The 116,605-nt window shown below is 36.7% G+C and overlaps 3 protein-coding genes and 1 long non-coding RNA gene across 12 annotated transcripts; 2 read left to right on the top strand and 2 right to left on the bottom strand.

The window, feature by feature from the left end:
* The first annotated feature begins 40,585 nt into the window (after positions 1-40,585).
* LOC110624061 (pentatricopeptide repeat-containing protein At2g26790, mitochondrial) lies at positions 40,586-51,332 on the top strand. 6 transcript variants are annotated; one of them, XM_021769136.2, is made up of 6 exons: positions 40,586-43,396; positions 44,345-44,655; positions 44,747-44,926; positions 45,000-45,046; positions 49,482-49,724; positions 51,235-51,332. In XM_021769136.2, the coding sequence occupies exon 1, from the start codon at positions 40,731-40,733 to the stop codon at positions 43,173-43,175; it is 2,445 nt and encodes an 814-aa protein (XP_021624828.1). In that variant the 5' UTR covers positions 40,586-40,730; the 3' UTR covers positions 43,176-43,396; positions 44,345-44,655; positions 44,747-44,926; positions 45,000-45,046; positions 49,482-49,724; positions 51,235-51,332. The 6 variants fall into 6 exon arrangements, with proteins under 6 accessions (XP_021624828.1, XP_021624825.1, XP_021624829.1 ...); XM_021769133.2 differs by having other exon boundaries at positions 44,747-45,046; XM_021769137.2 differs by lacking the exon at positions 49,482-49,724.
* A 751-nt stretch (positions 51,333-52,083) lies between these two features.
* LOC110624062 lies at positions 52,084-53,267 on the bottom strand. Its single transcript, XR_002489388.2, has 2 exons — positions 53,121-53,267; positions 52,084-52,497 (listed from the first exon to the last, which is right to left on the bottom strand). It is a non-coding gene; the product is annotated as an uncharacterized LOC110624062 (long non-coding RNA).
* A 14,992-nt stretch (positions 53,268-68,259) lies between these two features.
* On the top strand, positions 68,260-71,139 carry LOC122724797 (dnaJ protein homolog). Of its 2 annotated transcripts, XR_006352240.1 has the most exons (8): positions 68,260-68,420; positions 68,538-68,718; positions 69,161-69,326; positions 69,418-69,559; positions 69,633-69,909; positions 69,999-70,197; positions 70,603-71,079; positions 71,112-71,139. XR_006352240.1 is itself a non-coding variant. In XM_043960607.1 (7 exons), exons 2-7 carry the CDS (start codon positions 68,569-68,571, stop codon positions 70,920-70,922), a joined length of 1,254 nt encoding a protein of 417 aa, XP_043816542.1. In that variant the 5' UTR covers positions 68,260-68,420; positions 68,538-68,568; the 3' UTR covers positions 70,923-71,139. The 2 variants fall into 2 exon arrangements, 1 of the variants encoding a protein (XP_043816542.1); XM_043960607.1 differs by having other exon boundaries at positions 70,603-71,139.
* Positions 71,140-71,829: 690 nt separating this feature from the next.
* Positions 71,830-81,218, bottom strand: LOC110625148. 3 transcript variants are annotated; one of them, XM_021770698.2, is made up of 6 exons: positions 80,983-81,213; positions 80,289-80,372; positions 77,961-78,000; positions 77,431-77,499; positions 75,105-75,214; positions 71,830-72,211 (listed from the first exon to the last, which is right to left on the bottom strand). In XM_021770698.2, exons 2-6 carry the CDS (start codon positions 80,300-80,302, stop codon positions 72,073-72,075), a joined length of 372 nt encoding a protein of 123 aa, XP_021626390.1. In that variant the 5' UTR covers positions 80,303-80,372; positions 80,983-81,213; the 3' UTR covers positions 71,830-72,072. The 3 variants fall into 3 exon arrangements, with proteins under 3 accessions (XP_021626390.1, XP_021626388.1, XP_021626389.1); XM_021770696.2 differs by having other exon boundaries at positions 80,829-81,207; XM_021770697.2 differs by lacking the exon at positions 77,431-77,499 and having other exon boundaries at positions 80,829-81,218.
* Positions 81,219-116,605: the final 35,387 nt, after the last annotated feature.

The raw sequence follows: 116,605 nt of genomic DNA on the forward strand, positions 1-116,605 counted from the left end.
GGGGTACTTAGCTCATGTGAGAGAGCTAGACAGTCAGGTCAGGGAGCCGGCCTCGGTGCCAGTTGTCAGAGAGTTTCAGGATGTTTTTCCGGATGAGCTTCCAGGTTTACCACCTGCTAGGGAGATAGAGTTCGAGATAGAGTTGGTGCCTGGAACTAGACCGATCTCTATCCCTCCCTACAGGATGGCCCCAGCCGAGTTAAAGGAGTTGAAAGAGCAATTGCAAGAGCTGGTAGAAAAGGGTTTCATCCGACAGAGTATCTCACCTTGGGGTGCTCCGGTCTTGTTTGTGAGGAAGAAGGATGGATCCCTTAGACTTTGTATCGACTACAGGCAGTTGAACAAAGTCACTACCAAGAATAGGTACCCTCTGCCAAGGATCGATGATCTATTCGACCAGCTAGCAGGAGCGGGTTGTTTCTCCAAAATAGATCTGAGATCGGGGTACCATCAGCTAAGGATAAGGGATGAAGACGTGCCGAAGACAGCTTTCAGGACCAGATATGGGCATTTTGAGTTCCTTGTAATGCCGTTCGAGTTAACTAACGCCCCTGCCGCATTCATGGATCTCATGAACAGAGTGTTTAGCCAGTACCTGGATCACTTCGTTATTGTCTTCATAGATGATATCTTGGTGTATTCCAGGAATGCAGAGGAGCATGCCCATCATCTGCGGTTGGTCTTGCAGACTTTGAGGGAATATGGCTTGTATGCCAAGTTCTCTAAATGTGAATTCTGGCTGAGGAGCATTGCGTTCTTGGGGCATGTAGTGTCAGAGAATGGAATAGAGGTGGACCCCAAGAAGACAGAAACTGTGGCTAACTGGCCTAGACCCACTTCAGTGACAGAGATCAGGAGTTTCTTGGGTTTGGCAGGTTACTACAGGAGGTTCGTTCAGGACTTCTCGAAAATAGCAGCTCCTCTGACCAGACTAACCAGGAAGAATCAGAAGTTTATGTGGACCGACCAGTGCGAAGAGAGTTTTGAAGAGCTTAAGAAGAGGTTGACTTCAGCACCAGTTTTAGCTCTGCCATCTAGTGATGAGGACTTTACAGTCTTTTGTGATGCATCCCGTGTGGGACTGGGTTGTGTACTAATGCAGAACGAGAGGGTGATCGCTTATGCTTCTAGGCAGCTGAAGAAACATGAGTTGAATTACCCCACACATGACCTGGAGATGGCAGCAGTAATCTTTGCACTCAAGATGTGGAGGCACTACCTCTATGGGTAAAATGTGAGATCTTTACAGATCATAAGAGCCTGCAGTACATCCTGAGTCAAAGAGATTTGAACTTGAGACAGAGGAGATGGGTAGAGCTGCTGAGTGACTATGATTGCAAGATTCAGTACCATCCGGGTAAGGCGAATGTTGTGGCAGACGCCTTAAGCCGGAAATCACTCGGTAGTTTATCCCACATATCGGCAGAGAGGAGGCCAGTGGTGAAGGAGTTCTACAAGCTCATTGAGGAAGGTCTACAGATGGAGTTGTCTAGTACAGGTGCCTTGGTGGCCCAGATGAGAATAGCACCCGTGTTTCTGGAGCAGGTGGCTCAGAAACAGCATGAGGACCCGGAGTTAGTAAAGATTGCCAGGACTGTTCAGTCAGGCAATGATAGTGAGTTCAGATTCGACAGCAAGGGGATCCTCCGCTATGGGAGCAGACTATGTGTACTAGATGACATAGGGCTAAAAGGAGACATTATGAGAGAGGCTCATAATGCAAGATACAGCATTCACCCCGGAGCCACCAAGATGTATCAAGATCTAAAGAAGGTTTATTGGTGGCCAGCTATGAAGAAAGAAGTGGCACAGTTCGTGTCAGCCTGCGAAGTGTGTCAGAGGGTGAAGCTGGAACATCAGAAGCCGGCTGGAATGCTTAACCCGCTACCTATTCCAGAATGGAAATGGGAAAATATAGCTATGGACTTCGTAGTGGGGTTACCGGCGACGTCCAACAGAGTGGACTCCATATGGGTGATTGTGGACAGACTCACCAAATCTGCTCACTTCATTCCTGTCAGGAGTGGCTACTCTGTGGACAAGTTGGCGCAGGTATATGTGGATGAGATCGTCAGGCTGCATGGGGTTCCTGTTTCGATAGTGTCTGATAGAGGGCCCCAGTTCACCTCCAGGTTTTGGCGGAGTCTGCAGAATGCCATGGGTACTAGGTTGGATTTCAGTACTGCCTTCCACCCCCAGACTGATGGACAGTCAGAAAGGACCATCCAGACCATAGAGGATATGCTCAGAATGTGTGTGCTGGACTTTGGCGGTTCTTGGAGGCAGCATCTACCTTTGGTGGAGTTTGCCTACAATAACAGCCATCATGCTAGCATCGGGATGGCTCCATATGAAGCTTTATATGGAAGGAAGTGCAGATCACCTGTTTGCTGGGAAGAGGTTGGAGAAAAGGCCTTGGCAGGGCTTGAGCTAGTAGAGATCACCAGCAGGGTGGTACCCATAATCAGAGAGAGAATCAAGACTGCTGCAAGCAGACAGAAGAGTTATGCAGACGTCCGCAGGAGGCAGTTAGAGTTTCAGGAGGGGGATTTGGTATTGCTCAAGGTGTCTCCAATGAAGGGAGTGGTTCGCTTCGGGAAGAAAGGTAAACTAGCCCCACGATACATCGGACCCTTTGAAATCTTGCAAAAGATTGGGAATGTGTCGTACAAGCTGGATTTACCTGCTTCAATGGAAAGAATCCATCCGGTTTTCCATGTTTCAATGTTGAGGAAGTTTGTGTCAGATCCGAGCAAGGTTCTTAGTGAGCCTGATGTGGAGGTCCAAGAGGATCTCACCTATGTTGAACAGCCAGTACGGATCCTAGACACCCAGATCAGAAAGTTAAGAAACAAGGAAATCCCGATGGTGAAAGTCCTGTGGAACCACCACAACTTGGAAGAATGCACTTGGGAGACACGGGAGTCTATGCTCCAGCAGTACCCTCATCTCTTTTAAGGTTAGATCTCTTTGTGTTTATGTGCTATGTATGTTATGTTTTATGCCTTGCTTTGTGTGCTAGTTGAGGTACATTCGGGGACGAATGTTCTTAAGGGGGGGAGAATGTAATACCCGGCTAGACTCCGGTATCGGAATTCCTACCGTCCGGTGGAATCTCGGATGTCGAAAGCCTCTAGTAGGGTAGAAACATGTTTTCATAAAATGTTTTAAGGCATTTCATGGTTTTAAGTATGAAAAATTAAATGAGTTTTTGGATGAAAAGTCTTTGGAGGAAAACCCAGGTTCGGCCGCCGAAAGTCAAGTTCGGCCGCCGAACATGCATGCGTTTTAGAGGCACGTTAGGCCCCCGAAAGCATGAGTGAGGGAAGACCAGGTTCGGCCGCCAAAAGTCAAGTTCAGCCGCCGAACATGACATGCATGCGGAAGCACTTTCGGCCCCCGAACGTGGCCTGGCCAGCCACCTATAAAAGGGTCACTTAGCCGAAATGGGCGAGCTTTCTCCCATTTTCGGCCACAGTTAGCTTCCGACCTCCCTCTCCCCAGATCTAGTGTTCTTTCTTCAAATCTCCTCCATTTTTCTTGAGTTTTCACCTCACATTGCAAGTTTTGAGCATTTAAGACAAGTTTTGGAGCTTTGGGAACTCAGGAGCTCATTTGCTTGGATCTCCGAGTTTAGGTCGTCTCTCTCTCGATCTTCAAGAGGTAAGAGCCGATCTTAAGCTCATTGTATGTTTTAAGTAAGTTTTAAGTGGTTTTATGGGGTAGAAATGCATGTGTAGGTTTTTAGTGAGTTATGGATGATTTTTGAGTTTATGCAAATGTGGCTTGCAAATGCTTGTGTATGTGTGTTGTAGTTGGGGTTTAAGGTAGTTTGAGACCCCTAGGAGCTTGTATGCATGTTTTGGTTGAGTTATTTGCATGTTGGAAGAGTTAGGAGGCAAATGTGCATAAAGGAGCCAAGTTTCTGCCCTTTGGCAGAAACCAGGTTCGGCAGCCAAAGGCACTTTCGGCCGCCGCACATGGCTGGGGAGGCAGGCCTTTCGGCTGCCGAAGTTGCCCCCGAAAGGAGACTTTCGTCTCTGTCTGGGACTTTCGGCCGCCGAAGGTGCCGCCGAACCTGTCTAACTTTCGGCTCTGGAGGGACTTTCGGCCGCCGAACCTGCCGCCGAAAGTGCCCTGTTCAGCCATTTCTTGCATGTTTTTATGTAGTTGTTTTATGATGTTTTAGGGGGTTTTTGGGGAGTATATTAGAGTTATGTTTATGTATGTTTGGTCCCTCATTGGAGTCCACCTGTGTAGGTTCGGACCCGAGGAACCGAGGACCCCAGCAGTGAGCCAGCTGCTACAGAGTTTGTCAGAGCTAGCCAGAGGTGAGTGGAATAAACTTTAAGTTTAAAATAAATGAAATATGAATTTTGAGCATGATCCATGCATCATGAATGCCATGAGATATAGTAGGTTGTTTGCATTAGTATTCACGAATATGTTGCATTGCATTTATGATGTTGATGTGGATTGGTCATTGGATGATCCTTTAGTCCTCATATGATATGATGATGTTATGGCATGATATGGTATGGAAGTCCAGGTTGTACCCATTCTACGTCCCTGGCACGATGTAAGAGGAAGTCCAGGTTGTACCCATTCTACGTCCCTGGCACAGTTGGACTGTATGATATGTTATGTTATGTTAAGAGAAAGACCGGTTGTACCCATTCTACGTCCCGGCACAGTTGGACTATGTAGAGGACTATAGGTGACAATACCACCCGAGATGTGATTTGTTGTGATGTGTTGCATTTCATGAAAGCATGTGTAATACTCGGCTAGACTCCGGTATCGGAATTCCTACCGTCCGGTGGAATCTCGGATGTCGGAAGCCTCTAGTAGGGTAGAAACATGTTTTCATAAAATTTTTTAAGGTATTTCATGGTTTTAAGTAAAATGGAAATGAGTTTTTGCATGAAAACAACCTTGGAGGAAAACTCAGGTTCGGCCGCCGAACCTCAAGTTCGGGCGCCGAACATGCATGCCTTCGGGAGCGCCTTTAGGCCCCCGAAAGCATAAGTGAGGGAAGTCCAGGTTCGGCCGCCGAACCTCAAGTTCGGCCGCCGAACATGGCATGCATGCGGAGGCACATTCGGCCCCCGAACGTGGCCTGGCCAGCCACTATAAAAGGGTCCCTTAGCTGAAAACGGGCGAGCTTTTCCCCATTTTCGGCCAAGGTGAGCTTTCCGCCGCCCCTCACCGATCTTTGATGTTTTTCCCCTAGATCTTTCAAGTTTTTCACTTGTTTTAACTTTGTTTTGAAGATTTGAGCTTTTGAGCAAAGTTTTGGAGCTTTGAGGTTCAAGAACTCGAATCTCTTCCAACTCCAAGTTTGGTCGCCTCTACTCTCGATCTTCAAGAGGTAAGAGTCGATCTCTAGCTTATGTTATGTTTTAAGTAAGTTTTATGAAGTTCATGGGGGTAGAATGCATGTTTAGGTCATAGTTATGTTTATGGGTTTTTGATGTGATTTTGGACAATGTGGCTTGCAAATGTATGTTGAATGTGTTATAGATGGGGTTTTAGCTAGTTGATGCCCCTAGGAACTTGCATGCTTGTGTATGAGTGTTGTAGAATAGGTTTATGCATGTTTGGATGAGATTGGAGGCGCAAATGCATAAGGGAGCCAAGTTTCTGCCCTTTGGCAGAAACCAGGTTCGGCAGCCGAAGGAACTTTCGGACGCCGAACATGGCTGGGAGGTAGGCCTTTCGGCTGCCGAAGTTGCCCCCGAAAGGAGACTTTCGTCTCTGTCTGGGACTTTCGGCCGCCGAAGGTGCCGCCGAACATGCATGAGTTTCGCCTCTGTCTGGGAGTTTCGGCCGCCGAAGGTGCCGCCGAACCTGCCTGACTTTCGGCTCTGGAGGGACTTTCGGCCGCCGAACCTGCCGCCGAAAGTGCCCTGTTCAGCCATTTCTTGCATGTTTTTCTATGATTATTCTATGATGTTTTAGGGGGTTTTTGGGGAATAGTTTAGAGTTATGTTCATGTATGTTTGGTCCCTCATTGGAGTCCACCTGTGTAGGTTCGGACCCGAGGAACCGAGGACCCCAGCAGTGAGCCAGCTGCTACAGAGTTTGTCAGAGCTAGCCAGAGGTGAGTGGAATAAACCTTAAGTTTTAAAATAAATGAAATATGAATTTTGAGCATGATCTATGCATCATGAATACCATGAGATATAGTAGGTTGTTTGCATTAGTATTCACGAATATGTTGCATTGCATTTATGATGTTGATGTGGATTGGTCATTGGATGATCCTTTAGTCCTCATATGATATGATGATGTTATGGCATGATATGGTATGGAAGTCCAGGTTGTACCCATTCTACGTCCCTGGCACAGTTGGACTGTATGATATGTTATGTTATGTTAAGAGAAAGACCGGTTGTACCCATTCTACGTCCCGGCACAGTTGGACTATGTAGAGGACTATTGGTGATCACAATACCATCCTTGATGTGATTAGCTGTGATGTGATGCATTCCATGATCCATATGATTTAAATGTTTTTATTATTCTGCTCACTGGGCTCTAGTAGCTCACCCCTCTCCCATTTCCCCAGGATTGCAGGTACAGGGTAGACCAGGAGGTTTATAAGAGTAATGAAGTCTGATGTATGTAATAGATAGTGTGGACATGATAAATGTATTATGTTATGTAAAAGTACACTTTCAGTCATGTAATGATATTGAGGATTAGATATTGTGCTTGACATTGTGTATGAGGTATCCCTTTTTATTACATGATCAAAGATGTTTTATAATGTTTATGAAAGCCAACTCATCTCATGTTGTATCGCCCGTTGGGGCATTGATGAGATCCCACAGAGGGATCACGATTATGATCATGACTATGTACATGTATGTTCAGGTTGAGTTGGATGTTTGAAGGAAAAGTTTCAAATTTTTATGCATGTTGTTGATCATGTATGGGATTATACAGGTTTACAGGTTATATGTCAGGCTTGCTACGGGTCCCGGCGGCCTTAAGCCGATCTGGATCCTAGCGCCGGTAGTGGTCCGATTTTCGGGTCGTTACAGCATGAAATTTTAATATATGATTTTACTATTCTGCTCACTGGGCTTTGTAGCTCACCCCTCTCCCCTAACCCCAGATGTACAGGTACAGGGTAGACCAGGAGGTTAGCCAGAGTTTTGAAGTATGTTTATGTAATAGTTAGATTGTGGACATGACAATTGTACTATGATGTAATGTAAGAGATTACAGTATGTTATGTAATGAGGTATATTGAGGTTATAGATGTGCTTGACCCTATGAGTTTTGTAATCCCTTGTTGATGCATGATCTTAGATATTTGATGATACAGATGTTAGCCAACTCAACACATGTATATCGCCCATTGGGGCATTGATGAGATCCCACTGAGGGGTCAAGTTTATGATTATGTTAGTGCATGCACAGGTTGAGTTTGGTGTATGAGGAATGAATGAAAGAAAAGTTTTAATTTTTATGTATGATTGTTGATCATGTATGGGATTAAACAGGTTTACAGGTTACATGTCAGGCTTGCTACGGGTCCCGGCGGCCTTAAGTCGACCCGGATCCTAGCGCCGGTAGCGGTCCGATTTTCGGGTCGTTACATGAAGTATGGATCTATTTCAGATTGTTTAGAATTGATCATTGATTCTTTAATACTCCTATTTATATCAATAAATTGGTTTAGGATGTGGAAGACGCTTCTCACAATCCAAATTCCTCCTTAGTTCTAGTTTGATTAGGAAACGTTCGCTAATCAAACACTAATCAACAAGTTGCCAAGGAACGTCCTTGGGGCATTATAGCATCGAACAACTGTTGACTGCATTAAGACTTAGAGAAACCCAATTCTATCATTGCCAACCGCGTGGTCAAGTTTAGATTATGCAATTTGATTAAATATGTATTTGAACAACCTAAGCAATTACGGACCTAAATTATTCAAACAATATTACTTAAGCAATTTAAAAGCAATGGGCCCTTATTGATTCTAAAAGCAAAATAATAATTATGGAAAGATTAAATTGCATAAATATTGAAAGTAAATAAGAGTTTAACAATGGAGATTTAAATCTCCCAATTCATCACAAAATCTGAAATTCACCAACTTCAACTAGAAAAGAAAGAGTTTAGCCACTCATGGTGGACTAAATACACAAAAAGATGAAAAGAAAAGAAAAGAAGAAAAATGCTGGAGAGTTTCTGGCGAGTTGAGTTGCTGATCACCAGATGCCTTTGCTGGTTTGGAGGCTCTCCTTTTATAGCTGAAGAATTCTATCTATCTAGGGTTTTGAAATCCCTTTTTGATTTGATGTTTGACTCCTCTTTTGATGTTGAATTTAATTGCAATTGGAATTCCTTGGATGAGAAGCTCTTTCGTGGCTCTTGGATTTGTATTGATAGTGATTGAGTTGGATTTGGACTTCTGAAAATTCGAATTTCTGTTTTCTGCCCAATTTCCCGCTCTGCTGTCAGTTTCTGTTGTGAAAGTGATTTGCCCGGTGATTTCACCAGTTTCTTCAAGTGATTAGGCAAATCACAGACCCGATCACGTTTCTGCGAGTCAGTTCTCTCTGTCTTCTGCAAGTGATTTGGCTAGTGTCTTCGAGTGTCCTGGGCAAATCACTGACCTTATCACTTCTGCCTGTTGCCTCCAGGTTTCTGCTTCAGCTTGATTTGGGCAAATCACTGACCCAATCACTTTTCTGTCAACTTTCTGCACTTTTCTCCAATTCTCCAATTTCTTCCTTTTCTGTAAAAACAAGATGAAAACCATAAATTAAGCTAAAAAATGTGTAAATAAGCAATAAAAAAGATAATAAAAATGTGGCTAATTTATGCTTGATCACAGGCATAATATTCAGCCTCCAGACCATACAGTTTGGTATTTTGTGCTTACAGACACAAAATTTTTTTTATCTAGATAGTCAATCCTGATAAGAGTTTATATAGGGGTTAAGATTTAATTATGTGATTTGTTAATACCTTACAAGCATGCATACATGATGGTTACCATACCATTAATGACCTTACGTGTTTACAACTATATAATTTAATTTTCTCACTTTTCACCAACAGACACATAAATTTTCTATACATTTTTATGAAATCATTTTGTTATAATTATCATGTGAATTCTTATTTATACCCTTTATAGATATATTATTATTCACCCACTAAGTGTAAGCTCAGCCCATTGGACTTTTCCATGCACAAGTAGTAGGTAGAGAAAGTGACAAACAAGAAGTCTGGTTCTGCTTCAGCACAGAAAATATCAACATAACTAGTCAGTCTCAAGTTTTATATAGAATTTGTTTATGTTTGGCATTTACATAAGTAGCCCATTAGGAGTCTATAAATGAGTTTTAAAAATAATGTAAATGTAAATCAATATATTTACTACTTTAAGTTAATATATTCTATTTATGGGTTTAATAGTGTGAATTGAGTAAATATTGAGAATTTATGACTGCTTTTCACAAGGATAATTGCTGATAAACAAGGTGAGACTCTTATAGTTTCTCCATTTAAAATTGTTATTGTAAATTAATATATATTTAAATAAATTAAATAACAACTAATAATATAAAAGCTAAGTCCACATGTGTAATTGTACATAGTATAACATGATGAAATTTACCTGTCATGAATAGTTAGGGGTTTTGTTGCCTCATTACTTCTTAACTTTCCCATGTAGCATCCTCTACTTTGTGGTTCCTCCAAAGAATCTTCTAGTGGAATCTTCTTATTCCTTAACTCTTTTATTTCCTGTACTAAAATCTTCATTGGTTCTTTCTCATAAATCAAATCAGGTTGAATATCAATTGTTTCAGAAGAAATAACATAAGAAGGATTACATCTGTATCTCCTCAGCATGGATACATGGAAGAAATTATGTATCTTGTCTAACTCTAGAGATAATGCCAGTCTGTAGGCTACCAGATCCCTATGTTTAATTATTTCATATGGACTGATAAACCTAGGACTTAACTTTCCCTTTTTGCCAATCTAAGCACCTCTTCTATGGAAAGACTTTAAGAAATACTTTATCTCCAACTTCATATGCTATATCTTCTCTCTTCAAATCTGAATAAGACTTCTACCTATCTGAAGCTACTTTCAAACTTTCATTGATGATTCTAACTTTCTCTTCTATTTTTCTCACCAAATCTGGACCTATTAATTGAGCTTCACTGAGTTCTGTCCAGCACAATGGAGTTCTACACTTCCTTTCATACAGTACTTCGTAAGACGCCATTTAAATACTTGCTTGATAGTTGTTATTGTATGCAAATTCAATCAACGAAAGGTATCTCTCCCAGCTTTCTTCAAATTCAATAGCACAACTTGTAAGCATATCTTCTAGTTATTTTTCTTTTCAGATTATCCGTGTGTTTAAGAATGAAAAGTTGTACTAAAGTTTAATTTAGTACCTAATGTTTCATACAATTTCTTTCAAAATCTGGAAGTAAATCTCTGATCTCTATCCGAAATAATGAAAAGAGGTACTCCATATAACCAAACTATTTCATTAATGTAAAACTCTACATATCTCTCCAATGAGTAATTGGTCCTCACTGATAAGAAATGCATTGTAGTCAATCTATCTACAATCACCCAAATAACATCTTTTTTTTTTTGGTGTCAGTGGCAATCTTATAATAAAATCCATAGTGATCATATCTCATTTCCATTCTGGTATGGAAATAGAATGTAAAAGACCAGATGGAACTTGATGCTCAATTGACAAATTAGACATTTTGTAATACCCGGCTAGACTCCGGTATCGGAATTCCTACCGTCCGGTGGAATCTCGGATGTCGGAAGCCTCTAGTAGGGTAGAAACATGTTTTCATAAAATGTTTTAAAGTATTTCATGGTTTTAAGTATGAAAATGAAATGAGTTTTTGCATGAAAAGTCTTTGGAGGAAAATCCAGATTCGGCCGCCGAAAGTCAAGTTCAGCCGCCGAACATGCATGCGTTTTGGAGGCACGTTAGGCCCCCGAAAGCATGAGTGAGGGAAGCCCAGGTTCGGCCGCCGAAACCCAAGTTCAGCCGCCGAACATGGCATGCATGCGGAGGCACTTTCGGCCCCCGAACGTGGCCTGGCCAGCCACCTATAAAAGGGTCCCTTAGGTCCGCACGGGCGAGCTTTTTCTCCCCCGTTGACGGCCAAGGTGAGTCTCCGCCACCCCTCCCTCGATCTTGAGTGTTTTCCTTAGATCTTCCATGATTTTCACGGGTTTTAACTTCTGTTTTGAAGATCTGTGAGTAAAGAGCAAGTTTTGGGTACTTGGAGGTTCAAAGAGCTCAATCTCTCCATCTCCAAGCTAGGATCGCCTTCCCTCTCGTTTCTTCAAGAGGTAAGCTCGGATCCACCCTTGTTATGTGTTTTAAACAAGCATTAAGTTGTTTTATGGGTAGAGATGCATGTTTAGGCTTGTTGATGAGTTTATGGGTTTTGATGTTTTGATGAGCAATGTATGTTAATTTTTTTGTGTGTTTGAAGTGTTGTAGTTGGGGTATATGCTAGTTTGAGACCCCTAAGTGTGATGTATGGTGTATATGCATGTTTTGATTGAGTGGTATGCATGATTTGAGCTTGGGAGGCGAAATGTGCTGAGGGGAGCTGAGTTTCTGCCATTCGGGAGAAGCTCAGGTTCGGCCGCCGAAGGGACTTTCGACCGCCGAACCCCCTTGTGGAGGCAGGCCTTTCGGCTGCCGAAGTTGCCCCCGAAGGGAGACTTTCGTCTCTGTCTGGGACTTTCGGCCGCCGAAGGTGCCGCCGAACATGCATGAGTTTCGTCTCTGTCTGGGAGTTTAGGCCGCCGAAGGTGCCGCCGAACCTGCCTGACTTTCGGCTCTGGAGGGACTTTCGACCGCCGAACCTGCCGCCGAAAGTGCCCTGTCCAGCCATTTCTTACATGTTTTTATGTAATTATTCCATGATGTTTTAGGGGGTTTTGGGGGAGTATATTAGAGTTATGTTTATGTGTGTTTGGTCCCTCATTGGAGTCCACCTGTGTAAGTTCGGACCCGAGGAACCGAGGACCCCAGCAGTGAGCCAGCTGCTACAGAGTTTGTCAGAGCTAGCCAGAGGTGAGTGGAATAAACCTTAAGTTTTAAAATAAATGAAATATGAATTTTGAGCATGATCCATGAATCATGAATACCATGAGATATAGTAGGTTGTTTGCATTAGTATTCACGAATATGTTGCATTACATTTATGATGTTGATGTGGATTGGTCATTGGATGATCCTTTAGTCCTCATATGATATGATGATGTTATGGCATGATATGGTATGGAAGTCCAGGTTGTACCCATTCTACGTCCCTGGCACGATGTAAGAGGAAGTCCAGGTTGTACCCATTCTACGTCCCTGGCACAGTTGGACTGTATGATATGTTATGTTAAGAGAAAGACCGGTTGTACCCATTCTACGTCCCGGCACAGTTGGACTTTGTAGAGGACTAGAGGTGACAATACCATCCGAGATGTGATTTGTTGTGATGTGTTGCATTACATAATGGCATGAGATTTTTAAATATATGATTTCACTATTCTGCTCACTGGGCTTCGTAGCTCACCCCTCTCCCCTAACCCCAGATGTGCAGGTACAGGGTAGACCAGGAGGTTAGCCAAAGTTTTGAAGTATGTCTATGTAATAGCTAGATTGTGGACATGACAAGTGTACTATGATGTAATGTAAGAGATTACAGTATGTTGTAATGAGGTATATTGATGTTATAGATGTGCTTGACCCTATGAGTATTGTAATCCCTTTTGATACATGACCTATAGAGATGTTTTATAATGTTCATGAAAGCCAACTCATCTCATGTTGTATCGCCCGTTGGGGCATTGATGAGATCCCACAGAGGGATCATGATTATGATCATGACTATGTACATGTATGTTCAGGTTGAGTTGGATATTTAAAGGAAAAGTTTTAAATTTTTAATGCATGTTGTTGATCATGTATGGGATTATACAGGTTTACAGGTTATATGTCAGGCTTGCTACGGGTCCCGGCGGCCTTAAGCCGATCTGGATCCTAGCGCCGGTAGCGGTCCGATTTTCGGGTCGTTACACATTTAGCCACAAATTCAATTATATCTTTCTTCATACTTGGCCACCAATAATATATTTTCAAATCTTGATACATTTTAGTGCTATTAGGATGAATAACATATGAACTACTTTGTGCTTCCTTCAGAATATTCTTTCTCAGGTTATCAGCATTAGGTACACATATTTTACTTCATAATACAAACAAACATCATCTCGAACCACATGTTTCTGCTTTTCCACCTTTTGGACTTGCCTTATCTATGAAGCCATTTCTTATCCCATTTGTATGCTTATTGGACTTGTTGGAGTAAATTAAATTTAAGCGTTAGTTTTGCTATAATAACCTCATCATTAGCTAAATGTAGACGTGCATTTAGAGCTCTTAGACGAGTTAAGGATTTCCTGCTAAATGATCTAAATATTAAAAAATATATGAAAAATATTTTCCTTAAAACAAACCAAATTTTAATTTAAAAACATAAATTTTTTAGACATAATTACCTCCTATTTAAGGTTTAAATTTAAAATTTTTAAATTTTAGAGAGTACTATTTATCAATAAATTAAAGTTAAATGGTGAAAATAAGTTTTTTTAATAATGCAAATAATTAAAAATAAAAAGTAAAGTTTTTATTTTATATTTAATTTATATAGATTTTTTGCACATGCAAGTAATTAATATGATATTCATGATCTCAAAAATCATTTACTATTATTAATGAAACGTTTAGAAAAAATTAAAATATATACCTATATTTAATCTAATAATATAAAAAGAGAAATTTTAGAAAAAAAATAAAAAATATCTATAGTTTTATAGATGATTTATTTTAAGATTTATAATTTAATTTAAATTTAATTTGTATTAAAATAATATTTATAGTATCATATTGTTAATAAAAAATATAACAATAGATGTTAAAAATATTAATATGAAAATTATATTATTATGTACTAATTTAATATAAATTTTAAAATAAAAATAAGTGAAATTAAAATATATTTTTTATATTTTTATTTTTAATTAATAATTATATTTTAACTATTATATTAATATTTTTTAATGATATTAAATAATTACTGTTATTTATTAATAATATAATATTATAGATATTATTTTAATATAAATTATAAATTATTTTATTTATACTTTCCAGATTTTTAGTATACATAAAGGAGAAGCCTTAATATTATATCACCCTTTGAAAAACACCAAAAAGGAAGCAAATTCTAAATCGAAGTGTTGGAGTAGGAGCGTGAGAGAGAAGGAAAGAATGTGGATGGGGGCATACGGGACTGAGAAGTGGATGCTTTTAACGTTTTCTTTTTATACTATTGGTGGGACCACTTAATGCTTTTTGTTTATATTAAAAAAAAGAAACAAATAAAAATCTAGGCCGAGTACAAGAGAAATGGTGACGTGGATTTTCCTGGGCAGTTAAAGACAAATCCTTGGCACTTAAATTTAGGAAGCGGTGGAGCTGGCTGCACTGGATGGCGAGAGTATGGTAGCGCAACGTATCATTAACTTACGCTCTGACTCGTACGAGCCACGTGGAATCTTATGGAAACAGAACAGAAACGTCTATCTTACAAAGCGAAAATGAGTGAGCGTTCAAATTGATTCATTGGGAGTATTTAATAGATCAAGTAGTCATTTTTATCATTAATTAAAATATGTGTTAATAATATTTTTTTAATCTATTATTTTCTTACAAATTTTCTTAGAATAACATGTTAAATTCAAATTGAATTTTTTTATCAAGTGTTTTAAATTTTAATGTATGTGCAATTTTATATGTATATTTTATCTAATTTTTATCGTTAATTAATCGTTCTCTTTTTTAAAAAAAAAATTTTAAAAAGTGCATTATAAAATTATAATAAGTAGTAAAACTAAGTAAAAAGTAACTGGATAAAATTTTAAAAAACATAAAAAGGATTCCGTTTGTCTATTTGTTTATTATAATATTAGCCGAATAAAAAATATGATAGAAAGAAAGTAAGAATATAATGATAGAAGTAATAAATGTGAAACTGATTAAAGACAAAGAGTAAAAGTGCAATGATAGAGCTAACAAATGAGAAACTGATTAAAAAGAAAGAGAATAAAAGTGCGATGATAGAGCTAAAATAGCACAAATAGAAGTTCTAATATTTTAGGGAATATGAGTACGCAGTTGAGATAAAGCAAAAATTAAAATAGCATAATTAACTTCACAAATCACATGACAAAGACCTTGACTCATTGTCAAACGAAAAGTCTCCGGAAGTGCCATTCACTCGCCGGACACAGCTGAGTACTACTAAAGTTGCATGACCAAATCATTAACTAGTTGATCAGAGTCATTCTGAATTATAACAACAATAGCAGCACTTGAAAATTGATCTCGTTAAACCACATTAGAATTAATCTTCAAAACACCTTTAGGAAAGGGTAATCACACTCATGATCGGCTTGTAGTAGCAGAAGGGGGAGAAGAGCCAGAAAAAACACGACAATGCTACAAAAAAGATAACTCAAAAGTAACTTCACTGTATAAGCTGGATCTGGAAAAGAGTGATCAAAGATACCCTTATTATGAGATTTCCAAATATACCAAGCGTGAGAGAGATTAATGACAAAAGGTATGCACAATCTTGCTCACTACCAAAATGCTTCCATAACTGCTCCCACCAAGAAGAAAACCCTGGAAAATCAATAGTTAATGGTTTATAGCCATAAGGATTGAAAAACCACATAGCTAAAGCGTGCAAACACCAAAATAAAGCATGCTCTTGTGTCTCCGGTTCATAGTAACACAACATACAATATGGCCACAAAGACATTCCCCTATATACCAAATTGCTCAAAATAGGAAGAGCATTATGAAACAGGTTTCATAGAAAGTATTTAACCTTGGGAGGTATGGGAAGTGACCAAGTACCTTTTTACATTAAAGAGGAAAGAGATCTTGAAGGAGAAGGAACTCAAGAAGAATTAACAAAAGGAGAATCTTGCACCAAAAGATGGTAACTAGATCAAACATAATAGTTTCCATGGCATTCAAAATGCCAAATAAGTAATTTAGGAGTACCTATAGGTGCAATTGGGATAGCAAGCATAACTTTCGCCTAAGCTAGTGTAAAGAACCAAGAAATAAGAGAACGATTCCACTGTAAAGCAATTTGGTTAAAAAGATCAACCACTAGATGAAGATGAATAGGGCAATTGCTAGGCTGAGACAACTAAAAGCCCATCATACCTAGAACCTAAGGTTCATCCTATAGAAGAGTGTCACAACCATCTCCGATGTTAAAACGAACCCCCTTTTTCAAAACTGCATAAATTGCTAGTAAGCCTTGCCAAATCTAAGAACCATGACAGCATTGAGAAGCTTCCCAAAAAAAAAAAAGATCAAGGAAAATACAACCCTTTAATGGTCGTGCCCAAAGACTGGAAGCATCAGTAATAAGACACTAGCTCTGTTTGGCCAAACAAGCAAAGATTAAACTTTTGAAAGTTTTTGAAACCAAGACCACCATGAAACTGAGATCGACAAATGCCAACCCAACTAGTCCAGCTAATTTTTCTATGATGAGTATCCCCACCCCACCAAAACTGTGACAATAAACTATTCAACCGAGCACAAAAAGTCTTCGGTATTTGAAAATATACATAGAATAAGTAAGAATTGCCAGTAAAACCAATTGGAGAAGGGTAGCCCTGCCAGCATAGGAAAAAAGCTTGTGTCTCTAAGATTGTATCTTTGCCATAATATGGTCTTCTACCCACTTTAGATCCTATCATTTAGACTGACCTAGAAGTGCTGAAAGACCCAAATATTTATTAGAAGGCTGCATCTCCTATATATGAAAACAAGAAAGAAGCTTTCGACGCAGTGCTAGAGGAGTATGTTTTGTAATACCCGGCTAGATTCCGGCATCGGAATCCCTGCCTTCCGGCTGAATCTCTGTTGGAATCTGGAATTTGGAATTTTGATGATGCCAGAGTATTCTAGAGGGGTAAAATGTGTTTTCAAAAATGTTTTTACTAATTTCATGGTTTTAAATGGAAAAGAATTTAGTTTTGAAAAGAAAAGACCAAGGAGGCGTTTGCCAGGTTCGGCAGCCGAAAGTGAAGTTCGGCCGCCGAACATGGGAAGGTTTCGGGAGCTCTTTTGGCCTCCGAAAGCTTTGTTTAAACGAGCTCAGGTTCGACCGCCGAACCTTAAGTTCGGCCGCTAAACATGCATGAGTTTAGGGGGCACGTTAGGCTGCCGAAGGTGGTTGACCAGGCCGCCTATAAAGAGCCCTCAGAACGGGAATGGGCGAGTTTTCTCCCCATTCTCGAGCTCAAGTGAGTTTTTGTACTCCTTTGGTCGTTTTCATGCTTTCTCTACCCATCCCTCAAGTTTTTCATGAGTTCTACCCTTGTTTTGAAGATTTGAAGGTTAAATAGGAGTTTTGGGTGCTTGGAGGCTTTTGGAGCTTGAATCCTCCACACCTCCGAGTTAGGGATCGCACCAACCCTCGATCTTCAAGAGGTAAGTGTAGATCATTGCTTTCCTTGTGCTTTAATGAAGTTTTGTGAAGTTTTAATGTTTGAGTATGGGTAGATATGCATGTTTAGGTTTTGTGGGTTTTATGCCCAATGTATGTTATGTGATGCTAGTGTTGAGGAGTTTCTGTAAGTTTATGCTCCTTTATGCATGTGGGAGAGTGTATGCATGATTGGGAGAGAGTAAGTGAGGTTTTGAGTAGTTTTGATGGTTTTGGCTTATGTGGGTCATAAGCTATTTATGCATGCTTTATGATGTTCTTTGTTGGAGTTTAAGCTTGTTTAAGCTCCTTTGTGCATGGTTAAGGGTCTATGCATGTTTTTAAAAGGTTGGGTGCTTGTTTGGGGTGTTTGGAAGGCTTGGGAGGCTTGTATGCATGAGAGGTTGAGTTTTGGATGAACTCAGGTTCGACCGCCAAAGGTAGTTTCGGCCGCCAAACCTGCCTGCAGATGCATGGATTGGCCGCCTAACCTTGCCCCCGAAAGTTGTGTTTCGGATCTGGAGCAGACTTTCGGCCGCCGAAGGTAACGTTCGTGTAATACCCGGCTAGAGTCCGGCATCGGAATTCTACTTTCCGGTGGAATCCAGGATGTCTGAATCCTCTAGAAGGGTAATATTTATGATTTTCTAAAGTAATGTCGTATGTTTTCATGTTTTAAACCTTAAATGAAAGGGGTTTTTGAGAGAAAAGAACCAAGGCAGAAAAGCCAGGTTTGGCCGCCGAAGGTGAGGTTCGGCCGCCGAACATGCATGGCTTTCGGTTTCACGATAGGCCGCTGAAGGTGGTCTGGCCAGCCACCTATAAAAGGCCCTCAGTCGGTTGAAAGGATAAGGATTGCCTTTTTATTTCACTTGCAGAGGTGAGACCCTGTCTTTCTTGAGTATTTTTCATGTTTTCATTCACTCATGCAAAGGTTTGATTGATTTTTATGCTATTTTGAAGGTTTTGAGCTAAAAATATAAAGTTTTGAAGTTTGGAGAGTTTGAAGGAGAGTTGCTCCATATCTCCACGTTAGGATCGTTCATCTTCTTGGTTTCAAGAGGTAAGTGAAGATCCTGAAATTTTTGTTATGATTTATGGAAGTTTTATGAAGTTTGGGGGAGAGTTGCATGGTTAGGGTAAATAGAGTGTTTTTAATGATTTTGTGAGAAAAGTATGTTTCTGTGTTATGCTTTGTTGTTTTATTGGGGTTTAAGGTAGTTTATGACCCCTTTGAGCATATACCTGGGTGTATGCATGTTGAGGAATTGAGATGTTTGAGTTTGAGGAAGATTGGAGTATTTTGGCGAGAGGCAGAGCAAGTTTCTGCCTTGCTGATAAACTCAGCTTCGGCCGCCGAATGTGCTGAGGAGGTGGCTTCGGCTGCCTAAGCTTGCCCCAAGCCTTTGGACTTTGGGCTCTGAAGGGGAGTTTCGGCCACCGAAGGTGCCGCCGAAGGTTATGGACTTTCATCTCTGGAGTGCCTTTCAGCCCCCGAAACTTGCCCCCGAAAGGGTTCGGCAGCCGAAGGTAGAGATTCGGCTGCCGAAGGTAGAGATTCGGCTGCCGAAGGTGCATGAGTTTCGGCTCTGGAGAGGAGTTTCGGCCGCCGAACCTGCTGCCGAAAGTGCCCAGTCCAGCCTTCCTTTGCATGCTTTGCATGATTGTTTTAGGGTGTTTAAAGGGATTCTTGGGGAGTTTTATAGCGTTGTTCTTGAGCTAGTCTGGTCCCTCATTTGAGTCCATCTGTGTAGGCACAGACCAGAGGAACCAAAGAGAACAACAGTAAGTACTGCTTCAGAGTTTGCAGAGTCAGTCAGTCTAGAGATAGCCAGAGGTGAGTGGAACTAAACTTAATTTTTTAATTGAGAAATGGAATGTTTTTAAATATATTTCATGCACCATGATTATGCAGTAGGTTGATTGCATTAGAATCCACGAATATGTTGCATTGCATAATTCATTGTTGATGTGGGTAAATGCTGAATGATCCAATAGCCTCTGAGATAAGTCCAGGAGCCTTTGACTATGCCCTGGCAGGTATAGAAAGTCCAGGAGCCTTTGACTATGCCCTGGTAGGTATAGAAGTCCAGGACCCTTTGACTACGCCCTGGCACAATGGTAAGTACAGGTGTTATATACACATATAGATATACATGACAGGAAGACCAGGTGCCCATTCTACGCCCTGGCACGGAAGAGACACTGGGACTATTTGGTGACAGGTTTACCCTTGATGTGAATTGTCTGTGATATGATGCATTCCATAAGATCATGTTTTAATGACCTGTTTTACTGTTCTACTCACTGGGCTATAGAGCTCATCCCACTCCCTTAACCCCAGTCTTGCAGGTTCAGGGTACAGGTTGTACAGGGACAGATCAGCAGAGGACAGAAAGAGTAAAGAGTATTGTAATAGTATAGCGTGGACATGTAATAGTAAAGAGATGTGCTAATTGTGTATACAGTTAGAGTTGTGCTTGACTTAGTTATTTTGTATTGTAAATCTTTTTATGTACATGATCTAGTTATGTAACTGATTTACAGTGTATGTGAAAAATCAGGCTTAACAGGTATGAGTTAACCCATCTAGAGTAAGCTCTAGTCAAGGGTTCAGTACAGTGATAGTGCATTCACAGGTTAAGCCTTGGGTTCAGAGAAAAGTTTTTATTTTTCACAAAAAAAAAATATATGATCATGTATGAGATTTGCAGGTACACAGAGAGTATAGCAGGCTTGCTACGGGTTTTAGCGGCCTTAAGCCGACCTGAATCCTAGCGCCGGTGACGGTCCATTTTCGGGTCATTACAGTTCGGCCGCCGAAAGTGCCTGACTTTCGGATCTGGAGAGAGGGTTCGGCTGTCGAAGGTTCCCCCGAACCTGCATGGCTTTCGGCTCTGGAAGGGACCTTTGGCCGCCGAAAGTGCCGTCGAAAGTGCCCTGTCCAGCCCTTTCATGGTTATTTTCTATGCATGTTTTGAGGATGTTTGAGGGGGTTTTTGGTAGTTGTTTATGAGTTGTTTAGAGTGTGTTTGGCACCTCATTCAAGTCCACCTGTGTAGGATTGGACCCGAGGGACCGAGGAGGCCATCAGTGTTAGCTGTTGCAGAGTCAGTGTAGCATCTGCCAGAGGTGAGTAGAACTAAACTTAATCTTTTATTTTAAGAAACCAAATGCCTAAAGCATGTTCATGCATCATTATTATATGTAGTAGGTTGATTGCACTAGTTTCACGAATATGACGCATTGCATTATTTACTGTTGATGTGGATGGACCAAGGCGACCCCAATAGCCCTAGATATGATATGTTAATGAAGTCCTGAGGAGCCCCACTGAGGGCCGGGCATAATGAAGTCCTGAGGAGCCCGAAGGGCCGGGCACCATGATATGTTACAGACAGAGGGAGTTTTGGTGGTCATGTCCAATCCGTTATGTGAAATGTTTGTGCTGTGACGCATTTCATGAAAGCATATAATTAATGAACTGTTTTCTGTTTCTACTCACTGGGCTTTTTAGCTCACCCCTCTCCCCTAACCCCAGTGTTGCAGGTATGAGGTCGATCGGGAAGTCTCAAGAGTTAAGGTTATGTTTATGTAATAGAGTAGTGTTTTAGTGTGGACATGGATTGTAAAATGAGATAATGTATTTTAAGATAATGTGATGTAATGTAACGTAATGTAAAGTAGAGATTTGTTATGGATTAGTGTTGTGCTTGGCCCTAAGACTTGGTTAGTCCCTTTTTAGTACATGATGTATGTTATGTTTTAATGTTGAGTTGGTGTGAACTAAACTTGTGGCATGTGTTGTTTACCACGCTAGAGTTTTGATGAGGACCCTAGTGGAGGTCTTATGTTTGTGGTCTGATGCATGCACAGGTCAGGTTCTAGTTCTTCGGATGTAATCCCAGCTTGATGTATGTTATGTTGACCCAGCTAGAGTTTTTGTTGAGGGCTCTAATATGGGGTTCTTTTATGTTTCCAGTCATGTCGCATACAGGTCAAGCTCGGTATTTACATCAGATGTTTAAGTTTTTAAGTTTATGTTTTTGGATCATGTATGAGATTTGACCAGGTGGCAGAATGTATGTCAGGCTTGCTACGGGTCCCGGCGGCCTTAAGCCGATCTGGATCCTAGTGCCGGTAGCGGTTCGGACCGTTACAGAGCGGTATCGGTTTCCGGGCTGTTACATGTTTGCTAAACAAAACTTGAGACTTATGAAAATTAATGCTTTGACCCGTGACGTAGTATACTCTTTTAAAACATGAAAAAGCTTATTGGCCTCATGACGAGTAGCTTGAGAAGAAAGTAAAGTATCATCAGTGAAGTAAAGTATCATCAGTGAAGTAAAGTATCATCAGTGAACAACACACTAGTAATAGTTAGACAAAAATGCAAGAGCTAGATGACATGAAGTGAACCACTTAATAAGTAAGAGAGAACCTGAGAAACAAATAAGAGGATAAAGGATCTCTTTGACGAAGCCCATGTGAAGGAGAAAAAGGAGCAGTAGGACTGCCATTGACCAAGATGGAAAAATTAACAGTTGAAACATATTGCCTAACTAACTAAACTTAAGCTTCAGTGAAACCCATTTATAACAGTACAAAATGCAAGAAACCCCAATCAACCAAATCATAGGCTTTAAACATGTCAAATTTTACTGCCAGTGAATGATGTTTCTGATTAGAAGTTTTCAAAAAGTGAAAAGTTTTATGTGCAATGACTATATTGTCTTGGATAGCACGGGAAGAGGATAAAAACTACTTGATCAGAAGGAATAAGGAAGTCCATAAATGGCTTAAGACGGTGCACCATCATTTTAGAAATGAACTTATAAACAAAGTTGCACAAACTAATATATTGATATTGCTAGAGAGTCTCTGAACAATGACACTTTGGCACTAGAAAAATATTTGTATGATTTAGTTCCTTCAATAAATAACCTGAAGTATAAAACCTATGCACAACTTGACCCAACTCGTGACTAATAACATCTCAGTGATGCTAAAAAAGTGAACCTAAAAAACCATCAGGGCCCGAAGCCTTATCTTTACCCAAAGCAAAAATCGCACACTGCACTTCATCATCTATAACAGGCACCAAAAGCTGGTCATTCATGTCACTAGTAACAAGTCACAAAAATAGAGATAAAACAATAGAAGGATGCGCTAACGAAGAAAATGTATGCAACTGTTGAAAAAAATTCCTAATGTCCAAATGAATTATATCCTCATTTTCAATTAAGACTCCAGCTTCATTTTGGAGCCGTATAATGGAATTTCTCTGATGCCGCTGGATGGTAGACAAATGAAAGAATTTTAAGTCACGATCTCTAGCTTGCAACCACTGAGTATGAGATTGTTGTTGCTAATGAAGCTCATCTTACTGCCATAAGTCATGAATGTTTATAATTAATTTACTGCTATACTAGAATTAGCCAGATCAAAAGGATGAGAATCAATCTCCTTTAATTTTTGTTGTAGGGAACGTAAAAGAGCTTGAGGACCTTTAAAAGCAGTACTATTCCAGCGAGTAAAGGAGGTCTGATAACTATGTAATTTATGCACTAGAGAAAATATGGACAAAACCTGATGAGGAGAACACAAGGCCTATTGAAAGATACTCTCAAATTGAGGATAACATTTTGTAATACCCGACTAAATTTCAATGTTGAAATTCTAAATTTTCGATGGGATCTCCGTTGGAATCCAGAATCTCGGAATTGAAAATCTTAAAAGGGTAAAATGGTTTTTTTTATAAAATAAATTTTTAGTATTTTAAAAATGTGTTTAAAAAATTGTATTTCAGAAATTTCAAGTTCGTCCCTGAATCTAGAGATTCAGCCGCTGAAGGTGGCTTTTCCAGCCCACCTATAAATTAAGCTCAACCCGAACATGGAGAGAGGTTTTCTCCATTTTCAAGCAGAGGTTAGCCTAAGACAAACTTTTGAGGACTCTTGGATTTTCGTGTTTTAACTTTGAGGACTCTTCGGAGCTCATCTCTTCCTCCTCTCCAAATTCTTACTTGCTATGGTTGTGTCTTCTTCGAAAAGGTAAGTTAAAACCCATATCTTCTCTTCGATTTTGAGATTTTTGTAAACTGTTTAAAGAGATTTCGATGCACACAATGATTAAAAATAGAAATTCAAAGTGTGATGATTGAATAAATTTCCGGATTTGATGAATCTTGTGTGGTTTGGTTGCATGTTCTTCTTTTCCTCGTTTTATGTTGTTTGAGACCCTTTGATGTCTTTATATCATGGGTTTTGAGGTTATGCCATATTTTGGTTATATTTTGGGGGCTAATAATAGAAGGCAGAATCAAGTTCTGCATTGTATAAGAATCTAGGTTCAGCCACCGAACTTGCCTTTGAAGGCTATCCTTTGGGCAGCCTAACCTGCCTTCAAAAGTTTGACTTTAGGATCTGTAAAATAGCTTTAGGACGGCCAAACCTGCCGCGAAAGTCCTTGTCCAACTGTATTCAGCCTGTTTTCTACACGCTTTCTTATATGCTTTTAGGGATTTCTTAAAGTAGTTTTAAGAGTTATAAAAGTTATATTTGATTCCTCATTTAAGTCTATGCAGGATTGGATTTGGGAGACCGTAGAGGCCGACAATGAGATAATACTTCAGAGGTAAGCTTGTGTTGGCCAGAGGTGAGTAGAATTAAACTAAATTATTATTTTAAAAAAATCAAATGTTTTAATTATGCTCATACATCTTGAATGCTATGTAAACATGAGTAGATTGTTTTACATTAGAATTCATGAGTATGATGTACTGCATAATTCTTTGCTGTTATGAATGGATGTTATATGACCTAGTAGCTCTCAAACATATTATGATATACATGACGGATATGAAAGTGCAGGTTGAGGCCCATTCTATGCCCGTGACACTATCTAAGAGAAAGACTAGGGTGCTCATTCTACACCCCTAGCACTATGGATATATTATATTATGTTTAAGAGATAGTCATGAGGAGCACCCGTTGTAGGCCACGTACTATTGGAATTATGGAAGGTTATTGATGACAAGTCCATCTTGATGTGAATTGTTTGTATTATAGTGCATTCATACTATCATATGTTTTATTAAACTATTTTATGTTATGTTTCTGTTCACTATGCTCTAGTAACTTATCCTTTCCCCTGACCCTAGATTTGCAAGACTAGATTTAGTTATGGAGGTCAACATGTTTTTGGGTATAGTTCTTATGTAATAGTGTAGTTGTAGACATTTAATGTATTGTGATTTACAATTGTATTTTGTCCGAATTTTCTTTTATGATCCCTTCGCCAATGATCTTTTTATGTAAAAGTTTTAAGTTTAAACTATATTTGAACCAAACAGAGGTATGTAATAATAACTATACTGGAGTATTTGATGATGATTTTAATATAGGTTCATGTTTTCAGTTATGTATATATGCACATGCCGAGTCTTGGTTCATAATATGCTAATGTTCATTTAAGTTTTTTAAATCATGTTTGAGATTATATCAGATGTAACAAGATATATAGTAGACTTGCTATGGGCTCCGATGATCTTAAGTTGATTTTAACTCTAACACCAGTAGTTGTCCGATTTCTGAATCGTTACATGTTCATTTTGCTTCAAAAAGAAATATAAAAGATCGCTTATGAGAGAGGGAATGAAAAATAAAAAAAATTATATGATGATCATATTCAAGTAAAGACTCATGAACTAACTAGGAAAGCAACCATAAACAAAAATAAAATAAGTCAAAGAAATAGATTATATATTAGCTATTGTACAATGTACAAAATTTTGAGACCACTGAACTAGTGTTAATTATATAAACTATTCCACCATAAAGATAAATTACCAGCACAACCCACAGGATCAACAAAAAGAGCATGAGGGTACCCATATTGCCACTAGACCTTTTCCATAAAACTCCATTTATTCTTAGTCTCTATAAGAAAAAAATATAGCCAGGCGATATTTACATAGAAGCTCTTGAAGAGCTCGAATTGCTCGAGAATGCCCAATTCCTGATAATTATAAACCAAGATTATCATGGCATTTAAGATGGTTGCTAGCAAGCCACCGAAGCCTTAAAGACGAACTAACAACAAGATGATCCTAGAAGGAGAGACAAATGATGCCAAAGAAATCTTAATTTATGAGAATCAATATAAATCATTATGAGTCCATCGATAATCAAAAAATTGTTAACAAACAAGTTTGAACAAGATTTCTAAATTAAACTACCTATCTTAAGAAAAAAAATTGTCGTGATTTGTATCATGACTCAATCTCGAGTATGGCAATATATATATATTGAACAATCTATGTAGGTTATTATTTTAATACAGTTATATATTATATATGTAATTGTTAGAGAAGAGAGGCCAAGGAGTTCATTTGCCTTGACAATCTCCTTCGGCTGCGGTAGTTTCTTTAGGTCCTCTTTTGCAGATCTTATGTTTTTTGGTGAGACTATTTGTGGATCTGTTTTCTATTCCGTTTTCTTGTTTCAATCATTTTATTTGTTTATTTTGGTGTTTGGAAGTTTTGGTTGGTGGTGATGTCACCTGTGTTGTTCTTGTTGAGGGTGATGGGGTTGGCGAAAATCGACACCGAAGTATATCTGCTCCTAGATGATGGCTCCATAGCTATACCAAACTCAAAATGCTATAGGCCAGCCCCTTTCCAGCAATGATGACACTAAATCTATGGGAACGTTGCTTGCATATCATTAGTTGTTGATTTGTTGTTCAGAGTTGAATTTCTCTGTTCTATTATTGAGCTCCTATCATAATTACACAGTAGTGCTTGTTCAGTCGCGTTTTTTGCCATAGTTGTGTTGCGATTTACTCGACTGGTCGGTGCGGCATCCTCGATGCTGTGGGTTTCGGAACATGTTCTAGTCAGCAATTAAAAGTTGGGTCTTGGATTGATTTGTTTTTTCTTTTTTCTTTTTTTTTTTTTTTTTTTTTTTAACTTTAGAGTTGAACTTTCTTATGATTATACATACTGCATTTGGTATATATATACGGTATATATATATATATATATATATATATATATATATATATATAATTGTCAACATATAACTAATTGTAGTAAAAAAATTTAAAAATACAATTTTAAATAATCAATGTTATTAATAATTTATTTTTTTAATTAAATTAAATATACATTTTTTATTTTATTATCTTTTGCAGGTTTTTAAGGATTTAAACTATATAAACTTATGTATTTATCAGAATATATAATTTTATATGATATATTTTTTTCATTTTTATTATAAAACTCTAATTATAAGTGTTTCCCTTTTAAATATAGCTAAACACTATCCTTTAAAATTTTAAATTATTTTTAAAAATATTTTGAATTTTAAAATTTAATTGAATTTATTTTAATAATTGTGTATAAATATATAAATTATTAATTATATTAAAAATATTATTATATTAATTTAATAATATTTAATCCAGTTCGCCTTAATTAAATATTAAATATTTAATCCTTTACGTTTAATGGGTGGCTGTATTTCAAGATACTGCTCTCATTATTTTTTCTTATTTCTATAGTCCTCGTTTCTTCTTCTTTTAGTAATATTTGCTTTTTATTTTTTTATTTAAAAAAAAAAAAGCAAATCGAAATATTTGTATTTAGCTCTAAATACAAAATGGCACTGTGTGATATTGTATTTCATTAATATAAAAAATGACCACTTTTATGATTTTATCCAATCAATTAATATCAATTTATTCTCATTTAATTCAAATTAAAATATAATTATAAAGATAAATTTTTATTATCTATTTAATTTAATTTTAATTAAATTAAATCACATATACTATATTTAATTTAATTTGATATTGATATATTGTAACGATTCGAAGACCGGATCGCTATCGGCGCTACGATTCAAATCGACTTAAGGTCGCCGGAACCCGTAGCAAGTCTACTATGCATTCTGTTAATCTGGTACATCTCATACATGATCAACAAGTTTCCATAAAAATGTGAAACTTTAGATCTACCCTTCTAGATAGATCCGACATCTTTGAATTCTGAATTCCAATGGAAATTCCGCCGGAAAGTAGGAATTCCGATACGGAGATCTAATCGGGTATTACATATATATTTATATATGTAGGATATAATTCATCCCAATTTAATTTAATATTAATTAAATTGATTTGATTTAATTTGAATTATAATAAATTGAGTCACATGCAGTAAATTATACATAGTGAATCAATTTGATTCTATCATAATTAAATTAACTTATATATAGCATATACAAATGAATATCAATTTAATTTAATTTTAATTAAAAATCATATATAATAGATTCAATTTAATCTTAAAATATATTAAATTTGATTACATATTAACATAATTGATTTCAATTTTATTAATATTAATTAAATTAAATCACATAAAAATTATTTTTTTAATTTATATTAAATTGAATTACATGGATACAATTTATCTCAATTTAATTTAATTTTAATTAATTTAATTCAATTAAATTGGAGCTAAAATAAATTGGTTCACATTTAGTGCATCACACACAATGAATTCAATTTGATTTTATCTTAATTAAATTGATTCACATGTAGTAGATTTAATCTCATCTTAATATATAATAAGTTGATGGACAAAATTTTATTTATCTTAATTAATCTAAAATATAATTTACTTTGTACATTTTATTTTTCTTAACTAAATTAATCACATTACTTAGACATTATTTAAACAATAAAAAATAGATATATTAACTTTTTTTAATTTTTTTGAGCTTGATTAACTTTTTTAATTATTTTTAATATGGTAATATTTACGATAATTTATATTTATATTCAAAATTTTAGATTTTAAGTGGTAAAATCAAATTTTCTTAATTTGTCACCGTTATAGTTAAGAGGAGAAAATTGAATCTAGAAAAATTAATAATAAATTATAATAGAGTCCCAAAATTTTATATTATTAATAAAATATATAATCTTTTAATTTAAATTTTATATTGAAATTAAATTTATAAAACGGAAATATTAAGTTTATTGATACAATAAGTTAATATTATATGATTAGAAAATAGTAAGAGATTGTTTAAATTCTCCTTTAAAAAAAATAAATAATTAACGATGGATTATCTTAAAAATAAGATAAAATCAAATAGGATTATAATGCTTTATTTATATATTAAATATAATATAAAAATAAATAATATTTTAAAATAGCTAAAAAAAGAAAAATAAAAAAAAATATTGGGATGGAGAGAATAGTAGCACGAAGAAAAAAAAAAAAGGAAAAGAAAAACTATAGAAGAGTAAAATACAACGTGAAAATTAAAACTCTAAGCAGTGGAAAGAGTTTGTGAGCTTTATTTTAGACAGGGCTAGCAAAGAAGAGAGAGAGAAAGGGAAAGAGAGAGCAAAGAAAGGGGGGAGGGGTAGAAGTGCAAGCGACAAGTACAAGTGTTTGAGCTTGTTGGCTCTGATGCTTTTCTGGGAGGGAGGTTTTGCTACACCTGCAATTGGGGGTGCTCCAATTATCTTCTGAAGAGGACTTTGGTTTAAATGTTATTAATATTTTGAAACTGCACCGTTACATTTGCCAATCAAAGCTCTCACACGATGTTGTTAGAGTGAATTTCCCCACCATTGTTGCCGTTTGACACTGTTTGAAACATTGAATGCCTTCTGTTTTTGCTTGTTGATACGTTGGTTGTCTTTTTGTGATTTTATTTCTTCTTTTTTCATTAATGTTATTTGCCCCTTCTTTACTTATTTTGTTGTCTAGCTTTGGCAATCGGGAATTGAAGTGGTGCATCAATGGGATAATATCGATGCCGGTAAGGTGGAGTCGACGTACACATGCTGCTAGTATTTGTTCGTATTTGGATGATTCAATTTTTGATTTGATTTGATTTGATTTATTTGACCTTTGATTTATGTTTGATTGAGTGTTTGCATTTATTTTTATTTTTCTGTAGATTGAGCCTTTAACATAATTTATATCACCCAGTCTATCGACCTTAACAAAATATAATATATTAAGGGTTAGTAAAAAAAAAAAAAAGAAAAAGAGTTTGTAAAAGTATTTTATATAAAAAAAATATTTTATAAATAATAATTTATATTAAAATTTTATATTATTTAATTATAATATTAAAAATTAAAATATTTTATTTTATTTATAAAAGCCAATAATGTTAATGGAATTTTTTAATTTTAAAACTTTTTCATTTGAAATAATAAAGTAATTTTTCTAAAACTGTAATTTTTTTTTATTATAAAAATTTTTTGTTGATTAAATTTTTAAATATTTTTAAGTAATTAAGAGATTAATATTTGAATATGAATTATTAATTTTACTTATTGGATTAAACTAAATTAGGTAATTTTTTTAATGTCTAGAAAATGTTAAAAATATTTGTTTGAGTGGCTCCCGTGGAGCCTTAATATATATTGTGGAAGAAAAAATTGACGTACATAATCTTGTATTAAAAATAATATTTGTAATTTACGTTGTCATTATTAAATTATTATACAGAGTTACAATTATATCAAAATTTTCCTATTTTAAATTTAAATCTATAAAATTAAAAATTTATAATTCTTAATGTAATCGGAAAATTGAGCTATTTTGCGATTTATCAATCTTATAAAAAAAGAACATAGGGTGGTTGGTGCCTACGACAGACATTCTGACGTTCAAGTCAATAAACTAGAAAGAAGGAAAAAAGTAATGTAATGCTCTAAATTTAAGAGTAGTTGTGAAAGAAATTGCGTATTTTTGTTTCGTAAACATTACTTTTTATATTGTAAAAAAATGGAGTTAATTATAGTATTTTCTGAAAATTCAGCAATGATGTGGCTGGCTTATTAACAAGGAATCTTACCGGCTAATTAGTCGAGGATCCTGTGATTACAAGCGTAAAGGGGATCTGCTGGATCGTAGCCATTAACAGTAACTTCCTAAGAAGCCTCACCCTATAGTTGAGAGTGCGAGTCTTGACGAACTGAGCTGAACTGTGGCTGGCCTGAAGCGTCCGAGTCTTCTTTTTCCTTGGTGGGACCGAGCATCATATGATCAGAATCTTACCACATGGTCCTATATTTGAGTGCCAACACATGACCCTTTAGGCGATTACTGTGAAATATCAGAAGTCCTCCTGCTGGTTTTCGATTCTTTAGATTCGAAAATGATATTTGTCTTCATAATCTAGGGCGTATGGCTTGTTTGGATTGGCCTTTTATACTCGCATCGCTTTGCCTGCTCCTGTCCATAAATGATAATTGCCTTGTGGCTATGAAATAAATTAAAAATAACAAACTAAAATTAACACCAGGTCACGATAATGACTTGAGAATTTTATTAACCAGAAGTGACACTCGATCGTTAGCCTTGTAGATACCCTCCTAATAGCCTGGTTGCGAAATATGTTGTGGTCTAGAGTGTAACTCATACCAACTGTCATAAGGGGAACCGTGCAACCTTAGTTCAGTTCATCGAACTAAGTTAGCTTCTATCCGGGCTGAGCGTGCACTGTCCATGCTTTCTTCTTACTTGTCCTACCGACCAGTCTGGTCTAATATCTTGTCCATCTTCTAGCAAAAATTGATTCGAGCGATATGGTAATGCCCTAGCTAGCTTTCAGGCATTCTCTAGTCCTTACTAGCTTCTGGTCATTTTTTCAGCGTTATTGGGTTTCCATGCATTTTCTAGCTTTGGCGAGCTTCTAGGCATTCTCTAGCCCTTGCAAGCTTCTTGCCCCAACAAGCCCAATTGAGTTTTCGTGCATTTTTCATCCTTATCAAGCTTTCAGGCATTCCCTAGCCCTTGCAAGCTTCTGGGCATTTTACAGCCCTGTCGGGCTTCCAAACATTTTTCATCACTGGCGAACTTCTGGGCATTCTCTAGCCCTTTTGAGCTTCTGGGCATTCTCTAGCCCTTTTGAGCTTCTAGGCATTTTTTAGCGTGTTGGGTTTCCATACATTTTCCTGTCCTGGCGAGCTTTCGGGCATTTTTTAGCCCTTGCGAGCTCCTTGCAAACTTAATTTGCTCTTTTCGAGCATTTTTAGTCATCATTGATGGAATTTCATTTACCAAGAGGTTGTCATTATCGTGTATCGCCCTCAATAGAACGATGGGAGTTGGAGCACGAATGGGTCCACCGGAGGAGGAGCTCGAGGTTGAAATTCCGCTAGAAAAAGAGGAAGAAGACGAAGAAGACCTATTCATCTTTGAAAAAGAATAGAGATAGAGTTACCTTCAGAAAATGAGAGAATAAAAAATCGAGTGGTCAAGTCTTTTGTAGGCAAAAGAAGGTAATTCAGAGTAAAAGTGGTGATCGTAGGAGAAAGGGAGATTTTATATTGTAGTTCCGACGACTGGTTTAAAAGCACCTTGAGAAGCAAGGCAATCAGCATTTATGTTCAGAACAAGTGAAAAATGTGGGTATGGAGAGCCAATTCGTGCATGCCATGTGTCCAAGACCATGAAAACAATTGTAATCTTCGAATATGAAGAGTCGAAGACCGATGGGAAACCTCAAATATGATGTAATATTTGCCCAAAGTATGTCATGAGCTGTCACCATATAGTAGAGCCATGTGGTAAGGCCCTAGTAAACTATGACACTCGGTCACAGAAGTCTCACCTATAAGAAAGAGATCGGGACATCATAATAGTCGATACTCGGAGCGACAGAAGACTCGCCCAGTCTAGCCTTTCGTGACAAGTTACTGTTAAAGGATAATATCTAGCAGATCCCCATTATACCTATAATTGCGAGATTCCTTATCCACTAGTTGGTACTAGTCGAATTTCCAGGAGATTCACTAACTAATTCCATCTTCTTACAGTATAAAAGCAAAACATACATAGAATTTAAGGTACGTATTCCTACACACTCTTTTTAAACTCAAGCAACTTTACTTACACTCATCTTCTTGATAAGTTTACTGACTTAAGTGTCTGAATGACTGTCCATAGGCGCCAACCACCTGACCTTTTTTTTTATTTCAGATTGACCAATAGTCCTCAGCTCATTTTCGGCCACATCAATTATTATAATCAATTATTTGATTAAAAATATATAAAATAATGTATATTTTTAAGATTACATTAAAATATTAAAATATTTCTAAAAGTAACATAATAAATGCAAATAGAAAATTGAATATTTTTAAATAAAAATTAAAAAAAAAACTAATTTCTATTTAAAAAAAAACTAAACTAATTCATGCATGGTTAAATCATTTATAAAAATAACAACATATGTTTTTTTAAATCTCCAACTATATACATAAAATTTTATATGCATACAATAAATTACGAGTATAAAACAATTAAAATTATAGATGTCAAAATATTTTATTATTCCAATATTTTAGGTAGATTGAAGGTGCAACTTTTATCTTTTCTTAAAGAAAGAATGATATCTAAAATATAAAGATAGAAGTGCAAATATCTCTCCTAAGTAGGGAAAGAAGTACTCATCAAATCAGTAGTTCAATCCGTTCCATCTTACATTATGTGGTTGTTCAAATTGTCTGCATCAATTATAGTAAAGTTTCACATATATCTAGTGGGGTAAGTCTATTGATAAAAGTAACATTCACTAGATTAGTTGGAGTAAATTACTAGAAGTAAGAGGGATGGGGATAATGGTTTCAAGGATCTGGATTTGTTTAATGCTTCTTTGTTAACAAAGCATGCCTGCAGAGTGATTAGTAATGCTGAAGCATTCTAGGTCCACATTCTAAAGGGGATTTACTTCTGTATATCTTCCTTTTTGGATGCTTAGGTGAAAAATCCTAGCTTATGGGGTTGGAAAAGTATCATCAAATGTAGGAGGGATTTGAAGTTAGGCTCAGGTAGAATATTACTGGCCCTTCATATCTCAATGTGTGGGAAGAGGGTTGGATCCCCACTAATCCAGATTTTAAGGTGTTTAGTAGTAGGCCTCCTGATAGCCCCATTATTTATATTGTTGACCTTATTGATAGAAGATCTAATCAATGGGATCTATCTCTTCTATATGCAAATTTCAGTCTGGAAGATTGTCTGGCAATTCAAAAAAATCCCTCTTAGCTCTTAACCATAAGGTGATACAAGAGTTTGGCATCATACATCCTCAAGGTTGCTATTAGTTAAGTCAATTTATTATATTCTCAAACCAATTTCATGAAGAGAGCATAATGCAAACTCCCCCTCTTCCTCCTTATTAGCCCCATTAGGATTTTGGATGTCTACATAGAATCTAACAGTCACCTCTAAGGTTCGTAACTTTTTATGGAGGGCTACAAAAAACTCCTTATCTACCAGAGCAAATCTTTTCTTAAGAAAGTATGCGCCCTCTCCTTCATATCCTTTGTGTAATCATGAGAAAGAAACGGTAGAGCATTTGCTTTTTCTTTTTCTGCCCTTATGCCCAAGCAGCATGGTTGTCCTTATCTGTGGGTTTTATTCCTAACAGTTTTGGTTTTGATTCATTTGCATTGTGGTGGTGGCGAGTGTTGAATTAATTGTCCTATCTGAATCCCAAGCTTCCAAAAGCTATTAGTTTTCTATGCTGGCAGATTTGGAAGACTCGCAACTGAGCAATTTCTCAAGTTAATCCAGACTTTATGACTACAAATAGGAAGGCTTAGAATGATCTTAATGAGGTGCAAGCTCTTACTCTTCCACAACAACATTCTCTGCCTATTCTATCTCAGGATGTGGGTCCTTTCACAGCAGTTTTTTTATAAGATTAATGTGGATGAGTCTTTTGATTTTCAGTCTTCTTGTTTTAAAGCAGCCTTCCTAATTAGAAACTCTTCTAATTCTCTTCTCGATGGTAATTGTTGTGAAGGGGTTGCTTCTTCTTCTCTTACTGCTGAAGGCTTTGCTTTATATCAAGACATCCTTTTTCCTATCAGTAGAAATTTCCTTCCTGTCATGGTAGAATCTGACTCCTTCCAATTGATTGCTGTTGTGGGTGGTTCGTTGATTGCTATTCTTTAGGAAATCCAAGCTATTAGCCTTGATATTTATTGAAATGAACTGCCTAATTAGGAGTAAATTACGTAATCATAAGGATTTGCACAATTAACATATTTGTTATATATTGTTTCCTGTACATACTTATATTGTTTCCTTAGAATATGATTACTTCCTTTTTCTCTCCTGATTTTATATTATAAATATATCTATATATAACCTCCTTTCCGGAGAAGAATACAATACAACTGATTCATTCACAGATTCCATCGTTCAACATGGTACCAAAGCAATTCTGATCTTGAAAGAATTGCTTCCCGAATTTCATATCTTGAAATCACCACCATAGCTTACCATCTACAACATCGTATTTTGTATTATTGCTTCCCGAATTTTATATCTTGAAACTACCACCATAACTTACCATCTGCAACATCGTATTTTGTATTCTCCAACACCATTATTGTTCAGCCACAACAGAGGTCCAATAAAATATGGAGGACAAATCACAACTTATAACTAACGTTACCCATCCAGGTATTATTAGTAAGGGAAATGTACTCTCTGCAACTTCTAAGAATAGTACTTGGATTATTGATACATGTGCATTTGATCATATGACTAGAGATTCAGGGCAGTTACAACCCATTCGTGCTTCTTCACAATCTGTTATATCTACAGCTAATGGTAGTACTTCTCCAATTACTGGAAAAGGATCAGTTATCTTGTCTAGTACCCTTACTCTAGATACTGTCTTGATTGTTCCATCTCTTGAATATAACCTTTTATCGGTTAGCCAAATAACCTATTCTCTTATGTGTACTATAACTTTTTGGCCCTCATTCTGTGTCTTTCAGGATATTGTGACCCGGAAGATTCTTGGTTATGGTGTTAAAAGGGGCAAACTCTATTACTTGGATTTGACAAAGAATGGGAGACAGAAAAATAACCTTGCATGTTAAATGAGTAGTAGAGACAAAGCTCAAGCAACTGTTTGGTTATGGCATCGACGATTGGGACATATTTCGTTTGGATATCTTAAGAAATTGCAACCACATCTTTTTTCAAATTTGAATACTTCAGACTTTCATTGTGATATTTGCGAACTGGCCAAAAGTCACCGTATTTCTTATTTACCATACTTAAATAAATGTTCTGAACCATTTATGATTATACATTCTGATGTTTGGAGCCCTGCAAAGATTCCTTCTATTTCTAAAGCACGATATTATTCATTGATGAGTGCACACGAATAACTTGGGTGTCTCTACTTCACAAAAAAAGTGATGTTCCTACAGCATTTCAGGAATTCTACAATATGGTGGGCACTCAATATCAAAGGCAGATTCTTGTTTGGCAAACTGATAATGCATTAGAGTTCTTGGATACAAACTGTGGGAAGTTCCTAAGCGAAAGAGGGATTCGACATCATACTTCTAACACCTATACTCCACAACAAAATGGCTTGGCAGAAAGGAAAAATAGGCAAATTATGGAAGTTGTTTGTACTTCTCTCTTTGGCATGAATATGCCTCGGTGCTACTGGGGAGAAGCAGTGAAGTCTGCTATTTATCTAATTAATCGGGTCCCCTCTCGCGTACTTGATTTCTGAACTCTTTAACAAAAGATGCAAGCTTTCTTCTCACTGCCACATGTCACAAATCTTGAACCAAGGGTTTTTGGTTGCACAGTATATGTCCATATTCCAAAAATTTTGCGGAATAAACTGATTCTTGTACTAAACGATGTGTATTTGTTGGCTACTCCGATTTCCAAAAGGGATACCGATGCTATGATCCACACACAAAAAGATTACATATGACCTTGAATGTTTCCTTTTGTGAATCAGAACCATACTATTCAAGGGGAGTCACACCTTCTTCTCTTTAGGGGGAGAGCTTTAGTGAAGAGAATGTGCCACAAGAAAATATGATAGATTTCTTAGAACTAGAGAAAGTAAGTGAAAATTTTCAGCATAACAGTCAACAAAGTCTCCCTGAAAGATGTGATGAAGATTTATTAGTTCGAGAAAGTTTTCAGTATAACAGTCAGAAAGGTCTCTCTGAAAGATGTGATAAAGATTTATTAGTTCCTTCTGGAAAATTACAAATACCAACGTTTGCTGAAGAAACACTAACATCTGAAGAGTTACCCGAGTTGCCAATGATAACACCATCGACCAAATAATCAACTCAGAATGTCCTGGACTCCAACATTTCTACTCAGGTAAACCCGAGTCCTTTACTTGAGTAACTCTTGTGACAATTTTGCTCCTAGATATCCACAAAGATCAAATAAGGGTGTACCAAGGAAACAGTATGAACCTGACCTTAGAGCCAATGTCAAGTATCCAATTAGTAATTATCTTTCTACTCAAAGATTGTCTAAGTCGTATGCACTTACTATTAATCAATTATCCAAAGTATCTATTCCTAGTAGTGTGCAGGATGCTTTAGCAGATCCAAAATGGGCAAAGGCTGCAATTGAGATTGCACAGAATCCCGTACAACACGATCGCACCAAACATGTTGAAGTTGATCGGCATTTCATCAAGGAAAAGCTAGACTAAAAGATTATATAGTTCCCATTTGTCAAGTCAAAAGACCAATTAGCTGATAAACTCACAAAAGCAGTGTCTGGGAGGATATTCCATGATATGATTGACAAGTTGGGCATGATAGATATCCATGCTCCAACTTGAGGGAGAATGTTGGAATGAACTACCTAATTAGGAGTAAATTACGTAATTAGGGATTTGCACAATTAACAAGTTTGATATATATTGTTTCTTGTACAGGCTTATTTTGTTTTCTTAGAATAGGATTGTTTCCTTTTTCTCTTCTGATTTTATATTGTAAATATATCTATATATAACCTTCTTTCCGGAGAAGAGTACAATACAACTGAATCATTCACATATTTCATTGTTCAACAATATTAAATCCTTGTTAGCTCTATTTCCTTTAATATATGTGTCTTACGTTAATAGATCGGCCAATTCTTGTGCTTATTGGCCTATTAAGCATGTCAGGTTACAGTCTTTAAGTGTGGGTGGCTTTCTAATCCCCCAAGTCAATATGTTGGCTTTGTTGTACAAGGACAATTCTTTTATGGACTAATAAGATCTTATGTTTGTTAAAAAGGAAATTAAAATATATTAATAATAATGTGGTAATATGATAATTAAGAATTAAATTGAATTAGTTATTGAGAATTGATATATTATAAAAATATCATAACATATATGAATAATTAAGTAAATCAAATTAAGGACATATTTAACGAGAATTAATAACATGTCCCGGATATTAAAAGGGCTATTTTTTTAAAAGAAAAAAAAAACTAGTGTTATTATATTATATTAATAGATCATTACAAATAAAAAATAAAGGGTAAATTATATCTATCCTCTGAATTTTAATATAATTAACGGATCGATTCTTATATTTTTAAAATTGAACACTTAAATTCCTCTATGATCAGTCCATCAAAATTAGAGATTTCTCCATTTATTTTTGCCGTTAAAAAGTGTAAAAATATTTTTATTACCCTTTTTAAATAAATAAACTACATTTGAGCCTTTGAATTTTAGCATAATTAATAGATCGGTTTCTATATTTTAAAAATCATACACTTAAATCCCTATATGATCAGTCCGTTCTTATCTATTATAATTTAAATATTTTAATCCTTTATTTTTTATTTGAAAGAACACTCAAGTCCCCATTAGCTTTTATTTATAATATCTCATTTAACTAATTTTTAACACTTTTTGTTCTTCAATTTTCATTCATTAAAATACTTAATACTTATAATTTCAAAACTTTCAGAAAATAATTATAATTTCAGCTATTTTTAAGTGATAATAAATAACTTTTAAGTAGGTTGTAAATTTTTATAAAGAGTATTTTAGAAAGAAATTATACTTTCAAAAGAAATTTAACCATCCACTAGTTTTGAACTAATGTATATAATGGATAGAAAAGTTATAATAGAGGGATTTAAAGATTTAGTTTTAAAAATATAAGGACTGATCCATCAATTATACTAAAAATTTAGGGATCAAAGTGTAGTTTATACAATATAATATTCTCACCTATATTGAAAAGGGTCTAAGTGTTATGATGGTATTTTATGTACTTAAAATATTTATTCTCCTTTCACCAGTTGACTAACGGAATAATAGATAGAAAGACCTCAAATTTGGACAAATTGATTATACAGGGATTTAAGTGTTCGATTTTAAAAATAAAGGGACTGATATATTAATTACGTTAAAACTAAAAGACTAAAGTGTAATTTACCCAAAAATAAACTATGAATATATATATATAATTGTAACTTTCTACTAGTGGAAAGAAAGATCTGTACATTATTACACTCGATTTTTCATCAAGACTCATCATCTCCTGAATAGATTGAGTCTTCACACAAGGTTACTATTAGCAGACATTATCCAACAGATCCCCTTACGCCTGTAATCGCGAAATCCCCGACCGATTGGCCGGCGAGATTTCTTATCAATTACCTAACCACAATATTACCCGATCTTCAGAAAATAATATAATTAACTCAATTTTCTTACAGTATAAAAACTAATGATCACAAAAATAAAAGTACACAATTTTTACACAATTCTTATACAACTATTCATGAGTTTTAAGCAATTTTTTACCTTCGGCCTTTCTCTCCAATTTATTGACTTCAACACTAAAGTAGCTGCCATAAATGCTAACTATCTTGCATTCCTTTTTTTTTTTCTTTTCAGGATGACCAAGCATAATACAATTTTATTTCAGCCATATTGATAAATATAAATAACAACATGTAATTATATTTAAATTAAAAAAATAACGCTAACGGATGATCACACAACAAAATATCAATATAAAAATTTTAATATAGTTTAATTTAAATATTATTAACTAGTTTAATATTTTATAATCATAATATAAAGTTAAATAAATTAAAAATAAAGCCCATTAGATAATCAAGCCTTATATTTTTTTTAATTTATCATAATTATAATTAGTAGAATTAAATTATATATGAAATAGTTAAAAGTAAATTATAATATAATTTATAAAGTATTTTTATTAATAAATATATAGTTTTTTAATTTAAATTTTATATTAAAATTAAATATATTTTATATTTATTATATAATAATAAATATATTATATGTAACAAATATTTATTATAAATAAATTTTATATTACATAAAATACTATATATAAGTTTTAGATATTAAAATATTTTATTAAAGCTTATACTTAATATCATTGCAAATTATATGTATATTATTTATATATAAAAATTTTATTTTATATTAATAATATAAAATGAAATGGAATACTATATACATTAGTCTATAAAATTTTATTTTGATTTACATTTTAAATTTCTATAAATATATGATATATATAAAAGTAGAAATAAAGGTTAAAAAAAATGGACAAAAAATATTATTATAATAAAAATATTTATTTTGAGATTTATTTTATTAGTCAAACAAACTGTTATTTTTTTAAAATTTTATTTAATTCTTTATTGATGATTGAAATAAATTTAAAAATTTGACTTTATTATTTAAAATTTAAAGTTCTAAATTTAAATTACAATTAATCTATATGTTTGTATTTTTATTTAATAACCTAAAATTAATTATCTTTTAAATAAATTATCAATAAAAAACAAATATCAGAAGAAAAATTAATGTGACTGAAAATAGAAAACAATTGCTTTTTTATTTTTCTAGTTCCATGGAAAAGTAGGACGCAAAGTATTTGTTTTGAAAATAACCATATCAAATTAATATATTAAAATTTTTGAGAAATAAAAAATAGCAAAAATATATAGAGGAATTAGGGCTTTGTTGAAATAACGCACAATTGTTATGATTAGAATTAAATATATAAAAACTAGAAATGATTGAATAACAATTGAAAGGTTATTATATTTTAATTTTAAATTATTCGCAAATTAGTATTATTACCCAATCAGGGGTTTGAGGGTTTTAGCGGTTCAGCAACTGTGTAACCTTTGCGAAACCGATTACAAAGCTACCTCAATACACTCTGGTAACGTCTCCTTTATCTTCCTTTCCTTTTGAATAATTGCTGGATTCTTCTCAATGTCTCTTAGTTTCCATGTGGGTATCATCTGTTAAGTCACTTTCTTGTAGAAAATGTGTCAAACATGTTAGCTTCATAAGATTATATGCCGTTTCCGCGCTTGCTCACTTGAATTTCTCCCTGTCAAATCCCATTGAAGAAGAGAAAACCATAGATAGCCCTAAACAAAATCGTACAATGAATAATTTCTTAGAAATGGACAAGGTAAAGGTTGTTGAAACTTTGAACTATTTGAAGAAAGACCCTGGTCTTGCTTTCTCATTCTTTAACCAGCTGAAGGAAAATGGCTTTTGTCATGATCCTTGTACATATGCGGCTATTGTTAGAATCGTGTGCTACTGGGGCTGGGATAGGAAATTGGATTCCTTATTATTGGAGCTTATTAGGAAAGAGAGAAACTTGGATTTTGAAATTGTGGACTTGTTTGAAGCTCTGGATGAGGTGTCTGAGAGTGAGAGTTCCAATTTGCTCGTTAGGGTGTCTGACGCTTTGGTTAAGGTTTATGTTACTATTGGAATGTTTGATGAGGCTATTGATGTTCTTTTCCAAGATAAATGCCGTGGATTTGTTCCGCATATATTGTCATGTAATTTTCTCCTGAACCAGTTGATTGAGTTTGGGAAATTGGATATGTCTGTAACCATTTATCGGCAGCTGAGGGCCTTTGGCCTATGCCCTAATGATTACACCTATACCATTGCTATTAAGGCATTTTGTAGAAAAGGTTGTTTAGATGAAGCTGTTGATGTTTTTCGAGAAATGGAGGAATATGGTGTGACTCCAAATTCTTTTGCTTACACAACTTATATTGAAGGTCTCTGTTTGCATGGGAGGTCAGATTTGGGTTTTGAAGTGCTTAAAGCATGGATAGCTGCAAATCTTCCAATAGATGTGTTTGCTTATACAGTTGTTATCCGTGGCTTTTGTAATGAAATGAAACTGAAAGAGGCAGAGAGTATATTGCATGACATGGAAAAACAAGGATTTGCCCCAGATGTGTATACGTATGGTGCTTTAATTTCTAGATTTTGCATGGTTGGGAATTTATTTCAAGCTTTGTCTCTTCACAATGAAATGGTGTCAAAAGGTATCAAAACAAATTGTGTGATTGTGAGTTCAATTCTTCAAGGCTTGTCTCAGATAGGCATGGCTTCTGAAGTGGCAAATCAATTTAAAGAATTCAAGAAGATGGGGATTTTCCTTGATAAAGCTTGCTACAATGTGGTGATGGATGCTTTGTGCAAGCTGGGGAAGGTGGAAGAGGCTGTGGAGTTGCTTGTTGAGATGAAGGGTAAGCAGATGGTTCCCGATATCATCAACTACACAACTCTGGTTGGTGGTTACTGTCGTAAAGGTAAAGTTGTTGATGCATGGAATTTATTCAAAGAAATGAAAAAGAATGGACACAAGCCTGATATTGTTACTTATAATGTTCTTGCTGGTGGCTTATCGAGAAATGGCCTTGCACAGGAGGCCCTTATTCTTTTAAACGACATGAACACCCAAGGTGTTAAACCTAATACTGTCACTTATAATGTGATCATTGAAGGCTTATGTATAGCTGGGAAGGTGGATTATGCTGAATCTTTTTTTGGTAATTTGGGAGATAAGTGCTTGGAAAACTATAGTAGCATGGTCAAGGGTTATTGTGAAGCTAATCATACGAGGGAGGCCTTTGACCTGTTCATTAGGCTGTCTAAGCAGGGATTTCTTGTGAAGAAAGCATCCTACATAAAATTACTCGAAAACCTCTGCATGGAAGGTGATAATGAAAAAGTGCTGTTGTTGTTTGACATAATGTTGGCTATGAATGTCAATCTTGTCAAGGTCATTTATGCTAAAGTCATTGGAGCACTTTGCCAGGCAGGAGAAATGAAGAAGGCTCGACGTGTTTTTGATATTATGGTTAATAAAAGTCTAATTCTGGATCTGATTACTTACACAATGATGATAAATGGTTATTGCAGGGTCAATCGCATGAGGGAGGCTTTTCATCTTTTGGGTGATATGAAAAGCAAAGGGATTAAACCCGATGTTATTACTTACACAGTTTTGCTTGACAATTGTTCAAAATTAAATCTAAAAAGATTCCATCCCGGGCAAGATTCTGTGGAAAGTAAGGGGAATAAAATGGATCCTTCAGCTTTATGGAGTGAGATGAAGGATATGGATATAAAACCTGATGTTGTTTGTTACACTGTTCTAATTGACAAACATTGTAAAACAAACAATATCCAGGATGCTATAATCCTTTTTAATGAAATGATTAGTAGAGGATTAGAACCTGATATTGTGACGTACACAGCTCTTTTATCTGGACATTGTAATGTGGGAGACATAGAAAAGGCTGAAGTCCTTATTGATGACATGTTGTATAAGGAAATACAGCCAGATGGCCACACCATGTCAGTATTGCAACATGGTATTTTGAAGGCCAGGAAAGTGCATTTTCGGCAGTAACCATTCTGGAGATTCATAGTAAGCAGATCAACCATAAAATCTGTATCTAATCAGCATTCAGTTATTTCAAGGTACAAGGAAACAGGTCATGCTACTGAAGGTATAAAAAGGTACTTTTCATGCCTTGAAAATGGTGGAACAAGACATTTTTGGGTATCATTGTTTTGCTGCAGGCCTTAAGAAGATAGGCTTTTATTACCAGTGTGGCATATCCTTTGCAGGTAAAGAACTACTTTAGACTACATACTTTTGGAGTTTGTTTCAATATTCTTTTTCTTCTTTAAGGAATTTTTCCAATATAAGATTGACACTTCTGAAGAGTTTGTTTCAATATTCTTTTTCGTCTTTAAGGAAATTTTCTAATATGAGATTGACACTTCTGAATCATTCTTTTTATTTTTACTTTCACTTTTATTTTCTTTTTATTTTTATTTATAACTGTTTAAAGAGTTCTGTCAGTTATTTACTTCTAGGTTTGGTAGTGCTTGCTAATAATATAATCAACCCTGATTTCTCTATTCATAATTGCTAAAAAAGTCTTCTAGTCCAGGTGCTAAAATTATATTAATGCATTCAGAATTGAATTGAAATATTACAGTACAATACTCTGACCTGCTGGACTGATACTGGATGGAGAAATTGAATTATCTTTTTTTTTTCTTCTTCTTCTTTGGGAGTGTGGGCTAGATAATTGGTTTATATGTTTAATTCAAAGTTTGTGTTGACAATAAGAAACTGAATGGGATATATTGTAATTCTAGTCCTTAATTTCTGAATATTTGCTATTATGGTTAACATAGTATAATATGTACTTACTTGTTAATTTGGCATTTGATTTTCCTTTGTCAGTCTTTCCTTTTGGAACTTAGTGTTGGTCCATATACTGGTGCTACAACTAATTAATTGATTAATATGTGGAAATGAGCTGTTGTTGGGACCTGAGAATTATTTTTAACTTATGTATGTTTATAAGAGTATGATGTTACCTTTTATGCTCAAAGAAGATAAGGAGACGTATATTTTCCAGCTATTTCCCAATTCCTAAGATCATTTATGGTAAAGTCATAGGTGTCCTTTGGCAGGCAGGATAAATGAAGAACGCTCGATGTGTTTTTGATGTTATGGTTAATTTCAGTCTTCAGATCTCATTATTTAAATGGTTATTGCAGGGCGAATTGCATGACGGAGGCTTTTCATCTTTTGGATGATATGGAAAACAGAGGGATTAAACTGGATGTTATTACTTACACAGTTTTGCTTGACAACTGTTCAAAAGTAAATCTAAAAAGGACCCATCCCAGCCAGATTCCATTGGAAGTGAGGAAAATAAAATGGACCCTTCAGCTTTATGGATTGAGATGAAAGATGTGGATATGACCTGATGTTGTTTGTTGCACTGTTCTAATTGATGAACATTGTAAAATAAACATCCAGGATGCTAGTCTTTCTTATGAAATGATTACTGGAGGACTAGAACCCGGTACTGTGACGAATGCAGGTCTTTTATTTATACATTGTAATGTGGAGACGTACAAAAAGACTAAAGTCCTTATTGGTGAAATGTTGTATAGGGATATACAGCCAGATGGGCACACCATATCAGTATTGCGACATGATATTTTGAGGCTAGGAAAGTGCAATTAGGAAGTAACCATTCTGGAGACTCGTAGTAAGCAGAGCAACCATAAAATATCTGTCTAATCAGCATTCAGTTTTTTCAAGATACAAGGAAGCAGGTCATGCTACTGAAGGTATAAAAATGGGACTTTTCATGCCTTGGAAATGGTGGAACAAGACATTTTAGATATCATTATATTGCTGCAGGACTTAGGAAGAGAGGCTTTGTTACCAGCAGAGCACATCCTTTGCAGGTAAAGAACTGCTCTAGACTAAATACTTTTAGTTTGTTTCAATATTCTTTTTTTTTTGGTTAAGAAAATTTTTTGTATAAGATTCACATTTCTGAATCATTTTTTGTTTAAATCTTTATCTAGAACTGATTAAAGGTGTTGATTTATTTGCTGATCCTAGCTGATTCTAGGGATATGATTTAATTTGATTAGGATCCTTAATTATCTCTGTAATTATTATTTGATTATTTATTTCCTGTTTAAATATAATTTTTTATGTATAAATAATCATGTTGACCAATTGTAAAGATTAAGAGTGAAATACAAGAATACTTTAATTTTTCTCAAAAAGCTCCATGGTACCAAGAGTCTTTTCCTTATTTTAGGGTTCAAATTCAATTTTTTCTCTTTAGGGTTTCAAAACCCTAGATCTACTTTTTTTTGTACTAATCCATCTAGGAGCCTTTTCCTTCTCTCACCGCCGACCATTTTTCCGGCCTTCTCGTGCTGCTACCCGGTCTTTTAGTGAATCGATTGGGCTCTCTTATGTGTACAACCTTGGGTACCTCCTATAATTTCATTGTTCATAAATCTTTACCATGGCAGAAGGTAAAAGGGTCTCGATTCTTAACTCTGATTACTCATCCTTTGGTGCACATCTAACTTTGTAAAGTCAGATAATGCTTCATCTCTTAATAATATTCTATGGATTATCGATTCTGGTGCGAATAAACACATGACAGGCTCTTCTAAAGGTTTTCTCAATTATTTTCCTTCTCTAACCAAAGATAGTGTTAGAATTGCTGATGACTCTTTTACTCCCATATCCGGAACAGATTCTGTTATTTGCACATCCAACATTAAATTATCATCATCTGTCCTTCATGTTCCCCACTTTCCTGTCAACCTTTTATCTGTCAGTGCTATCACCAATGCCCTTAACTATACAATTGAATTCTTTCCTGATCATTGTGTTATTCAGGATCTTCGTACAGGAAAAAAGATTAGCAATGGTAGGCCGCATGATGGCTTATATATATTGGAGGGTGATCCAAGTTCTTCGATATCTCAAGCTTGTTTTGGAAAAAATAAGGATGTCAATCAGAAAATAATACAGTCGCACAGACGGTTAGGACATCCATCATTTTTTATCTTAGAAAAACTTTATCTAATTTGTTTACTAGAATCCAGTTTGATTCTCTATTTTGTGATAATTGTGAGTATACTAAACACACTAGAACATCCTATCCTTTGAGTCATAATAAAAGTCAAATTCCTTTTGCGACTATTTATTCTGATGTTTGGGAGCCTACTCAAACTGTCTCCTTGTCTGATAATCGATGATTTGTCACCTTTATTGATTGTTGCACTCGAATGACTTGGATCTATTTGATTAAAACTAAAAGTGATTTCTTTTCTTGTTTTCAATCCTTTCATAAGATGGTTTGTTCTCAATTTGATACAAAAGTGAAAATTTTGAGAACTGACAATGGAAGAGAATACATGGATAATAGCTTTTCTGCTTATTTGGAGAATAATGGGATAGTACACCAGATTAGTTGTCCTTATACTAGTGCTCAAAATGGCGTTGCTGAGAGGAAGAATAGGCATCTATTGGAGGTAGCTCGATCTCTTATGTTCACCATGAATCTACCCAAAGCATATTGGGGAGATGCAATCCTTGTATCTGCTTATCTTATCAATAGAATGCTTCTCAAGACCCTTAACTTTATGAGTCCTTTGGTGGTTCTACAAGAGAAGAATCCATACGTTTTCCAAAAGTATTTGGGTGTGTTTGCTTTGTCCATACTAGGACGGCAGGGAAATTGGATCCCAAGGCCTTTAAATGTGTGTTTGTCAGGTATTCTCCGACACAGAAGGAATACAAGTGTTATCACCCTCCCTCTAGGAAATACTTAGTCAGTATGGATGTTACCTTCCGAGAAACTGAACCCTACTTCAGTACCACCCACTCACCTCTTCAGGGGAGAATAATGAGCAAGAAGAGCTGATCCCGAATTTTGTGATTCTATATGATATGGTTCAACTAGAGAGTTTGAGTTCTAGTAGACAGGGAGAGATATCCAATCAAGGAGAGAGAATTGGTCGTTTGGACAAGCCAGATTTGATAAGGTATTCGAGGAGAGACAAGGCAGAAGAAGCCATTATGCAGTCTACTCAGAGTAAAAAATCTTCTTCTGGTGAGTTACCTAATCAAGAATCTTCTTCAGATGAGTTACTCACAACTCTTTCTTTTGGTGAGTTGCCCACAACTCTTGAATGTTTTAATGACTTAAGATAAACCTATTGCACAAAGAAAAGGGGTCAGATCTTATAATAAACACCTTATTTCTAATTTTGTTTCTTATAAATCCTTGTCTCCTTCCTATAGAGCCTTTGCCTTGTCTATTTCCTCTGTGTCTATTCCATAGGATTGGAAGAAAGCTCTTGCAGATTCTAAATGGAAGGAAGCAATGACTAAAGAAATGAAAGCATTGGCTAAAAATGAGACCTGGGAGTTTGTCACTCTCTCACCTGGGAAGAAACTCGTTGGCTGTAAATGGGTGTTCACAGTAAAACACAAAGCTGATGGCATAATTGAACGGTATAAGGCCAGATTGGTTGCTAAAGAATTCACCTAAATCTATGGAGTGGATTACCAAGAGATATTTGCTCCAGTTGCAAAAATGAACTCGATCAGATTTCTATTATCTTGCGCAGCCAACTTGGACTGGGATTTGCAACAGTTTGATGTGAAGAATGCTTTCCTCCATGGAGATTCAGAGGAAGAAGTGTTCATGGAAATTCCTCCTGGGTTCGCTAATGAGAAGACACAAGGAAAGGTGTGCAGATTAAAAAAGGCATTGTATGGGCTAAAACAATCTCCCAGAGCTTGGTTTGACAGGTTTAACAGAGCCATGATATCCTTTGGTTACCAACAAAGCAATACTGATTACATTCTGTTTATCAAACATCACAAGGGTAAGATCACCCTTCTTATTGTGTATGTTGATGATATAGTGGTGACAACCGATGACAAAGAGGAAATGTCTCAACTAAAGAGGTTGTTGGTTCAGGAATTTGAAATCAAAGATCTAAGAAAACTGCAATATTTTCTAGGTATCGAGATGGCTAGATCATAAAAAGAAATTTCATCTCCCAAAGAAAGTACATTTTGGATCTTTTAGAAGAAACTGGTATGATGGGATATAACCTAGCAGAATCTCCCATTAAAAGTAATCACAAGCTGAAAGCAAGAACTGGTAAGTCTGTGGATGTTGGAAGATATTAGAAATTGGTAGAAAAATTGATTTATCTCTCACACACTCGACCGGATCTAGCCTATGTTGTTAGCTTAGTCAGCCAATTCATGCATGACCCTCGCGAGACTCATATGCAGGCTGTACTTCGCATCTTAAGATACCTAAAGTCTGTGCCAAGGAAAGGGCTTCTTTACTCCAAACATGGTCACCTCCGAGTTGAAGCTTTTACAAATGCAGATTGGGCAGGATCTCTTGATGACAGGAGATCCACCTCTGGCTACTGCACAGTTGTGGGAGGGAACTTTGTCATCTGGAGGAGCAAAAAATAAAGTGTCGTTGCTCGGTTAAGTGCTGAAACATAATATAGAGCAATGGCCCAAGGTGTGTGTGAACTCTTATAGTTACAGAAGTTATTGGAGGAGTTGAGGTTGCTCGAGAGAGACAAGATAACTTTGTATTGTGACAATAAAGTTGCTATAAGTATAACACAAAATCCAGTCCAACATGACCGGACCAAACACATTGAAATTAATCGGCACTTCATTAAACAAAAATTAACAGACGGTGTCTTGAGCCTAGTTCATGTGACTTCTACTGGGCAACTTGTGGATGTGTTTACTAAAGGGCTCAACAACAAGATCTACCTTAATTTGATTTGCAAGTTGGGCATGTGCGACATTTTTGCACCAACTTGAGGGGGAGTGTTGACTTATTTGCTAATCCAAGCTGATTATAGGGATATGATTTGATTTGATTTGATTAGGATCCTTAATTATTTCTGTAATTATTATTTGATTATTTGCTTCCTGCTTAGATATAATTTTTTGTGTATAAATAGTCATGTAGACCAATTGTAAAGATTAAGAGTAAAATACAAGAATACTCTAAATTTTTCCAAAAATCTTCAAAAGGTTTCCTTTTTCAATTAATTACTTCTGGGTTTGGTAGTGCTTGCTAATATAATCAATCCTGATGCCCCTATTCATAATTGGTAAAATAATCTTCTAGTCCAGGTGCTAAATTGATATTAAGTCATTCAGAATTAAAATGAAATATTACAGTACAACACTCTGACCTGCTGGACTGATGCTGGATGAAGGAATCAAATTATCTTCTTTCTTTTCTTTTTTTCCTTTTTTTTTTTTTCCAGGTATGTCTTCTAGGTAATTGGTTCAAAATTGAAATGTTTGCAGAAATTTTATCCAAATCTGAAATCAACTATTAGAGGAAGTGTGGCTATGCTTTGGTGGACAGACAGGTAGGTCCCATGTTATTTTCAATGGACAACAATACTTCTGATCCATTTGAGGGAAGAAAGCTGTCTAATGGATGGAGAAGCAAAAAGGGAAGGAGAAAATTAGAAGAAAGGAAAGAAAAAGGAGGGAGCCTAAAAATGTCTAAATAGAAGATAAATGCGTCTGAGCAAAGAAAAAAGGGTGGGTGGCTTATATATACACTTTGTCATAGAAAGTCAACTATAATATTTATGTAGATATTATATTATATCATATCGTAGATACTGTTTTTTTTTTTTCTTAATTAGTTAGCATAATTATGAGTATCTGTATTTAATTAGCTTAATTGAAGGCACGGTTATATATAAATATGTACGCTTTTCACTATTAGAATATATTGAATATTTTCACCACATGGTATTAGAGCTTTCCATTCTTTAGGGCTAGGTACTATTCACATATACTGTTCACGTAGTTGGGATTTGGTGCCTCTTTTGTGGATTATTTCTCTGATTGGATTGCTGGGTCTTTTGAATCTTGGAGTTAGGGAGTTTTTCTTTTGCATTCAGTGAGAATCTTGTTTTGTTACTTGAAACTATTTGTGCGCGCGTATATATATATATATATAAAGTTTAAGAATTTATTATGGCTGAAGACAAGGGTGAAAATCTTGTTTGAGCAACCATCATGTTTTGTTGCTTTGCAGGAGTTGGGAAAGGTTTGTAAACTTTAAAAATCTCAATATGATTTGAAATAGAGTCTTTGAGCTTAGTTTGACAGATTTAGCTAGATAGTACAAAAGTTTGGCTTACAAAGGAGCAAATGTGATCATTCGGTACTTTATAACAATTCTGAGACTGACTTAATCTTCTCAGTAGTATATCGAGCAATGACCCTAGCTATTTTACTTATTTGGATAAAACAGCTTCTCTAAGAAAGGTACTTGAGAGTCAAGCAAATGAAGCTAATATGTGATAGTCAAATTGCCATTCATATCACCTCAAATATAGTTTTTCAAGAAAGAATAAGATATACAACGATAGATTGTCATGTTATTAGATAGAATCTTGAATCAAGATGCATTAATACCAATTTCATCAATTCAAATTACCAATTTGCAAATATTCTCAGCAAGTCCCTTGGAGGTGCTCGAATTGAATACATTTATAACAAGCTTGGAGCATGTAACATGCATGTGATACATTAAGATGTGATGTTGATTAGCCTTGATTCACTGCTGTAAATAGGTTGTAGTTATGCATTAAAATATGATATAGTATGCAGTAGGATCTTCCTTTTTGTATTTGCTATATTGTTGTGTGCCCCAACCAAGCTTAAGGGAATAATCAAGTCTTTTCCTTTGCATATATTCTCTCTTTCTATATTCTAGCACATGAATTAGGGTTTCCTAATCCTAATATGGTTAATGTTGTAAGCTCTATAAATATGGCTAGTATTCTATTATTCAGTAGCTTCTAGACTTTGATACAATAATGTTACAACTCAAGAAGAATTTAGGGAGATGAGAAGAGAATAAATGTTTTTCCCTCCCATTTATCTCTTTATAATTCCTTTCTTCTTTATATAACATGTGACATAATTTGATAATATCACAATTAGAAATTAGTTCTATTTTCCTTTAAGGATTTGTCCCTTTTTTGCTTTCCTGGTTCTACATCAACCCAGCTACTGAAAATTAAAATTTCAATAGGGGCAAAAGTCACTGACTGATCTTCAAGAACTTGGACGGCAGATTATGCTGCCCTGGAATGCTTCACCAAGAGTAGACAAAGCAAGGTTGTCATACAGGTAATAAACTTGTCCCTTCCTTTACTATTGCAGCTGGTCCTTGAAATGAGAAAAATATTGCATAGTTTCTTACCAAATTTCCACTTTTATCAGCAAAATCACTTATTTTGTTTCGATATAATCACTATTACTAAGATATGTGGAGGTTTAGTGAAATTTGTACTTGTAGCCAAGAATGACAACTCTATTGCCTATAGGATTACATTAGAAAATTATACTTGATTATCCTGTTTAAGATATGATCAGTATCTAATCAAAATCTAGCAATAATGACTTCAATGAAACAGAAACTAAAATTGAGTCATTTTGCTAATTCAAATTGAAGTTCATGTATCTTGCTAAACTTGATGACAAGTTCAATGATCACGATTGAAATTATTTAGTTATTGGTTGAAAAATCAACGATCAAATGATGCATCAAGCATGAAGACTTGCTCATTAACCATTGTTGGTTTTGTTGAGGATGATGATTCATAATATCCTCTCACTACTGTAATTGATATGCATGCAGTTCCTTTTTGCAGAACATTGATTGTTGCAAAGTTTTAAATTTTATAAGTTACAAAATGTTATTAGATATTCCATAACTTATTTAACAACACTAAATTGGCCTTGCTTAACTGCACCAAAGGATAACCAAAAATCTTGTGCGACTTCGTGTTTGAAAGCATTTCAAGAATATTTCATTCGTTGATGATTCAATTCTCCAGTTGCTTGAATGTATTTGATTGTTCTCAATAAAGTTCTGAAATTTCTTCCTATCAAGAAACTACGTGTACAAATTTCATTGGGGAAAAATAAAATTCCTATTCTAAGGCATAGTTTAAACTCGTTGCCAATTGTGAAATTGTGAAAAACAACACCACCACATTAATACTTCTAGTTGGGATTGTAAGCAAGATTACATTTATTTTCACATTGGCTACAGAATTTGAAGTTGAGTTTGATGACTTCAAATAAAATGGTAATTTTTTTTTTTCCTTTTGCAGAAGAACGCACTTGAGAACTATAAGACGCAGTGTAATGAGCTTAGAGCCTCAGACGTGGAGAGCCATAGGTGGTGGTCTCACAGGCGGAATATGACTCATCCTCGTGTTTGGAACTGGAGGAGGGGGTGGGCTTGGCAAGGTTTTGCCGCCTAGTCTTCTCATCTTCATTTCTGCAACTGCATTACATATATGTTACTAGAAAAAGAGAAGGGTTTGGAGTGTAATCCAATTAAAGTACTCTACTACTCGTAGTTGACTGATATATTTTTGAACCCCAGTTCGGAATTAGAAATATTATATCAATTTTTTTATTTGAAATAAAAGAATAGTTTTATTAACTTTTTAAAATATTATTTTAAAAGAAACTGAAATTATACATAATTTTGTAAAAATTTATTTGAATTGTTTTTTATAAAATGAAAACTAATCAATGACAGAGTTTAAATTGAAGCTCAAGCTCTAGCCTGAATAAGCATATTTTTCTCTTGGTTAAGAGAGAATAGTAAATAAAATAAAGTATTCTCTTAATTTCATATACAGTAGAAACAAAGTTCAAATTGACTCGTTTGTATTAACTAGGTAAAATTTTGTAGGCATAAACAAAATTTATTGTTGAGGTCTTGAACATTCCTAATAGTTTTGCTTTATTATTATTATTATTTTGAATTCCACTGTTAAATATACTTTTTATCTGTAATTTTCTTTGTCATGAGTTGAATATGTACTGATTTCTCAGCAGAAAATAACGTTTTGCAGCTGATAAACTCGTAAAAGACAGTTTGCAGAATAGAATACAGACCTGTGCTAACCTCAGTCGTCTGCACCGTCACGATGGAAGCTGCAAGTGCAAGAATAATAAGAAATCTGACGGAGAAGGATAGATCCATTCTTTGACTCTTGGCTATGGAATTTTGGCAATATCTAATATGGTTGGTTTTATATGAGCATCTTTTCTCACCTACTACAGAAGGCCAAATTAGTTGGATAAATTATCATCAAGTCCTTTTTTTTGTTAAAATTAATTATTTAGTCCCTATTTCTTTAATTACTCAATTACAATATCTTTATATCTTACAAAGTCAAACTTATTTTTATCTATTAAAACTAATCGATTTATTTTAATATTGGTTGGAGGAATAAAATTATTAAAACTAAATAATATATATTAAACAATATAAATATTTAAAGTTAAATCAGTTGACTATTTTTTAAGCAGAACAATTAAAAGCCTAATTTAATAATATTAATTTTAATTGAATAATTAAGAAATAAATACCAAGCAGTTATTTTGATAAAACAATTGTTATGTAGCTATCAATGTCCTTTGGTAGGTGCGGCGCATTTCGCATGTAACAATAAGGGAAAATTATTGTTAGATTTTTTTAATTTTAGAAAATTAAATAGTTCAAAATGGAAATAAATTAATAAATTTTTTAAAAATTTAAAAATTAGATAGTAATTTTCCTTTGCTTTTGACTTCATAATTGTTGATCTAGTTGAAGGTAGAGTTGTGTTGTGATTGGTCATTCAAACGTGAAGTGGTGGGTACTCACGGCAGTCACTCTGACACTTAAATCAGTAAACTAGTAGGGTTGTACTGTGATTGGTTATTCAAACGTGAGGCGGTAGGTATCTACGGCAGCTACTCTTATACTCAAGTCAGCAAACTAGAAAATAAGGTGAATATAAAGAATAGTTGTATTGAATTGCATACATTTGTCTATGTAATCATTTTCTTTTATATTATAAGAAGATAGAGATACATATAATATTTTCTCATAATCTAGCAATGATGTGGTCGGTTAATCTGATAACGAATCCAAGTTAACTAGTCAGGGATCCCCGTGATTACAGGCATAAAGGGAGTCTGCTAGATTATGTTTGCTAACGTTAATTTTATGCCAAGACTCGATTTATCCAGAGGAGGGCGAGCCTTGATGATGAATTAGGTGTTAAGATATCTGGGTATTCCTTTTCTCGGATGAGACTCCGTTACTCACTTTTCAAATCCTTGCCACGCGGCCTTATTTTATGGTGACAATTCATGGTTTACTTTAGGCAATTCTTATGTAGCATTAAAGGTCTTCTCGCTGGTCTTCGATTCTTCAAATTCGAAGGTGACAGTTGTTCTCACAATCTGGAGCACATGGCTCATTGAGATTGGTCTTCCCCCACTCATGCTGTTTTGCCTACCTAGCTCTTTAATTATGGCTGCCTCGTTTCTTGAACAGCATTTAAAACCTTCCGTCAAAATCATATTATAAGAACTTTCTTCTTCTCCAAGCATTACTTTTGCTCACAACCGTCATCTTTACTTTGGGAAAGATTCATTCACTCCTTTCTCGATTATACTCCCTTACTTTCTCTGTAATTTCTATTTTTTCTTTTTTAAAATGAATAGAGATACTTCCTCTTATTATTTTGGTGGAAGCCTTGCCTCAAGGTCTTCCTCTGACGGCCCCCATCCATGCCCCAGCCCCTATCGTTCCACTGAGGGCGGTTTATGAAAGTGAGGGCAACCTAATTAGTGACATCCCCTTCATACTAACGGTGCAAGATATAGATTGTTTTCATAAAAAATACTAAATTTCTCAAGAGACTTTTCATGCTTTTACTCCTTCATCGGGCGTTCACATGACTGACCAGATCTCTGTAGAAAATACTATCATAATCTACAAAGAGCAGCTGAAGGCGGGTCTTCGATACCCCCCATAGACCCTTTTTTTAGGTCCTTCGATTTCATAAACTTGTAGTCGCCCAGCTGTAATAATGGCTAGAGAATCTTGGTAGCCTTTCGGTTTATTTGTCTTAATAACAACATCAAGTCGAGCATGGCCCTCTTCTCCCAGTTGGTACTTGCAAAAATGAAGAGTTCTTGTAATACCCGGCTAGACCCCGGTATCGGAATTCCTACGTTCCGGCGGATTTTCCGTTGGAAGTCGGGATTCGAGGATGTCGGAGCTTGCCCTAAGGGTATAAGAAAGGTTTTTAAGATGTTTTTAAGTGTTTTTATCATGTTTGCATGTTTTGAGTTAAGAAAATTGAGTTTTGAAATGAAAAGGCCAAGGGGACAAAAGCCAGGTTCGGCCGCCGAAGGTGAAGTTCGGCCGCCGAAAGTTGCATGGTTTCGCATGCACGTTAGGCCGCCGAAGGAAGAGTCGGTTGGCTACTACAAAAGCCCCTTTGCCCGAGACTTGAGTGGTACACACTCTGTTTTTGGGTCAAAGGTAGGTTCAAGCTCTCCTTGGTGTGATTTCTCATGTTTTCCTCAAATCTTGCATGTTTTAACTTGATTTGAGTTTTGTTTTAGAGTTTTGAGCAAAAGGAAGCAAAGTTGAGCACTTGGAGATTTTGATTGAGTTTTCCCCATCTCCAAGCTTGGATCATCAATCCTCTAGCTCTTCAAGAGGTAAGCATGGATCCTCACCTCCCCTTATGTTTCAAGTAAGTTTAGAGTTGTATGGCATGTTTTGGGGGTATAAACATGAGTTTGAGCATATGTTGATCATATGAGTTTCTATGAGTTTTGTTGTTGTTTTTGAGGCTTGAGCTAGTTTTTAGGCCTCTATATGCATGAGTTATGTTCTTTGTGAGTTGAGAAGTGTTGGTATGCATGTTATGGGTGTTTGATAGGATTTTGGAGGCTGAGAGCATGAGTTGTGCTCGGATTCTGCCTTTCTGGAGAATCCAGGTTCGGCCGCCGAAGCAAGGTTCGGCCGCCGAACCCCTTGTGGAGGCAGTTTCGGCTGCCAAACCTTGCCCCCGAAAGCTAGGCTTTTGGGTGAGAAAGGGACTTTCGGCCGCCGAAAGAGGGAGTTCGGCCGCCGAAAGTGCATGAGTTTCGTCTCTGGACGAGGCTTTCGGCCGCCGAAGATGCCGCCGAACATGCATGAGTTTCGTCTCTGGAGGGAGGTTTCGGCCGCCGAACCAGCCGCCGAAAGTGCCCAGTCCAGCCTTCTTTTGCCCATTTTTCCATGCATGCCTATGATGTTTTAGAGGGGTTTTGGGGAGATATTAAGAGTTATGTTTAAGTAAGTTTGGTCCTCATTTGAGTCCACCTGTGTAGGAACGGACCCGAGAGACCAAGGAGGCCCACAGAGTTAGAGTTACAGAGACTGCTCAGCAGTTGACAGAGGTGAGTGGAACAGAACTTTATTTTAAAAGTTAAGAACTGTTTTAGCATGATTCATGCATCATTAATGCCATGTTTATGTAGGATGCTTTGCATTAGTATTCACCAAGTTGATGCATTGCATTATTACTTGTATATGTGGATTGGACCGAGGCGATCTCAATAGCCCATAAGTCTGTCATTATTGTATGTCCTGTGTGAGCTCCTTTGGGGGCCGAGCATTTACCTTGGATGAGTCCTGTGAGAGCCTTTATAGGGTCGGGCACCATGAGTAGTTAGTGAAAGACCTGTGTGAGCTCCTTTGGGGGCTGGGCACTGACAGAGGGAGTTTTGGGATCATGTCCAATCCGAGATGTGAAATGTTTGTGCAGTGATGCATCATATGATAGCATGTTTTAAATGTGATTTTTTTATAGATTCCGCTCACTGGGCTTTAGCAGCTCATCCCTCTCCCTAACCCATTTTTCAGGGCCTCAGAGAAGAGAAAGAGAAAGAGATAGCAAGGGTAAAAGGCATATGTAATAGTATAGAATGGTGGACATGATAATGATGTACAGTACAGAGTTTATGTCATGTATTGTATAGAAATGATGTAATAGCAAGTTATATAGTGAGTTATAGTATTGTGCTTGGCCCTAGTGCTTGTTATCCCTCTGCACATGATCCTTTTATGATATATATGTTTGAGATAATGTTGTAATGATGATGAGCTAAGCTTGGTGCATGGTAGTCTTTCTATCTCTGTAGTCACTGTATGGTACCATAGCAGGTATCACTCTTCGAGTGCATACAGACCGAGCATGCATAGTCCAGGCTTAGTTGATGAGAAAAGTTTCAAGAAAAGAAAAGATAATCAAGCAAAGAAAGAAAAAAAAATATATAATAGAGAAGAGTAAGTAATAGTTTTAAGTTTAAGTGTGATCATGTATGGGATTTATCAGGTACGTACACAGAGTTGACAGTAGGCTTACTACGGGTCCCGGCGGCCTTAAGCCGATCTGGATCCTAGTGCCGGTGATGGTCCGGTAAGCGGGCTGTTACAGATTGGTATCAGAGCATAGGGCCTCTAGAGTACGGTGTGCTGAGCTAAGATGCTCAGGGATTAGAGAGATCTCACATCGGAAGGAGGTTGTTTTCGAGGGCAAGCACAATAGGAAGATCATGTCCACTAGGATAGGATGTTGAGTCCTGTCTTGATGTGTACTGCCATGATTTTATGCATGTGCATTTAATGATATGCTATGATATGCTATGTTATGAGTTGAGGGTTCATGTTGTTACATGGATCCTATGATGCTAAAGTTCATGTTATGTTTTCAGAAGCTAAGATGAGAGGAACCCGTCGATCAGCTAGATTGACTGGAGCTCCGCCCGAGAATGAGGGTATGGAAGGGCGTCCCCCTGCTTTGCCAAGAGCTATGTCCCAAAGGGCAGGCAGAGAAAGATCATCAAGGGACCCTAGAAGGTCTTTTGATGAAAGCAGGAGGGAGACAGAACAGAGAAGAAGATCAAGTGATACAAGGGAAGAGATGGATGTGGATCCAAGAAGGGATGGAGGGTTAGGTGTTGGCACTACAGAGGAGGATGTGGGATCATCACAGGGAGGCGGTCAGGCCTCGGGGTATGGTTATCCACCCCACTATCAGCCCTACCCACAGGGCCCAGGATATTCGATGGGAGGTACATCGGATTATCCGAGTTTTCACCCATATCCCACATATATGCCTTATCCACCGTATTACCCCCCATATCCACCATATCCCATGTATCCACCCTCGCCTTTTTACCCCAGTCCAGCATACTCTACACCAGAAAGTTCTGCACCTCCCCCACCACCACCAGTGGTACAACCAGAAGCCCCAGTTATCCAAACACCTCAACCTGGCCCATCTGTGAGGAGCAAGGTAAAGATGACTGATTACCTAAAGTTAGATGCTCCTAAGTACCAATCAGGAGATGATCCGTTTGAGTACATTAAAGCAGTCAAGATGATAGCAGATGAGTTAGGGGCAGATGATACCAGAGCCATTCAGATGGCAGGGTTCACTTTAAAATGTAAGAAGGCGAAGGAATGGTTTGGCGTCTATGTGGACCCTAGGTTGGATAACATGTCTTGGGAGGAGTTTGCTAATGAGTTTGCCGGATGGGCATTTCCAGATAGTTCGAAAGAGCTAAAGATGATAGAGTTTGAGCAGCTCAAGCAGACAGAGGATATGAGTATTGATGAGTTTACTGACAGGTTTCTGGAGTTGCTGCGGTATGCAGGACAGGCCTATGATACGGAACAGAAAAAGGCTAGGAGGTATGCTATGAAACTGCATTCCAGGTATTCCTCCTTGATCCATGCAGCCGAGAAGGAGAGTTTCCACACCGTGGTGGATTTAGCACGGAGGATGGAGGCTAGTGCCATTATACAGGGTACAGTGAAACAGCAGCCGGCACAGTCTTCTGGTTCTAAGACCCCAGGTAGGGGTAAGTCAGATCCCTCTTCACAGGGTGCAGCAACTTCCAGTGGTAAGAAGTGGAGTGGTTCCACACAGAAGTCGAGGAAGAATAAGTTCTGGAATAAGATTAAAGCAGGTCTGGGATTAGGCAGTGGCATGAGTTCAGGCTCAGAGGTTCCAGTGTGTGGTCGGTGCGGTAAGGCGCACAGAGGAGTTTGTCGTTTGGGGATTACAGGATGTTACAGGTGCGGCCAGGAGGGACACATGGCTCGTGAGTGCCCTCAGGCATCTTTCACGGCACCATCCCAGCAGACAGCTCCAGCTAGCATGCCACAGCCACCAGTTTCAGTGATGACGCAGGGCAGAGGCAGAGGGAGAGGGTCAGCCTCTTCATCTGCGGGTCCCCGAGGTGGAGGTCCGTCAGCTCCGGCGCGGATTTTCACGATGACACAGCAGGAGGCAAACACTTCTAACACCGTGGTGTCAGGTAATCTCCTCATTGGGTGTTCTGAGGTGTATGCTTTGTTAGACCCTGGTGCTTCGCATTCCTTTGTTGCTCCCAGAGCCATAGAGAGAGTGGGTTTGATGACGTCTGGGTTAGAGTGTCCCCTATGGGTTAGTGGCCCTAAGTGTGATCCATCGTTGGCAGAGACAGTCTGTCGACATAGTCCAGTGTTTATAGATGGTAGATGCCTTCCAGCTGACCTTGTGGTTCTAGAGTTGACAGATTTTGACGTCATTCTAGGGATGGATTGGCTATCTGCATATGGTGCTACCTTGGACTGCAGAGACAAGGTAGTTAAGTTCAGAGATGAGGATGGATCTGAGTTTGTCTTCAGAGGAGACAGGAGGGGCACGCCTAGAGGTCTGATATCAGCCCTACAGGCTCGTAGGTTGCTCAGGAGGGGATGTCAGGGATATCTAGCTCATGTGAGAGAGCTAGACAGTCAGGTTAGGGACCCTAGTTCAGTGCCCGTAGTCAGAGAGTTCCCAGATGTGTTTCCAGATGAGCTTCCAGGACTACCACCTGATAGGGAAATAGAGTTCGAGATAGAGTTAGTGCCTGGTACTAGACCGATCTCTATTCCTCCCTACAGGATGGCACCAGCAGAGCTGAAAGAGTTGAAAGAGCAGCTACAGGAGTTGGTAGATAAGGGTTTCATCCGTCCAAGTACCTCACCCTGGGGTGCTCCAGTGTTGTTTGTCAGAAAAAAGGATGGATCCCTTAGACTTTGTATCGACTACAGGCAGTTGAACAAAGTCACTACCAAGAATAAGTATCCCCTTCCCAGGATCGATGATCTATTCGACCAGCTAGCAGGAGCAGGTTGTTTTTCTAAGATAGATCTGAGATCGGGCTATCATCAGCTGAGAATCAGGGAAGAGGATGTACCTAAGACAGCTTTCAGAACCAGATATGGGCATTATGAGTTCTTAGTGATGCCGTTCGGGTTGACTAATGCCCCTGCAGCATTCATGGATCTCATGAACCGAGTTTTCAGAGAGTACCTGGATCACTTTGTTATTGTCTTCATAGATGATATCTTGGTGTATTCCAGGAATGCAGAGGAGCATGCCCATCATCTGAGGATAGTCCTGCAGACCTTGAGAGAGCATGGTTTATATGCCAAGTTCTCCAAGTGTGAGTTCTGGCTAAGGAGCATTTCATTCTTGGGGCATGTAGTGTCAGATCAAGGTATAGCAGTGGACCCCAAGAAGATAGAAGCTGTAGCCAATTGGCCTAGACCCACCACAGTGACAGAGGTCAAGAGTTTCTTGGGTTTGGCAGGCTACTACAGGAGGTTCGTTCAGGACTTCTCTAAGATAGCGGCTCCTATGACCAGATTAACCAGAAAGAACCAGAGATTCACATGGTCTGACCAATGTGAAGAGAGTTTCGAAGAGCTAAAGAGAAGATTAACTTCAGCACCGGTGTTAGCTCTGCCTACTAGTGATGAAGACTTCACAGTGTTCTGTGATGCGTCCCGAGTGGGATTAGGTTGTGTGTTAATGCAGAATGACAGAGTAATAGCTTATGCTTCTAGACAGTTGAAGAAGCACGAGCTGAATTACCCTACACACGATCTTGAGATGGCAGCTGTTATCTTTGCACTCAAGATGTGGAGGCATTACCTCTATGGGGTGAAATGTGAGATCTTTACAGATCATAAGAGCCTACAGCACATCCTGAGTCAGAGAGAGTTAAATTTGAGGCAGAGACGGTGGGTGGAATTGCTTAGTGATTATGATTGCAGGATCCAGTATCATCCGGGAAAGGCAAATGTTGTAGCCGATGCCTTGAGCCGGAAATCACTAGGCAGTTTATCTCACATTACCGCAGAGAGGAGGCCGGTGGTGAAGGACTTCTACAGGTTAGTTGAAGAAGGGCTACAGTTAGAGTTAACTGGTACAGGTGTTTTGATTGCACAGATGAAAGTTATACCCGTGCTTCTGGAGCAGGTGGCTCAGAAACAACATGAGGATCCAGTGTTGGTCAAGATTGCCAGGACTGTTCAGTCAGGCAAGAGCGAAGAGTTCAGATTCGACGACCAAGGGATTCTCCGCTACGGGTATAGACTATGTGTACCAGATGACATTAGCTTGAAAGGAGACATTATGAGGGAAGCTCATAATGCGAGATATAGCATTCACCCTGGAGCCACCAAGATGTATCAAGATCTGAAGAGAGTGTATTGGTGGCCAGCAATGAAGAGAGAAGTGGCACAGTTTGTGTCAGCCTGCGAGATATGTCAAAGGGTGAAGCTAGAGCACCAGAAGCCGGCTGGAATGCTTAACCCACTGCCGATTCCAGAATGGAAATGGGAGAACATAGCGATGGATTTTGTAGTGGGGTTACCGGCGACGTCCAACAGACTAGACTCCATATGGGTGATTGTGGATAGACTGACTAAATCTGCTCACTTCATTCCTGTCAGGAGTGGCTACTCTGTGGACAAGTTAGCGCAGGTGTATCTTGAGGAAGTTGTGAGGTTGCATGGGGCTCCTGTTTCTATAGTGTCTGACAGAGGACCCCAGTTTACCTCCAGGTTTTGGCGAAGTCTGCAAGAGGCTATGGGCACAAGATTAGACTTCAGCACTGCTTTCCATCCACAGACTGACGGACAGTCAGAGAGGACCATCCAGACCATAGAAGATATGCTTCGAATGTGTGTGCTAGATTTTGGCGGATCTTGGAGGCAGCATCTACCCTTAGTGGAGTTTGCCTACAACAATAGTCATCATGCTAGCATAGGGATGGCCCCATATGAAGCTCTGTATGGGAGGAAGTGCAGGTCACCAGTTTGTTGGGAAGAGGTTGGAGAAAGGTCCCTAGCAGGGCCTGAGTTAGTAGAGATCACGAACAGGGTGGTGCCCATCATCAGAGAGAGGCTCAAGACTGCTGTTAGTCGGCAGAAGAGCTATGCAGACGTTCGCAGAAAGCACATAGAGTTTGAGGAGGGGGATCTGGTCTTGATGAAGGTGTCTCCAATGAAAGGGGTGGTTCGTTTTGGGAGGAAAGGTAAGTTGGCTCCGCGGTACATTGGACCTTTTGAGATTGTACAGAAGGTCGGAAATGTGTCGTATAAGCTTGATTTGCCTATGTCTATGGAAAGAATCCATCCAGTCTTCCATGTTTCGATGCTCAGGAAGTTTGTGTCAGATCCGAGTAAGGTTCTCAGCGAACCAGATGTGGAGATCTTAGGTGATCTCACGTATGTAGAACAACCAGTGCGGATCATTGACACCCAGATCAGAAAGCTAAGGAACAAGGAGATCCCGATGGTGAAAGTCCTCTGGAACCACCATAACATCGAAGAGTGCACCTGGGAGACACGGGAGTCTATGCTCCAACAGTACCCCCATCTCTTTTGAGGTGAGTGTTATGTGCTATATGTTCTGTTCTGTTTGTACTTTGTTTTGAGTTAGAGAGGAACATTCGAGGACGAATGTTCTTAAGGGGGGGAGAATGTAATACCCGGCTAGACCCCGGTATCGGAATTCCTACGTTCCGGCGGATTTTCCGTTGGAAGTCGGGATTCGAGGATGTCGGAGCTTGCCCTAAGGGTATAAGAAAGGTTTTTAAGATGTTTTTAAGTGTTTTTATCATGTTTGCATGTTTTGAGTTAAGAAAATTGAGTTTTGAAATGAAAAGGCCAAGGGGACAAAAGCCAGGTTCGGCCGCCGAAGGTGAAGTTTGGCCGCCGAAAGTTGCATGGTTTCGCATGCACGTTAGGCCGCCGAAGGAAGAGTCGGTTGGCCACTACAAAAGCCCCTTTGCCCGAGACTTGAGTGGTACACACTCTGTTTTTGGGTCAAAGGTAGGTTCAAGCTCTCCTTGGTGTGATTTCTCATGTTTTCCTCAAATCTTGCATGTTTTAACTTGATTTGAGTTTTGTTTTAGAGTTTTGAGCAAAAGGAAGCAAAGTTGAGCACTTGGAGATTTTGATTGAGTTTTCCCCATCTCCAAGCTTGGATCATCAATCCTCTAGCTCTTCAAGAGGTAAGCATGGATCCTCACCTCCCCTTATGTTTCAAGTAAGTTTAGAGTTGTATGGCATGTTTTGGGGGTATAAACATGAGTTTGAGCATATGTTGATCATATGAGTTTCTATGAGTTTTGTTGTTGTTTTTGAGGCTTGAGCTAGTTTTTAGGCCTCTATATGCATGAGTTATGTTCTTTGTGAGTTGAGAAGTGTTGGTATGCATGTTATGGGTGTTTGATAGGATTTTGGAGGCTGAGAGCATGAGTTGTGCTCGGATTCTGCCTTTCTGGAGAATCCAGGTTCGGCCGCCGAAGCAAGGTTCGGCCGCCGAACCCCTTGTGGAGGCAGTTTCGGCTGCCAAACCTTGCCCCCGAAAGCTAGGCTTTTGGGTGAGAAAGGGACTTTCGGCCGCCGAAAGAGGGAGTTCGGCCGCCGAAAGTGCATGAGTTTCGTCTCTGGACGAGGCTTTCGGCCGCCGAAGATGCCGCCGAACATGCATGAGTTTCGTCTCTGGAGGGAGGTTTCGGCCGCCGAACCAGCCGCCGAAAGTGCCCAGTCCAGCCTTCTTTTGCCCATTTTTCCATGCATGCCTATGATGTTTTAGAGGGGTTTTGGGGAGATATTAAGAGTTATGTTTAAGTAAGTTTGGTCCTCATTTGAGTCCACCTGTGTAGGAACGGACCCGAGAGACCAAGGAGGCCCACAGAGTTAGAGTTACAGAGACTGCTCAGCAGTTGACAGAGGTGAGTGGAACAGAACTTTATTTTAAAAGTTAAGAACTGTTTTAGCATGATTCATGCATCATTAATGTCATGTTTATGTAGGATGCTTTGCATTAGTATTCACCAAGTTGATGCATTGCATTATTACTTGTATATGTGGATTGGACCGAGGCGATCTCAATAGCCCATAAGTCTGTCATTATTGTATGTCCTGTGTGAGCTCCTTTGGGGGCCGGGCATTTACCTTGGATGAGTCCTGTGAGAGCCTTTATAGGGTCGGGCACCATGAGTAGTTAGTGAAAGACCTGTGTGAGCTCCTTTGGGGGCCGGGCACTGACAGAGGGAGTTTTGGGATCATGTCCAATCCGAGATGTGAAATGTTTGTGCAGTGATGCATCATATGATAGCATGTTTTAAATGTGATTTTTTTATAGATTCCGCTCACTGGGCTTTAGCAGCTCATCCCTCTCCCTAACCCATTTTTCAGGGCCTCAGAGAAGAGAAAGAGAAAGAGATAGCAAGGGTAAAAGGCATATGTAATAGTATAGAATGGTGGACATGATAATGATGTACAGTACAGAGTTTATGTCATGTATTGTATAGAAATGATGTAATAGCAAGTTATATAGTGAGTTATAGTATTGTGCTTGGCCCTAGTGCTTGTTATCCCTCTGCACATGATCCTTTTATGATATATATGTTTGAGATAATGTTGTAATGATGATGAGCTAAGCTTGGTGCATGGTAGTCTTTCTATCTCTGTAGTCACTGTATGGTACCATAGCAGGTATCACTCTTCGAGTGCATACAGACCGAGCATGCATAGTCCAGGCTTAGTTGATGAGAAAAGTTTCAAGAAAAGAAAAGATAATCAAGCAAAGAAAGAAAAAAAAATATATAATAGAGAAGAGTAAGTAATAGTTTTAAGTTTAAGTGTGATCATGTATGGGATTTATCAGGTACGTACACAGAGTTGACAGTAGGCTTACTACGGGTCCCGGCGGCCTTAAGCCGATCTGGATCCTAGTGCCGGTGATGGTCCGGTAAGCGGGCTGTTACAGTTCTAGTTGTTTAGAGGGCGAAAATGCCAGACAATATTTGACCGGATACCTTCTTCATTAAAATTATAGAAAAATAAATTTTTTATCCTCCGTCATCAGACATCTGAGGTTTTGGACGCCTTCAAACAAGCTAGAATTTGTGGGTGGAGCTGAGAAAGGATGGAGTCCAGCCACAGAGGGATAAGAAAAAGGCTTTGAACATCCTCTTGACGATGGCTAAGACCCTGTTGAAAATAGATATCACCAAGGTGGTGAGGAATGTCGTCTTATCTTGGTAGAGTCTTTTTCAGGCGAGGCAGGCAAGGGGTTCTCACCCGCCCAACCTTCCCCATCTTAGGAAAGCACCTCTCTAATAAGCGAGTAGGGTATTTTTCTTTTCATCTTCTTTTGTACATCAAACTACCTAAATATTTTGGTTTGCTTTTGTTATTAGGGTGTTCTCTCTAGCAGGCTTTATCAATGTTAGAGGAAAGGGTTCATTCTAAGATATAATATTGAAAACATAAGTTGCTTTAACAAGCAGGTAGAGCTACTCTAATCCACTATGTGCTATTAGCCATTCCTTCATACCCATGGCTACTTTTCAATACCTAAAGACCTTTTTTGCTATTCTTAATAATTATTGTCTACTTTTTGGTGGAATAACAATGAAGAATCTAAGAAAATGAGTTGGGTTAATTGGCATTATTCTTGTCAATCCAAATTGTGTTGAAGTTTAGGTTTTAATAATTTTGAAAAGTTTAATCTACATGTTTGGCTAAACAGTGTTGGTGTCTTTTGCAAAATCCATCTAGCTTATGGATTCAAATTTTAAAGGGCTTATACTTTACTAGATCCTCATTCTAATAGGTAAATTCTAAAAGGCATACTTCATGAATATGGTAGAATCTACTGGCCATGTGAAATATACTTTGAGAAGGAGTCTACATGAATATAAGGGATGGTCAAAATACACTTTTTGGATGATCCTTAGATTCCTTAGGTAGAGACATTGCACTTTTCCAACTCATATTAATGTGGTTGTTGATCTTATTAATCATAATGCTTTAAATTGGAATCATTGGTATATTAGTTTTTTTTTTTTTTGTGGATTGGTAACAAGCTCAAGTAATTATTTCAATCCATGTGGCTCCTTTGAGGACGTCAGATATATTAGTTTGGCACTTCAAGAAAAATGGACAATATAGTGTGAAGTTGAGTTATTAAATGTTCATGAAGTTGGCCTCTACTCTTGCATTTCCTACTAGGTCCTCTTCTTCCTTTACTCTTTCCCCAAGCATGTAGAAATGAATTTAGTCTTTTCAGGTTCTCTCTAAGTATCGATCTTTCCTTTGGTGGGTTCTTCATAATGCTTTACTCGTTTTATCTCATTTAGTTAGATGTGGAATATTGAATAATTTCAACTGCAAGATTTGTCAGCTTTAGGCCCAAATAGTAGGATGTATGTTATTTTGATATGATCATGCTCAGACAAATATAGATTTTCAATCTTTGTGGGTATAGGTATGATTTGATGTGCTTTATAGGATTTCTGCATTGGTGGAATACCTTATAGGAATAAGCTCAATTAGAAGCTTTATAATATTATTTTTGAGCACTAAAATGAAATCTCTTTTTAGCATAAGTTTTAAACAATATGGTCATGATCTATCATACGTATGATTATCACCACTATAGAAAGAAGATTATCTTCACTATGGAAAGAAAAAAGAAAGAAAAAGTTTATTAAAAATAGGCTTTTTACATGTGTATCATCTAAAACAATGATTTTTATCCATTATGACAAAGAAAGTATCTTCAAAGTCATAATGTGAAGAAAAAAAATGTTTAGATGCTTTTTTTTTCTATGGATAAAGGATTTAATTGATAGAGAAACCATTGTAAAGATCAATTAGCGAGATATTTTTTATCGGTATAATAAGAATTGCTTACTTATGATAGTGCTAGACTTTTGACTCTTGTTACTCACCCTATAGTATATATGGCAAGGGCAGAATCCTCATGTCCTTTGATTCAATTACTCTTGATCCTTTTGCTACTACTCGATATATTTTTGTTGCTCTTTCTCATCTCATGCTCAATGGAGCTTTTTTTATCCTTCTCCTTTATGTAATTAGCAAGGTATTCCATGCTACTTGAACTCTTTTGCCATTAGATATTTTGAAACTTAATTGTGATGTCACATGGTTGAATCAGTTTCTCCAACTGCTATATCTATAGTTGTTAGAGATAATATTAAAACTATGGTGTATAGAATTACTAAGAGGATATGGTGTTCCTATTAGTGGTAATTACTTTAGCAAATGAAGTTGGATTTCAGTCTATTATTTATGAGATGGATTCTTCTATACTATATTAGGCCATTATCATTTTTAATGCCTTTCTATAATGGATCTTGTTGCAATAGTGATGAATATTAGGAAGGTTTAGTCTCACGTACCGAAGTCACCTACTGGTAAACACCATGATCAACTAATTCTTTTGGTGATAAAGTAATTAAATTGTGTTTTTCAGAAATATTACCACTCATTAGTAGACTTATTCTCTTAATAATTTTCTTGATTTATTATAAATTTTTAGTTACCGTCAACAGTTTTGTAATACAATTCTATTGCAGATAAAAAAATGACAATTATATTTACTCTTGAGAAAAATCTAAAAAATTTTTTTTTAATTATATCAATTCCTATATCAATTATTATAATTAATAAACATCAAAAAAAATTATATTTAATAAATTTAAAGATACATTTAAAAATTTATTATTTAATCTCTATATTATATAGAAATTTATTAAATTGTATTTTAATTTTAAATAATATATTAAAATATTTTTAAAATTTAAAAAATATATTAATTAATTTTTCTATTATTTTTAATAATAAAAAATTTTACTATTTACTCTATAATATAAAAAAATTATTAATTAATCTATTAATTTTATAAAAAAATCTATTAACTAATTCCTTTATATTAATAATATTTTAGATTTTTTATAATATTTAATAATTAAAATTAATAAAAAAAATTAATTAATTTTTTAAAATCTTAAAAATATTTGAATATGAGGAGAAACCTACCCATCATGTGCCATTCTAAAGTCTCGAATCTCTCTTGGAAACTAAAAGAGAAAAAATCTCAAATCTCCACCGTCCATTGTCTGCGTTAAATAGCCAGATCCGACGCCATCCCCAACCCTCTGTCTCTCTCCCTCGCCATCTAGTGTGTGGCTCTCGGTAAACAACCCTAACAATCCGTACGTTCCATCTGGTTCTCTTTCACAATTTTTTGTTGATTAATTTTCGTTTTCTCGGTTTATTGTCCGTGATTTATTTGTTTCTCGATCTTGATTTTATATTGGGCCTTTCTTTAGGATATTTGATTGATAAAGGCAAGGAGAGAAGATGTTTGGAAGAGGGCCAAAGAAAAGCGATAACACCAAGTACTATGAGATTCTTGGAGTCTCAAAGAACGCTTCCCAGGATGATCTAAAGAAGGCTTATAGAAAAGCTGCCATCAAGAACCATCCTGACAAGGGTGGTGATCCTGAAAAGGTCTATTATATACATATATGTTCCTGTATTCTAGTGTTTGTAATTGTCTGTTCTTTCTATTGATGGATCAGCCTGCGGAATTCGGTATCTTTTGACGTTGACTTGGTTTTTGTCTCCTGAATTTATCTGGGTTTTTGGTGCTGTTTTGATTGTGAGGATAAATTTTGTTCTTTTAGGTTTAGTTCTGGTCTTATGGCTATATATTTTGGGTTTGTTATTGTTGTTACGCAATTTTGGATGTTGTCGGTTTGGTTGCTGGTAATTTGTGAAGTTTTTATGACAACCTGCTATAGGAATAAACTTTGACAATTGCAGTTGATTTTTAATATGATTTTTACAATTTTAATTTCCAGTTTTTTTGGAAATATAATGGTCTAGTTTTCTAGTTGTACCCGTCATGGTTATGTTTTATTAAACTTGTTTATTATGGCCCGCCTGTCAGTTTAAAGAGTTGGCCCAAGCTTATGAGGTTTTGAGTGACCCAGAGAAACGTGAGATATATGATCAATATGGCGAAGATGCCCTCAAGGAGGGAATGGGAGGTGGAGGGGGTGCTCATGACCCATTTGACATTTTTCAATCCTTTTTTGGTGGTAACCCGTTTGGTGGTGAGGATTACTAACAATTAAATCTTGTGATTTTTTTATTTTGTGACATGAATGCCAAGCATTTCGACTTGAAAATTTTGTTTCTCAACAGGTGGTGGTAGCAGCAGAGGCCGTAGGCAGAGGAGGGGTGAGGATGTCATCCATCCTCTCAAGGTTTCTTTGGAGGATCTCTACAATGGCACATCCAAGAAGTTGTCTCTTTCGCGTAACGTTATCTGCTCAAAATGCAAAGGGTCAGTGTTGGAATATGATTGGTATCTTGATTATCTTATATGGATAACTTGAAGATTTTGTGTAAAATTGCAGTAAGGGATCCAAATCAGGTGCATCAATGACTTGTTCAGGTTGCCAAGGTTCTGGAATGAAGGTCTCCATAAGACAACTTGGTCCATCTATGATCCAGCAAATGCAACATCCTTGTAATGAATGTAAGGGTACTGGTGAGACCATTAATGACAGGGACCGCTGCCCTCAATGCAAAGGTGAAAAGGTTGTTCAGGAGAAGAAAGTTTTGGAAGTTATTGTTGAGAAGGGTATGCAAAATGGACAGAAGATTACATTTCCTGGAGAAGCTGATGAAGCTGTGAGTTGCTGAAACTAGATGGAATATATATAGTATGTACTTGTTTCTTTGATTCCTTGGAAACTGATTGGTTTGTGCTATTTGTGCAGCCTGATACTATCACAGGGGATATCGTTTTTGTCCTACAGCAAAAGGAGCATCCTAAGTTTAAGCGAAAGGGTGATGACCTAATTGTTGATCACAGTCTGTCTCTTACAGAGGCACTGTGTGGCTTCCAGTTTATATTAACCCACTTAGATGGAAGACAACTCCTCATAAAATCCCAACCTGGGGAGGTGGTGAAGCCCGGTAAGTTGGGTTTGATAAAGAGTTCTAATCTCCAGTTGTAGTTACTGAAATTATAGTTATTCATGGCCTCTTTATCCCTGATTTTTGTCTTACAATTGTCCTCCTGACTTTTGGATATGTTTTGAATATTCTAGTTTTTAAGTAGCAAACATATTCACCACACTATTTATTGCATGGAATTTATGAATCTGTTACATGGGTTTTTCAAGGAAGTGGCACAGCCCAGCAATTTTTGCTGCTCAATTCTATGTATGTGCAGATTCTGTGAACTCCGAGTGTGATTAGTCGGTTTTCTATAAAATGCTAGACTTGTTGCTGAAGCAGTCGCTAATGTTAATATTTAGTTTCTTTTTACCCTTTTTAGTGGCCACAGTTGATGCTTTTCGTGTCTTTGTTCCAACGTAGATCAATTCAAGGGAATCAATGACGAAGGTATGCCGATGTATCAGAGGCCATTCATGAGGGGGAAGTTGTACATTCATTTTAGTGTTGATTTCCCAGATTCTCTTCCTGTTGATCAGTGCAAAGCCCTAGAGGCAGTTCTTCCCTCTAGAACATCAGTACAATTGTCTGACATGGAGCTGGATGAATGTGAGGAGACCACTTTACATGATGTGAACTTTGAGGAGGAGATGCGAAGGAAACAACAACAAGCCCAAGAGGCATATGATGAAGATGAAGACATGCATGGCGGTGCACAGAGGGTGCAATGTGCTCAGCAATAAATTAACAAAAGGACATCGTCTGTATTAGCGACGAGATTGATTTATGTGGGTTTGACTTATGGTTTGTGAGAATAATATTCTCAAAAATTCAGTCTTCTGTTATAGGATTTTAGACTTCTAGTTGCTGGTATGGGATTTCATTTGTGTTTGCAGAATTATATTAGATGTCTGAACCTGAATTTTTTAATGATAAGTGTAATGGACCTTTGGTTGCATTTTGGCCTAGGCAGGTTAGTACAGAGCGTTGAGCTCTTTCCTTGACTGTCAAATTCTGTTTTCACAGGAAGGATGAGCATTCTTAACAAAAATTTTGCTAACAACTAATCTGGGAATATGCGCTTTGCATAAAATAGGTAAATCCTGAGGGGCAAGTTATCATGATGAGCGACTGTTAGCGGCGCGCAACACTTGTCTAATGAATAAATTGACAGGCAGATTAAAACTGTTGTTTTGTTTGTTGCAAGTTGCAAGTTGCAACCCTGTATCACCTAAACAAACCTGTACGAGTAAACTATTCAAGCTGTTTTAAGGTTCCTTTGGGTAAAAGGTGTTTGATTTAGGAAAAGGAACTTTCCTTCCATCTTATTTTTTATCATTTGAACTTTCCTTGCAAATACCACATTACCATATCCATTTTATTTCAACCATACATGATTAAAGCTTATGATGTTCTGTTTTTCACCTGGAGAGTTGCTTAATAATAAACCGTTCATTTTTCTTTTCATACACATCGAGTTTTCACACAAGACAATATTTTTTATTAATTTTTCAATTACACCCATTATAACTATATTAAATTTTATTAAATATTAAAAAAAATTTAAAATAAAATAAATTATAATAATCAATTTATATGTTACTATAAGATAAAAAAAAAAGTGTAATAATTTTGGAAATGGAGGTAAAATTGTTGAACCAACTCGCTTAAGTATTATAAATCATAAGAATGAACTTGCGAGTGTTCAAACTATGCAACTCCCGAATACTAACCATTTATAAATACCAGCAGAAGAATAGCTTCAAAACATAATTCATCTGAAAGCCTATACAGCTTGGACATCAATATTATATACCAATTCACATACAAATACAAGCATCACAACCCACGAAAAAGAAAAGAAAAGAAAAAAGAAAACATCAATACATCTTTCTATTTCGGACGTGGATCCTTTCCAAATCTCATCATAGCATGAGTTGCAAGCATCGATCCCCTGCGAGACAGTTCTTTAAAACGGCCAAACAATGGGCATGTACTCGTATGTCGATTGCTAATGGGCTTCTTGTCCCACCTATACACATTTATGCAGAAATTATACACAAGCACATTGAAGTAAAAGGAAAAGAACTCAGCAGCATTTAGCGGATAAACCTCAATAAACATAGTTAGAAAAATATTAACCAAATATTTCAAGCTGAAGATAAAAATAATAATAATAATAATAATAATAATAATAATCCTAGGGGCAACCCACTCAAATGAAAAAATCAGCATATTGCATATATTTTTTTAATCTGGAAATAAATATTTTCATAGACTATTACCTGTTCCCATTTAATATTTTATAGACAGGTGATTCAGATATGCAGTCTTATGTGTTGATTAATAAAATCTCATTAGCATCAATATAGAGACTGTAATTTGCTGTAGCATCAATATAGAGAGTAGAGACTATGATTTTGTTGTACAATTCATGGTAGTAGACATATTATATTGGATTATAGATTGAAAATGAACTTGACCCATTCAATTTGTCCTTTTACACTTCATCATATGTCCATAATTCAATCCAAAGAAACAACTTATATTATATTAAAGGCCAAATATTAAAACCAACAGGGATCCAAATAATAGTTCAAATCATCAAGCATTTGATAGGGTGCTAGAATTCCAAAGACATTTATTATGATTGAATCCGAACCTGATTTATATTAACAATATCTCAACTCATTTCAGACCCGATTAAAAATTAATTTAAATTATCCGAACTCATCCCAAACTTAATTATTAACCGAATAAAACACGACTCGGTTTAATCTTGTATATTTTAATTAACTATTTATATAAAAAATATTTTTCATCAATAATTTCCATTTAAAAAATTTAATATTTCTAAATAAATATTTTAATTTTAATTTTCAAATGAAAGCATATAATAAAATTTATAATTATTATTGTAAAATATATTTTTTATATTAAATTAATTATTTATAAATACAAGCTCCCTCCAATGAGCTCATTTCCCGTCTATCATCAGCAAAAATAGAAGAGAAACTAAATTCTACCATGGAAAGATTCTAGTAAGCAAATTTCTGAGCTAGTTCGCACCTTCAATAGGAGGGGCAAACTAGAATCAAGATAGAATGAGTAGAAACCAGCAAATTGTCAACAAGGTAATGAGAAGACAAAAAGACATATAATGTCCCAATATGCCAAACGTGACTTCCCCTCATCTAATGGCATGGATAACGCATTAATATTGTACATTTTGGGATCTACAAGAGTGGAGGTAGTAAATCATACTTCAAAAGAATGTAATTCAGTTTTGAGTGAAATTTGGATACACTTACAACAAGCACATGCATGCAGATTCTTGGGTTTGAAAAATATTAATTAGTTGGGAACCATCCTAAATCCAAAGCCACATGGGAGTTTATTAATAATTTGTAGACTGCATATCCTACCTTTGCACTTGAGGACAAGTTCCTTCTCTAGGAGGCGAGTTATATTATGGATAACAGATAGACTAAATTTGTTATTCCACAAAGTTCAAATATTGAATAAGTATATTAGCTGTAGTACATTATATTTATTAGCAATGAACAAATTGCATTTTATCTAATAGTTTCTTATCAGGTTTCTATTACATAAGTTTAGTAGTTCCATATCTAATGATTGTTTGTATTAAACTTTTACTTTAATTAGAAGCATCATGATTATATGAACCTCCACTATATGTGGTTTTTTTCCATTAATAAAACAAGCAAATTAATCACAAACACATTTAAACTTAAGACTCTCATTGATGAGTCTAAGGTATTAAAAGCACTCTCCAATAAGCTCGTTTCCCATCTAATCGTCGGACTATAACAACATATGCCTACTATGAACTAGACCATAACAACATATTCCTACTGTGAACTACTATGCAGTGCATCAAATACGGGAGAGGGGGGGGGGGGGGAAGACATCAAGACTCACTTGTTTTATAACAAAAGATGCCAATCGCCAACAAAGGGTAAAAGAGCCCTCCTTTTTCAAGTCCAACATCCATACTTCAATTCTCCACACTTCTTCAACTCTATGACTGGTTTTTAAAGCAACAAACATATTTTGGACTTAATTTGTTGAATTTGAGGGGCTTATTCTTTTTCTCCCCCCAAATAACTGTAATTTATCTAAGCATATTTTAATTATTTAGGCATTAATTTGCAATTTATATAGATGTTTAGATCCATAAAATTATAATGTTACTCAAGGAACAGATTTGATTGGATTTGTTACATATGGTGTAAAAAATTGTAATCTTAGGTTTAGAATTTCAAATTTGGTGATGCATTTAATAATATTGCAAAAACAAATCATAAATAGAATTTGGATAAAGTTTACTTCCAATTTGGAATTTTAAATTTCTTATGGGGAAATTTTTATTTTTCCATCCCCTATACTTTGTTATACACTTTTCTATCTCACATTTCCATTTTCTCCAAAATGGAGAGAAAGTGTCTAAAAGGAAAATAATGTTTATTTTCCTTCCTCTCCTTATTTTCCTCCCTTATCCAAACAATGAAAAGTGGATATCTCATTTTATTTTTCACTTGTTATTTTCTTTCATCTCCCTTTTCCACCTATCCAAATAAGCTCTTAGATATACAGAGAACTTTAGAGGGAAATTACATAGCATGATCTGATACAAAACAATGCTGTCCAATTCAAAGCAACATTTTGGGATTCCTACCTTTATATTAGCTAAAGTGAGTAGGACATCCAACTCTCAGGTACAACATTCATAAAACTATAACAAAAACTAAAAAAATGGATTTAAAAAAAAAAAAACTAAGTCATCTTAAATACATGCTAGAGTGCTGCTTCCAACCAACAATGTATTTATGTATTTTTGCATGGACATAATAAGGATTCATATTTGCATTAAAGATAAAAAATTTAAGGGCTATAGTTCATACCAATCTTCATGGCGAAGGACCTTTCCATCCTCAACATAAAGCTTAATGAGTGATACAATATTTATGCTTCTTCCCAAGAATATATATTGCTGCTTGTTGTCAACTAATATCTGAAATCAAATGTTTACCAAAAAAAAAAATACATTATATATTAAGATTGAAGGAAAAATTTTAAAAATGAAAATTTCAAAAACCTACCCAATGGTTTTTGGGCTTTTACACTTCGGCAACACAACCTTTTTTGTTTCGCTCAGTCATTACCCTATGCTAAGGATGAGTAGTATTCAGTTCAAATTGAAAAAACTGACCGAACTACAATAATTCGAAATTTTGGTTTGGCTTTCAAAGAATTTTGGTTTGGTTCAGTTCTAATTATATTTTTCGATTTATTCAGTTCGCGTTCAGTTCTGAAAAGAAAAAACTTGATACAACCAAACCACTGATTATATATATATGTATATATATGAGGTAAAATACTAGTAGCTTGTACTTATTTGGCTTGGTGGTAAAATTCTATCAACCTACTTTGGAGAATGCTAGGTTCGAGACCCAGAAACACGCTTTGCCTTTTTTATCTTTATTTTTGCAAACCATTCATTTTTAAATCATCTCAGCCCTCCAACCTTTCAAATATATATTTTCTTTCCGCAAAACCTAATTATTCCCTCTCAACTTTTTCTCCCCCCCCCCCACAGCCAGCGTCTTTTCTTCTTCCCCATCTTGCTCATCTTGTTGATCTGCATGTGCTCGACCCTTAATCCCCACTCTCAGCATCATAAAGCCTCATTGCCCAGGTTGGCAGGTTCATGGCACCTCCTTCCCTAACTCCATAGCAACAGCACCACAGCAGCACTGCCACAAGAACGCCCACAGAAGCAGTGCCTGTGGCACCGCAGCTGCAACTCATCAACTCCACAGCAGAACCTCCTCACCTCCCAAATCAGCAGCTCCTCCTTACTAGATTCTAAGCACTCTTGGAATCCAGCAGCCTTCTCACCATATTCTTGTTCTGCTATTCCATTTTCCTTTTTCTTTAACCTATTTTCTGTAATACATTGAATAGATTTGTTATTTGATTGTGATTTTTTCTCATGGAGATTGATTTTAGGTTGCATCAGTTGATGCAAATTTTATTTTAGACATCGAGTTGAATATGCGACTGTAAATTTGGCTATCTGTGCGAATATATAATTTGAACTTTGAAAGAAGCAAATATGTAAACCAAACCAAACCAATTTATTTTGGTTTGATTCAATTCAATTGTATATATAATTCACTTTGGTTTGGTTTTCAATTTAAAGGAAATTCGATGTTTCTGTTATCGGTTCAGTTTGGTTTCATGTGCTTTAAAATGTTAATTGGTTCACAGTTTCTATTAAAAATTTGTCAGCTTGCATTTTTTTTCATATATAAAAATTACTTTTCCCTTCCTCTCCTGTCATTGCCAGATGGCACATTGATTCCTCTCTCCTCCATGTCTTCTCTTTCTTTAACACCACCCATTTATGGCACCTCCATGTCCACTTACTTTGCATCACCTTGTACAACAATAGCATTAATAGTCATACTGGTGATTGACTAATCTCCCAACTCCTCACTACCGCTGTCTTGTCCTCAGTTACTCTTCTATCATACTCAATAATTTCTTTCACACACCACATATCGTATCTAATTTTAGAATATCACAACTGAAGAGTATTCTAGGTCCAATTTTCCTGAAAATCTTTTAAAATTTTGTCTTTATAAGCGGAGAAGACTGATATTTGACCTGAAACTTCTTTCTTACTCTAATTTTATGGGTTTCTTGTGGTTTAAATACTTCAGTATATGGATCATTGGGTTGTGCTTGAAAAAAATGTTAAAATGGTCAATGGACTTTGACTAGTGGGTGGATAAAGAAGACCGTTTTCATTATGGCGGAAAAGATTATGAAGAAGACAAAGAAAGGAAAGACGGGGATGAGTTTGTTTTCAAGTGCATGGCTCTAGCTTTTGATTATTGGATTTGAGTGGTAGAAGAACACAATTTTAACTTTGGGTTGAAGAAAAGGGCCATGAAAAAGAAGAGCCAGAGGAAGAAAGGATGCAGATTTACTACGACATGCACTTTCAAAAATTTTATTCAGTTAATTTACTAAATCAATTTATCAGAATAATAATATTTCATTCGATATTGCCACTGCATGAATTTTCAATTAAGTATTTCTTAACTGAATTTATTATTAAAAAGGAAAATTGTTGCTGAAGTGTAAAAGCGCAAAACTACAAGGCATATTTTTGAAATTTCCCCAACTAAAAAGACAATATAAAGAAGCAAATTTTCGGACCTCTTGCTTTCCAGATGATATTACATTTTCCTTGACACTGTATTCAGTAATGCTGGACTTTCTAAAGACCTAAAAGAAATTTGAAAAACAAGAATAGATGAATATATAAAAGATTCTTGATACATGGTTTAACAACGTCCTAAAGATGCAATTTAAGTCTTCTAAATATAAAATACCTACACCTGATACCTTTCTATCTAATACTAGCCGGATGAGTTAAATTAACAGCATCAAAATTCAACAGCAGAAAGGAAAAGGCCAATATAAAATATCATAATGTGCCGCTAGAAAAAGCACACATCAAGTAATACACAACCAAAAAGGCAAACTAATAGAGATGTCAAGCCTACCTAGCAAAACAATGTTATATGTTTGGTTGAAAATGCATCACTTTGTTACAACCAAAAAAATTCCTTGGAATCACTTTATTTTTTTGTGTCATAGAACTGTCTATCTTATTTTCATGCTAGTTGAAATACTTGGCATGTATGAAGATGCAAATGCACTGCTACCTGCAAAAATCTTATTACCTTGGGAAGTGAATAGAATGCTGATTTAATCTGCTTTACCCTGCTCATTCCATCATAAATTTAATAAAAAAAAAAAAATCAGATGTAGAGGTCCATTTGTACAAGAATTTCCAGAAGAAAAGAAGTGAGAAAATTGCATCTATTAGAACATGTACGGAAGGGACTGCATAGCCTTTACACACACGGTTAACCAAATAAAAACGGAAAGAAAAAGGGTTAATTGAGCATGCCATAAATTCACTAACAGTTGAAGGGGAGTTGCAGTGTTTGAGGGGTTACAATGTCAGTAATCATGCCTACACTCATGGAAACTGTGCTGAAATTGTTTAAATGCTGGATCCTAATCATTACAATCTACTATTACTTTTTAATCATGTTAAGAGATAGATGAGTATTAAAAGTCAGAATTCTTCTTAGAATTCCTTGAGTCTGCAATAGCAAAGTTTTTTACTCTACATGAGCCCCACACAAACCTGCTTATAGCATTTTTGGGCAAAAGTTCCATCCTACAGCTCGAACCTGCTTGCGGTCCAGCTTTGAATAGCTCAATCCTGCCACATTATGTCTATTTCAGACTGAAGCTCGGTACAAGCTCAACTCAAGGTTTACATTAAAATCTTCAACTTCAAGACTTCAACTTTATTGCTCTCATAACAAGTACATCCCTCCTCTCTCTCCTATCCTCCTCTTTTTCTATCCTTCGTTCTCTCCCTCTCTGCAGCATCTTGCATGTCCAGCAGTTAATCTTTCTTTTTTTCGCTTACATCCTTATTGTCACAAGTCCTTGGTTGGCATGCTTTGGCATAAGCTTGCTCCGAAATATTATGGGTTGTTTCCGGTGTTACATTGGATTGGGCAGGTTGTGTATCAACTGGATTTACCAAATGATAACAAAATTTACCATGCTTTCATGCTTCGCTTCTCAAAGCTTACAAAGGTTGTCCACCGACCGTGCGGACTCTTTCTCCTTTAAATGATAGTTGTAACCACTTAACAACCAATCAAGGTATAAATCCCTCAATCAGTGGAGATCTTTATCTCAAAAAATTAAAACAAATAGAACTACTTTCCTATCATAGCCTCCTATTTATTTTTTTTTTTCCATATTTCAACATAATAACTATGAACAACTTTCCTAGCCCACAGCTGTAGTTGTTTTACAATAAATCCCTCCAATTCCTTCCTCTCCTACCTGCTCCCTTATTTATACACATATTTTGAAATATAATTTGCTAATCGTTGCTTCTATCTTCTGTTCTGCAATTCCCTTTAACCAATTCAGTTGATATTTATGGAATAATCCTTCATTCCACAAGGAGATTCTTTTTCATCTTTTTCCTATAGTAAATTCTTGAGGCGCAAGCCTGCCAGCCTCTCAGCCCATGCTTCCTAGGTCCTCAGTTGGATTCTTGCTAGCAATTAGCAACTGAATCAGCTATTCAATAACCACTTAACAACTATTCCTGCCAGTCTCCTCTTTACAATTACTACTTATTCTCTTCCAGAAACATCTAGAATCTTCAACCATTCTGCTCCTTCTAACTTTCTATTTACATATTTCTTCAACCAAACTGATATAAATGCTTTTGCCAACAAGCTAGCTCACGAGTTTATTTAACAAGCTTATGATGAGCCTACTCAATGAGCCAACTCGGAAGCCTGCTCAACAAATCATCTAGCTTGCTAGCTCAATGAGCCAGCTTGCCTATTTACTCAATGAGACAGCTCGCAATCTTGTAAATAAGCCATTAACGAGTCAAATACTGCTGAATTCAAGAAAATTAGGCTCTAGCCAAATCAAACCAAACAACCGAACAAGGGTTGAACAGCTCTTGAATAGTTTAGTCCATTTCCACCCCCTATCTAAAGTAACATGCACAACATATTTTGCAAATAATCTAATGCTGAAGTTCTATGCTGAAGTTCTATCCTAAAGTAACAATGAAAGAAGAAAAAAATTCCCTAATTCTATTTCACATAGAAGTCCATTTTTTTCCCATTATTGTGATTGCAGGCTAACACTTTAATTTTATATCTATTAAGAACTTCTTCAGTGACAAAAAGTGGCTTCTTTTTAGTTTATTTTGTTTTTCTTTTTTGTTTCCTTTTGGAGACAATATAATATTTGGACACAACCTGTAAGCATTTGGATTTACACACACAGCTAATTTCATAGAGAAAACTGCAAAACAAAATGCTGCTATATCCGGGACAAATAGAGATATTCCCCCTTGTTTATTTCACTTTCCATAAATAATCAAATTTAATAAAGAAAAACCTTTCTTTCAAACAGCAATTCATTACTTACGACTATTTAGAATAACATACCCATGAGCACACATGAGTGGATCTTCAAAGGAAGCATTCGGGGCATAGATCTCGAAGTCGCGAGGTATGGCTCGCGATCCATATCTAAAACAATGAAAAAAGATAATTATAGATGAAAAATTATCTGACAAAAAAGCGTTTTGAACTTAAGTAGAATGTTGATGAATATATAAATTCATTTCTCCTCCTATGTAAGTTACACAAGTAGCCTAGGAACCCAAAAGGTTCATCTTCTTAAACCCATTTTAGCCAGTATCTCATAACAAAATCAAGTTACCCGTTTACAGTTATAACAAGTGGTAACTGAACATCCTGACGAGATTTTTTTCATCAACTGCGGTAATTTGTAGTTGCGTATCTAAGTTTCTCATGTCCGAATCCCAAACTCGAACTTAGAAACAGATCAATCAAATGGTACATAAACCCTGCCCCTGATTCTTGATTAAAATCAACCCTAAATTCATAGAAAATTAACTAGTTTCCGTCAACCATTTCAGTATCAGAACAATTTAATCTTAAATGCGAGAGAAAGGAACTGACAAGTTGAGAATATGAGGAAGTATATCGTCAGAAACGAGCTTTCTTGCACGAAACGCGCATGATTCCGTGGTACAGCATGCCATTATCTTCAAACTCATCAAAATAAAAAATAAAACAAGTAAGAAGGGGGAGAGAGTGCATTCAAAATGGTTACCCCGAGAGATTTTCCGGGCAGACAAACTGGTAAAATTTCGGCGGCGGGAACAATGAGAAAGTGGAGCTTTTACTTATTCAAGAGAAGAATAACGGTCATGGCCATATGATGCTCCACCTGGCAAAAACCAGGCCGCTTGGCTTTCTGTGGTCCGTCGTCTCTTTCTTTTCAACTTCATTTTCTTTTCGTACAAAGCCAGTCGTTTAAATTGCGGCTTCAATCAATTTTTTGAAACGCCACTGATTAAACCATGAAGGCAAATGGTTAAGAATTGATATCCGACTCAGGGATTTGAGCATCATATTATTAAATAAATATTATAATATTAATAATAATGTTAATTATAAATAATATTTTATAAATAATTATTAAAAAAATTTCATTTAAACTTTAAGATTTAAAATATTAAAAAAAATAAGGGGAAAATCCAAGTCAGCGCACAGTTGGGCACCGTAATCCAGGGTTCATTCTGCTCTGCTTATTAAAAATAGCCCACCTTATACTCTCGATTTCCTTGAATCTGTTGTCCTACCTTATTTAAAGTTCGAGAATACTTCGATAGCGTTGCGCCACAAATATCTAATCGTTAGCTTTGCCCAATAAAACGCGTTTCGTGCTCGGTTTAATTAGTCTTTTGCTCTATTCAAGTCAAACCAACGTTGCACATGTCACTATCACTGCCGGCCTATATTTAAGTGATTTTACTCATTTTTTATTTTAAATCTATAATTTAATTTATATCCCAGTAATGTCTCATAAAATTATATCATTATTAAATAATAATAATTTTTAAATTTTATCAAAAAATATTAACAATTAAAATATAATTATTAATTAAAATAAAAAATATACTTTATAATTTTATTATTTTTACTTTAAAATATACAATTTAATTTTATATTAAAATAATATTTCATAATGTAATTTATATATCGATATTTTTAATAAAATCTAAAAATTATCACGCCCTATTAAATATATAATATTATAAGATATTATTTTAATAAAAATTAAAATATTAATATAAAGTCAAAATAAAATAAAATTATATTATATTATTTTAGATAAATTACACTTTAATCTTTAAATTTTAGCATAATTAATAAATTAATTTCTTTATTTTTAAAATTGAATACTTAAACTTTTATATTTTATAGCCATCCAAATTACATTATCTCTCTAGTCCATTGATTGGTTAATTAAATATTTCAAAATTTAGTCAAATGAGAGAGTGATTTTTTTATCTCAAAAATACCCCTTCTTTTCTATTCTAAATTGATTTCTTCTTTCTTTATTTTCCTAAAATTCTCTTGGAAAAATAAAACCCCGTGCCCATTATTCTCAATCCCAAGCTTGCAAAAATTTTTTTCTCATCTTTTCTCAATTTCTTTGACTATCATTGTCCCTTCCTTTATCCGTGTGGCGGAAACTTTATCCCGTTGAAGTATTTAAGACTTTAAAACTTTATCCGGCGAAAGCATTCCCTCCTCCTCCACTTCTCTCAATATGATCATTTCCTCCACCACTACACAAGAAGCTGCCTCTTGAGCCAAACAAAGAGTACTATGTGAAGGTAGAGATTGAAATAATTCCTTGAATGTTATAGAAAATGGAGGAAGCAGATATTGTATCTATCAGTGAAAGGTCTCCAACAAAGCCTAGTGGAGCTGTATAGATAGGGTGGAAGAATTTGGGAGCAAAGAGGTAGATGAGCATATGAGCAAGTAAAAAAGATTGAGAAGATCTGTTGTTGGAGTATAAGATACATATGCTAAAGAAGATGAAGTGGAAACCAAAATTTGATATGAAGAATCTTTTATCAAACGGCTATTCATGTGGAGGGAAGTAAAGGGAGAAAGAGAGAAAGGGTGAGGTTTTTATAAAAGGGTGTTGTAATACCCGGCTAGATTCCGGTATCGGAATCCCTACTTTCCGGCGGAATCTCCGTTGGAATCTGGCATTTGAGGATGTCGGAGGTTTGTAGAAGGGTAAGAGAAAGGTTTTCTAAAATGTTTTTAAGTGTTTCTAAGGTTTTACTGTAAAAGGACTTGAGTTTTGAAGAGAAAAGACCAAGGGGACAAAGTGCAGGTTCGGCCGCCGAAAGTGATGTTCGGCCGCCAAAAGTGCCTTAGGTTTGGCCCCCGAAACTTCAAGTTCGGCCGCCGAACGTTGCATGGTTTTGCATGCAGGTTTGGCCGCCGAAGTTGAGGCGGTCAGCCGCCTATAAAGGGTCCTCAGTCGGTGAAATGGATCAGTTTTGCTTCCTTTTCACTCCCAGAGGTGAGTTCTTGTTCCCCTTGGATGGTTTTCATGGTTTTTCATCAAATCTTTCAAAGTTAAGTAAGTTTTAAATGAGTTTTATCCTTGTTTTGAAGGTTTTGCACTTTAAGCAAGGTTTTGGAGAGTTTGGAGCTTAGATCCTCCATAGCTCTAAGTTTGGATCACACCAGCCTTTGTTCTTTAAGAGGTAAGTGTAGATCCTTAGTTTTAATGATGTTTTACATGAGTTTTATGAAGGGAAAAGGGAGTTTAGGCATGAGTTTGCATGGTTAGGCATATTAGGATTTATGGACCCTTTATGCTTTATGTTTGCTTGATGAGTTTGTTTGGTGGAGTTTAAGTTATCTTAAGCTCCTATATGCTTGTTGTATGAGTTATGCATGAGTTAGAAAGGTTGGCTGCATGTGTTGAGGGTTTGGAAGGTTTGGGAGGCATGTTTGTGCACGAAACTGAGTTCTGGATGAACTCAGGTTCAGTAGCCGAAGGAGGATTCGGCCGCCGAACATGCTGAGGAGGTGGCTTCGGCTGCCTAAGCTTGCTCAAGTTTGCCCCCGAAAGTTTGGACTTTCGGCTCTGGAGGAGAGGTTCGGCCGCCGAAGGTGCCGCCGAACATGCCCGAGGTTCGGCTCTGGAGGGAGCATTCAGCCGCCGAGTGTGCCGCCGAAGGTGCTCTGTTCAGCCTTCCTTTGCATGATTTCTATGATTGTTCTAGGATGTTTTAGGGGGTTTTTAGGAAATTGTTTAGGAGTTGTTTATAAGTTGTATAGCGTATATTTGGTACCTCATTTGAGTCCTCCATTATAGGATTGGACCTGAGAAACCGCGGTGTTTAGCAGTAGTAGTAGCTGCTTCAGAGTTAGAGTTGGCCCAGAGCTAGCCACTGCTTGGCTACAGGTGAGTGGAACTAAACTTAATGTTTTAAATTGAGAAATGAAAGGCTTCTAGCATGATCCATGCATCATAAATGCCATGTTATGTAGTAGATTGTGTTGCATTAGAATCCACGAATATGATGCATTGCATAAGATGTTGTTCATGTGGATGAATGTTGGATGATCCTTAGCCCTTGATATGAGATGAGATACTATGAGATGAGATATGGCATGAGATAGCCATACCAGGTCGCTCCTGACACTACAGACCAGGTCGCTCCTGGTACTATGAGTCAGTTAAGAGAAGTCCCGATGAGGCCTAATCGCCCCGGGCACAGTTGGACATGTATGTTATGAGTCAGTTAAGAGAAGTCCTGGTGAGGCCTAATCGCCCCGGGCACAGTTGGACATATTACTATATGTAGAGGGCTATTGGTGACAAGTTCATCCTTGCGATGATATGTTTGTGATGTGATGCATTTCATGAAATCATGTAATTAATGAACTGTTTTATTGTTCCTACTCACTGGGCTGTAGTAGCTCATCCCACTCCCTTAACCCCAGTTTTGCAGGTTCAGATGAAGCTATGGAAAGTCAGAGTCAGCAAGAGTAAAGAGTAAAGAGATGCATGAATGTATGTATGTAATAGAGTAGTGGACATGATATAAAGTAAAGGATTAGTTTGTAATGCAATGTATAGATATATATTGTCATATAATGGATAGAATTGTATTTTACCTTAGTGTCTTTGCCCTAGTGTGGTGTATGATGAAAACCTTTATGCATGGATCCTGTTTTGCGTTTCTTGATGAGAAATGTGTGAAACCAGGCTTAATGTATAGCTTGATGAGATACCAGTGGGTTGTGTTTTGGGGAGAAAGGGTATCAATCCCTTGACCCAAGAACCTAACCGTGAGGGAAGAAATGGTTTCAATCCCTTGACCCACAGCAGTCATGTAATACCCGGCTAGATTCCGGCATCGGAATCCCTACCTTCCGGCGGAATCTCCGTTGGAATCTGGAATTTCTGAAGATGCCAGAGGCTTCTAGAGGGGTAAAATGTGTTTTCTAAAATGTTTTCACATGATTTCATGGTTTTAAAGGGAAATGATTTGAGTTTGAAAAGGAAAAGACCAAGGAGGCGTTTGCCAGGTTCGGCCGCCGAAAGTGAAGTTCGGCCGCCGAACATGGAAAGGCTTCGGGAGCGCCTTTGGCCTCCGAAAGTCTTGTTTAAACGAGCCAAGGTTCGGCCGCCGAAAGTCAAGTTCGGCCGCCGAACTTGCATGAGTTTAGGGGGCACGTTAGGCCGCCGAAGGTCTTCGACCAGGCCACCTATAAAGGGCCCTCAGATCGGAAATGGGTGAGTTTTCTCCCCATTCTTGAGCTCAGGTGAGTTTATGCCTTCCTTTGGTCGTTTCGTGTTTTCTCTACCCATCTCTCAAGTTTTTCATGATTTCTACCCTTGTGTTTGAAGATTTAAAGCTTAAAGGGAGTTTTGGGAGCTTGGAGCTTTTGGAGCTTGGATTCTCCACACCTCCGAGTTAGAGATCACGCAACCCTCGATCTTCAAGAGGTAAGTGTAGATCCTTGCTTCCCTAGTGTTTTCATGAAGTTTTACGTAAGTTTTATGAAGGTTTTGATGGTTGAGTATGGGTAGATATGCATGTTTAGGTTTATATGGGTTTTATGCCCAATGTATGTTATGTGATATTTTTGTTGAGGAGTTTATGTTAGTTTATGCTCCTTTATGCATATGGGAGTGAGTATGCATGATTGGGAGAGAGTATGTAAGGATTTGGGTGTTTTGAGTTCGGTTTTTGGCTAGGCAGAATCGGACCTGTCGTCCAGAGGGGACCAGGTTCGGCCGCCGAAAGGAGTTTCGGCCGCTGAAAGGAGTTTCGGCCGCCGAACCTGCATGGGAGGCAGCCTTTCGGCTGCCGAACGTGCCCCCGAAGGAGGGACTTTCGTTTCTGTCCAGGGGTTTCGGCCGCCGAACCTACCGCCGAACTTACCCGAGTTTCGTCTCTGGAAGGGACTTTCGGCCGCCGAAGGTGCCGCCGAAAGTGCCCTGTCCAGCCGTTTCTTGGGTGTTTCCTATGCATGTTTTAGTGATGTTTAGAGGGGTTTTTGGGGGTATGTTTATGAGTTGTTTAGAGTATGTTTGGCACCTCATTCGAGTCCACCTGTGTAGGATCGGACCCGAGGGACCGAGGAGGCCAGTAGTGCTAGCAGTTGCAGAGTCAGTCAGCGTCTGCCATGAGGTGAGTAGAACTAAACTTAATCTTTTATGCACGAAATCGAATGCCTAAAGCATGCTCATGCATCATGATTATATGTAATAGGATGATTGCACTAGTTTCACGAATGTGACGCATTGCATTATTTGATGTTGATTCAGGAGGTTCGGACCAAGGCGACTTCAATAGCCCATATCTGTCATTGAGTCTTGGGTGAGTCTTTTGAGAGCCGGACAAGTACATATAGGAAAGTCCTTGTGAGCTCTCTGTGGACTAGGCACCCTGTCATGTATGTGAAAGTCCTGTGTGAGCTCCTTGGGGGAGCCGGGCACCGACAGAGGGATTTTTGAGGTCATGTCTGATCCTTGAGAGTAAAGGATGCTAGCAAAGAAAGAAAGAAACTCTCAAAAACAGTCCGTGGGGAATATTTATTTGCATGAACCCCGAGACGGACCTAGTTATGTGATTTTGTTTGTGATATGATGCATTTCATGAGAGCATGTAATTAATGAACTGTTTTCTTTGTTTCTACTCACTGGGCTTTTTAGCTCATCCCTTTCCCCTAATCCCAGTTTTGCAGGTCAGAGGTTGCTCAGGAAGATGTCAAGGGTAAAGGTTATGTAATAGAATAGTATGTTAGTTGTGGACATGAGATGTAATGTAAAATGAGATGTAATGTATGTAACTGATAGTAGAGTTAATGTTTATGGATTAGAGTGTGCTTGGCCCTATAGATTGGTTAATCCCTGTTGATGCATGGTTATGTAACGTTTTAAATGTTGAGATGAGAACCAGGCTTGATGTCTATAATGTTGACCCAGCCAGAGCATTTGATGAGGGCTCTAGTATGGGAAAGTTTATGTTCACAGTTATGTTGTAGCATACGGATCAAGCTTGGTGTATGTTCAGATTACAGTTTTTATGTTAAAGTTTTTGATCATGTGTGGGATTTGACCAGGTAATAGTATGTATGTTTGGCTTGCTACGGGTCCCGGCGGCCTTAAGCCGATCTGGATCCTAGCGCCGGTGGCGGTTCGGGCCGTTACAGAGGGGTATCGGTTTCCGGGCTGTTACAAGTCAGTAGTCACTGGTATAGGTCCTGAGGGCCGTTTCAGATTTGCATATCTGAGTAGCAGTAGTTAAGCCTAGTAGTTTTACAGGATTATTGATTCTGTTTGATCATGTATTGGATTTATCAGGTACACAGAGAGTATAGTCGGCTTGCTACGGGTCCCGGCGGCCTTAAGCCGATCTGGATCCTAGTACCAGTGATGGTTCGGGCCGTTACAGAGGGGTACCGGTTTCCGGGCTGTTACAGGTGTTTTTAGAATTTAAAATATTTCTCTCCTTTTTAACAGATTTTAGGATGAAATTACTCCCAATTTAGATGGAAAAAAAAATACAAAGATTAAGTGTTCGATTTTAAAAATAGAGGGATTGATTCGTTAATTATACTAAAACTCAAGAGTTAAAATGTAATTCATCCTATTTTTTTCTATCCAAAAAATAACAACTTGAAAATTTAAATAGAATTTTAAAATTCACTTGTATAATAAAGAAATACCGAAAATTAAATTTTGTAATACCAAATAAATATTAATATATTAAAATTAAAACTATATAATAAAATTAACATAAAAGTTTATGTATTTTTAATCGGTAAAAGATAATAAAATAAAAAATCTAATATATATATATACTAAATTACATTTTAACTTTTAAATTCTAACATAATTAATTGATGTATCCTCTATTTTTGAAATTAAATATTTTAGTCTTTATATTATAACTGTCCAAAAATATAAATCCATTCATTAATTAATGTATTAGTTCAATAATTTAAACTTTATCAAATGATAGAGAATGTTTTCTATTTTTAAAAATATACTTTCATTCTTTTCATCAACCTTCGGTTAGACTTAGCCACATTCCATTTTAGACCATTAACTAATTTTAATTCTTAAACCAGACTGAAACTTTAAAGCAAAGTGGTCGGTTTCGTGTCCTTCCTCTAAATGATTTATTTGAACTGATGATTTGATTTAATTTTTAATTCGGTTTTGAATTTCTAAAATAAATCCTTTTATAAAATTGTGTCCACTAAAATTAATACATAGGTAAGTTAAAAAGTCCAATAATTATGCAAATAGGCACATTTTATATAATTTACTCATTTATTCAATTATCAATTCAATGATATTTAGTACTTATATTTATTTCTTTATGTTTTATTTGATTTTATTTAATTTTTTTTACCTGTTGAAACTGAAACCAAAACTGAAATTATAAAAAAACTGTAATTATAACTATTATAAAACTGCAGAACCATAATCGCAAAAACTACAATCATAATTGTTGTAAAATCGAGCTAAAACTAGACCAAACCATTAAAAAATCCAATTTGTTTTTGGACGGTCATAAATCAAGTTGATTTTGGTTTAATTCGTACATAGAATAATCTAGAACTGACCATTCGAATCTACTGTCTCCACTTACATGCTCACAATATTTTTTTAGAATAAAGTTCAAATAAGTCTCGCTACTCTACCATGATCAAGCTAATTCTTGAGAATTGCAGATAAAATTTATATATTTACCACTCTCTTCCTCGAGCTCTTTCTTTTTCTTTCTTCAGCCAAAGGAGTAATAATTACTATCAATAGAAGAGCAATAATTGAGCATACTGAAAGTATTTGAAAAATAAGATAAAATAATAAAACTTGAGTCGTATTGAATATTGTCCTTGAAGATCTATTTTGCAATCTTTCAAGATTAAACAGGTCCTTGTGGAATTTAATTTTGAGGATCAGAACAACAAGAGTTTATTTTTAATTTATAATCTAGCAGAAAGTATAGAGAAGGGAAGGAATAAATTTAAAAATATGAGTAACTTTCTTTGTGAAAATACAGGCTATTTATAATAGAAAAAATAATCGTTGTAAGCTGTTATAAAAATCTTGAGATAATATAATAAAATTATAATGATCAAATTTAATATTAGATTTAAATATCAAATCTGCAACAATAAAAAATTCTCACAAATAAAATATTCAACAACTATAAAATCTTCAACAATTATAAAATCTTCAACAATTATAAAATCTTCAACGACCACAATATATTTTATAATCTAAATTCATTTTACAACAATCTCCCACATATTTTAAAAGATTTTTTATTACTAAGTTTAAAAATTTAGTGTACATATTTGGAATCTGATATCTTTTGGACTATAAATTAGACCTAATTAGATTAATAAGATTTAACATACATAATAATTGGTGAAACTTTTGTTTCAATCAAAAACTCTTTTTTGTATGCTAATATCTCATCAATCTCATAACACTTCACAAATCTTATTGTCAATGTTATTTTATGATAATAGGTCATGCGCACTCATGATAGTTCACAAATGCTTTAAAGATTATGTCACAATCTCATAAAAGCGGCCCCACTCTACACTTAAATATGTAATATTATCAAGTGTATATTGCAATTTATACACCATCCATAAGGGATATAAATATCACTAAAAACTTTCATCTCATCATCTCATTAATGTTGTCTAGCACTTTTCACAACATAGAAAGGAACAATGTTAAATAGCGCTAGCAGAATTAACAAGTGACTTGTTATTATCCATATGAATATTTTTTATAAGATCTCCAATCACAAAGGTTGGGTTTCTATCACTGTTAATTTGATATTGGCTAAGTCTTATTCTCCTCAATATTTTATTTATTAAAAATTTAGTCAAGAAATCGATCAAATTCATGTTGACTTTACATAATTAATGGATGTAATTCAATTTCTCAATCGTTGCCTTACCATATTATATCTTAAACGAATATGTCTTTTTTGTTATTGAAAAATTCATTCTTTGGCATAACTATTGCCATTTGGCAATCACAATATATAAATAATATTAATTTTATTCTTAATATCGTATTTGCTAAGAAATTTCTTAGCCACTCAAGTTTCATTGTCATCTAATTTCAAAAAAATAAACTATAATTCCATAGTGGTTCTGACAATAATAATTTATTTCCAAGTAAGTGCACCACCATCTAAATTAAATATATAATCACTAGTAGATTTTATCTCATTTGAATTTAAATTATAATTAACATCATTGTATTCTTCTAATAAAGTGTGACATCCACTATATAGAATATCATAACTCATAGTACCTCTCAAATAATTCTTAAATTTGACTAAAATAGCTCAATGATCACGATTATATTATATGTAAATATGCTCAATCTACATAGTATAAGTTATATCAAGTTTGAAAATTTCATTAAATGTAATAATTTTTTGATAATATGTGTATATCCAAATTGAGCAATAATATCATCTCTAATCTTCTTTGAAAATTAGCATTATATAGGGATATTCACTAGTTTGACATTGAGATGTCTAAACTTATTTAGAAAAAACTTAGTATTAATACTCTTGTAATATAATTATATTATCATTCATCCTTATGAATTTAACATCTCAAATCACATTTGGTTCCTCCATATAATTTATATCAAATTTATAAATAGGAAAATATTTTTTACTCATATATTATATCATAACTTGTATCAAATATAAGTATATGATCACATATAAACAAATAATCACTCATTTATCATTTATAAATTTTGTAAACATATACTTATCAAACTCTAATGGAAGAGAAAAAAAAATGACGCTAATCAAAATTTGATCAAATTTATCATATTACTGTTTAAGTGCTTGTTTCAAAGCAAATAAAGATTTAAGAATTTTATAAACTCTATTTTCTTTACTAGAAACAAAACAACTCTTATACCACATAAATATTTTTTTTAAAATCTTCAAAAAAAATCATTTGGTGGATAAAGTTTTACGTAATAAAACTAGAATAATTAAATTTTAACTCTTTTTATTTAGGATCAGTAAGTATATTTTTAGCAAAATACTCCTACACTTTTAAATATTTTAGGTCAATCTTATAAAAAAGGGAAAATAAAAGGGAAAATTATTTTTTAGTCCCTGAGGTATAGCGTAATTAACGGATTCGTCCCTCTATTTTTAGAACCCAACACTTTCGTCCCTGAGGTTTAATTCCGTCAAAATTCAAGGTTCCTCCGTCAAAAATTTATATTAAGTCAATGATTTTCACCTGGTCAAAGGAAAGAGAATAAATATAATCTCAAAAATACCCTTATCAATAATAAAATGAAAAAAATACTATTTAGTCCCTATAGTATGAAAAAACTCGCTACTTAGTCCCTCAATTTTGAAAAATATATTAAAATGTCCCTAACATTTTAAAAAGTCTACTAATTAGTTCCTCTATTAATTTTATCACTAAATATTTTACTATTTAGTCCCTATAGTTTAGAAAAAAATTAATTAGTCCCTCAAATTATTAAAAAATTTACTAATTAGTCACTCCATATCATGGAAATTTTAGATTTTTTTTATAATACTTAAAGACTAAAATTAACAGAAAGACTAACTAGTAAATTTTTTTAAATATCAGAGACTTTTTAATGAATTTTTAAAATGGCGACAAGTGATCCATGATGAACAGCATCACAAAAAATATTTATATTGAGTTTTAACTTTTTATTTTTAATAATTTAAATTTTATATATTTTGATTTTTATTATTTTTGCTGAATTTGAATCTTAAATTTATTAAAATTTTTATTTATTTATGGAGATTGAGTTTGAGATTTTCTTTCTTGAATTTTGACGAAATTAAACTTTAGGGACTAAAATGTTGAATTCAAAAAAATAGAAGGACAAATATGTTAATTATGTAATATCTTAGGGATAAAAATGTATTTTTTCCTTCAATTCTTTGAGAGAGGGACCTATAAATTTGTAGGAATTAAATTTTAGGGACTAAAGTATTGGGTTCTAGAAAGGGTAATTCGGTCATTTTTCCTATCACTAACGGTATTTTTTATGGAGGGACCACTAATTTTGACGGAATTAAACCTCAGGGACGAAAGCGTTGGGTTTTAAAAATAGAGGGACGAATATGTTAATTACGCTATACCTCAGGGACTAAAAAGTAATTTTCTCTATAAAAAAAATTTTATAATTCATAGGAGTCTTATCAATTTATTATTTTTTTTCTATTGCATCACTTAAAAAGTTTTTATTTTTATAGATGATTTCTTAGTTTGCAGTTGCCCTTGAACCTAAATTATCTAAATATATTTGCTCACATCTATTTTAATAAAATAAAAAAAGTTATTAAATAAATAAATAATAATAAAAATTCAATTTAATACCTTGACATGAGTATATCAGGAAGGGCTACTTAAAGTTCAACAAATAAGATTGTCATTCCTAGTAAAATTCTTAAGTCCTTTTTTATTTTTCTGGGAACTTTCTGAATATGTGTTATAAGAATATATCATAATTAACTGAGAAAAAACATCCTAATGGGTTATTCAAATAACATATAGTCTCTACATTTGGATTACTTCATTAGTTAACTCGGGTTATATTAATAAATTAATGTCAAATTCAGTAAAAGTTTGATAATTTCCAATATGAAAAATGTAAATGCATGAATGTTCAATGAGAAGAACTCAAAAGAAATTGTCTGACAAAAATCATAAAAAGCTAACAAAAGAGAAAAGTAGAAGAATTTATCTCAACATAGATAGTTAAATTAACACACATAAATAATAAAAGATAAAAACAAATTCAAGTTTAGAAGAATCTTCCTTTCGTGAGTTAAAGATAAAAAAAACTGATGATCCTATTAGCATATAGATTTATCGAAATTTCATGTAGCAAATACTAACATAAATGAATTTACTATGTATAATAATAGGAACAAAAATTAAAGAGTTACAGCACACAGTAACTCAAACACAACCTAATTTAGATAATGGAAATCAATTAATTAATTCATTTTTCAGTTTATAACTTGACAAATTGATCGAGTTTCGATGATCATTACAAAGTTAAAAAAAATAAACTTATCTAAATATCACTGCTTCAAGTTTCATGGAACCATATGAATAATTACTAAAAAGTTTTAAGGTGAATTATGACTACTCTTTCTACAACACTTTTTAAATTAAAAATAACTAAAGTCATAGAAATAAAGAATAAATAAAGCCATAAAGTTATAGAAATAAAGAATCAAAATAAAAGAAAAAAATAATATTTAAAAAGTAAAAAATTGACCTTAATAGGAATTTTAAAAAGTGATATTCACTCTCACATTTCATCTATTGCTTCAGTTTTTCAATGTTTGATGTTAGAATCATTATTTCACGTTTCGACTTGCCATGCTTTTCTCCATTTCAATCTCTTTATTCTTAGCCACCGTAATTATTTTCCACCATTAAAAGAATAAATTCTTAAAATTGTTAGAAAAATAAGATAGAATAATAAAATCTGAGTTGTATTGGATACTATCCTTAAGGATTCATGTTACAATCCCCCAGGATTAAACAATTTTTTCTAAAATTTAATTTCCATGATCAGCATAACAAGAATTTATTTCTAATTTATAACCCAACAGAAAGTATAGAAAAGGGAATGAATAAAGTAGAAAATACGAGTAACTATCTTTGTGAAGATATAGGCTATTTATAGTGAAAACATAGTTATTGTAAGCTGTTATAAAATTTTAAGGTAATATAATAAAATCATAACAGTCAAATTTAATATTAGATTAAACTATCAAACCTGCAATAGCAAAAAAATCTCACAATTAAAATTTTCAACAACCACCAGAGCAATATTACCACCATTCCACCATTCATGATGTAACGACCCGGAAATCCGACCCGTTACCGGCGCTAGGATCCAGATCGGCTTAAGGCCGCCGGGACCCGTAGCAAGCCTACATACCTCCTGTAAACCTGTGGAATCCCATATATAACAACATATACATGATCTGTAAAAAAAAAAATTTTCTTTTCTCTTATCCAAGCAAAACCTGTGCATGCACAAAATCATACATAAACCCCACACTGGAGTCCTCATCAAATACTCCAATGGGGTATCATCATCATACATATCAGCTTGGATAATCATGGTCATTAACATCATTACTCATTAAACACTCTGTACATAATGGGGATTCACACATTTCTAGGTCAAGCACTACTATAATCCTCAATACATCATCAAATCATTCATTACATTACATGGTCATAAATACTCATTACATCATGTTCATGTCCACTACTATCTATCACAACATACATGACTTGACTTCACTCTAGCTGACTTCTAGATCTATCCTGTACCTGCAACTTTGGGGATAAAGGGAGAGGGGTGAGCTACTAGAGCCCAGTGAGCAGAAACTAAAAACATTTGTTTTAATTCCTCCATTTTTAGATATATTATTATTCATTTTATTATTATTTAACTTTTTCTTATTCATGCTTTCATGTATGCGCCATAACACAAACATTTCACAACAAGGATGAACTTGTCACCATTTAGCCCCTATCTTTCTTACTTATACATGCCGGGGGCGTAGAGCCGTAGCAGGCACACCCGGACTTTCATAATCAGTCATAGTGCCAGGGGCGTAGAGCCGTAGCAGGCACACCTGGACTCACATAGGCTATCATGGCATACAAGGGCTAATGGATCATTCAACATTCATCCACATCAACAACAAAGTATGCAATGCAACATATTCGTGAATTCTAATGCAAACAACCTAATATTGCATGGCATAATGATGCATGGGCAATGCTTTATGATTCATTCATTTATTCATTTACTTCAAAGCTTAAGGGGGTTGTTCCACTCACTTGGTAACTGAAGCTTTAACAACGAACTCTGAATGACTATCTCACAACCGGGGGTCTCGGTTCCTCGGGTCCGAACCTACACAGGTGGACTCAAATGAGGCACCAAACATACATGAACATGACTCTAAAATACTCCCCAAAAACCCCCTAAAACGTCCTGAAAACATCACATGAAACATGCAAGAAATGGCTGAACAGGGCACTTTCGGCGGCACCTTCGGCGGCCGAAAGTCCTGGACAGAGACGAAACTCAGGTAGGTTCGGCGGCACCTTCGGCGGCCGAAAGTGCCAGACAGAGACGAAAGTCTCTTTTCGGGGGCAACTTCGGCAGCCGAAAGGCCTGCCTCCCCAGCCATGTTCGGCGGCCGAAAGTTCCTTCGGCTGCCGAACCTGGTTTCTGCCAAAGGGCAGAAACTTGGCTCCCTTAGCACATTTCGCCTCCAAACCTTCCAAACATGCATATTGTTCAACCAAAGCATGCATACAAGTTCCTAGGGGCCTCAAACATGCATATACCCCATCTACAACACTTCAATCACACACAATCAAGCTACATTGTTCAAAAAGTCATCAAAAACCCATAGGTTTAACATATACCCTAACATGCATTCTACCCTTTAAAACTTCATAAAACTTGTTTAAATCATACATTGAGCTTAAGATCGGCTCTTACCTCTTGAAGATCGAGGGTTGAGGAGATCTAAACTTGGAGATGGGAGAAGTTCCAACTTTTGGTCTCTAAGCTCCAAAACTCGTTCTAAGCTCAAAGATCTTCAAAACCAAAGTTATAAACTTGTAAAGATCATGGAAAAAGGAAGGAAAAACTCAAGATTGGGGAAGGATGGCGGAATGCTCACCTTGGCCGAAAGGGGGAGAAAAAGCTCGCCCATTTTCGGCTAAGGGACCCTTTTATAGTGGCTGGCCAGACCACGTTCGGGGGCCGAATGTGCCTCCGCATCCAAGCAAATGTTCGGCGGCCGAACATGAGGTTCGGCGGCCGAACCTTGACTTCCCTCACTCATGCTTTCGGGGGCCTAACGTGCCTCCAAAACGCATGCATGTTCGGCGGCCGAACTTGACTTTCGGCGGCCGAACCTGGGTTTTCCTCCAAAGACTTTTCATGTAAAAAACTCATTAAATTTCTTACTTAAAAACATGAAATACATGAAAACATTTCATAAAATCATAGTTTTACCCTTCTAGAGGTTTCCGACATCCGAATTCCCACCGGACGGTAGGGATTCCGATACCGGAGTCTAGCCGGGTATTACATTCTTCCCCCCTTAAGAACATTCGTCCCCGAATGTTCCTCAACTAACGTACAAAGCATGGCATCAATCATAACATACAACACATAGAACAACTAACACTCACCTCAAAACAGATGGGGGTGTTGCTGGAGCATGGACTCCCGTGTCTCCCAGGTGCATTCCTCTAAGTTGTATCGGGATTTCCTTGTTCCTCAGCTTTCTGATCTGAGTGTCTAGGATCCGCACTGGCTGTTCTACGTAGGTGAGATCCTCATGGATCTCCATATCAGGCTCACTAAGAACCTTTCCAGGATCCGACACGTACTTCCGTAACAGAGAAACATGGAAAACCGGATGGATTCTCTCCATCGAAGCAGGCAAGTCTAGCTTGTACGACACATTACCGACCCTCTGAAGCACCTCGAAAGGACCGATGTACCGTGGAGCTAACTTACCCTTCTTCCCGAACCGAACCACTCCTTTCATAGGAGACACCTTGAGCAAAACCAAATCCCCCTCCTGAAACTCTAGCTGTCTTCTGCGAATATCTGCATAACTCTTCTGCCGACTAGCAGCAGTCTTGATCCTCTCTCTGATTATGGGTACCACCCTGCTGGTAAGCTCTACTAACTCCGGACCCGCAAGAGTCCTCTCTCCTACTTCCTCCCAGCAGATAGGTGATCTGCACTTCCTCCCATACAAAGCTTCGTATGGAGCCATCCCTATGCTAGCATGATAGCTGTTATTGTAGGCAAACTCCACCAAAGGAAGATGCTGCCTCCAAGAACCGCCAAAATCTAGCACACACATTCTGAGCATATCTTCTATTGTCTGGATGGTCCTCTCTGACTGTCCGTCTGTCTGTGGGTGGAAGGCAGTACTGAAGTCTAATCTGGTACCCATAGCGTTCTGCAGACTCCGCCAAAACCTGGAGGTGAACTGGGGCCCTCTATCTGACACTATAGATACCGGGACCCCATGCAATCTGACAATCTCATCTACGTACACCTGCGCCAACTTGTCCACAGAGTAACCACTCCTGACAGGGATGAAGTGAGCAGATTTGGTGAGTCTGTCCACAATCACCCATATGGAGTCCAATCTGTTGGACGTTGCCGGTAACCCCACTACGAAGTCCATAGCTATATTCTCCCATTTCCACTCTGGAATCGGTAGTGGATTCAACATTCCAGCCGGCTTCTGATGCTCTAGTTTCACCCTCTGACACACATCGCAGGCTGACACGAACAGTGCCACGTCCTTCTTCATAGCTGGCCACCAATACACTCTCTTCAGATCCTGATACATCTTGGTGGCTCCAGGGTGAACACTATACCTGGTATTATGGGCTTCCCCCATAATATCTCCCTTCAGACCAATGTCATCTGGCACACATAATCTGTTCCCGTAGCGGAGGATCCCCTTATCATCAAACTTGAACTCATTACTCTGGCCTGACTGAACCGTTCTGGCTATCCTGACCAACTCTGGGTCCTCATGCTGTTTCTGAGCTACCTGCTCCAGAAACACGGGTGTCACTCTCATCTGAGCCACTAAGGCACCTGTGCCAGACAACTCCAACTGTAATCCCTCACTCATAAGTCTGTGGAACTCCTTCACCACCGGCCTCCTCTCTGCTGAAATGTGGGATAGACTGCCGAGTGATTTCCGGCTTAGGGCGTCTGCCACAACATTCGCCTTACCCGGATGGTACTGAATCTTGCAATCATAGTCACTCAACAGCTCTACCCATCTCCTCTGCCTCAAATTCAGATCTCTCTGACTCAAGATGTGCTGCAGGCTCTTATGATCTGTGAAGATCTCACATTTTACCCCATAGAGGTAATGCCTCCACATCTTGAGTGCAAAGATGACTGCTGCCATCTCAAGATCGTGTGTGGGGTAATTCAGCTCATGCTTCTTCAGCTGCCTAGAAGCATAATCGATCACCCTCTCATTTTGCATTAGCACACAACCCAGTCCCACACGGGACGCATCACAATATACTGAGAAGTCATCATCACTTTTTGGCAGAGCTAACACCGGTGCTGAAGTCAACCTCCTCTTAAGCTCCTCAAAGCTTTCCTCACACTGATCGGTCCATATGAACTTCTGATTCTTCTTTGTCAATTTGGTCATAGGAGCAGCAATCTTTGAGAAGTCCTGAACGAACCTCCTGTAGTAACCTGCTAAACCCAGAAAACTCTTGATCTCGGTCACTGTGGTGGGTCTAGGCCAGTTAGCTACAGCCTCTACCTTCTTGGGGTCTACTTCAATACCTTGTTCTGACACAATGTGCCCCAAGAATGAAATGCTCCTAAGCCAAAATTCACACTTGGAGAACTTGGCATACAAGCCATGCTCTCTCAAGGTCTGCAAAACTGTCCTCAGGTGATGGGCATGCTCCTCTGCATTCCTGGAATACACTAGGATATCATCTATGAAGACAATAACGAAGTGATCCAGATACTGATTGAATACTCTGTTCATGAGGTCCATGAATGCTGCAGGGGCGTTGGTCAGCCCAAACGGCATCACAAGGAACTCATAGTGCCCATACCTGGTCCTGAAAGCTGTCTTCGGTACATCTTCATTCCTTATCCTCAACTGATGGTACCCTGATCTCAGATCTATTTTGGAGAAACAACCTGCTCCTGCTAGCTGGTCGAATAGATCGTCGATCCTCGGCAAAGGGTACTTGTTCTTGGTAGTGACCTTGTTCAACTGTCTGTAGTCGATACAAAGTCTAAGGGATCCATCCTTCTTCCTCACAAACAAAACCGGAGCACCCCAAGGTGAAGTACTCGGTCGGATGAAACCCTTATCTACCAGCTCTTGCAACTGTTCCTTCAGTTCCTTCAATTCAGCTGGCGCCATCCTGTAGGGAGGGATAGAGATCGGTCTGGTACCAGGCATTAACTCAATCTCGAACTCTATCTCCCTAGCAGGTGGTAACCCTGGCAGCTCGTCTGGGAAAACATCTAAGAACTCACTCACCACAGGCACTGAGGCGGGCTCTCTGACATGACTATCTAACTCCCTCACATGAGCTAGAAACCCCTGACATCCCCTCCTAAGCAACCTACGAGCCTGAAGAGCTGAGATCAGACCTCTAGGTGTACCCCTCTTGTCTCCTCTGAAGACGACCTCTGACCCATCCTGATCTCTGAATCTGACTACCTTGTCTCTACAGTCCAAGGTAGCACCATGAGTCGATAACCAATCCATCCCTAGAATGACGTCAAAATCTGTCAAATCTAGAACCACGAGGTCGGCGGAAAGGCATCTTCCCTCTATGAAAACTGGACTACATTGGCAGACTGTCTCTGCCACTGACGGGTCACACTTGGGTCCACTGACCCATAGGGGACACTCTAACCCAGAGACCATCAATCCTACCCTCTCCACGACTCTCGAAGCAATAAAAGAATGAGATGCACCCGGGTCCATTAAGGCATACACATCTGAACAACCAATGATGAGATTACCTGCCACCACGGTGTTGGATGTGTTGGCCTCCTGCTGAGTCATAGTGAAGATCCGTGCCGGAGCTGATGGACCTTCACCTCTGTATCCTGCTGATGAAGAGGCTGACCCTCTCTCTCTGCCTCTGCCACTGGCCTGTGTTGCGGCTGGAGCTACTGGCTGCACCACACTGCCGGAGGTTGTCTGCTGAGACGGTGCTGTAAAGGCTCCTCTAGGACAGTCTCGAGCCAAATGACCCGCCTGTCCGCATCTGAAACATGTGTTTGTCCCTGCCAGACATACTCCCTTGTGTGGTCTCCCACATCTCATACATGCTGTAACCTCTGCGCCAGAGCTTGAGCCACTGCCTAAACCCAGACCTGACTTGATCTTGTTCCAGAACTTATTCTTCTTAGATTTTCTGTGGCCTCTGTCCCACTTCTTACTGCCTGCAACTGCTGCACTTAGAGAAGAAGAGTCTACCCTTTCCCCACCTGGGGTCTTGGAACCAGAAGACTGTGCCACTGACTGTTTTACCTTCCCCTCAACGATAGCACTAGCCTCCATTCTCCTAGCCATATCCACTATGGCATGGAAACTCTCTCTCTCTGCTGACTGTACCAAAGAGGAATACCTGGAGTGCAGCCTCATAATATATCTCCTTGACTTCTTTTGATCTGTGTCCAAATTCAGCCCAGCATATGGCAACAACTCCAGGAACCTGTCTGTGTACTCGTCTATACTCATGTCATCAGTTTGCCTCAACTGCTCGAATTCTATCATCTTCAATTCCCTTGAACTATCAGGGAAAGCCCATCCTGCAAACTCATTTGAAAACTCTTCCCAATTCATGCTGTCCACTCTCGGGTTCACATAATTCTTGAACCACTCCCGTGCCTTCTTGCACTTAAGCGTGAACCCGGCCATCTGAATGGCTCTACTGTCATCAGCCCCTATCTCATCTGTAATTGCCTTGACCCGCTCCAAATACACGAACGGATCATCACCGGTTTCAAACTGGGGAGCACCCAGCTTCATATAATCGGTCATCTTGACCTTGCTCCCTCCAGATGAGGTAGGTTTGGGTACTTGTGTTTCCGGGACAGTAGATACTGGTGGTGGTGGAGGTACAACATCCCCTGGGGTAGGGTTTGCTGTACTGGTATAGGGAGGTGGAGGTGGGTACATGGGGTACTGAGAGTATGGTGGGTAGTAAGGTGGGTATGGCATATGTGGAGGATAAGGGCTAAAACTGGGGTAATCCGATGTACCTCCCATCGAATACCCTGGATGGTGTGAATAGGGTGGGTAGTGATGTGGCTGGACATAACTCGAGGCCTGAGTGCCTCCTTCTGATTCTCCCATGCCCTCTTCCGGCATGCTCACACCGAGACTGCCATCCCTCCTCTAGTCTACTTCCATATCCTCAGACATTCCTCCCTGCACTGTTCCCCTTACTGATCTGCTTCTACCCAGATCCAAAGACCTTCTAGGGTCTCTAGCTACTCTGTCTCTGTTGGACCTACTGGACATTGCCCTAGGCAATGCTGGAGGACGGGCATCAGCGCCCTCGTCCTGAGGTGGCACTCCAGTCAATCGTGCAGATCGACGAGTTCCTCTCATTCTATCTTCTGAAAAACAGCACATAGCATAAACAATCATTAGCATCATATGGTTCATGTGGAAACACATGAACCCTCATCACATACATAGCATCACATCATAGCATTTATGCACATGCATATCATCATGGCATATCATATCATCATATAGACAGGACTCTACATCCTATCCTAGTGGACATGATTTCCCTAGTGTGCTTGACCTTCTAGAACATCTATGAGCCCGACACTCTAGGTCCGACCATATGAACCTAGGGCTCTGATACCACTCTGTAACGACCCGGAAATCCGACCCGTTACCGGCGCTAGGATCCAGATCGGCTTAAGGCCGCCGGGACCCGTAACAAGCCTACATACCTCCTGTAAACCTGTGGAATCCCATATATAACAACATATACATGATCTGTAAAAAAAAAATTTTCTTTTCTCTTATCCAAGCAAAACCTGTGCATGCACAAAATCATACATAAACCCCACACTGGAGTCCTCATCAAATACTCCAATGGGGTATCATCATCATACATATCAGCTTGGATAATCATGGTCATTAACATCATTACTCATTAAACACTCTGTACATAATGGGGATTCACACATTTCTAGGTCAAGCACTACTATAATCCTCAATACATCATCAAATCATTCATTACATTACATGGTCATAAATACTCATTACATCATGTTCATGTCCACTACTATCTATCACAACATACATGACTTGACTTCACTCTAGCTGACTTCTAGATCTATCCTGTACCTGCAACTTTGGGGATAAAGGGAGAGGGGTGAGCTACTAGAGCCCAGTGAGCAGAAACTAAAAACATTTGTTTTAATTCCTCCATTTTTAGATATATTATTATTCATTTTATTATTATTTAACTTTTTCTTATTCATGCTTTCATGTATGCGCCATAACACAAACATTTCACAACAAGGATGAACTTGTCACCATTTAGCCCCTATCTTTCTTACTTATACATGCCGGGGGCGTAGAGCCGTAGCAGGCACACCCGGACTTTCATAATCAGTCATAGTGCCAGGGGCGTAGAGCCGTAGCAGGCACACCTGGACTCACATAGGCTATCATGGCATACAAGGGCTAATGGATCATTCAACATTCATCCACATCAACAACAAAGTATGCAATGCAACATATTCGTGAATTCTAATGCAAACAACCTAATATTGCATGGCATAATGATGCATGGGCAATGCTTTATGATTCATTCATTTATTCATTTACTTCAAAGCTTAAGGGGGTTGTTCCACTCACTTGGTAACTGAAGCTTTAACAACGAACTCTGAATGACTATCTCACAACCGGGGGTCTCGGTTCCTCGGGTCCGAACCTACACAGGTGGACTCAAATGAGGCACCAAACATACATGAACATGACTCTAAAATACTCCCCAAAAACCCCCTAAAACGTCCTGAAAACATCACATGAAACATGCAAGAAATGGCTGAACAGGGCACTTTCGGCGGCACCTTCGGCGGCCGAAAGTCCTGGACAGAGACGAAACTCAGGTAGGTTCGGCGGCACCTTCGGCGGCCGAAAGTGCCAGACAGAGACGAAAGTCTCTTTTCGGGGGCAACTTCGGCAGCCGAAAGGCCTGCCTCCCCAGCCATGTTCGGCGGCCGAAAGTTCCTTCGGCTGCCGAACCTGGTTTCTGCCAAAGGGCAGAAACTTGGCTCCCTTAGCACATTTCGCCTCCAAACCTTCCAAACATGCATATTGTTCAACCAAAGCATGCATACAAGTTCCTAGGGGCCTCAAACATGCATATACCCCATCTACAACACTTCAATCACACACAATCAAGCTACATTGTTCAAAAAGTCATCAAAAACCCATAGGTTTAACATATACCCTAACATGCATTCTACCCTTTAAAACTTCATAAAACTTGTTTAAATCATACATTGAGCTTAAGATCGGCTCTTACCTCTTGAAGATCGAGGGTTGAGGAGATCTAAACTTGGAGATGGGAGAAGTTCCAACTTTTGGTCTCTAAGCTCCAAAACTCGTTCTAAGCTCAAAGATCTTCAAAACCAAAGTTATAAACTTGTAAAGATCATGGAAAAAGGAAGGAAAAACTCAAGATTGGGGAAGGATGGCGGAATGCTCACCTTGGCCGAAAGGGGGAGAAAAAGCTCGCCCATTTTCGGCTAAGGGACCCTTTTATAGTGGCTGGCCAGACCACGTTCGGGGGCCGAATGTGCCTCCGCATCCAAGCAAATGTTCGGCGGCCGAACATGAGGTTCGGCGGCCGAACCTTGACTTCCCTCACTCATGCTTTCGGGGGCCTAACGTGCCTCCAAAACGCATGCATGTTCGGCGGCCGAACTTGACTTTCGGCGGCCGAACCTGGGTTTTCCTCCAAAGACTTTTCATGTAAAAAACTCATTAAATTTCTTACTTAAAAACATGAAATACATGAAAACATTTCATAAAATCATAGTTTTACCCTTCTAGAGGTTTCCGACATCCGAATTCCCACCGGACGGTAGGGATTCCGATACCGGAGTCTAGCCGGGTATTACACATGATCAGCTCCTTAGGTATGAGCGACAAAAAGTCAAATGAAATCCATTTTCTCATCTTGAAACAAATTAACATGTTTTGTAGAACAATCAACAATCATGTTAACTTTTATTCTTCATAAATGGAAAGCGTGTAGACCCAAATATAGTGCTAATTAGCCAGTGAGCTCAAACACCTCCTTGACTACATGGCTAATTATTGTCAACAACTGTGATGAAATGTACCTATCAAATTATCGAAAAAGTAGTCGCTAAAGTAAATTATCAACCGCTTACCAACTATTTAAAATACCAACGATAAAATTATCGATCGCTTACCGATGAAAATTGTAGATATATATTCACCTTTTTATAGTAGATAATCTATCTAGGACTATTGTTAGAAATATGTTTCTTAATGTCTAAGATCAAGTTAACAAATGCAACTCCTTTTACATGAATTATCTTATGGTAGACAATCTCGGGTTGTCATCCATCTGTAATACCACCACCACCTTCTTTAATGACTCACCACTTAATTTTTTGGATGGATTACTAACTAACTACTCAAGAATTAATTAAATGAAAAGTAACTTTGTGCGAGTGAAGAGCTTGTCACTGGATGAGTTTAATTAGGCTTAATTAATGTACATTATCAGCTAGTAACTGCATGATATTAATTAAACCTAGCATGTATTGCCTAAAAAGTAAGCGGTGTCTTAAATTTATAATGTCCAATAATGCTTGCTTCTCTTAGTCTATTACATTATAACTAAATATATAGCTAAAATTTAATAAAATATTTAGTTACGTTATTCCTTATAAAAAAAAAATTTCAAAGGCATTCTCACAGCAAGCAGCCCAAATGCTAAATGAGCTGGCCTTTTTGGATTTGATAAAGATAAGATGATATTACTTTTTCTGACCTTAGTGTTTGATCTCCAATTGAATTAGTAATGCACCAAGTTCAAGATTAGCTTAATTTGTTGAATATTCTTCGGTCTTTTACATCGATTGTTAGTCAATTTATTAATTTCCATAAATCTCATATTCTTTTTAGTAGTGCATGCCTCTAGGTCTGAAGTATGAAATTCTATGCAAATTTAATATGGGAGAATTGAAAGTATCTTATAAATATTTGGGTTTGCTTTTGTTATTAGGGTGTTCTCGCTAATAGACTTTATCAATGTTAGAGGAAAGGGTTCATTCTAAGACATAATCTTAAAAACATAAGTTGCCTTCACAAGTAGGTAGAGCTACTCTAATCCACTATGTGCTGTTAGCCATTCCTTCATGCTCATGGCTACTTTTCAATACCTAGAGACATTTTTAGCTATGCTTAATAATTATTGTCTACTTTTTGGTGGGATAACAATGAAGAATCTAAGAAAATGAGTTGGGTTTAATTGGCATCATTCTTGTCGATCCAAATTATATTGAGGTGTAGGTTTTAATTGATTTTGAGAAGTTTAATCTTATATTTGGCTAAACAGTATTTGTGTCTTTTGCAAAATCCATCTAGCTTATTGATAGAACATAATTTAGTCCAATTTATATTAATATTATTGATCAATATTTACATGATTTCTACTTAATTTAGTGCTTTTAATATTATTTTGCAGAAAATGGTGTAAAAGAGCACTTTGGAGAAAATCCCTCTAAAACTGCCTTATTTGGAGGAAAAGAGAGCAAGCCTGCCAAATTGGATTCAAGTCAAGCTAAATGAGGAAAATATTTTGAAATTTAAATATTCAAGCAACTTAGCACTTGGGCCCACACATGGGCAGCCCATTCTTGCACCATGGACCAGTGCACCTCTCAATTACGGGCCAAATGCATGCTCCCACTTCACCATTCCCATGCACATTCACAAGCACATTGGACAGCCCATTCTCGCACATGGACCAAGCCCATTCTCTCACGTGGACCAAGCACTTCACATGGACCCGCCAACGCACATGGGACACTCACACCTCAACACTCATCCGCACATTCAAGTGAACGGCAGCCCATTCCTCACAAAGAAGACAAGCGCACATGTTCACACGTTCACATGCGGCATGGTGGGGACACGAACATCACTCTCGCACACGGGACATTCACTCTCTCACGTGGACAACATTGAATTTAGGGCGCACTCCTCTGTACTTATTTAAAGAGCCTTAAGTGGCCGAAGAAGATGAATCGATCTCCACTCGGCAATTTCCGCAAGTCCGGCGCAAGGCAAAAGTAAAGAATTCAATCTCTTCGGTTCTTCCTTCTTTCTTTTTCCTTTTATTTTTCTGTTTTTAATTCAACCATGAGTGGCTGAATTCTTTTAATCTAGTTGAATATTGGTTGAAGCTTTAGTTGTTTAATGGGTTGTGAGACTTGATCAAATATTGTTTAACTTTTGGGTGTTCAATATTCATACAATTTCATACTTAATTTTCATATTACTTTGTTATTGAGATCTACGTTGATTTTTTATTGCAAAATAATTATTTATTAGTTTGAATGATTTAAGTCCGTAATTGCTTAGATTATTCTTACATAAGAACACTTTGCATAAAAAACCAAGGAAATTGCATGATCTAGCATTATCTCCATACGTTTGGGTAGCTAGGATTGGATCTCTCTATTTCGTAATGCAATTAACAGTTGTTTGTTGCCTGAGGCCCAAGAACGTTCCTTGGCAACTTGTTGATTAGTAATTGATTAGAGGACGTTCCCTAATTAATTTAATAATAAGGAGAGACATGGTGGTGAGAAGTGTCTTCCATCTCCATAACTAATTTATTCAATCAACCCAAAAGAACAAAGTGTCTGTGATCAATCCCAACAACTAAAGTGGATCCAATACTTCAACTAGAGCTTTCTCATTATTGATTACTTTTTATTTAATTATTTGCTTTCCATTATTATTCTCATTATTAGTTTACTACAATCAATCTCAAACCCCCCTGTTATTTTGTTGACAGTTTTTAATCCCAATTTCAGTTTATCTCGTTTTATCCCGCTTTCAGTTTTTATCTTATTTTTAGTTTATTATTGTTCCAGTTTATTTTCTTGGTCATAAAAAAGAAAAATAGATGAGTTCTCAATTCTCTGTGGATTCAATCCTTTCACTACTATCTACAGTTATAAATTGTTGGTAACCAGAAAGGTTATTTTTGACCGGCTTCGACAACCGCGAGTCAAAAATTGGCGCCGTTGCCAGGGAGTTGATTTAACTTATTTGTTTTTCTTTTACGACCCAAAAAAAAAAAGGGGGACACCACTGAACCTCCCATTGAAGGGCATCCCATCGCAGAGCTTGTTTTAGAAGCCTCTAAAACACAACATGCCATCGCAGAATTGATTCATGGATGAGGTATGTACATCTACTCTTTCCTCCCAGCTTTCTGAACTGATCTCTGTTGTGAAAAGTTATGTCATAGGTAAAGCTCAACAATTTCAGCCACCAAGGCCATATGGGACCTACGCATATGTAGGACACCCAACTGAACAATGTCCTATACTTTATGAGGATGACCAACCAGTGCATACATTTGGAGGATTCAATAGTCAGCCCAGACATACTTTTGGAGGATACTATGAACAGCCTAGATATGATCCATACTATGATACATACAATCCAGGTTGGAGAGACTGTCCAGACTTCAGTTATGCATGGGCTAACGACTACCAAAATTATCAAGGAAATCAAGCCCAAGAAGCACCTCCAAGTTCCAATAGGCACCTTGAAGAGATGATGGAGACATTGACAACTTCTGTGCTAAGCCTCCAAACCCAGATGGGACAAATGGCCACCTCATTAAATGCAATCATGTTAAGAAGAGAGGAAGAGCTTCAAGATGTATGGGATGATGATGAAAGCTCACAAATACAAGAACAAGTTGCTGAAGAAACACAACCAAAAAACTGTTTGTCCAAACAAACTTGTCAAACAGAACCTGTTGATAGTTTAGATATTATTGATTGTTTGAGCAAAGATATTTTTTATATGAATCAAGATAATATACTAAACAATGATCTTTGCAGGAAAGAGAGCCAGAAAGAGCCAGAATTGAAAGAAACTGACTGTTACATCCAACAGGTGGACTGCAGCCATACACAGAATAAAGAAAGCACTGAAGCACCTCTTCAGAAGGATGCGCAGAAGGGCCTTGCGCAATCTGAAACATCTTCAAGCGCGCCCTTTCAGCTTCCAACGCAGGCCAGTCCTCTCTTTCAGACAGGTCTTGCTCAGAAGGAGGCCCCTGGATCCAGTTCTGCCAAAAGCCTTGCGCAGGACAGTCTTGCAATACTTCCAGTTGCACCTCTTCAGTTTCCATCGCATGAAACTCCTTCCATCCTTCCATTGCAGGCCAATCTTGCGCAGAAGGAGCAAACTGAAACCATTTCAGCCATAGATCCAATGCAAACAACCCATGCTCACAAGGAACAAATGGTATTCCAAGCACCCAAACCAAAGGACCATGCGGATCAATGCCTGCCCAAACCTCTGGATAAGGTAGAGTTTGTTTTGCCTGAATTCAGTACTAAATTGCAGCTAGCCATAGAGAAACATGAATTGGAGTTCAAAGTGCTTCCCAATCATCTCAAAAATGCAAACATAAGGGCTAGAGGCACACCTCATCTGAAAGAAAAGAAGCTAATCATGTTGCTTCATGAGTACATGGAAAAAATAGGATGGGCTAGGACCAAATCAAAAGGAGTGCTACACTTTTTGCTCAATGCAGTTGGGACTCTTTTCCCTTCCCCAATTACTTGAGCCTTGATCAAGTGAATCGCACCATGCACACCACACCCAGGGGAGTACTCAGTTTCTTTTGCATTTTAATAATTCCTATACATTGAGGACAATGCATGATTTAGGTGTGGGGGTGCATATTTCTGAATTTTTAATTTTTGCTTTAATTTTCAGTTTGAATTTTTATTTTCATTTTCAGTGTGATTTTTTTTCAATTTTTCGTTTTGCTTTCAATAACACACACAACCACAGTCTCCTTCCTTTTTGTATTTTGAGATGCTTTACTCATCATATAGACTATGTTGGATGAGTTTTCTTTCCATGACCCCATTGATGTGATGACTCTTTAAACTTATGTTGAATCAATTGCAGTGAGTTATATTCATGTTTGGAATTTCCTTTTGAATTGAATCTTTGAGTTTGCCATGGTGAAAAATATATTGATGACACTCATAAGAGAGAATGAATTGAAAATTGTGTGAATGAACTTAACAGGACTTGATTTAGCAATTGGTGTTGATTTGCCCAAATCATTGAGAGAAAGAAATTCACAAAGGCTTAGACTTCAAAAGCACAAATTGAAAATTGTTCAAATGGTCAAAAGACTATGAACAGAGCTAGTAGCCACTTGGACAGGTGACCAACTGAGTAACTGGGGGTGGGTATCACAAATATGTACCTTCACGTCAAAAGGTTGGTGACTTGTTCAAGCAAAATTAAAAGTGCAAAAAGCTGAATAAAGTACTTCAAGGTAAAGGCAAGTCACTCTGAAAGCTAGAAAAAGTCTTATCTGAACAAATAATATGTGCATGTATGATCTCTCTTGAGTAAAATAAATCCTAGCCATGGTAAGTAAAAGGAAACAAGGAAAGAAAGTGAGTAATCTTCATGCATATATTCTTCGCTGCAATGATTCAAAATAGGTGTCTTGAGTAAGAGCTTAAGTGGAAATAAGGATCTAGAGTAAGAAAGCTTATTTGACTATGTTTATTTGCTTAGGACAAGCAAAAGGCTAGGTGTGGGGGTATTTGATAGAGCATAATTTAGTCCAATTTATATTAATATTATTGATGAATATTTACATGATTTCTGCTTAATTTAGTGCTTTTAATATTATTTTGCAGAAAATGGTGTAAAAGAGCACTTTGAAGAAAATCCCTCTAAAACTGCCTTATTTGGAGCAAAAGAGAGCAAGCCTGCCAAGTTGGATTCAAGTCAAGCTAAATGAGGAAAATATTTTGAAATTTAAATATTCAAGCAACTTAGCACTTGGGCCCACACATAGGCAGCCCATTCTTGCACCATGGACCAGTGCACCTCTCAATTACGGGCCAAATGCATGCTCCCACTTCACCATTCCCATGCACATTCACAAGCACATTAGATAGCCCATTTCTGCACATGGACCAAGCCCATTCTCTCACGTGGACCAAGCACTTCACATGGACCCGCCAACGCACATGGGACACTCACGCCTCAACACTCACCCGCACATTCAAGTGAACAGCAGCCCATTCCTCACAAAGAAGACAAGCGCACATGTTCACACGTTCACATGCGGCATGGTGGGGACATGCACATCACTCTCGCACACGGGACATTCACTCTCTCACGTGGACAACATTGAATTTAGGGCGCACTCCTCTGTACTTATTTAAAGAGCCTTAAGTGGCCGAAGAAGATGAATCAATCTCCACTCGGCAATTTCCGCAAGTCCGGCGCAAGGCAGAAGTAAAGAATTCAATCTCTTCGGTTCTTCCTTCTTTCTTTTTCCTTTTATTTTTCTATTTTTAATTCAGCCATGAGTGGCTGAATTCTTTTAATCTAGTTGAATATTGGTTGAAGCTTTAGTTGTTTAATGGGTTGTGAGACTTGATCAAATATTGTTTAACTTTTGGGTGTTCAATATTCATACAATTTCATACTTAATTTTCATATTACTTTGTTATTGAGATCTACGTTGATTTTTTATTGCAAAATAATTATTTGTTAGTTTGAATGATTTAAGTCCGTAATTGCTTATATTATTCTTACATAAGAATACTTGGCATAAAAACCAAGAAAGTTGCATGATCTAGCGTTATATCCATACGTTTGGGTAGCTAGGATTGGATCTCTCTATTTCTTAATGCAATTAATAGTTATTTGTTGCCTGAGGCCCAAGGACATTCCTTGGCAACTTGTTGATTAGTAATTGATTAGAGGATGTTCCCTAATTAATTTAATAATAAGGAGAGACATGGTGGTGAGAAGCGTCTTCCATCTCCATAACTAATCTATTCAATCAACCCAAAAGAACAAAGTGTCTGTGATCAATCCCAACAACTAAAGTGGATCCAATACTTCAACTAGAGCTTTCTCATTATTGATTACTTTTTATTTAATTATTTGCTTTCCATTATTATTCTCATTATTAGTTTACTACAATCAATCTCAAACCCCCTGTTATTTTGTTGACAGTTTTTAATCCGAATTTCAGTTTATCTCGTTTTATCCCGCTTTCAGTTTTTATCTTATTTTTAGTTTATTATTGTTCCAGTTTATTTTCTTGGTCATAAAAAAGAGAAATAGGTGAGTTCTCAATTCTCTGTGCATTCGATCCTTTCACCACTATCTACAGTTATAAATTGTTGGTAACCAGAAAGATTATTTTTGACCGGTTTCGACAACCGCGAGTCACTTATGGATTCAAATTTTAAAGGGCTTATACTTTGCTAGATCCTCATTCTAATAGGTAAAAGGCATACTTCATGAATATATGACAGAATCTATTGGCCATGTGAAATGTACTTCGAGAAGTAGTCTATATGAATATAAGGGATAATCAAAATACTCTTTTTAGGATGATCCTTAGATTCCTTGGGTAGAGACATTGCACATTTCCAACTCATATTAATATGGTCGTTGATCTCATTAATCATAATGCTTTAGATAGTCAAAATACTAGTTGGTATTTTGGTTTTTTTTTTTTTGGATTGGTAACAAGCTCAAGCAATTATTTCAACCCATGTGGCTCCTTTGGGGACGTTAAATTTATTAGTTTGGTACTTCAAGAAAAATGGACAATATAGTGTGAAGTTGGGTTATTAAATGTTCATGAAGTTGGCCTCTACTCTTGCATTTCCTACTAGGTCCTCTTCTTCCTTTACTCTTTCCCCGAGCATGTGGAAAGGAATTTAGTCTTTTCAGGTTTCTCCTAAGTATTGATCTTTCCTTTGGTAGGTTCTTCATAATGTTTTGCATGTTTTATCTAATTTAGTTAGATGTGGAATATTGAATAATTCCAACTGCAAGATTTGTTAGCTTTAGCCCGAAATAATAGGATACATGTTGTTTTGAAATGATCATGCTCAGACAATATAACTTTTCAATCTTTGAGTGTAATACCTAACTAAACTCCGGTGTCGAAATTTTAATTTTTCGACGGAATCTTCGTCGGAATTCAGAATTTCGAAACTGAAATATTTAGAAGGGTAAAACAGGGCTTTTATAAAATGAATTTGAAGCATTTTTTTAAACGTGTTAAAAAAAGGGTTTTATAAAGGTTTTAAGGTTCGATCGTCGAACCTTCAAGTTCGGTCGCTGAAGGCGGCTTCTCTAGCCACATATAAAAAGCCTTTAGCTCAAAAATGTGAAAACTCTGATACAAGTAAGGAAATAATACGATATTTCAAAGATTTAAAATGGAAAACTCCAAATCATGACAAATCAAGTTACTATCGCTCAATTCAAGACTTACGAGATAAAAACTATATTTGAAAAGCATAGGAGAATAAGGAAACAAGCCACATTCTCTTCAATATATGTGAACACACAACACAATTTCAGATCGCGTAATACTTATATGGCTAAATTGCATTTAGGCCAATTTTGTTATTTTGGTATTTTACTATTTTATAGGATTTATTTTAAATTAATTTGGCCTATATTAGAAGCCAAATTCATGAAGCCATTTAGGAAGGAGATTTCTCCATAATAATTTAGGAAAATGATCTTTAATGTAATATAGGTTTGACTATTTGACTAGATATTATTCCTATATTGTAATTACACCTTCCTACAATAGAATTAGGGTTTGAAGGCTATAAAAACACGCAAAGATATCTTCCAAAAGGATGCTCTACTATCCCCCTGACTAACGAATGTAATTAGAAATATAGATAATAGAGCGAAGATTGCTCTATCACACCCCTAACCAATGAATGTGATTAAAAACATAGATAATGGAGCGAAGGTTACTCTATCACACCCCTAACCAATCAATGTGATTAGAAACATAGATAATCAAGTGATTCCAGCTTAGAGAACGCCACAAGATCATTTTTTCACAAGGTTAAATCTTGATAAGTTGCTAAATAATGGAGAAGAACAAAATATTGTTCATAACATCATCTTTTTTTCATTGGCTTATTGTGCCTGCCACCTTAAGGGTGTTTTTATAGCCTTCAAACCCTAATTCTATTGTAGAAAAGTGCAATTACAATATATGAATGATATCTAATCAAATAGTCAAACCTGAATTACGTTAAAGATCATTTTCCTACATTATTATGGAGAAATCTCCTTTCAAAATGGCTTCATGAATTTGGCTTCTAATATAGGCTAAATTAATTTAAAACAAATCCTATAAAATACTAAAATACCAAAGTAATAAAATTTGCCTAAATGCAATTTGGCCAAATAAGCATTACGCGATCTGAAAATGTGTTGCGTGTTCACATGTATTGAAGAGAATGTGGCTTGTTTCCTTATTCTCTCATACTTTTCAAATATAGTTTTAATCTCGTAAGTCTTGAATTGAGCGATAGTAACTTGATTTGTCATGATTTGGAGTTTTTCATTTTAAATCTTTGAAGCATCATATTATTCCCTTACTCGTATCATTCTCTCCTTCTTCGAAAAGATTCGTCCTTGAATTTTTAATCATAATTACAATAAAAGAATCGACATACATGGGATTCTCTTTAAATTCAATATGACATTTTGCAAATAAAGTACTAAACTTTGACATCTCTCCTCTTTTTCCTTTTTTTTTTTTTGAAATCAAACAATTGAAATGATTTTTTTTTCTTTACTCTTTTTTTTATCTCTCACTTTTTAAAAAAAAAATCTCACACACCTGAAATAAAAAAAAATTTTCTCTATTTTTTTTAAGAGAAACTATAATATAAACCAAAATAAAAAATTAATAAGATAGAAAAAAACTAAAAAAAAACTTACGAAATAAATAAATATAGATAAATAGAAATTTATCTATCACCATGCTCTGATACCAAACTGATGCGGAACTCAGGATCAACATGTGATCAAAATCCCATCACACAACTTGACAAAGAACAAGACAAAGATATCTTCCAGAAAGTTGCTCTACTACACCCCTGACCAACAAATGTGATTAGAAATATAAATAATAGAGCGAAGATTGCTCTACCACACCCCTAACCAACGAATGTGATTAAAAATATAGATAATGGAGCGAAGATTGCTCTATCACAACCCTAACCAATTAATGTGATTAGAAATATAGATAATCAAGCGATTTCAACTTCGAGAACGCCACAAGAAATTCTTGATAAGTTAACTTAGTATGGAGGATATCTATATTAGAACGCCACAAGGTTAAATCTTGATAAGTTGCTAAATAATAGAGAAGAACAAAATATTGTTCATAACATCATCTTTTTTTCATTGGCTTCTTGTGACTGCCACCTTAAGGGTGTTTTTATAGCCTTCAAACCCTAATTCTATTGTAGGAAGGTGTAATTACAATATAGGAATGATATCTAATCAAATAGTTAAACCTGAATTACATTAAAGATCATTTTCTTAAATTATTATGGAGAAATCTCCTTCCTAAATGGTTTCATGAATTTGGCTTCTAATATAAGCCAAATTAATTTAAAACAAATCTTATAAAATACTAAAATAACAAAATAACAAAATTTGCCTAAATGCAATTTGACCATATAAGTATTACGCGATCTGAAATTGTGTTGCGCATTCACATATATTGAAGAGAATGTGGCTTGTTTCCTTATTCTCCCATGCTTTCCAAATATAGTTTTAATCTCGTAAGTTTTGAATTGAGCGATAGTAACTTGATTTGTCATGATTTAGAGTTTTTCATTTTAAATCTTTGATGCATCGTATTATTTCCTTACTCGTATCATTCTCTCCTTCTTCGAAAAGATTCATCATCGAATTTCCAATCATAATTATAAGAAAAGAATCGACATACATGGGATTCTCTTTAAATTCAATATGACATTTTGCAAATAACACACTAAACTTTGACATCTTTCCTCTTTTTCCTTTTTTTTTTTGAAATCAAACAGTTGAAATGATTTTTTTTTCTTTACTCTTTTTTTTTATCTCTCACTTTTTTTAAAAAAATTTCACACAATTGAAATAAAAAAAAATTTTCTCTGTTTTTTTTTTTGAAGAGAAACTATACTATAAACCGAAATAAAAAATTAATAAGATAGAAAAAACTAAAAAAACTTACAAAACAAATAAATATAGATAAATAGGAATTTATCTATAACCGTGCTTTGATACCAAACTAATGCGGAACCCAGGATTCACATGTGATAAAAAATCCCGTCACACAACTTGACAAAGAACAAGATAAATATATCTTCCAGAAAGTTACTCTACTACACCCCTGACCGACGAATGTGATTAGAAATATAGATAATAGAGTGAAAATTGCTCTACCACACCCCTAACCAACGAATGTGATTAGAAACATAGATAATGGAGCGAAGGTTGCTCTATCACACCCCTAACCAATCAATGTGATTAGAAACATAAATAATCAAGCGATTCCAGTTTCGAGAACGCCATAAGAAATTCTTGATAAGTTAACATAGTATGGAGGATATCTATATTAGAACGCCACAAGGTTAAATCTTGATAAGTTGCTAAATAATGGAGAGGAACAAAATATTGTTCATAACATCATCTTTTTTTCATTGGCTTCTTGTGGCTGTCACCTTATCAAGTTGTGTGCTAGGATTTTTGATCACATGTTGATCCTGGATTCCACATCAAACTCTTTCTCCATTTTCGGGCAAAGGTGAGTCCATGCACTTTCCTTGATGTTTTTGTGGAGTTTCTTCAAATCCCTTAAAGAATTCATGAGTTTTTACTTCGATTTTGAAGATTTTAGTTAAATTTCAAGTTTTAGCTTTTGGAGACCCTTCGGAGATCAGTTACCCTCTCCAAATCTTGGTTGTTGTCACCCTTGTGTCTCCAAAGAGGTAAATTCAATCCTTACCTCTTTTTTTGTTTTCTGAAGGTTTTCAACAAGTGTATTAAGTGCTTAATGGGTTGTTGTGGTATGCATGATTGTCCTTATTCTAAAGTTTTAAAGTCTGAGTTAGTTTTGATGATGGATGATTTTCTCTTAGAATTTTGTTGATGTATGTTGAGTTTAGAACAATTTTTGAGGTCCCTTATGCGTGTTAAGTGTGTATGGTAGTCTTTAGGCTGTTGCATGTGAGTTGGGCTTGTTTCTTGGCTGTGAGCATAGGGTAGAATCGGGTTCTGCCTTACTGGAGAACCCAAGTTCGGCCGTCGAACCTGCCTGTGGAGACAGCCATTTGGCCGCCTAACCTGCCCTCGAAGGTTTTGACCTTCAGATCTGTAAGGGACCTTCGGCTGCTGAACTTGCCGCCGAAAGTCCCCTGTTCAGCCTTTTTCAGCTCGTTCCTACGTGTGTTCTTGTATGTTTATAGGGGTTTCTTGGGGGTTGTTTTAAGTATCGTAAAAGTTATGTTTGGTCTCTCATTTAAGTCCATCTGTGTAGGATCAGACTTGGGAAACCATAGAGACTTGAAGTGAGACAACTGCTTCAGTATT

Source organism: Manihot esculenta, chromosome 10 (genome assembly GCF_001659605.2).
Source record: "Manihot esculenta cultivar AM560-2 chromosome 10, M.esculenta_v8, whole genome shotgun sequence".
Classification (NCBI taxonomy): Eukaryota; Viridiplantae; Streptophyta; class Magnoliopsida; order Malpighiales; family Euphorbiaceae; genus Manihot; species Manihot esculenta.

Excerpts from the sequence above, each read along its gene's own strand:
- LOC110624061 (XM_043961303.1), top strand. The coding sequence starts at position 40,731 with ATGTGGGTATCATCTGTTAAGTCACTTTCTTGTAGAAAATGTGTCAAA.
- LOC122724797 (XM_043960607.1), top strand. The coding sequence starts at position 68,569 with ATGTTTGGAAGAGGGCCAAAGAAAAGCGATAACACCAAGTACTATGAG. Across the intron at positions 69,560-69,632 it reads ATCTGCTCAAAATGCAAAGG|TAAGGGATCCAAATCAGGTG; the intron begins GTCAGTGTTGGA and ends GTAAAATTGCAG. Across the intron at positions 69,910-69,998 it reads CTGGAGAAGCTGATGAAGCT|CCTGATACTATCACAGGGGA; the intron begins GTGAGTTGCTGA and ends CTATTTGTGCAG.
- LOC110625148 (XM_021770696.2), bottom strand. The coding sequence starts at position 80,926 with ATGAGTTTGAAGATAATGGCATGCTGTACCACGGAATCATGCGCGTTT. Across the intron at positions 77,500-77,960 it reads CATTCTATTCACTTCCCAAG|GTCTTTAGAAAGTCCAGCAT; the intron begins GTAATAAGATTT and ends AATTTCTTTTAG. Across the intron at positions 75,215-77,430 it reads TATCATCTGGAAAGCAAGAG|ATATTAGTTGACAACAAGCA; the intron begins GTCCGAAAATTT and ends ATTTGATTTCAG.